We start from the raw sequence: 144,179 nt of genomic DNA, 5'->3' as shown, positions 1-144,179 counted from the left end.
AAATAAAATGGTGGGCATGGGCACGTCAGTTTGGAGACAGGCATTCCCAAAGACGAAAGAGAAAAATTCAAAAACCTGCCCGATTTCAGGCGCAGATGCAGCGGCTGGCACGTCACTGGTGCCCATGACACAGGCAGAAAGCTGCTGAAGATCGGTCTAAAAGGACCAATAATCAGGCAGCGAAATTGTGGCGTGTATGGTCTTTATGTTCAGCATGATTGCGTTCTCTGCTACCGGCGGGTGTCTAATCTCCAAAATGCCTTTCACTGGCAAATTGGTGGAAAAGGCCTATGCATTGCCTTTAGGTTTTCTAAAGTGTGTGAAGTTGCCCGCAGGAGGGAAGCCGAAGTGCATGCGTGTCTTCCAACAGCACCCCTGTTGGTTGTTGTTTGGTGGAAAAGGCATTTTGAGCAATTAGTCCGCGCGCGGGGGTAGTAGAAATCAATCATTGCTGACCTAAGGTGGCCATACACGGGCCAATTCAGCTGCTGATATTGGTCTTTAGACCGATTTGGCAGCTTATCTGGCCCGTGTATGCGACCACCGTCGTGCCACCCGGACATTCTGGACTTGAAACGGGCAGGTTGATTTTTCCGTGCATTGGGGACCGCATCTGCTATTGATGCGGTCCAAAAACCGACGGCGCCTATGCCCACCATTTTATTATCATTTGCCCTAGGGCCAAAAAAATCAGTTAGCCCGGAATTCGTCCCCCGTTGGTGGACATATCAGGAGAAGAATCAAACGAGCGCGGGTTTTAAAGTATATGGCCTCCTTTTACTTGGTCCCTGGCCAATAAAATTCACCAAAACTGTTTGGGTGGTTTAATAAACTTGTCCTGATTGTTATTTTCTTTATATTTCGTTATTATTTCCTAATGCCGACTGTTCCGCGGTGAGACCCCAGGCTGTTACAGGAGCAGTCTGTGGCAACTTGCCATTAGAGCTAAGACACACGGAGCACTTATTAGCAGCTACTTGGTCACGGCTACTAAGTGCCTGCTATAGACGAATACTGAGACAAACAGAAGACTTGAAGCCACGTTTTTCAAAAAAAATAGAAAAGTCCATGTTGTTTCAAGCTTAGTTCTACTAGCCTCCATCCATGGCCTGGATGTGTTGATCACGCGGTACATACGCCGATTATTGACCATAGCGTTTGATTATAGCGGCAGGCAGAAGAGCTAATTGCTTACTAATTGAGCGTGCCCGTCACAATCTGATATGTACATGCCAGGAATCAGCCTGCCGCGCGCCGCCGCACCCTTGCATAACCAAATCGGGCCAATTAGAGGTAATGCTGCCGTGACGGGTGGGCTGTTCATTTGAGATTGCAGAGGGGCAACGCTGTGTATGGATTAAACCTCAGCAGCCCCTTCCAGTGAGGATCGACTGTGCCCAAACAGATGTATTGTAATGCTAATGTGGCCATTTACCTAGCGTCCAGGCTGCTTTTATACTCAGGTTGGGTACAAGCACTATACAAGAACCATGAAAGGGGTGAGGGGGGTCGACTTTGAGTACTGTTCAGTATGTTATAGAAATGGTCAATTCTAAGGCAACTTTCAATTTGGTCTTCATTTATTTATTTTTTAGTTTTTGCAATTATTTGTTACTCTTTGCAGCTTTCCAAATGGGGGTCACTGACCCCGGCAGCCATTAAAAACTACTGCTCTGTGAGGCTGCTGTTTCCATTTATGGTTACATTCTTTAGCTTATTTTTCTATTCAGCCCTCTTTCCAATTCCATATACCGCTCTAGTTCAAACCACTCCCTTGTGCTAAGGTACACGTATACACAGTGTGATTATTCGCCCCCACCCCTCCAATGTGCCGGGGCCCGATTGGGCCCAATATGTCCAGTTGACCTTACAGGTCGGCCCCTGAGTATGTTAGGGATCCCACAAGTAATATTGAAAGAAAGGTAGTACTTTGCACTTCCCTAAAGGAGGAGTGCTATTCTGATACCTACTGGGAGCTTATCTGCTTCCCTTCCCATATGTTCTGCTGATCGGCTGCTGTGGGTGAGGGGGGGATTATCACTCCACTTGCAGCGCAGCAGTAAAGATGTGCCTGGAGTCTGAGCTTTCAGCCAGCGCTAACATAGAACTGCTTTCAGCATAACCTATTGTTTCTCCTACCTCCCAATGTAACTGAGGGAGTCAAGCCGGACTTGGATTGTCTTACTATTGAGTTGCTATTCGTGATACCTACTGGGAGCTGCTATCTTGCCCCCTTCCCATTGTTCTTGGCTGATCTGGCTGACTGGGGTGTGGGTGGGGGATATCACTCCAACTTGCAGCGCCAGCAGTTAAAGTGTGCCTGGAGCTCTGAGCTTTCCAGCCAGCCTAACATAGAAACTGCTTTCAGCAACCTATGTTTCTCCTACTCCATGTAACTGGAGGAAGTCCCAAGCCGGACTTGGAATTTCTTACTATGAGTGCTATTCTGATACCTTACTGGGAGCTGCTATCTTCTCCCTCTCCATTGTTCTGCTGATCGGATGCTGGGGCGTAGAGGGGGGGATGATCACTCCAACCTTGCAGCGCAGCGTAAAGTGTGCACTGAGTCTGAGCTTCAGCCAGCCGCTACACATTAGAACTGCTTGTCAGCTGAACCTATTGTTTCTTCCCTACTCCCATGTACTGAGGAGTCCCAAGCCGGACTTGGATTCTTACTATTGAGTTCTATTTTGTACCTTACTGGAGTCTGCTATCTTGCGTCCCTTCCAGTGTCTGCGTGATCGGCTGCTGGGGGGTAGGGGGGATAGTCACTCAACTTGCAGCCAGCAGTAAACGATGTGCCTGAGTCTGAGGCTTATCAGCCAGCCCTACACATTAGAACTGCTTTCAGCTAACCTATTGTTTCTCCTACTCCCATGTAACTGGAGGATCCCAAGCCAGTACTTTGGATTTCTTACTATTTGAGTTGCTATTCTGGATACCACTGGAGCTGCTATCTTGCTCCTTCCATTGTTCTGCTGACTGGTGTCGGAGGGAGGGGGAGGGGGGGATAATCACTCCAACTTGCAGCGCAGCAGTAAAAAGTGCAAGCTGATTTGATATGAATGAATGGTCGGTTCAAGCCAACGAGGAGGCCTTAAGTGGAAGATGGAGGAAAGAGCGACCTGGAGTGACTACTGACTGGCTAGCTAGCAGAGGGCTTGGGTGAGTAACAGACTATTACTTATAGAACAGTTTTGCAGGTTGTTCGGACAGTCCTGGATTGGTATGACATGGTCGAATGGAGAAGTTACAGTGCTAATAGTGGTCCAGTGTCACTACCCCCCAGTCTGTAATTGCACCTGCGCCCCTGTTTGCCATAGTACGGGTAAGTACCACTGCACGGCTTGAGGAGGAGGGGCCGGTGCAGGATGGTTCACAAACGACAGCTTCTATTTCCACAGCGTTGCAAGAAGGAAGCCACACATTCCCTGGCTAACGCTGGCTGTAAACAACGAGAGGAGAGCTGGAGGCTAATGGAATCTGGGGGAGAGCTGGGAGGCTAATGAATCCTGGGGGAGAGCTGGGAGGCTAATGGAATTCCTCTGGTGAGAGCTGGAGGCTAATGGAATCCTGGGTGAGAGCTGGAGGCTAATGGAATCCTGGGGAGAGCTGGGAGGCTAATGGAATTTCCTGGGTGAGAGCTGGGAGGCAATGGAATCCTGGGTGGAGGTGAAGGCTAATGGAATCCTGGGTTAGAGTGGGAGGCTAATGGAATCCTGTGAGAGCTGGGAGGCTAGGAATCCCTGGGTTAGAAAGCTTGAAAGGCTAATGGAATCCTGGATGAGAAGCTGGGAGGCTAATGGAATCCTGGGTGAGAGCTGGCTGAGGCTTTAATGGAATCGCTGGGTGAGAGCTTGGGAGCTAATGAATCCTGGGTGAGAGCTGGAGGGCTAATGGAATCCTGGGTGAGAGCTGAAGGCTAATGGGAATCCTGGGTGAGAGCTGGGAGGCTAATGATCTGGGTGAGAGCTGAAGGCTAATGGAATCCCTGGTGAGAGCTGGTGAGGCTAATGGATCCTGGGGGAGAGCGGGAGAGCTAATGGAATCCTGGGAGAGCTGGGAGGCTATTGGAATCCTGGGGGAGAGGCTGGCAGGCTTAATGGAAGTCCCTGGGGGAGAGCTGGGAGGCTAATGGAATTCCTGGGGGAGAGCTGGAGGCTAATGGAATCCTGGGGAGAGCTGGGAGGCTAATGGAATCCTGGGTGAGAGCTGGAGCGACTAATGCGAATCCTGGGTAGAGCTGGGAGGCTAATGGAATCCTGGCTGAGAAGCTGAAGGCTAATGGAATCCTGGGTGAGAGCTGGGAGGCGAATGGAATCCTGGGGGCAGAGCTGGGAGGCTAATGGGAATCCTGGGTGAGAGCTGGGCAGGGCTTCGGCTTTAACTTTCCTTCCAAAAAACAGCCCTGTGGTTTCCTGCTGGATGATGCTGGCTTGGGATGCTGGGAGTTGTAGTTGTAGTTGAGCGACACATTATATGGAAGCTTTAGTTTCTGGCGGCAGCTTCGTTTTCTCAATTCCTAGCAGCCAATCAGGCTGTTGCTTTCAGTTATTCAGCTTTATAGACTTGTTTAAATGTCCCTGCTGATTGGTTCAGTAAGGTTACTACCAAGCCAGCTGGGATCTGTCATCTGTCAAGAATAAAGGTAATTAGATATTACGATGCGCTTCAGGTTATTTTCACTTCGCAGATCGAAACAGGAACCGAAAACCTCACGAAAAATGGGGTCAAAAAGCTGCCCCCAAAATAAGCATCCTTATCATCTGGACCACCACGCAGTGGGTTAAATCAGGGATGATGATATTGTTTGGACCCCCGGCTAGTGATGAGCGGAACTGTATCCGTGTCACTTCGCTGAAAATTTTTTCTTACTATGGGAAAAACCCATACAAATGATGGAGGGTTCTTGCCCCAGTCAAGTATCAATGGGCAGGAACCCCCCTGGGGGTCACAACATGGACCGATTCCATTAGTTGAGTTGTGAAGAGAGGCTGCTGTGAGCGAGAGCTGCCTGGCACAGCCTGACTTGGGTTTCAAAGGGGTAGTTCCCCTTTAAGCCAACTTTGTAGTATTTTTATATAATAACTATCCCAGCAATTTCAATTGTCTTCATTATTTATTTTTAGAGTTTTTTTTTCATTATTTGCCTTCTTATTTGCAACTCTTGTTTTTTATCTTCTATTCAGCCCTCTCCTATTCATATACCGGTCTCTTAATCCAAACCAACTCCCTGGTTTGCTAAGGTAACTTGGCCCAGAACAAATAACGATGAAAACTCCAAGCGGAGAGCTCCAGAAAAACTGAAAAAAAGTAACTAAAAAACTGACAAATAATAAAAAATGAAGACCAATTGCAAATTGTCTTCAGGATATTACTCTCTACATCGACTAAAGCTAACTCAAAGTGAGCAATGCCAAAAACTGATAATATTGTAACATATAGGTTATTTATATAAGTCCCCGAGGAGTTCCTTATTAATATATAGTGAATAAAGTGCCCCCTAAAATTGATAACATTATAGGGATGATTATAAGGTCCCCGATGAGTTCCTTAAATTATATTAGTGAAATAAATGCCCCCATGTAACATATAGGGAATTATAAGTCCCCGAGGAGTTCCTTATAATATATAGTGAATAAGTGCCCCCTATGTGTAACAGTATAGGGATATTATAAGCCCGCGAGAAGTTCCTGATAATATATAGTGAATAAAGTACCCCCTATTTGAACATATAGGATGTTATAAGCCCCCCGAGGATGTTCCTTAATAATATATATGAATAAAGTACCCCCTATTGTAACATATAAGATATTATAAGCCCAGAGGAGTCCTTATAATATATAGTGAATAAAAAGTAACCCCTATTTGTAACATATAGGGATATTATATGCCCAGAGGAGTTCCTGTATAATATATATGATAAAGTACCCTCCCTATTGTTAACATATAGGGATATTATAAGTCACAGGAGAGTTCCTTATAATATACAGTGAATAAAGTTACCCCCTATTGTAACATATAGGATTATATAAGCCCCAAGGGAGTTCCTTAAATGTATAGTGAATAGAAGTACCCCCTATTGTAACATATAGGCGATTATTATAAGCCCCAGAGGAGTTCCTTATTAATATAAGTGAATAAAGTACCCCCATTTGTAACATATAGGATTATTATAAGTCCCGGAGGAGTTTCCTTATAATATAGTGAATTGAATGTGCCCCTATTTACATATAGGGATATTAAAGCCCCCGAGAGTTCGCTTATAATATATAGTGAATAAAGTGACCCCCTATTGTAACATATAAGGATATTATAAAGCCCCCGAGGAGTCCTTTAATATAAGTGAATAAGAGTACCCCCTTATTGTAACATATAAGTGTATTAAAAGCCCCCGAGGAGTTCCTTATAAATATATAGTGAATAAAAGTCCCCCTATTGTAACATATAGGGTATTATAAGCCCCGAGGAGTTCCTTATAATATATAGTGAATAAAGTACCCCCATTGTAACATAATAGGGATATTATTAACCCCCCGAAGGATTCTTATAATTATATAGGAAATAAAGTACCCCTATTTGTAACATATGGGATATTATAAGCCCCCGAGAGTTCCGTTATAATATCTAGTGAATAAAGTACCCCCTATTGTAACATATAGGGATATATAATGTTCCCCGAGAGTTCCTTATAATATATAGTGAATAATGCCCCCTATGTAACATATAGGATATTATAAGGCCCCCGAGGAGTTCCTTATAATATATATGAATAAAAGTACCCCTATTGTAACATATTAGGATATTATAAGCCCCTAGGAGTTCCTTATAATATATATGAATAAAGTGCCCCTATTGTAACATATAGGATATTATAAGCACCCAGGATTTCCTTATAATATATAGTGAATTAAAAAGTACCCCCATTGAACATATAGGGATTATTTATAAGCCCCAGAGGAGTTCCTTATAATATATAGTGAATAAAGTACCCCCATTGTAACATATAAGATATTATAGCCCTGAGGAGTTCCTTATAATTATTATAGTGGAATAAAGTCCCCTGATTGTAACATATAAGTGTAGTTATAAGCCCCCGAGGAGTTCCTTAAAATATATAGTGAATAAAGACCCCCTATTGTAACATATGGATATTATAAGTCCCGAGGAGTTCCTTATAAGATAGTAGTGATAAAGTACCCCCTAATTGTAACATATAGGATGTGATTAGTCACAGAGGAGTTCCCTTATAATATATAGTGAATAAAGTAACCCCCTATTAGTAACATATATGGATATTATAACCCCCGAGGAGTTCCTTATAAATATAGTGAATAAAGTCCCCCTATGTAACAAATAGTATATTATAAATCCCCGAGGAAGTTCCTTATTAATATATAGTGAAAAAGTACCCCTATTGTAACTAAGGAATTATAAGCCCCAGGAGGAGTTCCTTATTAAATATAGTGAAATAAAGTACCCGCCGATTGTAACATTAAGATATTATAGCCCGAGGAGTTTCTTAGAAATATATGAATTAATGCCCCCTATTTAACATTAAGTGTATTATAAGCCCCCGAGGTAGTTCTTATAATAGTATAGTGAATAAAAGTACCCCCTATTGTATCATATAGGGATATTATAAGTCCCCGAGGAGTTCCTTATTAATATATAGTGAATAAAGACCCCTATTTGTTAACAATAGGGATATTTATAAGTCCCCGAGGAGTTCCTAATATATAGTGAATAAAGTACCCCTATTGTAACATATAGGGATATTAAAGTCCGAGTCCTTATAATAATAGTAATAAAATACCCCCTATTAACATATAGGGATATTATAAGTCCCCGAGGAGTTCCTTATAATATATGTGAATAAATACCCTTATTGTAACATATAGGGATATTATAAGTCGTGAGAGCCTTATGAATATATAGTGAATAAAGGCCCCCTATTGTAACATATAGGGTATTATAAGTCCTGAGGAGTCCTTATAATATATAGTAATAAAACATAAGATATTGAAGTCACCAAGAATTCTATGACCTTTTATGCTTTTATACAGGTCATGACTCCGAGGTGAACTTCTATTTACAATTCTATTTATTATAAATATACATTTTAGTGAGTCATGTGACAGAATGACATCACCTAAGCTCCGATTATAAACTGATGACATCACTAAGCACGGTTATAATAAGATAGCATTTAAGTTTGGTCCCATAGGAAATGACCCAACTATATTATATTTATTATTATTACCAGTCTTATTATTGATATTGAATCAACACATGTTCCAGAGACCAACGCTCATGTTCTGCTCCAGTGGAGCTTGCCACTCTAAGCCCATTAGCAGAAATAAAAGTCAGAAAGGTCCCTAAATAACAGAGTGGTGCATTCATATCAGACGCCCTGTAGTTTATGGAGCACCACTTATACAGAGGACCCTATAGAGATAAATACCAACTGCTCGGCAGATGGGCTGGAATTGAACCGGACCCAGGGCCGCAAGCAACAATACAAACCATGTGTGCCAGTCACTTCCTGTGAGATAACCTGCTAGGGGCTGCACAGAAAGGTGAGACCCCAAACTCTATGGCATCCACTCATGCAGCCAAAACATCTTTTAAAGGCGGTACACCTTTTATATGTTATATATATGTACTGTCCATAAGCAACTAATTAATTTGTCTTTATTATTTTAATTTTTTATTCTTTGATTAGTTATTTGCCTTCTGGTGTCCAGCTTACACCGTGGGGTCACTGAATCTCTCCAGCCTGAAGGCCAGTTAGGGGGGATTTGGGTGAGTGCTATTTGTGCCCTGGGTACCCCTGGAACTATATCAGGGTGACTGTTACCCCAATGTTTCTATTATCTGTAACCTTGTTATGGGCTAAGGGGCAGCCTGAAGGCCAGTTAGGGGGGATTTGGGGTGAGTGCTTATTTGTGCCCTGGGTACCCCTGGAACTATAGCAGGGTGACTGTTACCCCAATGTTTCTATATATCTGTAACCTTGTTATGGGCTAAGGGGCCCAGCCTGAAGGCCAGTTGAGGGGGGATTTTGGGTGAGTGCTTATTTGTGCCCTGGGTACCCCTGGAACTTTAGTCAGGGTGACTGTTACCCCAATGTTTCTATATATCTGTAACCTTGTTATGGGCTAAGGGGCCCAGCCTGAAGGCCAGTTAGGGGGGATTTGGGGTGAGTGCTTATTTGTGCCCTGGGTACCCCTGGAACTATTAGCAGGGGTGACTGTTACCCCAATGTTTTTATATATCTGTAACCTTGTTATGGGCTAAGGGGGCCCAGCCTGAAGGCCAGTTAGGGGGATTTGGGGTGAGTGCTTATTTGTGCCCTGGGTACCCCTGGAACTATAGCAGGGTGACTGTTACCCCAATGTTTCTATATATCTGTAACCTTGTTATGGGCTAAGGGGGCCAGCCTGAAGGCCAGTTAGGGGGGATTTGGGGTGAGTGCTTATTTGTGCCCTGGGTACCCTGGAACTTTAGGCAGTGACTGTTACCCAATGTTTCTATATATCTGTAACCTTGTTATGGGCTAAGGGGGCCCAGCCTGAAGGCCAGTTAGGGGGGATTTGGGTGAGTGCTTATTTGTGCCCTGGGTACCCCTGGAACTATAGCGGGTGACTGTTACCCCAATGTTTCTATATATCTGTAACCTTGTTATGGGCTAAGGGCCCAGCCTGAAGGCCAGTTAGGGGGGATTTGGGGTGAGTGCTTATTTGTGCCCTGGGTACCCCTGGAACTATAGCAGGGTGACTGTTACCCCAATGTTTCTATATATCTGTAACCTTGTTATGGGCTAAGGGGCCCAGCCTGAAGGCCAGTTAGGGGGGATTTGGGGTGAGTGCTTATTTGTGCCCTGGGTACCCTGGAACTATACAGGGTGACTGTTACCCCAATGTTTCTATATATCTGTAACCTTGTTATGGGCTAAGGGGGTCAGCCTGAGGCCAGTTAGGGGGGATTTGGGGTGAAGTGCTTATTTGTGCCCTGGGTACCCCTGGAACTATAGCGGGGTGACTGTTACCCCAATGTTTCTATATATCTGTAACCTTGTTATGGGCTAAGGGGCCCAGCCTGAAGGCCAGTTAGGGGGGATTGTGCGTGGAGTGCTTATTTGTGCCCTGGTACCATCTGGGAGGGGTACTGACAGCAGGGGAGGGGGGTACTGACAGCAGGGGGAGTACTGACAGCAGGGGGCAGGGAAGGGGGTACTGGACAGCAGGGGGCAGGAAGGGGGTACTGACAGGGGGGGAAGGGTACTGACAGCAGGGGAAGGGGTACTGACAGCAGGGCACAGGGAGGGTTACTGACAGCAGAGGGCATGGGGGGAAGGGGTACTGACAGCAGGGGCATGGGGAAGGGGTTACTTGAGAGGAGGGGGCATGGGGAGGGAAGGGGTACTGACAGGAGGGGGGCAGGGGGAGGGAAGGGGCGTACTGACAGCAGGGGCATGGGGGGAAGGGGTACTGACAGGAGGGGGCATGGGGAGGAAGGGGTACTGACAGAGGGGGCAGGGGAGGGAAGGGGTACTGACAGCAAGAGGGCATGGGGGGAAGGGTACGACAGAGGGGCATGGGGGGAAGGGGTATGACAGCAGGGGGCATGGGGGGAAGGGTACTGACAGGAGGGGGCATGGGGAGGGAAGGGGTACTGACAGGGGGGCAGGGGGAGGAGGGGTATGACAGCAGGGGAGGGAAGGGTACTGACAGCAGGGCAGGGGAGGGAAGGTACTGACAGAGGGGGCAGGGGAGGAAGGGGGTACTGACAGGAGGGGGGCATGGGGAGGGAAGGGGGTACTGACAGCAGGGGGGCATGGGGCAAGAGAAGAAGGTATTAACCAAATTCCTGGTTAGATTGGCCCCCTTCCCACTAAGACATTAGGGCAGGGAACATAGTAGCACAGTTGGGGCAGAAAAAAAATCAGTAAGGGTCCATAGATATCAGTTGTGCCTTGTACAGTACTTTGGGTCTTGTGTATAAATAATCATGGCAGTAAGTGGCACTGAGCGAGTGGCAGTCAGAGTAACTGTACATCCCAGGGAGGGAGCAGCAAGCGAGCAAATATAAAGCATTTTATTTCCAAACATTGTTTAAATATATTTTTTTTAATATCCAATTTTTCCTTTTATTGAGCCAGATAAGGTGCTGCACAAGACCTGGCTGTACCTCCTCCTCGTGATGGCGCTCTGTTGCTACCTGAGCATTCTGCTGGGATCCATTGTCTTTCTGCTGGACTTCCTAGACACCAGGAAAGCTCGGCCAGTCGTAGTGAAGGTAGCCGTCCTGCTGCACACTTCCACGGGTGAGCCCTCACATTCTGAGATGCAATGTAACTTGTAATGAAGGGTGAGGCATGCTGGGAGCTGTAGTCCAGCAACATCACGGTTGTGTTCTTAAAGCAATATTGCCCAATAAAACTTTTCATCAAATCTCCACAGCCGGCAGCTGCATTAAAATGCAAAAGAATCCTCCAATGAGAATCTCTGTTACATAGTTACATAGGGTTTAAAAAAGACCAGAGTCCATCAAGTTCAACCCTTCCAAGTAAACCCACCACGCACAGCCTATACTTACCAATCTATACACTCACTTACATAAACTATATATACAACCACTAATACTAACTGTAGGTATTAGTATCACAATAGCCTTGGATATTCTGATTGTTCAAGAACTCATCCAGGCCCCTCTTATAGGCATTAACAGAGTCTGCCATTACCCCATCACTAGGAAGGGCATTCCCCAACCTCACTGCCCTCACCGTGAGGAACCCCCTACCCAACATCCCCCGGCAGGGCATTCCCCAACCCCCTCACTGCCCTCACCGTGGGAACCCCCTACCCAACATCCCCCGGCAGGGCATTCCCCAACCCCTCACTGCCCTCACCGTGAGGAAACCCCCCTACCCAACATCCCCCGGCAGGGCATTCCCCAACCCCCTCACTGCCCTCACCGTGAGGAAACCCCCTACCCAACATCCCCGGCAGGCATTCCCCAACCCCCTCACTGCCCTCACCGTAAGGAACCCCCCTACCCAACATCCCCCGGCAGGGCATTCCCCAACCCCCTCACTGCCCTCACCGTGAGGAACCCCCTACCCAACATCCCCCGGCAGGGCATTCCCCAACCCCCTCACTGCCCTCACGTGAGGAACCCCCTACCCAACATCCCCCGCAGGGCATTCCCCAACCCCCCACTGCCCTCACCGTGAGAACCCCCTACCCAAACATCCCCCGGCAGGGCATTCCCCAACCCCCTCACTGCCCCACCTGGACCCTACCCAACATCCCCCGGCAGGGCATTCCCCAACCCCCTACTGCCCTCACCGTGGAGGAACCCCTACCCAACATCCCCCGGCAGGGCATTCCCCAACCCCCTCACTGCCCTCACCGTGAGGAACCCCCTACCCAACATCCCCCGGCAGGCATTCCCCAACCCCCTCACTGCCCTCACCATGAGGAACCCCCTACCCAACATCCCCGGCAGGGCATTCCCCAACCCCCTCACTGCCCTCACCGTGAGGAACCCCCTACCCAACATCCACCGGCAGGGCATTCCCCAACCCCCTCACTGCCCTCACCGTGAGGAACCCCCTACCCAACATCCCCCGGCAGGGCATTCCCCAACCCCCTCACTGCCCTCACCGTGAGGAACCCCCTACCCAACATCCCACCGGCAGGCATTCCCCAACCCCCTCACTGCCCTCACCGTGAGGAACCCCCTACCCAACATCCCCCGGCAGGGCATTCCCCAACCCCTCACTGCCCTCACCGTGAGGAACCCCCTACCAACATCCCCCCGGCAGGGCATTCCCCAACCCCCTCACTGCCTCACCGTGAGGAACCCCCTACCCACATCCCCCGCAGGGTATTCCCCAATCCCCTCACTGCCCTCACCGTGAGGAACTCCCTACCCAACATCCCCCGGCAGGGCATTCCCCAACCCCCTCACTGCCCTCCCCATGAGGAACCCCCTACCCAACATCCCCCGGCAGGGCATTCCCCAACCCCCACTGCCCTTACCGTGAGGACCCCCTACCCAACATCCCCCGGCAGGGCATTCCCCAACCCCCTCACTGCCCTCACCGTGAGGAACCATCTACCCAACATCCCCCGGCAGGGCATCCCCAACCCCCTCACTGCCCTCACCGTGAGGAACCCCCTACCCAACATCCCCCGGCAGGGCATTCCCCAACCCCCTCACTGCCCTCACCGTGAGGAACCCCCTACGCTACTTCAAATGGAAGCTCCGTTCCTCTAATCTAAAGGGGGGGCCTCTGGTGCGCTGATTATTTTTATGGAAAAAAGAACCCCCCCCCCATCTGCCTATAATCCCCTCTAATGTACTTGTACAGAGTAATCATGTTCCCTCGCAAGCGCCTCTTTTCCAGAGAAAACAACCCCAACCCTGACAGTCTAAACTGCCCCCCATACTCAAGGTGAGGCCTTACCAGGGACCTATAAAGGGGCAAAATTATGTTCTCATCCCTTGAGTCAATGCCCTTTTTTATACAAGACAGCACTTTATTTGCTTTAGTAGCCACAGAATGACACTGCCTGGAATTAGACAACTTATTATCTACAAAAAACCCCAGATCCTTCTCCATTAAGGATCCCCCAACACACTCCCATTCAGTAGATAGTTTGCGTTTATATTATTTCTACCAAAATGCATAACTTTGCACTTATCAACACTGAACCTCATTTCCCAGTTTGCTGCCCAGTTTTCCAGTTTAGTCAAATCGCTCTGCAAAGCAGCAGCATCCTGCATGGAACTTATAGTTTTGCACAATTTTGTGTCATCAGCAAAAATAGAAACAGTACTGTCTATGCCCACCTCCAGGTCATTAATAAACAAGTTAAAAAGCAAAGGCCCAAGGACTGACCCCTGCGGTACCCACTAACCACACTGGTCCAATTAGAAAATGTTCCATTTACCCCCACTCTGTGTAATCTATCCTTCAGCCAGTTCTCTATCCAATTACAAATATTATGTTCTAGGCCAATATTCCTTAATTTGATCATTAACCTTCTGTGAGGTACTGTATCAAACGCTTTAGCAAAGTCCAAGTGGATCCCATCCACTGCCATTCCAGCATCGAGGTTCCTGCTCACCTCCTCATAAAAGGCGACTAAATTAGTCTGGCAAGATCTGTTACGCATAAAACCATGCTGGCACAAACTAATAGTATTGTGAACTGCAATGTATTCAAGTACCCTATCCCTTATTACCCCTTCCAAAAGCTTTCCTACTACTGATGTCAGACTAACAGGCCTATAGTTTTCAGGCTGAGAACGGGATCCCTTTTTAAATAACGGCACCACATTAGCAATCCGCCAGTCTCTTGGCACCATGCCAGACCCCAATGAATCCTGAAAAATTAAGTGAAGAGGCTTGGCAATCACAGCGCTCAGCTCATTTAATACCCTGGGATGAATCCCATCCGGCCCTGGACCTTTGTTTACCTTTACATGTTCAAGTCTCTTTTGAATTTCCTCCCTGTTCCTGCAATTGGAGTTGGGAGCAATAAGCACAGTTTCCCAGCACTGAACAAGTCTGTCCCTTTATCCCCATGTCTGATTCCTGTGCCATATAATGACGGGAGAAAATGACATAATTATCTCTATATGTAAGGTACCAGCAAGATGGCTGACATAGTGCTGGGAATCGGCATTCTCATTGGTCAGTTATTTTTGCATTTATGACAAGGTATCTCATCAGTAAAATTCTCATTGGTGAATTTTTTGCATCTATTATTACGTTTTCCATCAACTTCTGTAGTAAAACTAGGGGAGGCAGTGGGACAGTGTTGAGGTTGGGTTTATATCCCCTTTAATATTAAGTCTCCGTGTCGTAGCTGATGAGGCCTAGGTGGGTTCCGTATGTCATAGACATGACTGTATCTGCTGCTTTCTCTCTTATTCTGTACCGACCGGGTCCATCTGTATCTTCAGTCTCTGCCTCACTGAGCGTCTTATTATATTCAGCAGACGCTGTATTACATTCTGCTGCAGTTTGTCCTTTCCCCACCAGATGGCAGTATATCATTAGATGTAATAGACATGCTGCTTTCTCTCTCTTTCTGTATCGACCAGGTCCACCAGTATCTTCAGTCTCTGCCTCACTGAGCGTTTCATTATATTCAGCAGAGGCAGTATTACATTTTGCTGCAGTTTGTCCTTTCCCCAGCAGATGGCAGTATATCATTAGATGTAAGCTGGAGGTAGAGAGACAAATAGGATAAATGAATCAGTTCCCTATCAGGTCAGCCTAGCTGCTGATTGGCTCCTGTCCTACAGTGCTGAGTGCCATAATAGTTCACATATTTGACTCATTTTCCCTGTTTTCCCCGATATTAATGTATTAAATTGTCCTTTTGTACTTGCAGTTCTGTCGACGGCTGCCGCCGTGGCTTCGTGTTCCTACCTCTACGTCCTGCTCATCCAGGAGATTAAATCTCACACCGCAGCGGTGCTGAACGGCTCGGTAGGATTTGGAGAGAGTTTCTACTTTGCAGTCATTGCCGGGGCGATGTCTCTGGCTGCCGCCGCTATCAGTTTTGTTTACGCCAGAAATTACAGGGGTGGTGCCGTCACGGCAAGCTCCCGGCCTCTCACAGTCGAGACATCCCCTCTCTTGTCGGAATCGACAGACCCCGACACCCTTGGGGAGTACGGATAACCCGGCCGCTGTGCCTCCGACTGCACTGAGATGCCTCACTAAGGGGAACAAAACGTATAAAGGCAGAAGCCGCACTAACTCTAGTCGTTGTGTAATGCACTGAGGGGCTACGACCCAGTAGGGACCTGTCTGTTCAGTATTATATTGTTGTGCTTGTGTTGTGTCCTGTAGTATTATTGCACTATACAGGGTCGCTCTGTACCCTTGTAATCCAAATACAATACCACTGGCCTTACCTGTGGAACAGAAAGCTGTGCCTCCGGGTACATAAGCTCATATGCAGGGAATGCAGCATTAGGAAATGGAATTAGGCCATAGCCGAGACTTAGCCGCTAAATCTGTCAGCCCCAGGCACTTCTGTGTGACAGTGACCCAGTCTATTCACCATGATATGTATAGAGCCAGCGTTGTATCCATGGCAACTGCACACTGTGCCTCAGCTCAGTGGGCCTTCCTCCCAGCAATAGTACGTACATAAGCCAGAGGGCACTACGGGTGGGTGATATTGGGCTTTTTGGCCCTAGGGCCAAATGTTCAAATAAAATGGTGGGCATGGGCACCGTCAGTTTGGGGACAGCATCCCAAATGGACGGAAAAATCAAACCTGCCCGATTTCAGGCCAGATGCCAGTCGGGCCGGCACGTCACTGGTGCCCATACACAGGCAGATAAGCTGCTGAATCGATCTAAAGGACCAATATCGGCAGCAGAAATTGGGCCGTGTATGGTCTTTAGTCAGCCATGATTGGTCTCTGCTACCGCGGGTGTCTAACAGCTCCAAAATGCCTTTCCACTGGCAACTGGTGGCATGGCCTATGCATTGCTTTAGGTTTCTAAAGTGGTGTGAAGTTGCCCGCAGGAGGGAAGCCGAAGTGATGCGTGGGTCTTCCCAACAGCGACCCCTGTTGTTGTTGTTGGTGGAAAGGCATTTTGGAGCAATTAGTCGCCCGCGGTAGTAGAAATCAATCATGGCTGACTAAAGGTGGCCATACACGGCCCAATTTCAGCTGCTGATATTGGTCTTTTAGACCGATTTGGCAGCTTATCTGCCCGTGTATGGGCACCACCGTCGTGCCGACCCGACATCTGGACTGAAAACGGGCAGGTTTGATTTTTCCGTCAGTTTGGGGACCGCATCTGCTCATTGATGCGGTCCAAAAACCGACGGCGCCTATGCCCACCATTTTATTTGATCATTTGGCCCTAGGGCCAAAAAAATCAGATTAGCCCGATATCGTCCCCCCGTTGGTGGACATATCAGGAGAAGATCCAAACGAGCGGGTTTTAAAGTATATGGCCTCCTTTACTTGCTCCCTGGGCCAATAAAATTCCACCAAACTGTTATGGGTGTTTAATAAACTGATTCCTGATTGTTATTTTCTTATATTTCGTTATTATTTCCTAATGCCGACTGTTCCGCTGTGAGCCCCAGGCTGTTAACAGGAGCAGTTGTGGCAATTGCCATTAGGGCTAAGACACACGGAGCTACTTAGTAGCAGCTACTTGTCACGGCTACTAAGTGCCTGCTATAGACAATACTGAGACAAACAAAGAGAGACTTGAAGCCACGTTTTTCAAAAAACTCAGAAAAGTCCAGTTGTTTCAGGCTTAGTTCTACTAGCTCCATCATGGCCTGGATGTGTGTGATCACGCGGTACATACGGGCCGTATTATTGCACCATAGCGGTTTGATTATAGGCGGCAGCAGGAAGAGCTAATTAGGCTGTACTAATGAGCGTGCCGTCACAATCTGATATGTACATGCCAGGAATCAGCCTGCACGCCGCCGCACCCTTGCAAAACCAATCGGCCAATTAGAAGGTAATGCTGCGTGACGGTGGGGCTGGTTCATTGAGATTCCAGAGTGGGCAACGCTGTGTATGGATTAAACCTCAGCAGCCCCTTCCAGTGAGACCACTGTGCCCAAACAGATGTATTGTAATGCTAATGTGGCCCATTTACCTAGCGTCCAGGCTGCTTTATATCAGGTTTGGGTACAAGCACTATACCAAGAACCATGAAAGGGGGTGGGGGGGGTCGACCTTTGAGTTAACTGTTAGTATGTTATAGAATGGTCAATTCTAAGCAACTTTTCAATTGGTCTTCATTATTTATTTTTTATAGTTTTTGAATTATTTGTTTCTCTTTGCAGCTTTCCAATGGGGGTCACTGACCCCGGCAGCCATAAAACTACTGCTCTGTGAGGCTGCTGTTTTCATGTTATGGTTACATTCTTTAGCTTATTTTTCTATTCAGTCCCTCTCCAATTCATATACCAGACTCTAGTTCAAACCACTCCCTTGTTGCTAAGGCACACTATACACAGTGTGATTATTGCCCCACCCCTCCATAAGTGCCGGGCCCGATTGGGCCCAATAGGTCCAGTTGACCTTAAGGTCGGCCCCTGAGTATGTTAGGGATTCCCAACAAGTAATATGAAAGAAAGGTAGGTACTTGCACTTCCTTAAAGGAAGGAGTGCTATTCTGATACCTACTGGGAGCTGCTATCTTGCTCCCTTCCCATTGTTCTGCTGATCGGCTGCTGGGGGTGAGGGGGGGGGGATATCACTCCAACTTGCAGCGCAGCAGTAAAGTGTGCCTGAGTCTGAGCTTTCAGCCCAGCGCTACACATTAGAACTGCTTTCAGCTAACCTATGTTCTCCTACTCCCATGTAACTGGAGGAGTCCCAAGCCGGACTTGGATTTCTTACTATTGAGTGCTATTCTGATACCTACTGGGAGCTGCTATCTTGCCCCCTTCCCATTGTTCTGCTGATCGGCTGCTGGGGGGTGAGGGTGGGGATATCACTCCAACTTGCAGCGCAGCAGTAAAGTGTGCTGAGTCTGAGCTTTCAGCCAGCGTCACACATTAGAACTGCTTTCAGCTAACCTATTGTTTCTCCTACTCCCATGTAACTGGAGGAGTCCCAAGCCGGACTTGGATTTCTTACTATTGAGTGCTATTCTGATACCTACTGGGAGCTGCTATCTTGCTCCCTTCCCATTGTTCTGCTGATCGGCTGCTGGGGGTGAGGGGGGGGATATCACTCCAACCTGCAGCCGCAGCCAGTAAAGTGTGCCCTGAGTCTGAGCTTTCAGCCAGCGCTACACATTAGAACTGCTTTCAGCTAAACCTATTGTTTCTCCTACTCCATGTTAACTGGAGGAGTCCCAAAGCCGGACCTTGGATTTCTTACTATTGAGTGCTATTCTGCATACGTACTGGGAGCTGCTATCTTGCTCCCTTCCCATTGCTTCTGCTGATCGCTGCTGGGGGTGAGGGGGGGGATATCACTGCGCACTTGCAGCGCAGCCAGGTAAAGTGTGCCTGAGTCTGAGCTTTCAGCCAGCCCTACACATATAGAACTGCTTTCAGCTAACCTATTGTTCTGCCTACTCCCATGTAACTGGAGGAGTCCCCAAGCCAGACTTGGATTTCTTACTATTGAGTTGCTATTCTGATACCTACTGGAGCTGCTATCTTGCTCCCTTCCCATTGTTCTGCTGACTGGCTGCTCGGGGGGAGGGGGAGGGGGGGGGATATCACTCCAACTTGCAGCGCAGCAGTAAAGTGCGAGCTGAATTTGAATGAATGAATGGTCGGTTCAAGCAAAGAAGGAGGCCTTAGTGGAAGATGGGGAAGAGCGACCCTGGATGACTACTGGACTGGCTAGCTAGCAGAGGGCTTGGGTAGTATACAGACTAGTTACTTATAGAACAGTGTTGCAGGTTAGTTGGACAACCTGATTGGTCATGACATGTCGAATGGAGAAGGTAAGTGCTAATAGTGGTACCAGTGTCACTACCCCCCAGTCTGTATTGCACCTGAGCCCCTGTTGCCATAGTAACGGTAAGTACCACTGCACGGCTGAGGAGGAGGGGGCCGGTGAGGATGGTTCACAACTGACAGCTTCTATTTCCAACAGCGTGCAAGAAGCCACACATTCCCTGGCTAACGCTGGGCTGTAAAGCAGACGAGAGGAGAGCTGGGAGGCTAATGGAATCCTGGGGGAGAGCTGGGAGGCTAATGGAATCCTGGGGGAGAGCTGGGAGGCTAATGGAATCCTGGGTGAGAGCTGGGAGGCTAATGGAATCCTGGGTGAGAGCTGGGAGGCTAATGGAATCCTGGGTGAGAGCTGAAGGCTAATGGAATCCTGGGTGAGAGCTGGGAGGCTAATGGAATCCTGGGTGAGAGCTGGGAGGCTAATGGAATCCTGGGTGAGAGCTGGAGGCTAATGGAATCCTGGGTGAGAGCTGGAGGCTAATGGAATCCTGGATGAGAGCTGGGAGGCTAATGGAATCCTGGGTGAGAGCTGGGAGGCTAATGGAATCCTGGGTGAGAGCTGGGAGGCTAATGGAATCCTGGGTGAGAGCTGGGAGGCTAATGGAATCCTGGGTGAGAGCTGAAGGCTAATGGAATCCTGGGTGAGAGCTGGGAGGCTAATGGAATCCTGGGTGAGAGCTGGGAGGCTAATGGAATCCTGGGTGAGAGCTGGAGGCTAATGGAATCCTGGGGGAGAGCTGGGAGGCTAATGGAATCCTGGGGGAGAGCTGGGAGGCTAATGGAATCCTGGGGGAGAGCTGGGAGGCTAATGGAATCCTGGGGGAGAGCTGGGGGAATGGACTGAATGGGAGAATCCTGGGGGAGAGCTGGGAGGCTAATGGAATCCTGGGGGAGAGCTGGGAGGCTAATGGAATCCTGGGTGAGAGCTGGGAGACTAATGGAATCCTGGGGGAGAGCTGGGAGGCTAATGGAATCCTGGGTGAGAGCTGAAGGCTAATGGAATCCTGGGTGAGAGCTGGGAGGCTAATGGAATCCTGGGGGAGAGCTGGGAGGCTAATGGAATCCTGGGTGAGAGCTGGGAGGCTTCGGTTTAACTTTCCTTCCAAAACAGCCTGTGGTTTCCTGCTGGATGATGCTGGCTTGGGATGCTGGGAGTTGTAGTTGTAGTTGAGCGACACATTATATGGGAAGCTTTAGTTTCTGGGGGCAGCTTTACGTTTTCTCAAATTCCTAGCAGCCAATCAGGTGTTTGCTTTCAGTATTCTAGCTTTACTAGACTTGTAAATGCTCCCTGCTGATTGGTCAGTAAGGGTTACTAGCCCAGAGCCAGCTGGGTATCTGTATCTGTCAAGAATAAAGGTAATTAGATATTACGATGCCTTCAGGTTATTTCACTTCTGCAGATCGAAACAGGAACCGAAACCTCACGAAAAATGGGGTCAAAAAGCTGCCCCAAAATAAGCAAATCCTTATTCAATCTGACCACCACGCAGTGGGTTAAATCAGGATGATGATATTGTTTGGACCCCCGGCTAGTGATGAGCGAATCTGTTCCGTGTCACTTCGCTGAAAATTTTTTCTTACTATGGGAAAGACCATATCAATGATGGAGGGTTCTGCCCAGTCAGTATCAATGGGGCAGGACCCCCTGGGGGTCACATACATGGACCGATCCATTTAGTGAGTTGTTGAAGAGAGGCTGCTGTGAGCGAGAGCTGCCTGGCACAGCCTGACTGGGTTTCAAAGGGGTAGTTCCCCTTTAAGCCAACTTGTAGTATGTTATATAATAACCTATCCCCAGCAACTTTTCAATTGGTCTTCATTATTTATTTTTTATAGTTTTTTTTTTCATTATTTGCCTTCTTATTGCAACTCTTTTTTTTTTATCTTTCTATTCAGCCCCTCTCCTATTCATATACCGGTCTCTTATCCAAACCACTCCCTGGTTGCTAAGGTAACTTGGGCCCTAGCAACCAAATAACTGATGAAACTCCAAAGCGGAGAGCTCCAGAACTGAAAAAGAAGTAACTAAAAAACTACAAATAATAAAAAATGAAGACCAATTGCAAATTGTCTCAGGATATTACTCTCTACATCATACTAAAAGCTAACTCAAAGGTGAGCAATGCCAAACTGATAATATTGTAACATATAGGGATATTATAAGTCCCCGAGGAGTTCCTTATAATATATAGTGAATAAAGTGCCCCCTATTGTAACATATAGGGATATTATAAGTCCCCGAGGAGTTCCTTATAATATATAGTGAATAAAGTGCCCCCTATTGTAACATATAGGGATATTATAAGTCCCCGAGGAGTTCCTTATAATATATAGTGAATAAAGTGCCCCCTATTGTAACATATAGGGATATTATAAGCCCCCGAGGAGTTCCTGATAATATATAGTGAATAAAGTACCCCCTATTGTAACATATAGGGATGTTATAAGCCCCCGAGGAGTTCCTTATAATATATAGTGAATAAAGTACCCCCTATTGTAACATATAAGGATATTATAAGCCCCAGAGGAGTTCCTTATAATATATAGTGAATAAAGTACCCCCTATTGTAACATATAGGGATATTATATGCCCCAGAGGAGTTCCTTATAATATATAGTGAATAAAGTACCCCCTATTGTAACATATAGGGATATTATAAGTCACAGAGGAGTTCCTTATAATATACAGTGAATAAAGTACCCCCTATTGTAACATATAGGGATATTATAAGCCCCAGAGGAGTTCCTTATAATATATAGTGAATAAAGTACCCCCTATTGTAACATATAGGGATATTATAAGCCCCAGAGGAGTTCCTTATAATATATAGTGAATAAAGTACCCCCTATTGTAACATATAGGGATATTATAAGTCCCCGAGGAGTTCCTTATAATATATAGTGAATAATGTGCCCCCTATTGTAACATATAGGGATATTATAAGCCCCCGAGGAGTTCCTTATAATATATAGTGAATAAAGTACCCCCTATTGTAACATATAGGGATATTATAAGCCCCCGAGGAGTTCCTTATAATATATAGTGAATAAAGTACCCCCTATTGTAACATATAAGTGTATTATAAGCCCCCGAGGAGTTCCTTATAATATATAGTGAATAAAGTACCCCCTATTGTAACATATAGGGATATTATAAGCCCCCGAGGAGTTCCTTATAATATATAGTGAATAAAGTACCCCCTATTGTAACATATAGGGATATTATAAGCCCCCGAGGAGTTCCTTATAATATATAGTGAATAAAGTACCCCCTATTGTAACATATAGGGATATTATAAGCCCCCGAGGAGTTCCTTATAATATCTAGTGAATAAAGTACCCCCTATTGTAACATATAGGGATATTATAAGTCCCCGAGGAGTTCCTTATAATATATAGTGAATAATGTGCCCCCTATTGTAACATATAGGGATATTATAAGCCCCCGAGGAGTTCCTTATAATATATAGTGAATAAAGTACCCCCTATTGTAACATATAAGGATATTATAAGCCCCCGAGGAGTTCCTTATAATATATAGTGAATAAAGTGCCCCCTATTGTAACATATAGGGATATTATAAGCCCCGAGGAGTTCCTTATAATATATAGTGAATAAAGTACCCCCTATTGTAACATATAGGGATATTATAAGCCCCAGAGGAGTTCCTTATAATATATAGTGAATAAAGTACCCCCTATTGTAACATATAAGGATATTATAAGCCCTGAGGAGTTCCTTATAATATATAGTGAATAAAGTGCCCCCTATTGTAACATATAAGTGTATTATAAGCCCCCGAGGAGTTCCTTATAATATATAGTGAATAAAGTACCCCCTATTGTAACATATAGGGATATTATAAGTCCCCGAGGAGTTCCTTATAATATATAGTGAATAAAGTACCCCCTATTGTAACATATAGGGATATTATTAGTCACAGAGGAGTTCCTTATAATATATAGTGAATAAAGTACCCCCTATTGTAACATATAGGGATATTATAAGCCCCCGAGGAGTTCCTTATAATATATAGTGAATAAAGTGCCCCCTATTGTAACATATAGGGATATTATAAGCCCCGAGGAGTTCCTTATAATATATAGTGAATAAAGTACCCCCTATTGTAACATATAGGGATATTATAAGCCCCAGAGGAGTTCCTTATAATATATAGTGAATAAAGTACCCCCTATTGTAACATATAAGGATATTATAAGCCCTGAGGAGTTCCTTATAATATATAGTGAATAAAGTGCCCCCTATTGTAACATATAAGTGTATTATAAGCCCCCGAGGAGTTCCTTATAATATATAGTGAATAAAGTACCCCCTATTGTAACATATAGGGATATTATAAGTCCCCGAGGAGTTCCTTATAATATATAGTGAATAAAGTACCCCCTATTGTAACATATAGGGATATTATAAGTCCCCGAGGAGTTCCTTATAATATATAGTGAATAAAGTACCCCCTATTGTAACATATAGGGATATTATAAGTCCCCGAGGAGTTCCTTATAATATATAGTGAATAAAGTACCCCCTATTGTAACATATAGGGATATTATAAGTCCCCGAGGAGTTCCTTATAATATATAGTGAATAAAGTACCCCCTATTGTAACATATAGGGATATTATAAGTCCCTGAGGAGTTCCTTATAATATATAGTGAATAAAGTGCCCCCTATTGTAACATATAGGGATATTATAAGTCCCTGAGGAGTTCCTTATAATATATAGTGAATAAAACATAAGGATATTAGAAGTCACCAAGAAGTTCTATGACCTTTTATGCTTTTATACAGGTCATGGAACTCCGAGGTGACTTCTATTTTACAATTCTATTTATTATAATATACAGGTTTGAGTGAGTCATGTGACAGAAATGACATCACTAAGCTCCGATTATAACTGATGACATCACTAAGCACGGTTTATAATAAGGATATCATTTACAGTTTGGTCCCATAGGGAAATGACCCAACTGTATATTATATTATTATTATTACCAGTCTTTATTATTGATATAGAATCAACACATTTGCCAGAGACCAGACCTCATGTTCTGCTCCAGTGGAGCTTGCACTCTAAGCCCATAGCAAATAAAATCAAAGGTCCCTAATACAGAGTGGTGCATTCATATCAGACGCCCTGTATGTTTATGGAGCACCCACTTATACAGAGGGACCCTATAGAGATAACATACCAACTGCTCGCAGATAGGGCTGGAATTGAACCTGGGACCCAGGGCCGCTAAGCAACAATACAAACCATGTGCTGCCAGTCACTTCCTGTGAGATAACCTGCTAGGGGGCTGCACAGAAGGTGGAGACCCCAAACCTCTATGGGCATCCACTCATGCAGCCAAAACATCTTTAAAGGGGCGGTACACCTTTTAGTATGTTATATAGAATGTACTGTCCATAGCAACTAATAATTTGTCTTTATTATTTAATTTTTATTGTTTTATAGTTATTTGCCTTCTGTGTCCAGCTTACACGTGGGGGTCACTGACCCCGGCAGCCAAAAAAACCTTTTCTTCTTTGAGGCTACAGTTTCATTTTTATTGTTACCATTTATCTTTTTTATTTCCTCCCTCTCCTATTTATATTCCAGCAGGGTCGGACTGGGGGTGCAGGGTCGGACTGGGGGGTGCAGGGTCGGACTAAAGGGTGCAGGGTCGGACTAGGGGTTGCAGGGTCGGACTGGGGGTGCAGGGTCGGACTGGGGGTGCAGGGTCGCACTGGGGGTGCAGGGTCGCACTGGGGGGTGCAGGGTCGGACTGGGGGTGCAGGGTCGGACTGGGGGGTGCAGGGTCGGACTGGGGGTGCAGGGTCGCACTGGGGGGTGCAGGGTCGGACTGGGGGTGCAGGGTCGCACTGGGGGGTGCAGGGTCGGACTGGGGGTGCAGGGTCGGACTGGGGGTGCAGGGTCGGACTAGGGGGTGCAGGGTCGCACTGGGGGGTGCAGGGTCGGACTGGGGGTGCAGGGTCGGACTGGGGGTGCAGGGTCGGACTAGGGGGTGCAGGGTCGCACTGGGGGTGCAGGGTCGCACTGGGGGGTGCAGGGTCGGACTGGGGGTGCAGGGTCGGACTGGGGGTGCAGGGTCGGACTAGGGGGTGCAGGGTCGGACTGGGGAGTGCAGGGTCGGACTGGGGGGTGCAGGGTCGGACTAGGGGGTGCAGGGTCAGACTGGGGGTGCAGGGTCGGACTAGGGGGTGCAGGGTCGGACTGGGGAGTGCAGGGTCGGACTGGGGGGTGCAGGGTCGGACTAGGGGGTGCACGGTCGGACCGGGGGGTGCACGGTCGGACCGGGGAGTGCAGGGTCGGACCGAAGGGTGCAGGGTCGGACGGGGGGTGCAGGGTCGGACTGGGGGGTGCAGGGTCGGACTGGGGGGTGCAGGGTCAGACTGGGGGGTGCAGGGTCGGGCTGTGGGGTGCAGGGCCCACCAGGGCTGCCGCCCTGGGGACCTCCGCCAGCTGCATCCCCCACACCCCATAAGCCCCCCCCCACAGGGGCCCAGCTGAGCCTCCCTTACCCCACCACAAGGGCCCCCACCCGACTGTGCGCATAAGTTTAACGTGTCAGGGGAGGACAGGTCGGCTGGGGGAGTGCCAACAACAGTCAGGACTGTATTCCAGTCTTTCATTCACACTACTGCCTGGTTGCTAAGGTAAACAAGACCCTAGCAACCAGATAGCTGCTGACATTACAAGCTGCAAAACTAAAAGCTAAATAACTGAAAAACTCCAAAAACAATAAAAAATAAAAACCGATTGCAAATTGTCTCAGAATATCACTGTCTATATCCTACTAAGTGAACAACCCCTTTAATGAATAACCCTCAGTGTCCAATGGCTGATGTAGTTGGAATACTGAAAGGAGAAATCTGATTGGTAGGTGGAGATTACTGCCCCTATGCACATTTGCACCTACAGCAGGGGTAAAGGGACAAACTGTCCGTGTCAGGGGCAACTTCACTCTCCTTCGGATCAGCATAATGGCAAATATGAGCAAATGTGCCTATTAAATAATATCCCCCCCATACGGACAAATTAGGGCAGGAGCTGTTGCCATGGTAACGATTTCCGCCACATGAGAGTGCAATCAGAAAGCCTTAGGATATATCTCAGCACTAAAAATAGCAAATCTGCCCCCCCCCCCCCCGGTGTGAATGTCACGTGTGTGAGTGTGCGTGTACCCGCGTGTGTCAGTGGGGCTATGTATGTACATACGGGCACGCAGGGAACGCTCCTGCAGGATTCAGGCTGAAATACAGACGGTTCAGTCAATGAGTAAAAATAGCGCTTTGCTCCCTCGCGGCGACACCTTAACGATAATGAATGGAACTCGCCGTATCTATAAATAGCGCAAACCCTAATGAGCAGGTTGGCAGCCACTCACTCAATATTTGATTCGAAAATTGTAAATTAACCCTTAAGGCTCACTGGCACGGAACCGCGGGTTTGTGAACTGGACTTTGCCCCAATTCTAAACTGTTTAGCAATGAATTCATCAGCTGCCCAGCTCTCTGCTTGGGTTATAGAGTCCCTGCCCCTCCCCCTGTAAACTGCCATCAGAGTGTTCTAGCCAAGCCCACTGCTTGAGTCATAGAGTCCCTGCCCCTCCCCCTGTAAACTGCCATCAGAGTGTTCTAGCCCCGCCCTCTGCTTGTATATAGAGTTCCTGACCGTCCCACTGTAAACTGCCATCAGAGTGTTCTAGCCCCGCCCTCTGCTTGTATATAGAGTTCCTGACCGTCCCACTGTAAACTGCCATCAGAGTGTTCTAGCCCCGCCCTCTGCTTGTGTATAGAGTCCCTGACCCTCCCCCTGTAAACTGCCATTAAAGTGCTTTAGCCCAGCCCACTGCTTGAGTCATAGTGTCCCTGACCCTCCTCCTATAAACTGCCATCAGAGTTTTTTAGCCCAGCCCACTACTTAAGATACAGCTTTCTTACCCCTCCCCCTGTTAGCTGCCAGCCCCCCTGCAACATAAGGCAGGAGATCGATCACAGTTGCCATGCAATTCTGATTGCAGTCGCCATGTTTTTCCCATAATGCACTGTTTTCCCCCAGAATGCAAGCTTCACTGCAGGGTAAATGAGCGTTTGCACCTAAATGGGCACAACTGCATGGGTGCTGCGTTGCAAATTGGGCGCCCAGATTGCATTTGTGGACATACATGAGCCCTAATGGGTTAAACCCCAGAGCCGGCAACTGACCTGGGAACCGACGGACCAACTTCTCTGCCTAGCGCCGCCGCCGGCAATACCCAAACCAGGAGCTTTGGACAATTCTCCGGGCGAATCTGAATCCCCCCCCTCCCCCAGGCCCTGGGCCCCGGCCCAACACTCGTTTATTCGCTCCTGGTACACGGGCTCGTGCTCCGCTGAGACGCTCCATGGCCGTGTTCTGTTGTCATGACAACCCCCATTAGGCCCCATGTCAGGTATTCTGCTAAATGTGTATCTGTTCCCTGCCCCCGGCTGGCATCCCTGTGTGCCCTAACCACCGGGGCAATGAGCCCGACTGGCAACGGCCATGGCATTATATCTTCCCATCAGTCCCTGCCCCAGTGAGCTTACAATCTAAGGTCCCTATCACATTCCCATCAGTCCCTGCCCCAGTGAGCTTACAATCTAAGGTCCCTATCACATTCCCATCAGTCCCTGCCCCAGTGAGCTTACAATCTAAGGTCCCTATCCCATTCCCATCAGTCCCTGCCCCAGTGAGCTTACAATCTAAGGTCCCTATCCCATTCCCATCAGTCCCTGCCCCAGTGAGCTTACAATCTAAGGTCCCTATCACATTCCCATCAGTCCCTGCCCCAGTGAGCTTACAATCTAAGGTCCCTATCCCATTCCCATCAGTCCCTGCCCCAGTGAGCTTACAATCTAAGGTCCCTATCACATTCCCATCAGTCCCTGCCCCAGTGAGCTTACAATCTAAGGTCCCTATCACATTCCCATCAGTCCCTGCCCCAGTGAGCTTACAATCTAAGGTCCCTATCCCATTCCCATCAGTCCCTGCCCCAGTGAGCTTACAGTCTAAGGTCCCTATCACATTCCCATCAGTCCCTGCCCCAGTGAGCTTACAATCTAAGGTCCCTATCACATTCCCATCAGTCCCTGCCCCAGTGAGCTTACAATCTAAGGTCCCTATCCCATTCCCATCAGTCCCTGCCCCAGTGAGCTTACAATCTAAGGTCCCTATCACATTCCCATCAGTCCCTGCCCCAGTGAGCTTACAATCTAAGGTCCCTATCACATTCCCATCAGTCCCTGCCCCAGTGAGCTTACAATCTAAGGTCCCTATCCCATTCCCATCAGTCCCTGCCCCAGGGAGCTTACAATCTAAGGTCCCTATCACATTCCCATCAGTCCCTGCCCCAGTGAGCTTACAATCTAAGGTCCCTATCACATTCCCATCAGTCCCTGCCCCAGTGAGCTTACAATCTAAGGTCCCTATCCCATTCCCATCAGTCCCTGCCCCAGTGAGCTTACAATCTAAGGTCCCTATCCCATTCCCATCAGTCCCTGCCCCAGTGAGCTTACAATCTAAGGTCCCTATCCCATTCCCATCAGTCCCTGCCCCAGTGAGCTTACAATCTAATCTCCCTATTACTGCATGGACATGCTGCATGGATTCACTGCAACATTCCACATTTCGCCATTCTGCAAAATTTCGATGCAAAAGATTGTGGTTGAGTCAAAAACAGGCACAATCGCGTCATCATCTTGTCCCACTGCCCAGCAGTCATTAAAGGAAAACTACACCCCCAGAATGAATACGTAACCACATACTGCCAAAAAGTATATTTATATGAAAATGGTTTATTTAGAGGAAGCAGGGTTTTACATATGAGCTGTTTATGGGATATATTTTATAGAGACCCACATTGTTTTTAAAGTGGGGACACAGCACTGTTTTGGGGTCCGTGCGTTTATTGGATAAACCAGAACCCAGTAAGTGGATCTAGCACCGCAGGGTTTGGGTAGAACACAGCAATGGTCATGTGATCCTTTATTTTCCATGTAAAACTGCAAATGGAATCCTGCTGCGAATACCTTGCGAGTCGCCGGACAAAGTGCCTGTTGCCGCGAGCTCCGAGGGGACAGTGAGGCCTAAATGTACCCTGTAATGTTTATTTCCAGAAGGAATTTTAAAATATTTAATATTGTCTGGGCTGATTAGGGCCCAGGCGTGAGATGATGGATCGGCCCTGTCAGCAGGAACGCCACGGGAGCCGGCGGCGCCGCAATGTATTCCAGACAGAAGCACTTTGGGAAAGTTCCGACATGCACAAAAACTTTGCCTTTTCCCCTCTTTGCGATGATTTAAACATGATTCTTTCTCCCTCGGGAGCAGCTAGAGAAACTCACATCCAAAGTGGCTTTTTTTTCTCCTTTAAAAGCCAATTTAGGTTTTTTATGGAGAGGAAAGTTTATATTTATTAGAGAATGTGCTCTGGGATCATTGCTGCCCCTGTCTCGGGGCTGTTCGACTACCGTATATTCTTGCGCGGGGTAAACAGGGAAACTGAGAATTGTTTCACTTTCCAACTTCCTGGTTCTTCTGAGCAATTGGAGGAGGGGCAAGCAGGTTGTTCATTAACAGGTCAATGAACTCCTCCTTATCTGTTTATCTGAGACAGCTGGGGACAGGGAGGGCGTTGTTGTTTGTAGTAAATGAGGCCCATTGTTGAATGAATGATAGATAGCTGAAATTCCTTTCCGAGCATTGCGCGCCGTAGTATGCAGGGAGTTGCAGTTGCGCCGCTGGAGCGCGTGCCAGGGGGCAGATATCGGAGTTAAGGGGAATGTGCTTATACAAGGTGGCAATGCAGGAGTCACAGTGTAGGTTCTCATTAGAGAGCTTTGTGTGTAATTATACTCTGGAGCATATAATTGTGTTTAAATTAATTACAAAAAAGGTAAAATAGAGTTTCTTTGTTTCACTCCACTTTCCTTCTCTTGCGCTGAATGTAACTCAGGAACTCCATGTCTTCTCCCTGTGACTGGATCCATAGGACAGAGGGGACGCTAGGGGATGCCATGGGGTTGTCCATCCTATGACCTTCACATAGCGGAGCTCCCAGTGCAGGGGATGGGACTCTGAACAATGAGGGTTGGTTGGTGGAGCAAAGACACGATAAGGGCAAGATGGAGATAAAAGGGCAAGATGGCAACAGTGAGATAAGATGGCAACAGTGGGGCAAGCTGGCAGCAGTAGGACAAGATGATAACTGCATAGCAAGAAGGAGACAGTTGGACAAGATGAAGACAATTGGACAAGATGGCAACAGCAGAGCAAGATGGAGATAAAAGAGCAAGATGGCAACAGCGTGACAAGGTAGCAACAGTAGGACAAGATGGAGGCAAAAGGGCAAGTTAGCAAGTGTGGAACAAGATGAGAACAGCAGACAAGATGACAACAGGACAAGATAGAGATGGAAGGGCAAGATGGCAACAGTGTGACAAAATGCCAACAGCAGGGCAACTACAAGACAGTAGGGCAAGATGGAGACAACGTATGCAACAGCAGAGGAAGATTGAGACAGTAGGACAAGATGGCAACAGCAGAGGAAGATGGAGACAGTAGGACAAGATGGAGACAGTAGGACAAGATGGTAACAGCAGAGGAAGATGAAGACAGTAGGACAAGATGGAGACAGTAGGGCAAGATGGCAACAGCAGAGGAAGATGAAGACAGTAGGACAAGATGGCAACAGCAGACAAAGATGGAGACAGTAGGACAAGATGGTAACAGTAGAGGAGGATGGAGACAGTAGGACAAGATGGTAACAGCAGAGGAAGATGAAGACAGTAGGGCAAGATGGTAACAGCAGAGGAAGATGGAGACAGTAGGACAAGATGGCAACAGCAGACAAAGATGGAGACAGTAGGACAAGATGGTAACAGTAGAGGAGGATGGAGACAGTAGGACAAGATGGCAACAGCAGACAAAGATGGAGACAGAAGGACAAGATGGTAACAGTAGAGGAAGATGGAGACAGTAGGGCAAGATGGCAACAGCAGACAAAGATGGAGACAGTAGGGCAAGATGGCAACAGCAGACAAAGATGGAGACAGTAGGGCAAGGTGGAGACAGTAGGGCAAGGTGGAGACAGTAGGGCAAGATGGAGACAGTAGGGCAAGATGGAGACAGTAGGGCAAGGTGGAGACAGTAGGGCAAGGTGGAGACAGTAGGGCAAGATGGAGACAGTAGGGCAAGATGGAGACAGTAGGGCAAGATGGAGACAGTAGGGCAAGGTGGAGACAGTAGGGCAAGATGGTGACAGTAACACAATAAAAAGTAAAGCTCTGTTTAGTCGCCATGATTATTGCCTCTGGGGCAAATCAGGTTCTTTTCTTTTTAAAAGCTTTATGGAGCATCCGTTTGTACTTTTCTCATGAAGATTTAAACACAAGGTTAGGACTATACAGAGGATTTAAGAAATCACAGCACTTTAGGCTGAGGCAAACAAAAGAGACCTCCCTCGGTCATTTAGATTTATCTATTTTACTTGCATCTCGGCGGCTGTCACTGACGCACAGCATCAGCCCATTTGGCAGACCTGACTGCTTCGGTCCCTGTCTATTTCCATGGAAATGTTGCTTTATGGCGGCGCCTCTGAGCTCTGCATCCTTCTGTCCTGTCCTCATTTTACCCACTGGAAGAGAACCGTCCTCACGTTAGAGGTCACACAGAGAAGAGCGCATTCAGCACGGAAACATGTATTCCCCCCACTAATGGTGATATTATGGCTTCCTGATGGGCCCGTCACATGGAAATTTCTGCACAACCCTGCCACTGACCCAACTCCCCCACCCATCCCCATGGGAGGCTCATCCTGAGTTACCCCTTAAAGTCCAGCTTGAAGGTCAGTTATGGTTAGACTGCCTGGAACAATGATGTGTACATGGCTGTTTATTGGCAGGGGTTGTCCGACAAGTTAAAAGATGACCTAGTCCCCAGGGAGCTTCCTGAACAGCTTGAGAATGTGGTTGCTCTCAGTATCAAGGTTGACACGCGCTTTAGAGAGCGTCAAGCGGAGAAAGAAGTTTCAGCTCCTCGATTCCAAAGACCCCTGCTCCAGAGCTCCTCAGGTCCCATCCTGTACCCCTGAGGAACATCTCTGTACCCCTGAGGGAACATCGCTCTGAAAGAGAGAAACTTTGGAGATGGTTAGCTGGCCTGTGCTTGTACTGGGGTAACAGGGCTCACTTTGCCAACAACTGGCCCCTGAAGCAGGGACACGCCAAAGCCTAGGTAAGATTGGGGCATCAAACCTTCTCCCCAAAAGAAGATTCCTGCTCTCTGGGCTTCCAGTTGGCTTCCGAGACTGTTAATGTTCAAGCATTCCTTGATTCCGGAGCTGCAGGAAATTTTATGGATTTTTTTGCCAAGCATCTTAGTATTCCCCTTTTCCCTATATCTACACCCTTGTGGGTTTTGACGATTAATAAAGACCCCTGACGTCCAAAATTATCTCTGCGGCAACAGGGGAACTACCTCTGACTGTGCGATCTCTGCATAAAGAGAAATTATCCTTTCTCATCATAAATTGCCTTTCTGCTCCAGTGGTATTGGGTCTGCCTTGGTTTTACATAATTCAGTCATTGGTTGGTCCACCAGCCAAGTCTCCCACTGGAGTCCATATTGCCACAATAATTGCCTGCCCCCCCCCTCCCCATGTATCCACTGAATACAATCGCCTGGTTCTAGCATATAAGGACTCTTCAGATATCTTGTGCAAGAAGTCTGCTAAAACTCTTCCTCCTCATCGTCCCTACGACTGCCCCACCAATCTCCTTCCTGAAACCATGCCCCCTAGAGGCCGTACCTATCCTCTCTCTCTCCAGTTGAGACCCAAGCTATGAAGGGGTATTTACAAGATAACCTTGGTCTTTGTCCTTGCATCGATTACAGGGGCCTCAATAACTCTCATCTCTGAGCTGTTTGACCAACTGAAAACAAAACTAGACCTTCATGGGGCCTACCACCTAAACCAGATATGAGAGGGGGTGAGTGGGAGACGGCCTTTAACACCAGAGACGGGCACTATGAGTAATGGCTTTTGGGCTCTGCAATGCCCCTTTGATAACGATAACTTCCGGGACAGTCCGTGGTCGTCTATTTTTTCTAAGGACATTATTGGCCATAGAGCCCACCTAGTTCTCTCTTGATTAAGGATATAGATCCTGCCAAAGTTTCTGCAAATCAGGACTGACCTCTTGCAGCCAGAACCAAGGCCATACAGAGATTTAATGGCTTTGCCAGTTACTACAGGCAATTCATCAAGGGATTCTCTTCTCATGTAGCTCCAATCCTGGCTCTCATCTAAAAAGGTGGAAAACCTAACATTTTGCCCCCGCAAGCCTTGGAAGCCTTTAATGCCTTCAGAGACTCCTTTGCCTCAGCTCCAGTCCTCAAACATCCAGACCCCCGTCAACCCTTCTTTATTGAGTTCCACTAAATCAAGTTTGGAGAAGAGTTAATTTGCTCAAAAGAACTATGCTGATAGAAAGTGTAAATCTTCTCCTCACTACCCTGTTGGGGACAAAGTTTGGCTTTCCACCAAGAAGATCCATCTCAAGATTCCTTCTCCCAAGTTGGGCCCTAAGTTTATTGGTTCTTTGTCTGTTCTGGAGATCATTAACCCAGTAGCTTCCTCCTGAGATGGTCATTGCTAATGTGTTCCAACCATTCCAACCGTTTCTTCTCCGGACAATCTCTTCCTACTCCTGTCATTGTGGATGAAGTATGAAGAGTATGAAGAATAAGAAACAAGAGTGTGAAGTTGAAAAAAACTCTGGACTCGAGATTCTCCCAATCCCAAAAAGTAGAAGAGCATTACGGGGCACTACGGGGCACAAGTGCACTTCTGGCCGGGGTCTGGCTGTGCTCCACACCTTGTGCTGGATAAAAATTTGGGCGCGGGTGTCTGTGGCCACTCCTTCACTTGTGTCCAACCCACCCATTCCCAACCTAACCTGGCACACTGTCCCTTCTTATATATACCGCTGCCCCCTCACCCCTTTCTGATGTCCCTGGAGGGGGCGGAGCTGGCAGGCACATGTATATAAAAAAGCAGCCAATGCCAAAAGTAGAAGGAATAGCAGGGAGTTGATTTGGGGGAAGGATGTGGCCAAATTCGACCCACCATACCATATCGTATAAATGTACATAAATGTATATAAATATACTCACGGACCAATCCAATTACGTGTATTATTGTTGCCGCTTTACCTCCCTGGGGGGCTGCAACACTTTTGTGATTTACTCAATGTCTCATTTCATTCTCCCCCCCCCTCGCCCTTTTGAAGGCCTTACAGCTTCTCTTTGATGCTTATGGGAGGCTACTGGCACTGTGCCCGCCTGGCCAACGCCGCCGAATGGTTGAAAAGGAATAAATTACGGGCGGGTTCATTAGGAGTTCACATTGCAGCGTCTCGGCCCCGCGAGCGACAGATCCCTCGTACATTAAAGGCCACGTTAACTGTGAGAGAATAAGGGTCCCCTTATATTTATAGGAGGCCGAGGCTTTTCAAAGGCGCCAGGAGTGGGGCAATATTATATATATATATTATACAGTAGCGCCGGGAGTGGGGCAATATTATATATATATATTATATAGTAGCGCCGGGAGTGGGGCAATATTATATATATATATATTATACAGTAGCGCCGGGAGTGGGGCAACATTATATATATATATTATACAGTAGCGCCGGGAGTGGGGCAATATTATATATATATTATATAGTAGCGCCGGGAGTGGGGCAATATTATATATATATATTATACAGTAGCGCCGGGAGTGGGGCAATATTATATATATATTATACAGTAGCGCCGGGAGTGGGGCAATATTATATATATATATTATACAGTAGCGCCGGGAGTGGGGCAATATTATATATATATATTATACAGTAGCGCCGGGAGTGGGGCAATATTATATATATATATTATACAGTAGCGCCGGGAGTGGGGCAACATTATATATATATATTATACAGTAGCGCCGGGAGTGGGGCAATATTATATATATATTATATAGTAGCGCCGGGAGTGGGGCAATATTATATATATATATTATACAGTAGCGCCGGGAGTGGGGCAATATTATATATATATATTATACAGTAGCGCCGGGAGTGGGGCAATATTATATATATATATTATACAGTAGCGCCGGGAGTGGGGCAATATTATATATATATATTATACAGTAGCGCCGGGAGTGGGGCAATATTATATATATATTATATAGTAGCGCCGGGAGTGGGGCAATATTATATATATATATTATACAGTAGCGCCGGGAGTGGGGCAATATTATATATATATATTATATAGTAGCGCCGGGAGTGGGGCAATATTATATATATATATTATACAGTAGAGCCGGGAGTGGGGCAATATTATATATATATTATACAGTAGCGCCGGGAGTGGGGCAATATTATATATATATATTATACAGTAGCGCCGGGAGTGGGGCAATATTATATATATATATTATACAGTAGCGCCGGGAGTGGGGCAATATTATATATATATATTATACAGTAGCGCCGGGAGTGGGGGCAATATTATATATATATTATACAGTAGCGCCGGGAGTGGGGCAATATTATATATATATATTATACAGTAGCGCCGGGAGTGGGGCAATATTATATATATATATTATACAGTAGCGCCGGGAGTGGGGCAATATTATATATATATATTATACAGTAGCGCCGGGAGTGGGGCAATATTATATATATATTATACAGTAGCGCCGGGAGTGGGGCAATATTATATATATATATTATACAGTAGCGCCGGGAGTGAAAAGTTCAGTTAACCGTGCGTGACCAGCGTGTTAGTTATCCAATGGGGTGTTTGCAGGTTACTCATAAAGGAACAGAGACTTGTTGGCTCCTAGTGAATAGGTGCAATTGGGATAATGGCCTATGGCCCCTCCCTGCCGTTACTAATGGGCTGCACCTCGGGTGGCGCAGATGAAGTGGTGGCGGAACGGAGGGGATGCTGCGGTGACAGTGCCCACGTAATAGTATCCCTGCACCCCCAGTCCGACCCTGGCAGGAAGCATTTACTGATCACCTGTTTAAAAGCCATCACCTTATGGGTTGCCATTGGTTACTGCCCCTGTAAAATTAGTGCCTTTTATTACATAAGGGGGTAATAACCATGTAGCAACCGAGTGGCTTTTGTGCAATGGCCAGTGGCCCCAACAGGCGGCCCGACACCGGCCGACTCAGATCCCTCATTGGCAGCTGATTAGATAGTGTATGGGATCTCTCCCCGTGCAACCAGTATCTGGTCAGAACCCGGGGGGGTTACAAAATTTGCACCAGTTCAACTTCAGGCTTCTCCTGATAGGTCGTTATTGGCGCATTGGTGGCCAAACTGGGCAAAGATCGTCTCGTTTAGCAACAAGCGTTCCCCAATGTGCCTGTCATTAGGTACTGAGCAGCGGGGCTTTAATAATATATATATATAAAAATTCCTTTATCGCATGTAATTCAACATTTCACCATTAGCGGTTATACTGATGCACCCTCTAACAGCAGAGCGAGGTGCGGGGAGTTATATCAAGGTACAGAGAGTGGGGGAGGGGCAGAGCCATGAGAGACAGGTTACAGGGTGCAGGGAGTTATATCAAGGTACAGAGAGTGGGGGAGGGGCAGAGCCATGAGAGGCAGGTTACAGGGTGCAGGGAGTTATATCAAGGTACAGAGAGTGGGGGAGGGGCAGAGCCATGAGAGGCAGGTTACAGGGTGCAGGGAGTTATATCAAGGTACAGAGAGTGGGGGAGGGGCAGGTCCATGAGAGGCAGGTTACAGGGTGCAGGGAGTTATATCAAGGTACAGAGAGCGGGGGAGGGGCAGAGCCATGAGAGGCAGGTACAGGGTGCAGGGAGTTATATCAAGGTACAGAGAGTGGGGGAGGGGCAGGTCCATGAGAGGCAGGTTACAGGGTGCAGGGAGTTATATCAAGGTACAGAGAGTGGGGGAGGGGCAGAGCCATGAGAGGCAGGTTACAGGGTGCAGGGAGTTATATCAAGGTACAGAGTGTGGGGGAGGTGCAAAGCCATGAGAGGCAGGTTACAGGGTGCAGGGAGTTATATCAAGGTACAGAGAGTGGGGGAGAGGCAGGTCCATGAGAGGCAGGTTACAGGGTGCAGGGAGTTATATCAAGGTACAGAGTGTGGGGGAGGGAAGGTCCATGAGAGGCAGGTTACAGGGTGCAGGGAGTTATATCAAGGTACAGAGTGTGGGGGAGGGGAAGGTCCATGAGAGGCAGGTTACAGGGTGCAGGGAGTTATATCAAGGTACAGAGTGTGGGGGAGGGGCAGGTCCATGAGAGGCAGGTTACAGGGTGCAGGGAGTTATATCAAGGTACAGAGAGTGGGGGAGGGGCAGGTCCATGAGAGGCAGGTTACAGGGTGCAGGGAGTTATATCAAGGTACAGAGTGTGGGGGAGGGGCAGAGCCATGAGAGGCAGGTTACAGGGTGCAGGGAGTTATATCAAGGTACAGAGAGTGGGGGAGGGGCAGAGCCATGAGAGGCAGGTTACAGGGTGCAGGGAGTTATATCAAGGTACAGAGAGTGGGGGAGGGGAAGGTCCATGAGAGGCAAGTTACAGGGTGCAGGGAGTTATATCAAGGTACAGAGTGTGGGGGAGGGGGCAGGTCCATGAGAGGCAGGTTACAGGGTGCAGGGAGTTATATCAAGGTACAGAGTGTGGGGGAGGGGAAGGTCCATGAGAGGCAGGTTACATAGTGCAGGGAGTTATATCAAGGTACAGAGTGTGGGGGAGGGGCAGAGCCATGAGAGGCAGGTTACAGGGTGCAGGGAGTTATATCAAGGTACCGAGTGTGGGGGAGGGGCAGGTCCATGAGAGGCAGGTTACAGGGTGCGGGGAGTTATATCAAGGTACATAGAGTGGGGGAGGGGCAGAGCCATGAGAGGCAGGTTACAGGGTGCGGGGAGTTATATCAAGGTACAGAGAGTGGGGGAGGGGCAGACCCATGAGAGGCAGGTTACAGGGTGCGGGGAGTTATATAAAGGTACAGAGAGTGGGGGAGGGGCAGGTCCATGAGAGGCAGGTTACAGGGTGCGGGGAGTTATATCAAGGTACAGAGAGTGGGGGAGGGGCAGAGCCATGAGAGGCAGGTTACAGGGTGCAGGGAGTTATATCAAGGTACCGAGTGTGGGGGAGGGGCAGGTCCATGAGAGGCAGGTTACAGGGTGCGGGGAGTTATATCAAGGTACAGAGTGTGGGGGAGGGGCAGGTCCATGAGAGGCAGGTTACAGGGTGCAGGGAGTTATATCAAGGTACAGAGAGTGGGGGAGGGGCAGAGCCATGAGAGGCTGGTTACAGGGTGCAGGGAGTTATATCAAGGTACAGAGAGCGGGGGAGGGGCAGAGCCATGAGAGGCAGGTTACAGGGTGTAGGGAGTTATATCAAGGTACAGAGAGCGGGGGAGGGGCAGAGCCATGAGAGGCAGGTTACAGGGTGCAGGGAGTTATATCAAGGTACAGGGAGTGGGGGAGGGGCAGGTCCATGAGAGGCAGGTTACAGGGTGCAGGGAGTTATATCAAGGTACAGGGAGTGGGGGAGGGGCAGGTCCATGAGAGGCAGGTTACAGGGTGCGGGGAGTTATATCAAGGTACAGGGAGTGGGGGAGGGGCAGGTCCATGAGAGGCAGGTTACAGGGTGCGGGGAGTTATATCAAGGTACAGAGAGTGGGGGAGGGGCAGAGCCATGAGAGGCAGGTTACAGGGTGCGGGGAGTTATATCAAGGTACAGAGAGTGGGGGAGGGGCAGAGCCATGAGAGGCAGGTTACAGGGTGCAGGGAGTTATATCAAGGTACAGAGAGCGGGGGAGGGGCAGAGCCATGAGAGGCAGGTTACAGGGTGCAGGGAGTTATATCAAGGTACAGAGAGCGGGGGAGGGGCAGAGCCATGAGAGGCAGGTTACAGGGTGCAGGGAGTTATATCAAGGTACAGAGAGTGGGGGAGGGGCAGAGCCATGAGAGGCAGGTTACAGGGTGCAGGGAGTTATATCAAGGTACAGAGAGCGGGGGAGGGGCAGAGCCATGAGAGGCAGGTGCTGACCCGGTGGGGGGAGTGGCCAGGGACCGCTGGGCGGGGCAGAGGGCGGAGCGCCAATCACACTGACAGACCGATGCTCTCGGTGGCACAGCTGGCAGATCGGTGCGATTGAGCCCCTCCCCCAGTAGCACAGCCCAGACTGACAGGGAGCGGAGGGAGGAGAGACAGTCTGGGCATCTCACAGCCGGGAGCGCCACCATGTCCCGGGGAGTCACCCCCAGCCGCTAAACCTTCCCCCCAGCCCCCGGCAATGAGCCCATCTGCCCCCGCCCCGGGCTGCTGCAGGGAAGATGCCGGCCCCAAGCCCCAGCACTGGCAGGTAAGTGTCTCCTCCGGGATCGGCACAAACACACAGCCGCACTGCAGCACTGCCCCCCCTCCTACTGGCACTGCCCCCCCCCTACTGGCACTGCCCCCCCCCTACTGGCACTGCCCCCCCTACTGCACTGCCCCCCCCTACTGGCACTGCCCCCCCCCTACTGGCACTGCCCCCAGCTACTGGCACTGCCCCCCAGCTACTGGCACTGCCCCCCTACTGGCACTGCCCCCCCTACTGGCACTGCCCCCCCCTACTGGCACTGCCCCCCCCTACTTGGCCCTGCCCCCCCTACTGAGCCGCCCCCCCCTACTTGGCACTGCCCCCCCCCCCTACTGGCACTGCCCCCCTACTGGCACTGCCCCCCCTACTGGCACTGCCCCCCCCTACTGGCACTGCCCCCCCTACTGCACTGCCCCCCCCTACTGGCACTGCCCCCCCCCGCTACTGGCACTGCCCCCCCTACTGGCACTGCCCCCCAGCTACTGGCACTGCCCCCCTACTGGCACTGCCCCCCCTACTGGCACTGGCCCCCCCTACTGGCACTGCCCCCCCTACTGGCACTGCCCCCCTACTGGCACTGCCCCCGCTACTGCACTGCCCCCCCTACTGGCACTGCCCCCCCCTACTGGCACTGCCCCCCCAGCTACTGGCACTGCCCCCCAGCTACTGGCACTGCCCCCCCCCTACTGGCACTGCCCCCCCCAGCTACTGGCACTGCCCCCCCAGCTACTGGCACTGCCCCCCCAGCTACTGGCACTGCCCCCCCCAGCTACTGGCACTGCCCCCCCCTACTGGCACTGCCCCCCCCAGCTACTGGCACTGTGTCCCCCCCCCAGCTACTGGCACTGCCCCCCCCCCAGCTATTGGCACTGCCCCCCAGCTACTGGCACTGCCCCCCCAGCTACTGGCACTGCCCCCCCAGCTACTGGCACTGCCCCTCCAGCTACTGGCAACTGCCCCCCAGCTACTGGCACTGCCCCCCAGCTACTGGCACTGCCCCCCCAGCTACTGGCACTGCCCCCCCCCAGCTACTGGCACTGCCCCCCCCCTACTGGCACTGCCCCCCCCAGCTACTGGCACTGCCCCCCCAGCTACTGGCACTGGCCCCCCCTACTGGCACTGCCCCCCCAGCTACTGGCACTGCCCCCCCCAGCTACTGGCACTGCCCCCCCCCTACTGGCACTGCCCCCCCCAGCTACTGGCACTGCCCCCCTACTGGCACTGCCCCCCCCTACTGGCACTGCCCCCCCAGCTACTGGCACTGCCCCCCCCAGCTACTGGCACTGCCCCCCCACTGGCACTGCCCCCCCTACTGGCACTGCCCCCCCAGCTACTGGCACTGCCCCCCCCAGCTACTGGCACTGCCCCCCCCGCTACTGGCACTGCCCCCCCCAGCTACTGGCACTGCCCCCCCCAGCTACTGGCACTGCCCCCCAGCTACTGGCACTGTGTCCCCCCCCAGCTACTGGCACTGCCCCCCCAGCTACTGGCACTGTGTCCCCCCCCCAGCTACTGGCACTGCCCCCCCCAGCTATTGGCACTGCCCCCCAGCTACTGGCACTGCCCCCCCCAGCTACTGGCACTGCCCCCTCCAGCTACTGGCACTGCCCCCCAGCTACTGGCACTGCCCCCAGCTACTGGCACTGCCCCCCCCCCAGCTACTGGCACTGCCCCACCTAGCTACTGTCACTGCCCCCCAGCTATTGTCACTGCCTCCCCCAGCTACTGGCACTGTCTCCCCCAGCAATAGGCACTGCCACCCCAGCTACTGGCACTGCCCCCCCCCGCATGGGACCCGGGGGGTACATATTCCTAAACTGGCACCTACGGGCACACCTAGGCTTCACCTTTAACATTTATATGGCTGTATCCCTCCTACATATCTCTCCCTCCTATATACATCCCCCCCAGCCCTGTATCCCTCCTATATACATCCCCCCAGCCCTGTATCCCTCCTATATACATCCCCCCCCAGCCCTGTATCCCTCCTATACACATCCCCCCCAGCCCTGTATCCCTCCTATATACATCCCCCCCAGCCCTGTATCCCTCGTATACACATCCCCCCAGCCCTGTATCCCTCCTATACACATCCCCCCCAGCCCTGTATCCCTCCTATATACATCCCCCCCCAGCCCTGTATCCCTCGTATACACATCCCCCCCAGCCCTGTATCCCTCCTATATACATCTCCCCCCAGCCCTGTATTCCTCCTATATACATCTCCCCCCAGCCTTGTATCCCTCCTATATACATCTCCCCTAGCCCTGTATCCCTCCTATATACATCCCCCCAGCCCTGTATCCCTCCTATATACATCCCCCCAGCCCTGTATCCCTCCTATATACATCCCCCCCAGCCTTGTATCCCTCCTATATACATCCCCCCAGCCCTGTATCCCTCCTATATACATCCCCCCAGCCCTGTATCCCTCCTATACACATCCCCCCCAGCACTGTATCCCTCCCATATACATCCCCCCTAGCCCTGTATCCCTCCTATATACATCCCCCCAGCCCTGTATCCCTCCTATATACATCCCCCCCAGCCCTGTATCCCTCCTATACACATCCCCCCCAGCACTGTATCCCTCCCATATACATCCCCCCTAGCCCTGTATCCCTCCTATATACATCTCCCCCCAGCCCTGTATTCTCTTATGTACATCTCCCCCAGCCCTGTATCCCTCCTATATACATCCCCCCCCAGCCCTGTATCCCTCCTATATACATCCCCCCCAGCCCTGTATCCCTCCCATATACATCCCCCTAGCCCTGTATTCCTCCTATGTACATCTCCCCCCAGCCTTGTATCCCTCCTATATACATCTCCCCCAGCCCTGTATCCCTCCTATATACATCCCCCCCAGCTCTGTATCTCTCCTATATATATCCCCCCAGCTCTGTATCCCTCCTATATACATCCCCCCCAGCCCTGTATCCCTCCTATATACATCTCCCCTCAGCCCGATATCCCTCCTATATACATCCCCCCCAGCCCTTTATCCCTCCTATATACATTCCCTCAGCCCTGTATCCCTCCTATATACACTCCCAGCCCTGTATCCCTCCTATATACATCCCCCCATCCCCGTATTCCTCCTATATACACCCCCCAGCCTTGTATCCCTCCTACATACATCTCCCTTAGCCCTGTATCCCTCCTATATACATCCCCCCAGCCCTGTATCCCTCCTATATACATCCCCCCAGCCCTGTATCCCTCCTATATACACCCCCCAGCCCTGTATTCCTCCTATATACATCCCCCCCAGCCCTGTATTCCTCCTATATACATCCCCCCCAGCCCTGTATTCCTCCTAAATACATCCCCCCAGCCCTCTATCCCTCCTATATACATCCCCCCCAGCCCTGTATTCCTCCTATATACATCCCCCCCAGCCCTGTATTCCTCCTAAATACATCCCCCCAGCCCTCTATCCCTCCTATATACATCCCCCCTCCAGCCCTGTATCCCTCCTATATACATCCCCCCCAGCCCTGTATTCCTCCTATATACATCCCCCCAGCCCTGTATTCCTCCTAAATACATCCCCCCCAGCCAAGTGTATTCCCCATTACCCATCATGCCTTGCAGTCAGGCTGTTGGAAGGGATATTGGCTGCTGTTTCTGCTGAACTTTCCATTGTGCCACTTTGCATATAGATTTACCTGCATTTGCCTGTGTCAGTCAGTGCGCTCAGGTGAGCAGACTTGCCCCATCCCCAGCAATTGTCCCATACCCATCAATTACAATAAGCCCCATCCCCAGCAATTGCCCCCATCCCCCAGCAATAGGCCCCATCCCCAACAATTGGCCCCATACCCAGCAGGGGTACTGCTCATGGAAATGGTACTGCATTTAATGTGTTCTGGGGTCATTATACAGTACATTAAACTGACACTATTTACACATATACATATATTCTGGGGGCATTATATATGGAACGGGTACTGTATTTATCCTGCAGTAAGTTGTTTGAAATTTGCATTGTTTTTATCCTGCCATGTATTTGGGGGTATTATTTATGAAACTAACACTGCATTTAATGTGTTTTGGGTAATTGCACATGGAACTTGCACTGTATTTATACTGCCATGTATTCTGGGGGTACTACTCATGGAATTGGCACTGTATTTATACTGCCATATGTTCTGGGGCATTATATACGGAATTGGCACTGTATTTATCCTGCCATAAGATCAGGGGCATTATACACGGAATTGGCACTGTATTTATTCTGCCATAAGATCTGGGGCATTATATATGGAATTGGCACTGTATTTATCATGCCATATGTTCTGGGGCATTATATATGGAATTGGCACTGTATTTATTCTGCCATAAGATCTGGGGCATTATATATGGAATTGGCACTGTATTTATACTGCCATATGTTCTGGGGCATTATATATGGAATTGGCAGTGTATTTATTCTGCCATAAGATCTGGGGCATTATATACGGAATTGGCACTGTATTTATCCTGCCATATGTTCTGGGGGCATTATATATGGAATTGACGCTGTATTTATCCTGCCATATGTTCTGGGGGCATTATATATGGAATTGGCGCTGTATTTATACTGCCATATGTTCTGGGGGCATTATATATGGAATTGGCGCTGTATTTATACTGCCATATGTTCCGGGGGCATTATATATGGAATTGGCGCTTTATTTATACTGCCATATATGTGGGGGCATTATATATGGAATTGGCGCTGTATTTATACTGCCATATGTTCTGGGGGCATTATATATGGAATTGGCGCTGTATTTATACTGCCATATGTTCTGGGGGCATTATATATGGAATTGGCGCTGTATTTATACTGCCATATGTTCTGGGGGCATTATATATGGAATTGGCGCTGTATTTATACTGCCATATGTTCCGGGGGCATTATATATGGAATTGGCGCTGTATTTATACTGCCATATGTTCCGGGGGCATTATATATGGAATTGGTGCTGTATTTATACTGCCATATGTTCCGGGGGCATTATATATGGAATTGGCGCTATATTTATACTGCCATATGTTCCGGGGGCATTATATATGGAATTGGCGCTGTATTTATACTGCCATATGTTCCGGGGGCATTATATATGGAATTGGCGCTGTATTTATACTGCCATATGTTCTGGGGGCATTATATATGGAATTGGCGCTGTATTTATACTGCCATATGTTCCGGGGGCATTATATATGGAATTGGCGCTGTATTTATACTGCCATATGTTTTGGGGGCATTATATATGGAATTGGCACTGTATTTATACTGCCATATGTTCCGGGGGCATTAAATATGGAATTGGCGCTATATTTATACTGCCATATGTTCCGGGGGCATTATACAGGTATAGGACCCATTATCCAGAATGCTCGGGACCAAGGGTATTCCGGATAAGGGGTCTTTCCGTAATTTGGATCTCCATACCTTAAGTCTACTAAAAAATTAATAAAACATTAATTAAACCCAATAGGATTGTTTTGCATCCAATAAGGATTATTTATATCTTAGTTGGGATCAATTACAAGGTTCTGTTTTATTTCTACATAAAAAAAGGAAATCAGTTTTAAAATTCTGAATTATTTGCTTATAATGGAGTCTATGGGAGACGGGCTTTCCGTAATTCGGAGCTTTCTGGATAACGGGTTTCCGGATAAGGGGTCCGATACCTGTATATGGAATTGGCACTGTATTTATACTGCCATATGTTCTGGGGGCATTATATATGGCATTGGCACTGTATTTATACTGCCATATGTTCTGGGGGCATCATATATGGAATTGGCACTGTATTTATACTGCCATATGTTCTGGGGGCATCATATATGGAATTGGCGCTGTATTTACCCTGCAATATTTTGGGAAGTATGAAATTGACACTGTATTTTTCTTGTCATGTGTCCTGGGTTATTATGTATAATACTGGCACTACATTTATCCTGCAAGATGTTCTGGGGGGGTATTTAACTTGAAATTGCCTCTACATGTATCCCATCTTGTGTTCTGGGGTATTCTACATGGATCTGGCCCTGGGATATTATGAAGGAATCTGTGTAGGAATTGACTTTAATAAACCTGCCCAAACACAAAAGTGCCCCCTCCGCCAGCTCGCCATGCTTCTGTGTGTAACCCCCCTGCTCTTCCCTTGCCTCCCCCTTCCTTGGGCTCCTATTTGCTGCCTGTGTATGCCTACATGTACCCCTCTGGTGATTGGTTCTTGTAGACTCGGTACATGAGTCTTCTGGCTCATTTTGCTCCTCACTTCTACCCTATCATGTTATTTTATACATTGTTGACATTTTGTACTTCATTAATAATAATAATAATTGTAAGCTCTGGGGGGGGAGGTCTGATTTATGGAATGCAAGTTGTGGCCTAGGTCCTCAGAATATTCCATGGATAATCCTATAAATATGGAATCTGCTCTGTTGGAATGGTTACCAAAACCCAGACTTTGGTGGGCCAAATTGGAGGTATCCCTTGGGGGCACCCATGCAATCCATCGGGGGAGGAATTTTCTCAGCATTCTTCAAAAGGCCATTATGTTCCCCCATACGCGGCATCAATCTTGCAACCAACAATGGCCGCTGTATGACCAGTTTACATTTCAAATCAAGTTCTGCGGTTGAGTTGGACCATGCAAAACCAACAAGCACTTACTTTGTCATATTCCGTCCCCCCCACCAAACTTCCTGCCATGTTTATTTCCAAAATGGTTGCAGCTCCCTTAGCAAATGAAGACCTATGAGTTTTTATTCTCAGTGAGGCACCCAGCTATCATGGCCCAGCCTACTGGCCAATAGGAGCATGATTTGGGGTGAGTGATTATTGGCGGCCCTGGATATCATTAGTATTATAGCTGCTCTAGAACTGCAGTTTAGCAATAATTGTAGAGACCCAATGTGAGAATAGATAATGGCACGTCTTTCTAGAAGTTCTTCCCTCATTAGCAGAAGAAAGTGGACCTCGTAGCCTAATGGAATAGTGATTTTTGCTGGTACCACTACCAGTTGCCCTGATTCATAGCTCAGCAATTCTCCGTCTGGATCTCCTACTGGAATGACAGCGTGACCTGAATTCGTCTCGTAGAATTATTCCTCGGTGCGCTGGCAGAAAGCTCTCATACAGATTATGTTAACACAACATGTACCAGGCCCGGAAACACTGGAGCGGCAGGTAAATCAGAGTTCAGTTGGGCGGCGTTTGTGCCAAGATTTAAGGATGAGCCTTAGAAAGTCCTTTGCCGCACAAGTACATCTCATGTTCCTGTACCGTTGGGTAGGGACGTTCTACTGGACTCGTTGGGGTGCCGGCCATCTTTGTTCCAGCCACTGTTGTGCCATCTGTACCCCATAATTTACACACTTATATTATTCTTAACGGTATTTTTCTTCTTCCGTGGTCTTTGCATTCCCTCACTGGGCACCAATAACACTGGGCTTGCAGGTTGCTTTATGTTGGTGAGCCTCTATACAATGGTGTTGTGTGTATCCTGCTTTAACTTTTAGTATGTGATAGTATGGCCTATTCTTAGCAGCTTTCCAGATGGTCTTCATTTTTTATTTTTTGTGGTTTTTTAATTATTTGCTCCATGCAGCTCAGTTTGGAGCAGGAAGGACTGATTGCCACTGAGCACAACTATACGCAAGTAGGGAGAGTGCATTTGGCCACAAGTACCAGCGTGAAGGTGGTTTTATAGGCAACTCATAGGGGAAAAGAGCAAATTGTCCTCGGCATCTACAGACGTATATGAGCCCCACTAGGAGCAGTGTTAGGGGGGGCCCAGCATCAACATCAGTTATGGGGACAATAGGGAGAATAGCCATTTGCTCTGCCACATACACCTGAACGTCCAGTTTGAAGGTTATGGGTCCAAAACTTGGACCTTCAAGGGGTGCCTCTAGCCTAAGGCTGGACCTTCAAGGGGTGCCTCTAGCCTAAGGCTGGACCTTCAAGGGGTGCCTCTAGCTAAAGGCTGGACCTTCAAGGGGTGCCTCTAGCCAAAGGCTGGATCTTCAAGGGGTGCCTCTAGCAAAAGGCTGGACCTTCAAGGGGTGCCTCTAGCGAAAGGCTGGACCTTCAAGGGGTGCCTCTAGCCAAAGGCTGGACCTTCAAGGGGTGCCTCTAGCCAAAGGCTGGACCTTCAAGGGGTTCCTCTAGCCAAAGGCTAGACCTTCAAGGGGTTCCTCTAGCCAAAGGCTGGACCTTCAAGGGGTGCCTCTAGCCAAAGGCTGGACCTTCAAGGGGTGCCTCTAGCCAAAGGCTGGACCTTCAAGGGGTGCCTCTAGCCAAAGGCTGGACCTTCAAGGGGTGCCTCTAGCCAAAGGCTAGACCTTCAAGGGGTGCCTCTAACCAAAGGCTGGACCTTCAAGGGGTGCCTCTAGCCAAAGGCTGGACCTTCAAGGGGTGCCTCTAGCCAAAGGCTGGACCTTCAAGGGGTGCCTCTAGCCAAAGGCTGGACCTTCAAGGGGTGCCTCTAGCCAAAGGCTGGACCTTCAAGGGGTGCCTCTAGCCAAAGGCTGGACCTTCAAGGGGTGCCTCTAGCCAAAGGCTGGCCTCTAGCCAAAGGCTGGACCTTCAAGGGGTGCCTCTAGCCAAAGGCTGGACCTTCAAGGGGAGCCACTAGCCAAAGGCTGGACCTTCAAGGGGTGCCTCAAGCCAAAGGCTGGACCTTCAAGGGGTGCCTCTAGCCAAAGGCTGGACCTTCAAGGGGAGCCACTAGCCAAAGGCTGGACCTTCAAGGGGTGCCTCTAGCTAAAGGCTGGACCTTCAAGGGGTGCCTCTAGCTAAAGGCTGGACCTTCAAGGGGTGCCTCTAGCCAAAGGCTGGACCTTCAAGGGGTGCCTCTAGCCAAAGGCTGGACCTTCAAGGGGAGCCACTAGCCAAAGGCTGGACCTTCAAGGGGTGCCCCTAGCTAAAGGCTGGACCTTCAAGGGGTGCCTCTAGCCAAAGGCTGGACCTTCAAGGGGAGCCACTAGCCAAAGGCTGGACCTTCAAGGGGTGCCCCTAGCTAAAGGCTGGACCTTCAAGGGGTGCCTCTAGCCAAAGGCTGGACCTTCAAGGGGTGCCTCTAGCCAAAGGCTGGACCTTCAAGGGGAGCCACTAGCCAAAGGCTGGACCTTCAAGGGGTGCCCCTAGCTAAAGGCTGGACCTTCAAGGGGTGCCTCTAGCCAAAGGCTGGACCTTCAAGGGGTGCCTCTAGCCAAAGGCTGGACCTTCAAGGGGAGCCACTAGCCAAAGGCTGGACCTTCAAGGGGTGCCCCTAGCTAAAGGCTGGACCTTCAAGGGGTGCCTCTAGCCAAAGGCTGGACCTTCCAGTAGGACCTGCAGAGGAACATGTAACCCACAGGCAGTAATAAGGTGAAGCTTAGAGAGAAAGGAGAGGCAGCAGTGCAGTGGGGGATGCTGGGAAGGAAGAACCATCTCCATTCGTCCCCTACAGAGCAATGGAGGGAATCAGTTTGCTTTGCTGGTAGGTACAGTTTCACCAGCGCCATGGGGTCCAATCCGAGCCGTTATTTTCCCTTCAAGTCACCGTACAAACTGCAGGCGGTCCCATCAAGGTAATTCCGCGGAAAACACAATAACGTGATTATACGCACGCAATAATGTGTCATTTACAGCGGTGCATGAGAAGGATGTGAATAGACCAGTGAGGGCTTGGAAAATAGGTCAATTAGCGCCTGATTAAGGTGTCATTTCATAGTAATTTTCCTCAGTATGTGGGCAGTATGGAAATTCCCAGCGCCCTTTGCTGCTTGGCCTCGCTCTTCCCTTTTCTCCATATCAGGTAGAAGCTGTTGTTACATGTATTCTCTATATAACCATCACGGTTATTACATATATGTAATATATGTATAGCTGCACTGCTGTTGGGCTGAAGGGTTTCCAGCAAAACCATAAGGAATTCTGGGAACTGTAAGGTGGTTTCCTCAACCCTTTCATTTATCAGCAAAACCATGGGAAGTGGAATCCGTTCAGCACCATGGATAGAAACGTTGCAGTACCCTCGGTCCCCTATAGAGGGCCTTTGGAACTCTGCTATGCACGGTGTCTTGGTGGCTGATTCTATGGTTTCCACTGGGCTAATCAATCAAATCAATGCAAAGGAGCTGAGGGTTTTTTTCTTTCAGCAGAATCTGTTTCATAGTTTATTCAGTATTAGACTGAGGAATGTTCCCACAGGCTATTATCCCCCCACTGCTACTATAGGTACCATCTCTCCCTACTATACCTGCTATCCCACAGCCCCAGTCCCTTCCCAGAGGCTATTATCCCCCCACTGCTACTATAGGCACCATCTCTCCCTACTATACCTGCTATCCCACAGCCCCAGTCCCTTCCCAGAGGCTATTATCCCCCCACTGCTACTATAGGCACCATCTCTCCCTACTATACCTGCTATCCCACAGCCCCAGTCCCTTCCCAGAGGCTATTATCCCCCACTGCTACTATAGGCACCATCTCTCCCTACTATACCTGCTATCCCACAGCCCCAGTCCCTTCCCAGAGGCTATTATCCCCCCACTGCTACTATAGGCACCATCTCTCCCTACTATACCTGCTATCCCACAACCCCAGTCCCTTCCCAGAGGCTATTATCCCACTGCTACTATAGGCACCATCTCTCCCTACTATACCTGCTATCCCACAGCCCCAGTCCCTTCCCAGTGGCTATTATCCCACTGCTACTATAGGCACCATCTCTCCCTACTATACCTGCTATCCCACAGCCCCAGTCCCTTCCCAGAGGCTATTATCCCACTGCTACTATAGGCACCATCTCTCCCTACTATACCTGCTATCCCACAGCCCCAGTCCCTTCCCAGAGGCTATTATCCCCCCACTGCTACTATAGGCACCATCTCTCCCTACTATACCTGCTATCCCACAGCCCCAGTCCCTTCCCAGAGGCTATTATCCCACTGCTACTATAGGCACCATCTCTCCCTACTATACCTGCTATCCCACAGCCCCAGCCCCTTCCCAGAGGCTATTATCCCCCCACTGCTACTATAGGCACCATCTCTCCCTACTATACCTGCTATCCCACAGCCCCAGTCCCTTCCCAGAGGCTATTATCCCACTGCTACTATAGGCACCATCTCTCCCTACTATACCTGCTATCCCACAGCCCCAGTCCCTTCCCAGAGGCTATTATCCCCCCACTGCTACTATAGGCACCATCTCTCCCTACTATACCTGCTATCCCACAGCCCCAGTCCCTTCCCAGAGGCTATTATCCCACTGCTACTATAGGCACCATCTCTCCCTACTATACCTGCTATCCCACAGCCCCAGTCCCTTCCCAGAGGCTATTATCCCCCCACTGCTACTATAGGCACCACCTCTTCCTACCATACCTGCTATCCCACAGCCCCAGTCCCTTCCCAGAGGCTATTATCCCCCCACTGCTACTATAGGCACCATCTCTTCCTACTATACCTGCTATCCCACAGCCCCAGTCCCTTCCCAGAGGCTATTATCCCCCCCACTGCTACTATAGGCACCATCTCTCCCTACTATACCTGCTATCCCACAGCCCCAGTCCCTTCCCAGAGGCTATTATCCCCCACTGCTACTATAGGCACCATCTCTCCCTACTATACCTGCTATCCCACAGCCCCAGTCCCTTCCCAGAGGCTATTATTCCACTGCTACTATAGGCACCATCTCTTCCTACTATACCTGCTATCCCACAGCCCCAGTCCCTTCCCAGAGGCTATTATCCCACTGCTACTATAGGCACCATCTCTCCCTACTATACCTGCTATCCCACAGCCCCAGTCCCTTTCCAGAGGCTATTATCCCCCCACTGCTACTATAGGCACCATCTCTCCCTACTATAACTGCTATCCCACAGCCCCAGTCCCTTCCCAGAGGCTATTATCCCCCCACTGCTACTATAGGCACCATCTCTCCCTACTATACCTGCTATCCCACAGCCCCAGTCCCTTCCCAGAGGCTATTATCCCCCCACTGCTACTATAGGCACCATCTCTCCCTACTATACCTGCTATCCCACAGCCCCAGTCCCTTCCCAGAGGCTATTATCCCCCCACTGCTACTATAGGCACCATCTCTCCCTACTATACCTGCTATCCCACAGCCACAGTCCCTTCCCAGAGGCTATTATCCCCCCACTGCTACTATAGGCACCATCTCTCCCTACTATACCTGCTATCCCACAGCCCCAGTCCCTTCCCAGAGGCTATTATCCCCCCACTGCTACTATAGGCACCATCTCTCCCTACTATACCTGCTATCCCACAGCCCCAGTCCCTTCCCAGAGGCTATTATCCCCCCACTGCTACTATAGGCACCATCTCTCCCTACTATACCTGCTATCCCACAGCCCCAGTCCCTTCCCAGAGGCTATTATCCCCCCACTGCTACTATAGGCACCATCTCTCCCTACTATACCTGCTATCCCACAGCCCCAGTCCCTTCCCAGAGGCTATTATCCCCCCACTGCTACTATAGGCACCATCTCTCCCTACTATACCTGCTATCCCACAGCCCCAGTCCCTTCCCAGAGGCTATTATCCCCCCACTGCTACTATAGGCACCATCTCTCCCTACTATACCTGCTATCCCACAGCCCCAGTCCCTTCCCAGAGGCTATTATCCCCCCACTGCTACTATAGGCACCATCTCTCCCTACTATACCTGCTATCCCACAGCCCCAGTCCTTCCCAGAGGCTATTATCCCCCCACTGCTACTATAGGCACCATCTCTCCCTACTATACCTGCTATCCCACAGCCCCAGTCCCTTCCCAGAGGCTATTGTCCCCCACTGCTACTATAGGCACCATCTCTCCCTACTATACCTGCTATCCCACAGCCCCAGTCCCTTCCCAGAGGCTATTATCCCCCCACTGCTACTATAGGCACCATCTCTCCCTACTATACCTGCTATCCCACAGCCCCAGTCCCTTCCCAGAGGCTATTATCCCACTGCTACTATAGGCACCATCTCTCCCTACTATACCTGCTATCCCACAGCCCCAGTCCCTTTCCAGAGGCTATTATCCCCCCACTGCTACTATAGGCACCATCTCTCCCTACTATAACTGCTATCCCACAGCCCCAGTCCCTTCCCAGAGGCTATTATCCCCCCACTGCTACTATAGGCACCATCTCTCCCTACTATACCTGCTATCCCACAGCCCCAGTCCCTTCCCAGAGGCTATTATCCCCCCACTGCTACTATAGGCACCATCTCTCCCTACTATACCTGCTATCCCACAGCCCCAGTCCCTTCCCAGAGGCTATTATCCCCCCACTGCTACTATAGGCACCATCTCTCCCTACTATACCTGCTATCCCACAGCCACAGTCCCTTCCCAGAGGCTATTATCCCCCCACTGCTACTATAGGCACCATCTCTCCCTACTATACCTGCTATCCCACAGCCCCAGTCCCTTCCCAGAGGCTATTATCCCCCCACTGCTACTATAGGCACCATCTCTCCCTACTATACCTGCTATCCCACAGCCACAGTCCCTTCCCAGAGGCTATTATCCCCCCACTGCTACTATAGGCACCATCTCTCCCTACTATACCTGCTATCCCACAGCCCCAGTCCCTTCCCAGAGGCTATTATCCCCCCACTGCTACTATAGGCACCATCTCTCCCTACTATACCTGCTATCCCACAGCCCCAGTCCCTTCCCAGAGGCTATTATCCCCCCACTGCTACTATAGGCACCATCTCTCCCTACTATACCTGCTATCCCACAGCCCCAGTCCCTTCCCAGAGGCTATTATCCCCCCACTGCTACTATAGGCACCATCTCTCCCTACTATACCTGCTATCCCACAGCCCCAGTCCCTTCCCAGAGGCTATTATCCCCCCACTGCTACTATAGGCACCATCTCTCCCTACTATACCTGCTATCCCACAGCCCCAGTCCCTTCCCAGAGGCTATTATCCCCCCACTGCTACTATAGGCACCATCTCTCCCTACTATACCTGCTATCCCACAGCCCCAGTCCCTTCCCAGAGGCTATTATCCCCCCACTGCTACTATAGGCACCATCTCTCCCTACTATACCTGCTATCCCACAGCCCCAGTCCCTTCCCAGAGGCTATTATCCCCCCACTGCTACTATAGGCACCATCTCTCCCTACTATACCTGCTATCCACAGCCCCAGTCCCTTCCCAGAGGCTATTGTCCCCCACTGCTACTATAGGCACCATCTCTCCCTACTATACCTGCTATCCCACAGCCCCAGTCCCTTCCCAGAGGCTATTATCCCCCCACTGCTACTATAGGCACCATCTCTCCCTACTATACCTGCTATCCCACAGCCCCAGTCCCTTCCCAGAGGCTATTATCCCCCCACTGCTACTATAGGCACCATCTCTCCCTACTATACCTGCTATCCCACAGCCCCAGTCCCTTCCCAGAGGCTATTATCCCCCCACTGCTACTATAGGCACCATCTCTCCCTACTATACCTGCTATCCCACAGCCCCAGTCCCTTCCCAGAGGCTATTATCCCCCCACTGCTACTATAGGCACCATCTCTCCCTACTCGGAAGCCCCCCCCCCCCAAAGTCAGCCCTCTTTGGAATGATAATTTTATCAGAATGATTCAGTCTGGTTTCCATCAAGCTGAGCTGGGAGCTAATGTTACTCAGACGGTACCTAGGCACCCAGGCAGTGCAACTGGCACGTTATCTCCTCCCGGGTGCACAAGCATCACACCCACCTAGCAACACACGTGGGCAGGGAGCCCGGCTGAACACTCCGTGCTACACGGCAACGTGACTCAGTCACACACACACACACATACACACACAGCTGCCGTCGCTGCTCACAAACATCCCCAGTCCCCATCTCTCGCTCTGCTCCATCTCTCGCTCCATCTCTCGCTCCATCTCTCGCTCTGCCCCATCTGATAGCCATGCTGATTAGAGCTGCCGGGGGCAACAGGGAGCCATGACTCTGCTCTAATGAGGAGCGAGGGCCCCGTCACAGGAATAAGGAGAGGGGCTGCCAAGGTAAGGCCGGGGGGGGTATCAGCCGGGGGGGCATCTCACAGTACCATGGATTGAGCCCAGGCTTGGCACAGAATGGCACAGTATTGCTGCTTTGTACTGTAATGGGCACGTAGGAATGGCCGAGTGTCAGTGGAATCTGAATACTGTCTTGGTGTGCCTGTGCTTCTGTCCTATATACATTCTATCTATCTATCTATCTATCTATTTATCCATCTATCCTTCTATCTATCTATCTATCTATACATCTATCTATCTATCTATCTATCTATCTATCCTTCTATCTATCTATCTATCTATCTATACATCTATCTATCTATCTATCTATCTATCCTTCTATCTATCTATCTATCTATCTATCTATCTATCTATATCTATCTATCTATCTATTTATCCATCTATCCTTCTATCTATCTATCTATCTATCTATCTATCTATCATCTATCTATCTATCTATCTATCTATCTATCTATCATCTATCTATCTATCTATCTATCTATCTATCTATCTGTCCTTCTATCTATCTTTCTATCTATCTATCATCTATCTATCTATCTATCTATCTATCTATCTATCTATCTATCTTTCTATCTATCCTTGTATCTATCTATCTTTCTATCTAACCTTCTATCTATCTATCTATCTATCTATCTATCTATCCTTCTATATCTGTCTGTCTATCCATCTTTCATTTATCTTTCTATGTCAGTCTATCCATTCATGCCCAGCACGGGGGAGGGGGAGACCAATTAGATGCCGGTGAATCTTACAAACCGTTAACCCTTAGCTTCCCACATGCCCTTTGCAATCCTGTTACCCCTGTGCTGTTACGGTTATGGAGCTGCCAGTGGGGAATATCCAGTTCTGATGAATAGGGAAAAATGGTTTACAGGCTTATATTATATAATATATATAATATATATATTCTTTACGTGAATGATGTGTTGCTGGCGCCGGTGGTCCACAAATGTTCTGTCATTTTAATGGTCTTGGGGGGGGTGGTTAGGGCTCTGGGTGATTGTATAACTAGAACTTCAAATATTTGTTTTTGTGGCCTCCAAACTTTAAAGGGGTGGTTCATCTTTAATTTAACTTTTAGTCGGTTATAAAATGAGCAATTCTAAGCAACTTTTCAATTGGTCTTTATTATTTATTTCTTATAGTTTTTGATCTATTTGCCTTCTTCTTCCAACTCTTTGCTTTCAAATGGGGGTCACTGACCCCGGCAGCCAAATAACTATTGCTCTGTGAGGCTCCAGTTTTATTGTTATTGTTACTTTCTAATACTTATCTTCCCATCTCCTATTCATATACTTGCATTTTATTCAAACCACTGCCTGGTTACTAAGTTACACTGGACCCTAGCAACCAGATAGCTGCTGAAATTCTTAACTAGAGAGCTGCTGCACAAAAAAGTGAAAGAAAAAAAAAAAGACCAACTGCATATTGTCTCAGAATATCATTGCCTACATCTTAAAGTTAATATAACGGTGACCAACCCCTATAAGTATAAGTATAACTAGAAATTGTTGCTTGGCAGCAAATGGAAAACATTCCATGCTCATCCCCCACATGTATCAGAACAGTTCCGCCAAGTATATATTATATACACCAGTTAACATTACTTATTTTTCTATTTTTCCATCTCCCATTCAAATATCAGTCTTTCATTCAAACCACACCCTGGTTGCTAAGGTAATTGGAATCCTAGCAACAATATAGCCGCTGAAACTCCAAGCTGGAGAGCCATGATCAAAAACTAAAATACTTAAAAAAAACTACAAATAATAAAAAATGAAGACCAATTGCAAATTTTCCCAGAATATCACTCTCTACATTGTACTAAAAGAGGGAGATAGAAAAAGCATGTAAGAGAGATTATAGGGGTCATTTTACAAGACCCTGGAAGTGCAAGAGCAGTAAGGGGGCAAGTGGATGCCCAGCACTTTTGGCCCGGGGAGGGCAGGGGATAAGTAAACAACCCCGTTGTGGCCCGCGTCTACTTCCACTCCCTAATTTACGTGTCTAAATGATGTATAAGTTAATGAATACAGCACTGCTGAAGGCAGGCAGCTCTGTATTCACAGGGTCTGTGAAACAGAGCACAGAGACCCGTGGAAATTGCAGAAAGTGCAAAAACATGGCGGATTGGGCCCAATTCTGTCACTTTGCCCTCCATTTTGTAAATAACTTCTTGCAAGTTTATAATGTTAACGTTCTGATGTCGGTTCTGTGGGAATATGAGGACTGGAATTGGGGATTCTGGCAAAGCCACAGCCCATGGGAGAATGAACTGGTATATATACAGGTATCGGACCCCTTATCCGGAAACCCCTTATCCAGAAAGCTCCGAATTACGGAAAGCCCGTCTCCCATAGACTCCATTATAAGCAAATAATTCAGAATTTTAAAACTGATTTTCTTTTTTTGTGTAGAAATAAAACAGAACCTTGTAATTGATCCCAACTAAGATATAATTACCCCTTATTGGGGGCAGAACAGCCCTATTGGGTTTATTTAATGGTTAAATGATTCCCTTTTCTCTGTAATAATAAAACAGAACCTTGTAATTGATCCCAACTAAGATATAATTACCCCTTATTGGGGCAGAACAGCCCTATTGGGTTTATTTAATGGTTAAATGATTCCCTTTTCTCTGTAATAATAAAACAGTACCTGTACTTGATCCCAACTAAGATATAATTACCCCTTATTGGGGCAGAACAGTCCTATTGGGTTTATTTAATGGTTAAATGATTCCCTTTTCTCTGTAATAATAAAACAGTACCTGTACTGGATCCCAACTAAGATATAATTACCCCTTATTGGGGGCAGAACAGCCCTATTGGGTTTATTTCATGGTTAAATGATTCCCTTTTCTCTGTAATAATAAAACAGTACCTGTACTTGATCCCAACTAAGATATAATTACCCCTTATTGGGGGCAGAACAGCCCTATTGGGTTTATTTCATGGTTAAATGATTCCCTTTTCTCTGTAATAATAAAACAGTACCTGTACTTGATCCCAACTAAGATATAATTACCCCTTATTGGGGCAGAACAGCCCTATTGGGTTTATTTAATGGTTAAATGATTCCCTTTTCTCTGTAATAATAAAACAGTACCTGTACTTGATCCCAACTAAGATATAAATAATCCTTATTGGATGCAAAACAATCCTATTGGGTTTAATTAATGTTTTATTAATTTTTTAGTAGACTTAAGGTGTGGAGATCCAAATTATGGAAAGACCCCTTATCCGGAATACCCTTGGTCCCGAGCATTCTGGATAATGGGTCCTATACCTGTAATATATATTTGGTGGAACTGTTCCAATACATGTGGGGGATGAGCACGGAATGTTTTCCATTTGCTGCCAAGTGAATATAATGGGTCAGATATAGATGGGCTGCACATTGGGGTGACTCCTCTGCATGGGGGGGGTGGGGATATTTCTGCCTTCCCTGGCTCCCATCCAGCTCCATTGGCAGCCAAGGAACAGAGACTGCAGGGAGGGGAGATACTGAGCGAAGGGGAACTTTATATCTTTATGAAATCACAATTTTTGCTTTGCCTTCTGTACATAATGTAGGTAATGTCCTGTGTGGAGCCAGCAGGTAATGTGCCCTGGGTGGCGCTACTGAGCAGTTTTATTCTCATTGGCTGTTAGAATGCCATTTGCTATATTCTATATAAAGGTGGGAAACCTTTATATTAACTTTAAGTAAGATGCAGACAGTGATATTATGAGACAATATGCAGTTGGTCTTCATTTTTTATTATTTTGCGTTTTGTTTTTTTAATTATCTTGCTTTTTGTGCAGCAGCTCTCCAGTTAGGAATTTCAGCAGCTATCTGGTTGCTAGGGTCCAGTGTAACTTAACAACCAGGCAGTGGTTTGAATAAAATGCAGGTATATGAATAGGAGATAAAATTGTAGCCTCCATTCCTCTTCTGTTTCAAATGGGGGTCACTGACCCCGGCAGCCATAAAAAAAACAGATGTTTTTTTATGGCTGCCGGGGTCAGTGACTCCCATTTGAAACAGAAGAGGAATGGAAATAATTAAAAAAAACATTAAAAAATAAAGACCAATTTAAAAGTTGCTAAGAATATGTCATTCTATAACTTATTAAATGTTAAGGTATGGTGATCCAAATTACAGAAAGATCTGTTTTCCCAATAAAACCTCAGGCCCAAGCATTCTGGATAATAGATGCTATACCTCTATTGGTACAGGGTCCATTGTGTGGCATTGGACTGTTTTCAAAGTAGAATTCCCAGCACCTCAAAATGTAGTTGGGGGAGCTGAGATCTGTACTCCAACAATAAGTGAAAAGCTTCAGGTTGGCCATATAAGTGTTCCCCATCCTAATACCTCCATACCCCACAGGTGTTCTGTCTACCCCCCCCCAACTTACCTCTTCTGTACTTGGAATTGAAAAAGTAAGGGCAGTATTGCTAGTGTAGAGAGTGGTCTCATACTAAAAGAGACACATTCCTGCTTGCAAAGAAGAACATTTGATGTTCCACCTCCATCTCAGGAAGGTTCATGGTTCTCAGGAAGGGTAATCATCTTGCTTTGTGGCAAACATGCCCCTTGCTTTCCCACAGGCATGGTCCATCCCAGAGACTATTACCCCTACTTCTAATATAGACACCATGACACCCTAATATATGGCAAAATGTAAGTGAGGTTGGTTCTCTCTTTAAAGCCTTCTCCCTCTGCTCTTCTAGGAAGGTCCCCACTAGACGTTGTAACATTGTTGGTGGGATTTGCTTCCATGAGCGAATTGATGATGTTTGATACTGATGTTGGGGATCAGGCCTGGCTCTCCAGTTCATCCCACAGTTGGGCAGAGTTGAGTGGAGGGGAGGGCTCAGTGCAGGCCGGTCGAGTTCTTCTTAGCAAACCCATTCTGTATGGACTTGGCTTTGTGCATGGGGGGCATTATTGGTGGAAACATGAAAGGGAATTCCACAAAGCAGGAGTTAATAATATGATATAGTGGCACCTATATGTAGAAGGCGTGTCTGCATACTTTTGACCATGTAGTGTACCTGCTGTCCCAACTGGTACCTGTTTGTCCTCTCCGGCATCTGCTATTGGCAAAGCAACTTTCCTTTTCTGTGGGTAGAAGTGACAGGTGACTGGCGCAGCATTCCCAATGCCGACTGTGCCGTATTAAATATGTACGAACCTTTTGTTCATGGTAAAATAGAAGGCAATTGTTGCACGCCAACACCCCTCCCCAAATACAGAAAATAGTGTTTCAATTATTTAAGGTACAGTGGGACTGTATTGTTTTCTGAAGGATCAAGGCTGCGTCCTTTAATGGTGATGGAAACCAAAAAATTCAGTGTTGCCTTATGCCGGGGTACTTACCCATGTGGCTAGTGCTGAATCCGCAAGTACTATGCGTGTGATGCCAAGTTGTGGATAAAGCAGATACATTTTGGGATATAATTACAGAGGACCTGGTTCCCTTGTATATCAGCCATGGAAGCTTGAGGAGCAGACACAGTGATATTTAGAACTTGTTTAGAAACTTTGTATAGAAGCCACCAGGGAGCCAACTAAAGCTCAAACAGGGAGCGTTTCTAAGCGCATTTCAGTTGATCTGAACGTCCATCTTAAGGTTACCATACACGGGCCGAATGTAGCTGCCGATATGGGTCCCTTAGACCGACTCGGCAGCTTATCGGCCCGTGTAGGGGCAGGAACGAGGGGCCTGCCCGACCGATATCTGGCCTCAAATCAGGCAGATATCGATCAGGCAGGTTAAAAGATTTAGTCGGTTCGGAGACCACATCGGCTCATTGACGCCGTCCCCCGAACCGATTGCCCCATTGCTGCCATTATAATTCGATCGTTTGGCCCCAGGGCCAAATGATCGAATTAGCCTACATTTTCCCCCATAATCGCCCACCCGTAGCTGGGGATATTGGGAGAAGATCTTCACGTGTATGGGCACCTTTAGTTTGCATTAATCATGGTAGATGGCAGAGAAGCTAAGATACTTTTTTAACTAAATGGGTTATGTTCTCTATCCTTCCGGAGAGCCGGGCATCATAGGACATGGGCAAAAACGAGACAGGAACAGTAATCAGTCCATAATCAGATACAGTAGACAAATTAGTGAGAGCTTTGGCTACTGAAATTGGACGGAATGACAGTGCCCTTATGGGACATCCAGGGGTTCTGTACTGATGGCAACTCTAGAGTTGAGAGAATGGGCTCCTTTGATATGGAGGGCCCACACTTGACCCAGATCCTTTCAAACAATAAGGACTGCTTTGCTTATAGGGATACTTGACTCATTGGATGGGCTAACTGCATTGCTAATTTCTTGGTTTACACTCTATTGTATCTCCTTTGGATGATGCCCAGTATTAATATAAAGCCATTATTCCCCTTGCTGTGACCAGGATAATGGGCACCTGAAGCCAGTTATGTTACTTATAGTTTATTTCCTAAGTGCCTGAACATGGAAGGTGCTCAACAAAATAAATAACATCTTCTATTGGCAATGCCTTATGGTCCCTCAATAGCTCCTAATAGGGGGAGGTGGGCGAAGCAAGAGGCCTAATTTGGGCAAAGCAAGGCATGGTCTGGAAATAACTCCAGGGGTAAAATCCAGATTTGGTTCCATGGAAGTATAGTCAAACATGAAACCTGAAGTATATCAAAACAAAGAAGTCTCTGTAGCGTTGGGTCAGAACCATAAGAACCCATTTGAAGGGCAACATCCATCCTATGGACCTTCCTTTGCCCATTATGCACCCATCTTTCTCCTTAGAATATTATTTTTGAATGTGCATTTGGATCCATGGTTGAATTAATCAATTAAACCATCTTCAAGTAGCGTTGCTGAGGTCCTGGAAATAAATACCAGCCTTTACCAGCCAGTATCTTCAAGATTCGATTTCTTTGCTGAGGAATTATTTGTTAGGGTGTAATGGTGAGCAGGGATTCATTAAATCACCTCCTTATTTATTACAACTAGGGTCTAGCGTAGCAAATGACCTTACACTGGGTGGAGGCCCTAGCAGGCCCAAGCCAAGACAATTATCACCTTGTTTCAACATCATCCCCCATATTATTTATCAATATCTACATACATTTTTGTTGTGAGAGAGTACAAGGATGTCAGGTCATCTGGTAGAACCTTGGAGGCCCAGTTCGACACTTATTGTGCTAGATAGGGCTAGTAATACTGGGGGTTGGACTACAGGAAAAACCGTACCTTCTACACCCTCCTTCTAAATGTTCTATGTTTCATGGGGTAGCACTGGTTTCTGCTATGGAATGGGTCTGGCTTGCTATGAAAGGTGCCATGGAAGGGGCAGAGAAGGGCATTGATGAGGCAGATCAGAGTGTGGTCAATAATAAGATTTGATAGAAGCATTTAGAAACACCATTGACCACAATATTGTATAGACTAAACCACAAGCCATACAATTCATTACCCCTGACTGCCTTTACAAGTTGGCCATTACAGCAGCTCCCAGGAGCCTCAGCCTATCAGACCTGGTCCATTTCATTACGGGTTTTCATGTTTCTCATATTGTCCAACAGATGCCTTAAATACAGAGCATTAGCAACCCATTAGATAACCGTGGATTCATAATCCCAGGATAGGAATGAAAGCTAATCGAGCATTGGTTTTACTGTCCTTGATTAAAAAGCTCCCCTGACCTACCAGGGATTAGGGCCTAAGAACATTCTGTGGGACTTTCTGTGATGCCGGACTGGGCCGGCTCAGTGCAGCCTGCAAAGGTCACTTAGGAAAATCAGCTTTGAATTCTTCGACACCAAATTGTCTTTGTAATTAATAGATCCATGGATTTAATATTCAGTGTAACAGTGACAAAATCTTGAGTTTTGAGGGAGGGGGAATGTATAGAGGGGTTAATGAGAGATGGGAGCCATCTGACTAGGGCCCCCCAGGGAATTCCCAGTACTCCGGCAGACCAGTCCATTCTAATGGAACGGGCAGTCATAATGTGCCATTTAGCATCATGGAATCCAATAAAGCAAGATGTCACGGTTATAAACAGGACTCACCTGAGCATGGAGTAAGATGGCGAATTACTAGACTTATCTTTCTCAGACAGTTAAGAAATTGGAGGCCCATATGGGCCATTAACCATATGAACATAGAACCTAGTTTGGGAAATATCCGTACGATATAAACAGGGCTTCCCTGAGCATAAGATGGTAGGATAGTAATGGTCTGAGTTAGGGAATGGACAGCCAGATGAATGGGTTGGTCCTTTTCTGCTGTAATTATCACATTCAATGAAGTAGACTATTGATTGGTGTTTGTGGTGGAAAACAAGCAGGCTGCATTTGTTTGATCTTTCTTAACAAACCGCCGTTATATTTGATGTTGAAAATCAGGCCTTCACTAACTCTCATTCTTCTGCTTGACGTGACACGAGTGCCCTTGAGGAGCCCAGGGCCGTTAATGGATATCTTTCTATCAGTGCTCAGTCGTAGGCTAGACACGCCTAGTACGCACAATAGAGATTTATTTCTGTACATTTGCTCTTTATTGAGGTTCACCAGCCGCATCAAACGCTATTGTGCAGATTAATGGGCCTCGGGTCAGAGCCATCACCTCTTTGATCCAGACATTGGCTTTCCCATGCCTTCCTGTCCGCTATCATTAGGCAGGGTGCTTAGGAAACTGAGAAATGCCTTCTGCTCTTGGACATGAAAGTATATGTTACCTGTCCAAAGAGTGGGAGGGCGGAATGCCAGAGAATAGGAGCAGTACTGTTATATGAGGGTTCCAATCAGGCATCTCTGCCACAGGGTGCCTTATACCTTATGTTTGGTCAATGGCAATGTTTTCTTGAGCTTCTCATTGGTGCAACCAAACAGGCATATGGTGTACTGTCATACACAACTTGATGGTGCCCACCACACTGTACTTCCCTACTGCAAATAATTTTTGAAAAACTGAAGGGCACCAAAGAAGATGTTCTCCATTTTAGGTCCTTCTTGACCCCTTTGGAAAAGTTGAGCACACTTCTCCTACTGTGAACCTTGATATTGATATTCATTGAAAGAGCGATCAAGCCATAGATGCTTATCATGGAAATGGAGATACAGGGGAGTTGGCCAGTGCAGAAAACTGGATGCAGAAGTGGAAATAGGGGGGTCAGTAGGGCAGAAGGGCATAGGGGCATCATTAGATTACAGGGTGGGATAGGGTACTACTAGGGGGAAACAGAAGAAAGTGGAGTTCTTTAGGTTACATAACAAGATAGGGGAATCAGTAGGGGTAGAATGTGATAGGGGGTTCATAAGGTAGCAGGGTGGGATAGGGTACTACTAGGGGGAAACAGAAGAAAGTGGAGTTCTTTAGGTTACATAACAAGATAGGGGAATCAGTAGGGGTAGAATGTGATAGGGGGTTCATAAGGTAGCAGGGTGGGATAGGGTACTACTAGGGGGAAACAGAAGAAAGTGGAGTTCTTTAGGGAACATAGGGTAGGGGAATCAGTAGGGGCAGAGTGGGATAGGGGGATCATAACGTAGCAGGGTGGGATAGGACACTAGAAGGGTGAAACAGAAGAAAGTGGAGTTTTTGAGGGGCATCATTAGGTAACAGGGTGGGATAGGGTACTACTAGGAGGAAACAGAAGAAAGTGGAGTTTTTGAGGGGCATCATTTGGTAATAGGGTGGGATAGGGTACTACTAGGAGGAAACAGAAGAAAGTGGAGTTCTTTAGGGAACAAAACAAGTTGGAGAATCAGTAGGGCAGAGTGGGATAGGGGGATCACAATGTAACAGCGTGGGATAGGGCACTAGTGGGGTGAAACAGAAGAAAGTGGTGTTTTTGAGGGGCATCATAAGGTAACAGGGTGGGATAGGGTACTACTAGGAGGAAACAGAAGAAAGTGGAGTTTTTGAGGGGCATCATTAGGTTGCAGGGTGGGATAGGGTACTACTAGGGGGAAACAGAAGAAAGTGGAGTTCTTTAGGGAACGTAACAAGATAGGGGGGTCAGTAGGGGCAGAGTGGGATAGGGGCATCATTAGGTAACAGGGTGGGATAGGGCACTAGTAGGGTGATACATTATTGGTGGAACACATTGGATAGGGGAGGTCAGTAGGGGCACAGTGGTATAGAGCAAAGTTGTTTCTGGGTCTGTTGTATTTGACTGTAGTATGATTGGATCCAAAGTGGAGCTGATATGAGAATGGAGCAAGGTTCTAGAGCTTGGAGGTAGGAATATGGAACTTGTTCTTACTTTAGATTAACATGTTGATATATAGATTGTACATTTCTACCAATTTGCATTCTCATTGTCTGTGAGTCTGGGGCCTGAGCCTAGAGCTGTGTGTTTGTTATGGTTCCTTAGGCTGAAGGAGACAAGATCCTGAGCTGGCAAAGCCAAAGCCTGGCCAATGTTAGAGAAAAGAATAGCCTTCATGTGTGACCAATCTTCATGTTGCCCTGTGGGTCGCTGTATAGGTTACTTCCAGCATATTGAAAGTTGATATAAAACTGGTTAACTTCCCCTTAAAAGATGTTTGAATATCTTGGTGTAAATGCATGCAGAAATGAAAATGTCAGGCTCAGCGCTGCGGCGAGAAAACACCCTTAGCGAGGGTTAAAGGTGACCAATTTCTAAATAAAATGATAATGAAGGTAAAATAACAGTATTGTATTGCAAAACAAGCTGAGTTCCGCCGAAATCCAGATTTTTAGCTGAGCTTTTACTAACGTGCTATTTTCCTTACACCAGCTGTTGCCATGGCAATGCCCATTATATTAGTAAGAGTAGAGGCAGCGGCCATGCATGTCTCTTCTACAAGCGAATATCAGGGGCGGACGGAGACATTGAGATGCATTCCTGGTGTTTTTAAAGGGCAAGTAACTTGCTACTGTCAGTAACCCCCTATGCCCAACGTTCCGCTCCCACCCACATTTCATGTGCCTTTGGCACAGCCTTCCTTTACTGCCCAGGGCACATAGGATGTATGCCAGGAATGCTGTATATATCTAATGGTCTAATGCCATTTCTTTGGGTTGGCAATTGGTTAATATCAGTGCCGATTTCCCTGGAAGCCGTATTGCGCCGTGATATAAAATCTTTATGACACTTTGGCCTAAAAATAGCTCCGTTTGATATTTCACCTTCCTGCGTTTTCTGCCTGAGTTTCTCTCGGCGCCGTCTCGAAAGCAATGAGAATGTGCCTGAGTGAACGTCGGTAAATAGTGGAAAAGGCAGCGACAGACGAGCCAAGAGGTCAGACGGAGATGGTTTATTCTTAGGCGTTATGATCCGATGGGTGTCTGTGCGCTGAAGGAGAGCTGTCAAGCATAACATAGGCCGTGTCTTCCAATTTAGACATCAGCCATAGAGACAGTTAAGGAAATGTGTGTCTGTCTGAGTGGCAGGGTACATAAGCAGCTCAGCTAAAGTTATACCCATGCACAGGCCAACAATGGCCACCAACTCCATTACTCCCGACCAACTCAGCATTGGCTATGGGCTTGAGAAAATAGCCAAACAAGCATCACGTTGTGTGCGAGACCATCTTTTACAGCAGTGGCATAGAAGGGTATGACAGAGAGTGGCATACATGAGGCACGTCACTTGTGTTTTAGCTGATGTGAGGGTAACTTGGATGGGGTTTGTGGGGCAACTTTGTTTGAGAGATGTGGCTGCCAACATCGTGCCTTTTGCTCTGGAACCCCAATGCTGCTGGTGCAAAGGGCATCTATTATGGTATCCAAGGGGCATCCAGTAATATATCCAAATGGCATCCAGTATGGCATCCAAAGGGCATCCAGTATGGTATCCAAAGGGCATCAGGTATGGCATCCAAAGGGCATCCAGTATGGTATCCAAAGGGCATCCAGTAGGGTATCCAAAGAGCATCCAGTAGGGTATCCAAAGGGCATCCACTATGTTATCCAAAGGGCATTTAGTATTGTATCCAAAAGGGCATCCAGTAATATATCCAAAGGGCATCCAGTATGTTATCCAAAGGGCATCCAGTATTGTATCCAAAGGGCATCCAGTATGTTATCCAAAGGGCATTTAGTATTGTATCCAAAGGGCATCCAGTATGGTATCCAGTAATATCACCAAAGGGCACTCAGTATGGCATCCAAAGGGCACACAACAAAGCTACTGTCAGCAATGGATCACCCCTATGGCTATTTATTGTGTCATATGCAACATTTCAGGGCACAGTCCTTTCTCAGGTATGGGATAGTGGACAGGCCAGGGTGTGCTGGTCAGTTTCTACAAGTTTCTACACTATCAGCGCCATATTGTATCAATGTACAATGTTGTAAATATGTAATGGTGCAAGAAATGTCTTCTTCTTACCAAAAGGTTCACTTGTGGCCTCACTATCTGGGCACTGGTATCACCACTGATGTGCCTAACAGAACACACCTGCTTAGTGATGACAGCAGTTCACACACCTACATAGAACATTAGAGAATCCCTATAGTCTACTTTTCCAGCAACCTGTAGCTTTCAAGACATTGGCACATTTATAGAGTTAGATAACTAGACCAACCAGTAGCCAATTAGAATGCTATACCAGCCTGCAGATGCTTAGAATGGCCACAGGGCTATACCCACAGGGGCTTAGAACAGCCACAGGGCCATACCAGCCTGAAAGGAACTGTGGTTGTGCACCTCTTAGAATGGTCACTGGGCTATGCCAGTCTGTAGCCATGTGTTTTTGCTGAGTTTGAGGCTTCTCCAGACCTACTCATCTGTGTCCATCAGGCCTTAGTTATGATATTTCAGGATAGAAGGATACTTACTATAAAATTAAGTGCAGTAAATATGTTGCTTTGCAGAAATGCTGATACAAACCCCCCTATATAGCCGTACATAGCATGCACTACAGCTCTCTAAATGAAATTTGATGTCTGGCTTCCCGCCACCCAGCTCTAGCCAAACGCCCTCGCAGCAACTGATCAGATGGGAAAAGATCGGGCAGAATAGCATTGTACCTAAACAGGTCCCCGAACAGAATCTGAAATAACTTTCCAAGTAAATATATACAGTTCTTTCCAATCCCACGGCGTTCTGCTCCATGTGCCGTGCCTGCCAAGTAACGCAGAGGCAGATCCACATAAGGGAGAAGAAATTGGCACTTTAATTGGAAGCGAAGGTGCAGTATCTGGGCCCACGACAATGGCCTTGCTGATTAATATATTGTTTGTCTGAATGAGAGTTTGCCTCTAGAACTGCAGTGCCTGGGAGAAAGGCCTGTACAGTGCAGCTGTGGCTTTGCCCCTCTGTAACGCTCTGCCCAGCAGAATGGGGTCTACAGTTCAGCCCAGCCATGTACAGTGCCACTGGGCCCCTGTGCCTCTATAATGGGGCAGCAGCTGTGCACCCCTAAGTGCTTTTCTGGCAGAATGGAACGGCGGCTGTGCACCCCTAAGTGCTTTTTCTGGCAGAATGGAACGGCGGCTGTGCACCCCTAAGTGCTTTTTCTGGCAGAATGGAACGGCGGCTGTGCACCCCTAAGTGCTTTTTCTGGCAGAATGGAACGGCGGCTGTGCCCCCCTAAGTGCTTTTTCTGGCAGAATGGAACGGCGGCTGTGCACCCCTAGGTGCTTTTTCTGGCAGAATGGAACGGCGGCTGTGCCCCCCTAAGTGCTTTTTCTGGCAGAATGGAACGGCGGCTGTGCCCCTCTAAGTGCTTTTTCTGGCAGAATGGAACGGCGGCTGTGCACCCCTAAGTGCTTTTCTGGCAGAATGGAACGGCGGCTGTGCCCCCCTAAGTGCTTTTTCTGGCAGAATGAACGGCGGCTGTGCCCCTCTAAGTGCTTTTTCTGGCAGAATGGAACGGCGGCTGTGCCCCCCTAAGTGCTTTTCTGGCAGAATGGAACGGCGGCTGTGCACCCCTAGGTGCTTTTTCTGGTAGAATGGAACGGCGGCTGTGCCCCCCTAAGTGCTTTTCTGGCAGAATGGAACGGCGGCTGTGCACCCCTAGGTGCTTTTTCTGGTAGAATGGAACGGCGGCTGTGCCCCCCTAAGTGCTTTTCTGGTAGAATGGAACGGCGGCTGTGCCCCCCTAAGTGCTTTTTCTGGCAGAATGGAACGGCGGCTGTGCCCCCCTAAGTGCTTTTCTGGCAGAATGGAACGGCGGCTGTGCCCCCCTAAGTGCTTTTTCTGGCAGAATGGAACGGCGGCTGTGCACCCCTAAGTGCTTTTTCTGGCAGAATGGAACGGCGGCTTGTGCACCCCTAAGTGCTTTTTCTGGCAGAATGGAACGGCGGCTGTGCACCCCTAGTTGCTTTTTCTGGTAGAATGGAACGGCGGCTGTGCACCCCTAAGTGCTTTTTCTGGCAGAATGGAACGGCGGCTGTGCCCCCTAAGTGCTTTTTCTGGCAGAATGGAACGGCGGCTGTGCACCCCTAGTTGCTTTTTCTGGTAGAATGGAACGGCGGCTGTGCACCCCTAAGTGCTTTTTCTGGCAGAATGGAACGGCGGCTGTGCCCCCTAAGTGCTTTTCTGGCAGAATGGAACGGCGGCTGTGCCCCCCTAAGTGCTTTTCTGGCAGAATGGAACGGCGGCTGTGCACCCCTAAGTGCTTTTCTGGCAGAATGGAACGGCGGCTGTGCACCCCTAGGTGCTTTTTTCTGGTAGAATGGAACGGCGGCCTGTGCACCCCTAAGTGCTTTTTCTGGCAGAATGGAACGGCGGCTGTGCCCCCCTAAGTGCTTTTCTGGCAGAATGGAACGGCGGCTGTGCACCCCTAGGTGCTTTTCTGGCAGAATGGAACGGCGGCTGTGCACCCCTAGGTGCTTTTTCTGGTAGAATGGAACGGCGGCTGTGCACCCCTAGGTGCTTTTTCTGGTAGAATGGAACGGCGGCTGTGCACCCCTAGGTGCTTTTTCTGGTAGAATGGAACGGCGGCTGTGCACCCCTAGGTGCTTTTCTGGTAGAATGGAACGGCGGCTGTGCACCCCTAGGTGCTTTTTCTGGTAGAATGGAACGGCGGCTGTGCATTGTTCTGCCAATGGGATCTGTGTCCCAGTATAAATCCACTTGTTTGTTTTCTTGGATTTTGCACCCTTTTTTTCTGGTCCCCTGAAAAACGCCAAATGGGGGTTTCTATTGTAAACAGAATGTGCAGCTCAGAGCAGGGTTTGGCACTAAATAGGCATCCGGATACTATGGGCTATTCCAGTGTCAGAAATATATGAGGGGGGGGGGATTTGCATAGTGATTGCTCTCAAGTTTTCAATTGACCTTTGCAGCTCTTCAATGGGGGTCACTGACCCCGGCACCCAAAAAACGATTTCTCTGTGAGGCTACAGTTTTATTGTTATTGTTACTTTTTATAACTTATTTTTCTATTCAGCCCCTCTCCTATTCATATACTAGCCTCTCATCCAAACTACTCTGTGGTTGCTAAGGTCATTTGGACCCTAGCAACCAGAGAGCTGCTGAAACTCCAAACTAAAAAAGCTGCTGAACAAAAAGTGAAAACTACAAATAACAAAAAAATGAAGACCAATTGCAAATCATCTCAGAATGTAGGAACGCTAGATTGTAAGCTCCACTGGGATTGGTGTATAATCTCTGTACAGCGCTGCAGAATATGTCAGTGCTATATAAATAAAGGCTAATAATACTAAATAATAAGAATAAATATGCAGCTCAGTCCCACAGAACGCACTGTTGCTTTATTCCGAACTTGTGCTACTCCCTCTGCTTCTCCCTGTGGAACTGCAGCTCCCCCAGAGGGGTGTGGCTGTTCACTCAGGTTGCTAGGCAACGGCGAGGCAGTTCCATTGCTGCTTAGCAAGCGAGTATCAGTCGGCCGTGACAGGCGCGGCAAGAAAAATTCCCTCAAAAAGACGAAAGTGAAGGAAGAATGAGAGATACATTTGTTATATTAGATGGCAGCTACTATTCCTTTCAGCCTTAGGGCTCATTTACTGCCTGAAAAGCGCAGTCCCCACGATTCCCTCTCATGTAAAATCACTTTAATTAATGGTCTGTGTAGTTGCACTAGCGCCACTCAGTCCTTCCTGCCCTCCATTTTGAATCTGGTGCTGCTGCGCTTATTGACCCAGGGGAACCTAGAGCTGCCGCCCCCCCCTCCTGGCAAGATGGTCGCTCCGGGGTTTCCTTTGTGCCCTGGGTCAATAGGCGCAGCCCAAGTGCCCCCAAAGAAATTATTATTATTAACATTTATTTATAAAGCGCCAACATATCCCGCAGCGCTGTACAATAAGTGGGTTCCATACATTGGGCATACAGAGTAACATATAAAGCAACCAATAACCGATACAGGAGGGGAAGAGAGATAGATAGATAGATAGATAGTGGAAAGATTATTATTTTTATTAACATTTATTTATAAAGCGCCAACATACCCCGCAGCGCTGTACAATAAGTGGGTTCCATACATTGGGCATACAGAGTAACATATAAAGCAACCAATAACCGATACAGGAGGGGAAGAGAGATAGATAGATAGATAGATAGTGGAAAGATTATTATTTTTATTAACATTTATTTATAAAGCGCCAACATACCCCGCAGCGCTGTACAATAAGTGGGTTCCATACATTGGGCATACAGAGTAACATATAAAGCAATCAGTAACCGATACAGGAGGGGAAGAGAGATAGATAGATAGATAGATAGATAGATAGATAGATAGATAGATAGATAGATAGATAGATAGATAATGGAAAGATTATTATTAACATTTATTTATAAAGCGCCAACATACCCCGCAGCGCTGTACAATAAGTGGGTTCCATACATTGGACATACAGAGTAACATATAAAGCAATCAGTAACCGATACAGGAGGTGAAGAGAGCCCTGCCCAAAAGAGCTTACAATCTATAAGGAGTAACATATAAAGCAATCAGTAACCGATACAGGAGGGGAAGAGAGCCCTGCCCAAAAGAGCTTACAATCTATAAGGAGTAACATATAAAGCAATCAGTAACCGATACAGGAGGTGAAGAAAGCCCTGCCCAAAAGAGCTTACAATCTATAAGGAGTAACATATAAAGCAATCAGTAACCGATACAGGAGGGGAAGAGAGCCCTGCCCAAAAGAGCTTACAATCTATAAGGAGTAACATATAAAGCAATCAGTAACCGATACAGGAGGTGAAGAAAGCCCTGCCCAAAAGAGCTTACAATCTACAAGGAGAAAGGATTGAGACACCAGGTGTGGGAATGGGCCCAAATGGCACACCGAACACCATAGCTGATACCAGGCAGACTGCCACACCATTATGTCCGTTTACTGACAAGATGCGCCTAAAGTTGCAGACGTTTTACCGATCGGACGCAGTTGCGGTTGGCGCAAGTCAGGAGATTCATGGTAACCACACTGGCACGGAATTCTGGGAGGAAAATGTTGGACTGTGAGAAAAAAATCAGAGATTGCCCTCAACATTGCGCTTATGAGCATAAATGAGCCCTCTTATGTCTAACCTGTAGTACGTTTGCAGTTTGTCCCTGGGGGGCACTGTTTCATGGGAGTCTATGGAGTTTGTGGCATGGCGCGCTGATTGCAGTTTGTATGTAGAGCAGGGGTGCCCAGACTTATCCCCCCGGCGATCGACTTTTGACTCCTTCATGCGTACGTACGTAACGCAGTGTATATACGCATACCCAATAAACGTGCCGCACTTCTGCATCCCCGACGCAGTTCACCAGAAATCCATGGGGGATCGACTGGTGGACCGCGATCGATGTTTTCACCACCCCTGATATAGAGAGTAATATTCTGAGACAATTTGCAATTGGTCTTCATTTCACCTTTTGTTCAGCAACTTTCCAGTTTTGAATTTCAGCAGTTACCTGGTTGCTAGGGTTCAAATCACCTTAGTGACCAGGGAGAAGTTTTAATAAGAGACTGGTATATGAATAGGAGAGGGGCTGAATAGAAAAATAAGTAATAAAAAGTAACAATAAAACTGGAGCCTCACAGAGCAATAGGTTTTTGGCTGCCGGGGTCACTGACCCCCATTTGAAAGCCGGAAAGGCTAGAAAGAAGAAGGAGGCACATATTTCACTGACTATAAAAAATAAATAATGAAGACCAATTGAAAAATTGTGTAGAAGCCAATAACACACTAAAGCTTAAATTAAAGGTGAACCTCCCCTTGAAAGCCAGCCTATAATTAACAGTTAAGTGTAAGGATGAGGAAAAAATGGCAATAATGAGATAAAAAGCAGTTTATGATTATTTGGGTAAATGCAAAGCACAGGCGGCAGCGGAACTTGCTACAATCTGATTCAGGGGGACGACTCCCGCCAGCTGCACAAATGCACCGCATTAGGGAACTCACTATGTGTGTCCGGCCTGATTATTGGGCCCCCCACTAATGGGAACCAACTGGAGGCAGGGAGCGGCATTGCTTTCTGTTGCCCTGTGTTTCTATAAGGAGTGAGTATTATTTATGCACGTTTGTTTTCCCCATATATTGGTAGTAAAATATTGGGCAATGGCTTGTTGTGTTAACTTGTATACATCCCTACTGGCCAGCTGACTGAACTACAATGCACATTCATACAAACAGTAGTATGGACGCTACAATGCACATTCATACAAACAGTAGTATGGACTCTACAATGCACAGTCATACAAACAGTAGTATGGACGCTACAATGCACAGTCATACAAACAGTAGTATGGACGCTACAATGCACAGTCATACAAACAGTAGTATGGACTCTACAATGCACAGTCATACAAGCAGTATGGACGCTACAATGCACAGTCATACAAACAGTAGTATGGACGCTACAATGCCACAGTCATACAAGCAGTATGGACACTACAATGCACAGTCATACAAGCAGTATGGACGCTACAATGCACAGTCATACAAGCAGTAGTATGGACACTACAATGCACAGTCATACAACCAGTAGTATGGACGCTACAATGCACAGTCATACAAACAGTAGTATGGACGCTACAATGCACAGTCATACAAACAGTAGTATGGACTCTACAATGCACAGTCATACAAACAGTAGTATGGACTCTACAATGCACAGTCATACAAACAGTAGTATGGACGCTACAATGCACAGTCATACATGCAGTATGGACGCTACAATGCACAGTCATACAAACAGTAGTATGGACGCTACAATGCACACAAAGCAGTAGTATGGACACTACAATGCACAGTCATACAACCAGTAGTATGGACGCTACAATGCACAGTCATACAAACAGTAGTATGGACGTTACAATGCACAGTCATACAAACAGTAGTATGGACACTACAATGCACAAACAGTAGTATGGACGCTACAATGCACAGTCATACAAACAGAAGTATGGACGCTACAATGCACAGTCATACAAACAGTAGTATGGACGTTACAATGCACAGTCGTACAAACAGTAGTATGGACACTACAATGCACAAACAGTAGTATGGACGCTACAATGCACAGTCATACAAACAGAAGTATGGACGCTACAATGCACAAACAGTAGTATGGACGCTACAATGCACAGTCATACAAACAGTAGTATGGACGCTACAATGCAGTCATACAAACAGTAGTATGGACGCTACAATGCAGTCATACAAACAGTAGTATGGACGCTACAATGCACAAACAGTAGTATGGACGCTACAATGCACAGTCATAAATGAATCCCATTCAGGCCAACTGTCTGTGTAACACTGGAAGCCTTGGCAGGTAAAATAGTGGCCACGTGGCAACCCCAGCAGCAGCAGCTCCCAGCAGACTCAGGGCCCTAGATGGGAAGGCTGGGACCCCTATGTGTAGTACTAAAGCTGTTACAGTATAACTCCCAGTATAACTATTTCTGCCTTACCCCCCCCCCCCCCCAGCCTCACTAATGATGTATTAAGTGACTTTAATACATTTTCTGCCCTAATGACTTCCTACAGCAACTGCCCCGAAACCCTGGGTTACTTATTAGCCAATAATATCTGGCCGGGCCTTCCCAAGCACAGGAATTTGAGGAATGCAAATAAACATCTCTAATAAAGACACAACTCCGGTTGCTGTTTACCCCAAGCCACTCCGGCCACAGGGCTAGTAACTTCCGCACCTGATGCCTCCGAGGGCTTTATTCTGCGGAAATCAGCTTTCCCCCCCTGTGATTCAGAGGGTCGCCCCAAGCTGTACAGACAGGTAGGTGCTAATGGGATCCTGATTGTACTGAGGGAGAGAATCCAGGAAGCAACTGCTAGTGCCGGGGCTAAAGACACATGGCAGCACCGCACAGGATTTGTTTTAAAGGGCAAGTTCGACCAAAGGTAGAATAGTGTACATGATAGTACTCCAGTTCCCTATGCAACTGGCTTTCATTGCGATTCATATTTCTTTCTGTTTATTTGTGCTTTTTGCTCATCTGGTATTTATAATGCTATCTGGTTGCTACAGTCAGTGCCCCGTGCAACCAGATGTCAGCCAATTGCCCCTCCAGTATGTATTCTTTGTCTGTTCAGGCCCTTTCAAGTCTCTTATTCAATATACTGAACCCACATCAACCAAACAGCTGTGTTTCATAAGAATTTTCTCGAGTTTTGCTCCATGGAAACCCATAGCAACCAATCAGATGACTGCTCAAAGAGCAGCAAATGGTAACTGCTGATTGATAACTACAGTATGCCTTACTGGTAGTGATGAGCGAATCTGTCCCATTTTGCTTTGCCAAAAAAATTGCGAATCTTTCAAGAGTTTTGCAAAACAGCGAAAATGTTGCACGTCAAAAAAAAATTGTCGCCCGCGGTTATTCTTTTGTCACCCGCGGCTATTCTTATGTCACCCACGGCTATTCTTTTGTCACCCACGGCTATTCGTTTGTCGCCCGCGGCTATTCTTTTGTCGCCTGCGGCTATTCTTTTGTCGCCCTCTGCTATTCTTTTGTCGCCCCCGGCTATTCTTTTGTCGCCCCCTGCTTTTCTTTTGTCGCCCGTGGCTATTCTTTTGTCACCCGCGACTATTCTTTTGTCGCCCGCGGCTATTCTTTTGTCGCCCTCTGCTATTCTTTTGTCGCCCCCGGCTATTCTTTTGTCGCCCCCTGCTTTTCTTTTGTCGCCCGTGGCTATTCTTTTGTCACCCGCGACTATTCTTTTATCGCCCGCGGCTATTCTTTTGTCACCCGCAACAATATGTGGATGTGCTGCAAATTTTTCTGCGGTGAATTTTTTCATCGGTTTTGCGAAACAATCTGCCAATGGCGAAAATCAGATGCTTGCTTTCAATGTTCAACTAACAGCTGACTGGTAAAATCTAACCAGTCATTGGTTGCTATGGGTTACTGCCCAGGTGCAAATTAGTCCAGTGCTTATAAATGAGCCTGGTCTGTACTCAGTCTGTACGTTCGTGTATCTCTTTGTTTCAGCCCCTTTCTCTGTCTTTTTGTCCGACGCAGGAACTTCTTTCCCCTCTTTTTCCATTTGTTTATTGGGAGATTCTTCCTTTTTCTTCGAGTTTTCTTCTTTTTTGACTACAGTTTATAATGCCCATATGCCCATGAATATATGGACTAGGCCAGTGTAGTTTCCATGGCCATGTTGGAATAATCCCCTCAGACCAAAGGGCCTATTAACGATCAGTAGGGGCAACATAGGGGGCACAGTAGTGCTCTTTAAAACACCATACATTCCGAAGTGTATTTTTTATTTGACCCGAGGGCCCGTGCCTTCAGTGGAGGCTGCGGAAGGGGATGGGTTCCCCTGTCCTGCTGATTGGACAAAATTAATATCATTTCCATCTAAGAAACCCAGATTTTGAGATTTTTCATTGACGTTACAAATAACCTTAATTTTAACTCCATTTCATGTGCGGGGACTGACTCCAGACACTGACTAGGCAAAGTCTCTGGCCTGAGTGATTGATTCCGACAGCCCTGAGAGCAGCGCTTTCTGCAAAGCAACGGGGCGAGGGATGGATAATGCTGAGCAGTAGCAAGACGTAGGGGGATATGTAATAAAAGGCACTAAGTTTGCCTGGGAGCAGTAACCCATAGCAACCAATCACCAGGTATGTACCAGTCACCTGTTTAAAAGCAAATAACTTATCGGTTGCTATGGGTAACTGCACCTGGGCAAACTAAGTGCATTTTATTACATATGGGTGGGTAGCCTTGGCTAAAACTTGCCAAGATCACGTAGAAGCCAATGGCAGATGCCCCTACCCTTTCCTGCAAGATCCTTCTTTTACTTCTAAACTTTCCAAAAAAAAGTTCAATGCGTCGAAAAATCCGGGATCTTTGCGACTTTTCTCGCATTTTCTTTTTTTCAGTTCAGTCTTTTTAATAAATGGCAGAAATTCGTGGAAACGAGTTTATTCGAAATTTTTACAAATAACAAAAAATGAGAAATGTTAGAGTTTTAGTAAAATGTGCTCCAGTGTAAAAACTGGGTAAAATAGACAGACTGCACAAAATGTTTGTAATCTATAAAGGCTGGAGTGGGCAGATGTCTAACATAATAGCCAGAACACTACTTCCTGCTACAACTCTCTAACCTCTTAGTTAGTCAGTGACTTTAGGGGGGGGGCACATGGGACATAACTGTCAGTTAGTTTGCGAGCACGCAGGTCAGATTCAAACGCAAACTGACCCATGTGGCCCCCCCCTCAAGTCACTGATTGGTTACTGACTGCTAACAGCTTAGAGAAGTAGTGTTCTGGCTATTTTTTTTTTTTTTTTTTGTATTTCAACAAATCTTTATGGAATTACTCACAATTTAGTTACAGCATTGTTATCTCGTAATAGTAGAATATGTACTTATAATCAGATACCCTTAGATATGGATAGTGAGCTATATAGGAAGAAGGAGAAGGGGAAACCGGAAAAGAGGGGAAGGAGGAGAAACAATCAACCGTAGTTAGGTCGATGCTCAAGAGGATCCAAGGGGTGTGTTCTGGCTATTATGTTAGACATCCACCCACTCCAGCCTTTATAGATTACATTTATTGAAAGCATTTTTTATTTTGTACACTTTATCTGTTTTACCCAGTTTCATTTTAACACTGAACTGTTCCTTCAATCTCTGCTCCTCTTCCCTATAAGTCCAAGTACCACCCCATTTGTCCAAGTTCTATCCCCCCCCACTGACTCCCATGTGCAGTTTTCATAACCAAAGGCTGGCAGCCCTAGACTGATACCCCGGGTTCCTTTTGAAGGGCATTGGCTGCTTCAGAACACTTCAGCCAAAGGGTGACTAAAGGACAACTGTCACTTACTGTCACATAAGCGGTATGGAAGCAGTATTCATTTCATGACAAACAGCAGTAAATGCCTTTACTTGTAGGCTTGCCATAAAGAGCAGTTGGTAGTTAAATGTTCCTTTCTGAAGTTCAGGATAATGAATGCTCTGTACCTGCTGTCTTGTTGACAGAACACGTAATAGGGTTGTGCTTTCTACTGAATGTTCTGCCAGAAACGTAGACGGGTAATAAACCTTCCCGCTATTAGTGGGAGACATCTGCTATTTAGATGGAGGAAGGCATGGATTTGATCTCTCAGTACATAAATGGCCATTTATGACTTGATCCCCAACCAGTGGCTCCACAGGAACATGTTGCCCCCCAACTCCTTGGATGTTGCTCCCAGTGGCCTCAAAGCTGGGGCTTATTTTTGAATTTCAGGCTTGGAGGCAAGTTTTGGTTGCATAAAAACCAAACAGGAACTGCCAGTCAACATAAAGGCTACCAAATAGCCAATCGTAGCCCTTATTTGCACCCCCAGGATTATTTTTAGTCTTGTGTTGCTCTCCAAATCTTCTTAGAATGTGGTTCACGGGTTAAAAAAAAAAAGGAGGGGACCCCTGTTCTAAGGGTTGCCCCTGCCCGGCATGGATTTGATCTCTCCGTACATAAATGCCAATTTGTTACTTGATCCCCAACCAGTGGCTCCCCAGGAACATGTTGCTCCCCAACCCCTTGAATGTTGCTTCTAGCGGCCTCAAAGCAGGGGCTTATTTTTGAATTTCGGGTTTGGAGGCAAGTTTTGGTTGCATAAAAACCAAACAGAAACTCATGTATCCTTCCAGTCAACATAAAGGCTACCAAATAGCCAATCGTAGCCCTTATTTGGCACCCCCAGGACTATTTTCAGTCTTGTGTTGCTCTCCAAATCTTTTTACATTAGAATGTGGCTCAAGGGTAAAAAAAAAAAAAAGGGTGGGGACCCCTGTTCTAAGGGTTGCCCGGTGTGGCGGTACACGGAATGTTCATCTTGAGCCTTGATAATCAGCCCTTATATGAACTGGGATTTTCCTATGGGTTGGAATGGGTTCCAAAAATGTTCTTCTCTGCTTTGCATGATGGAACAGTTCATGCCAGACTTTTCTGGTAGAAAGATGGCGATGTCTGTAGGATTGTACTGAGATGGAGTTATTCAGGAATGGGCAGCCAGGCTGGGATGGAAACTGGAGTTCCCTTGAGAATGGAACTGATCTTTCTCTCATAGTTAAGAAATAGGCAGCCCTGATGGTTGGTAATCACAGAACCCACTGGGGAGATAAGTATAGGTCTCCCTTGAACAATGAAAATGGAGTTTTAACGGTTATTGGGCAGTTAAGCAATATGGCCTGGTAAAGAGACCAGTAGCTAGTCGGATATGAAAACCTGGGATAGATACAAGGTCCCGTTGAGCAAAATATGGCTATTATAAGCTGTTGGGAAAGCCCAGATAAGATAATGTGCATAGAAACATAGAGCACTTAAGGGGAAGATAGCCTAGTAGAGCCACAAGGTTATAAGCTAAGATCAAGCTTTAATAATATGTCGAGTAGGGTAGTAAGGTAAGAAATGCTGAGATAAACACACAGACACCTGTGCATGACGTTATAACAATAATTGCCAGCTCTTTCTCAGCCAGCAAGAAAACAGGCAGTCTAAAGGGACCATTACCTATGAACCCATTAGGGACTTGGGATAAACACACGGCTTCCCAAAAGCATGAAGTCATGTGGAACATTAATAGTCTTTTCAGCTTGAAATGCACAGCCAAGGTGCACTGGTATCCACAGAGACACAGAACGGGGAAATACAGCAGGAGATATACACGGGGAGCGTGAACTGTAAAATTAATTGTCTGATACTTCAACTAAAGGTCCCCATACACGGGCCGATTCTAGCTGCCGATATGGGTCCCTTAGACTGATTCAGCAGCTAATCGGCCTGTGTATGGGCACTACCGACGGGCCTGCCCGACCAATATCTGGCCTGAGATCAGGCAGGTTAGAAAATCTAGTCGGATCGGGGACCAAAATGGCTCGTTAATGCGGTCCCCAGAACAACTTTGCCTATACCCGTCGTTATAATTCGACCATTTGGCCCCAGGGCCAAACGATCGAATTAGCCTGGATTCTCCTGATATCGCCTACCCGTAGGTGGGGATATCAGGAGAAGATCCGCTTGCTTGGTGACATCGTCAAGCAAGCGGATCGGCCCATGTATGGGGACCTTAATGTTCAACATGGATGGTCCATTTACCCAAGAACCATAGAACCGAGTAGGGGAAAAGTGCCTGGGATAGACACAGGGAAGTAATAATTTTACATTTAGAAATGTTAGCCAACCCTCATTTGAAGGCAAAAATAACGTATCTATTGGTAGAGGACAGCTAAGCAATAAAGGTGATGGTTCTTTCCACCAGGGATTGCTACAATATATTCATTTACACCATTAATTTCCATTGGGGGGGACTGAATTACCTTTCTGCCACATTCCCTGCCAATTGTTGCTGTTTAGTTAAGAAATCCTCTCCGCCCGCGATGTTTGCCGGTGGCGCCCAGCATGATAACGGCTAATCATTACCACTCGTGAGAATCAAGGCTGCAAGGAGCCTGCAGATCATTAACATTAGATCATTAATGATTTACAGACGTCATGCCGTACATCCAGATGAATTAAGACAGAAAGAAATCCTAATTGGTTTTAATGAGCCGCCATCTTCCCACGTGTTCAAATCCAGTGCTTTGAGATGATTTTTGCCTCTAGCCGGGACTTGTTTATTGGTTTTTATTATGGATTTGTGAGCAATAATGCCCTGTTTTCTTCCCCTGACTCTCTCTTATCTCTCTCTATTTTAGTGCCATTGATTTAAGACCCATCTTCCACTCTACGCTGCCATGGCAAAGTTAGAATCAAGATCCGTCCTGAGCGACACAGCCTACCAGAGCCAAGAATCCTTCCACTCATTCGTTAGCAGGTCCTCTGAGTCGCCTCCCCACTGCACTATGGGAAGTGTGGGCAGCGGAGTGGCCAACGACCAAGAGTTCCCAATGAAGAGCGTAGGGACTAGGACTCAGAACAGCCTCAAGCAAAACGACAGCTCCAGGAACGGCTACTCCAACCGCTACTCGGGGGAGGAGAAAATCTACAAGTTGGACAAAAACACCGGCATGTACATCAACGGCGAGCAGCGCAAATGTGAAAAGATGAAGACGGACCCATGCGGCAACGTTAGTGCCAACAATGAAAAGAATATGCCACAGGCAGCTCAGTACAGGGAGTCCAATCCCCCAAAGATAGTACCTGTCTCTGGAAAGTTGGAGCAGGTAAATTGGTGGCCAGCAGCAGTCAGGGGCCAGTTCCAACGGCTGAATGGGAAAGCCAGAAATCCAAATTCCTTTCTGGCTGCCGCCCTAGTGGCCACATTCAAACTGCCAGCTGTAGACAACCAAAATAGTAAGGCCAGTAAAATGCAAAGGCCAGCTGCAAGTGGCCTACAACCTGCCTAAAATTAATTTGAATATGATGGATCAAACTTATATATATATATATATATATATATATATATATATATATATATATATATATATATATATATATATATAAATATAGAAAGAGAGAGGGGTGTTTTCCTTTCCAAACTTTATATAGTTACTCACCATGGTCCACCATTTCTATGAATCATTAGTACAGGTATGGGACCCATTATCCAGAATGCTCGAGACCTGGGGTTTTCCGGATAAGGGGTCTTTTCTTAATTTGGATCTTCATAACTTAAGTCTGCTAAAATTCATTTAAATATTGAATAAACCCCATAGGCTTGTTCTGCCCCCAATAAGGGGTAATTATATCTTAGTTGGGATCAAGTACAGGTACTGTTTTATTATTACAGAGAAAAGGGAATCATTTAACCATTAAATAAACCCAATAGGGCTGTTCTGCCCCCAATAAGGGGTAATTATATCTTAGTTGGGATCAAGTACAGGTACTGTTTTATTATTACAGAGAAAAGGGAATCATTTAACCATGAAATAAACCCAATAGGGCTGTTCTGCCCCCAATAAGGGGTAATTATATCTTAGTTGGGATCAAGTACAGGTACTGTTTTATTATTACAGAGAAAAAGGAAATAATTTAAAAAAATTAAAATTATTTGCTTATAATGGAGTCTATGGGAGATGGCCTTTCTGTAATTCGGTGCTTTCTGGATAACGGGTTTCCGGATAAGGGATCCCATACCTGTATTGCGTGCCATGACATGATTGCCCCAACTGTAGTGTCAGTATAGCAACTTAAACATTATTGTTGCCCTTGGCAGATAGGCAAGTGGTTCTTTCTGGTAAGATCTTTGTGTTTCAGTAGAAACATATACAGTAAGGGCTCCTTTACAAACACCAGCAAGGAGCTCAAATAAACATAAAATTTTGTTGGTTTTGATGCTTGTATCCTTCACAAACATGGTACAGGTATAGGACCCGTTATCCAGAATGTTCGGGACCAAGGGTATTCTGGATAAGGGGTCTTTCCGTAATTTGGATCTTCATACCTTAAGTCTACTAAAAAATCAATAAAACATTAATTAAACCCAATAGGATTGTTTTGCATCCAATAAGGATTAATTATATCTTAGTTGGGATCAAGTACAGGTACTGTTTTATTATTACAGAGAAAAGGGAATCATTTAACCATTAAATAAACCCAATAGGACTGTTCTGCCCCAATAAGGGGTAATTATATCTTAGTTGGGATCAAGTACAGGTACTGTTTTATTATTACAGAGAAAAGGGAATCATTTAACCATGAAATAAACCCAATAGGGCTGTTCTGCCCCAATAAGGGGTAATTATATCTTAGTTGGGATCAAGTACAGGTACTGTTTTATTATTACAGAGAAAAGGGAATCATTTAACCATGAAATAAACCCAATAGGGCTGTTCTGCCCCAATAAGGGGTAATTATATCTTAGTTGGGATCAAGTACAGGTACTGTTTTATTATTACAGAGAAAAGGGAATCATTTAACCATTAAATAAACCCAATAGGGCTGTTCTGCCCCAATAAGGGGTAATTATATCTTAGCTGGGATCAAGTACAGGTACTGTTTTATTATTACAGAGAAAAGGGAATCATTTAACCATGAAATAAACCCAATAGGGCTGTTCTGCCCCCAATAAGGGGTAATTATATCTTAGCTGGGATCAAGTACAGGTACTGTTTTATTATTACAGAGAAAAGGGAATCATTTAACCATTAAATAAACCCAATAGGGCTGTTCTGCCCCCAATAAGGGGTAATTATATCTTAGTTGGGATCAAGTACAGGTACTGTTTTATTATTACAGAGAAAAGGGAATCATTTAACCATTAAATAAACCCAATAGGACTGTTCTGCCCCAATAAGGGGTAATTATATCTTAGTTGGGATCAAGTACAGGTACTGTTTTATTATTACAGAGAAAAGGGAATCATTTAACCATTAAATAAACCCAATAGGACTGTTCTGCCCCAATAAGGGGTAATTATATCTTAGTTGGGATCAAATACAAGGTACAGTTTTATTATTACAGAGAAAAAGGAAATCAGTTTTAAAAATCCTAATTATTTGATTATAATGGAGTCTATGGGAGACAGGCTTTCCGTAATTCGGAGCTTTCTGGATAATGGGTTTCCGGATAAGGGATCCGATACCTGTATAATGAGCAAATCTGGCATTGTGAAGGGCCCCAATACTGTAATAGTGTGTTAAATTCCTTAATGCCAAACATTATACAAAGAGAATCAAAGCAGTGCAGAATACATATAGATAAGAAATTTCTAGATTTACACATTGAGCAATTGATTAGTAATATAGGAAAGCAAGTTTATTACAGAAATATACAATTGTTTTATTCTAATGTACGTGTATTTTCTTCATTTTTGTGTTTTAGAGCAATGAACCTTTGGTAAGACCTTCTGCCTTTAAACCTGTAGTTCCGAAAAACTTCCACTCCATGCAGAATTTGTGTCCGCCCTTGAACAATGGAGTATCCGAGAACAGAAAGAGCTCAAACCATGGGAACAGCAATAGCCCAGCCGCCATGAAAAATAGTCTTGAGAAGTCAAGCCACAACAGGTCGTCCAACCAGGTAGGAGGTCTCTCAGATTCCGGCCGGAATTCTCTGACAAGCTTGCCAACTTATGGGAGCGGCTACAGCCAGCATGTTGGCCCAATGAGTGCGTCAACGAGCCATATCAATCGCATTGGCACTAGCTATATTGAAAAGAACATAGTGGGTTATAATGGAACAACTACCTCAGAGAGTGGACGATCTTCTAGCAAGAGTGCCTCCTCTTTTAGTAGACTGAATCATCTCAATGAGACATTGCCTTTCCACTCACCATCAAGTGATGACATTATACAAGATTTAGAAGATCGACTGTGGGAAAAGGAACAGGAAGTCATACAGATGAAGAGAAGCTTGGACAAAAGCGAGGCGGCCATCTTCCAAGTCTTCGAAGAGAAGCAGAAGATCTGGGAGCGCGAAATGGAGGATTTGAGACAAAATTATGCCAACAAGCTTCAGCAAGTCTCGAAGAAAGCGCAAAGAGCCCAGCAGGCTCTGCAACTGCAGATATTTAAGCTTCAGCAAGAGAAGAAAAAGCTGCAAGAGGATGTGGCCCAACTTCTACAGGAGAGAGAGGAAATGGAGAAAAAATGCATGGCTTTCAAAAAGGAGCAGGCAGAGTTCCTTCCTAAAATAGAGGAAACCAAGTGGGAGGTAAGGAGCAAACTGAAATACTAGCCAAACCTAGGTTAAAAGAATGAAGGCAAGCCTTAGTCATCTTGGTCAGTAAGGGTGAATAAGACCTTCACCTAAAACCACAGCCCTCATGTTTGTGGAACCCCCTTTTACTAAGAGCCAACCCCAAAAGCCACCCAACCATGGGAATCTTGTAGTGAGGTCATCATGGATGTAAAATAGACATGGAGGCTACAACCCTGTTTTAACATTGCATGTAGGTTAACAAAGGCTACACCTGGTTGGGTACAGTTTGGTAATTAATCTGCAGGAAGATCCATAATTACAATCTGATACATGTACACAGGGTTCTGATTACTTTGGGGCAGTTGTTCTGTCAATAGAAAACCTAACTGGTGTCTCTTGAGCTGCCTTACCTAGTACACTGGTCTCATTCAGCAGACCTTCATGTAAACCTGCAACTTACTACCATTTACTAACAGCGAAAACCCACTTTACAATGGGAAACATGGAGGAAGCTGGTGTGTATGGCATTTAGAACTCAAATGCATCTCAAGCTGCAGAAAAATCTTGGGGCAGCAACCAGTTCCATTGTTCATTAATGAGGTCTAGGGGGACTATTTTGCTTTCCTTTTCTTCTTTCTTATAAATTATAGTCAGTGTCACAGGTCCATTTATCATCAACGTAAGCCTTCTAGCATAGGTAGGTCTGGGTTGGTAGTCCAGGCTCAACTGATTCTATGTTTTCTAACCTTTCCAGGTGTGTCAGAAAGCAGGAGAGATTTCTCTTCTGAAGCAGCAGCTGAAAGACTGCCAGGCAGATCTCTCCCAGAAACTAAATGAGATTGTTGGCCTTAGAACACAACTTAAGGAAGCCAAGGCCTTTTTAAGGGAAAAGGAGGAACAGATTGCTTCTATTAAAGACTCTTATAGCTCCAAGAGCGTTAGCCTAGAGATCTGTGAGAATGAAATGCAGAGGAAGCAAAGTGAAGCTCAGCAGATGAAAGAGAAGCTGAGCCAATGTGAACAAGAGATCTCAAGCTTGAAAGAAGCATTGGCAAGCCTTGGACAAAACCCATACACCATAGAGCTCAATGAAAAGTTGAGGGATACTCTTGCCTGTGAAAGTGATGAGGCCAAAATGAAACGCCAAAACGAGGACAGTGTCATTAGTCTGAAGAAGGATATAGAGAGGCTCCAGCTGGAACTAACCGTAGAGAAGCAGCAAAGGGATCAGCAAGTGGTGGACTTTGAGGAGGAGAGACATACCTGGCAAGAGGAGAAAGAAAAAGTCATTAAGTACCAGAAGCAGCTTCAGCTCAACTACGTCGAGATGTACCAGAAAAACCAACAGCTCGAGCAACGGATGGCTGAAATCACCACCAAGGTGACCACACCTCCAGCAGAAGAAAAAAAAGTGTGGACACCTTCCAGGCTTGAGCGAATAGAGTCCACGGAGATATGAGAGATGGTGGATCACATACACACAGCTAGATTCTCACTGTGCATGTGCAGCCTATTCCAACTCATGGTCATCATGGGGAAACAATTCAAATAGACCCTTCGGCAATGAGGAGACCAGCAGCTGCAACCTTGGCCAGGTCCTCTCGCTAAGCAGAAGGCATCCGAGCAAGGGGAACGAATGCTGCCCAATTGAAAATGAAGAACATGTGGTATACCGTGTGTTATGCGATGTATCTGTTTTCCCTGTTGCACGCACTTTTCTCTGCCTGTACGGCGTCGGGGGTATTGCCCCGGGCAGTGCCCTCGTGCTGATGCCCTCGTGCAGAGGTGAGGCACTCTGTGACTGTTAATTGGCCCCTTTCTCTTTTTTTGGGACTTGTGCAAAGAAAAAGTCAAAAGTGACTTGGATGGGGGGATATTTTAGCCATATTGGCTAGTGGAGGGAAGGTTGGATGTGCTGTATAATCTAGCTATCTACCTATACTATGAATTCATAAAGAATTCTAGCCACTGTTTACTGTGAATTATCCAAAAACATATTTTTCTTTAAGAATTATTTTATGCTGGGAATATCACTAAATTGGGCCTTTCTCTGTGTACCGGGGTATGTACAGAGGAGCCAGGTTGACCTTACAGATCCCTTGTTGCTTGGGATAAACAACCCTAAGGTCATGATTGGGAATCGGATCCCAACATTCCCTTTGGGGAGCTGTTTTTTAATGTAACTGGTAACTAGGTTCTAATACGATGAGCAAGCTGGATTTTATTTTCTACCATAGAGTTTACCATAGAGTTTAGCAATGGCTTGTTGCTATGTTCAGATAGAGAACGTAGTGATGGTTCCTGGTGTTCCTGGCTATTAGGATTTGGTAGCAATAGCAGGCCGTAGATGGATGAGATGTTGGCCTTACCAAGTGTAACCCAATAGGGATGCAGAATCATGGGCTACACTGTGTCTCTGAACATCCAATGAGGGTGAAGCAGTAAAGCATAGAAGACTGTTAATGAAAATACTAGACTGTACGAGTTAAGTGCCATTTAAAACTAAGGTCACAGTGAATGGTCCTCAGCGTCTTCTGATGGTTTTGGCTTCAGTTCTACTAATCCCCATTTGGCCTAGATAATGTTTCAGTTAGACAATCCTCACAACTGATGAATGTTAGTGGTAGGTAAAGCCTAAGGGTGCTGAGTTCCCCCCACCAAGTAAACAGTAGGATTTGAGAGCCGCCTCATCCCCAGGGTTGCAAGTTGCAGTCTGGGGTGGGCTACTCCCTTGTAGCCTTCAGACATTAAACGTTAAACCCCAGCCTTTGCAGCAGCCAGTAGAATTCTGATACTGGAGTCTGACAAATTGAATGTCGGTTCCGTTCCCTTCCCGACTCCCTGCGCCCTTCTGCTCATCACTTTATCCACCCTGTGCCTCTCTCCGTAGTCTACGTTCTATTTTTCTTTAAACACTTTTGTGAGCAACACGGCTCATAATTACGTATACATATCTCTTTGGATTGGTTTAGATATATATAAGGTTTATTTATATATTAATATATATTTATTAAAGCTACCACTGTAGGGCAGAGTTATCCAAACCCCAGTACACATAGCTGAGCATGCTGGGAACTAGAGTTCCCAACAAGATGGAGGTCTGAGAGTTCAAGCATTCTAGCCGTAGCAGTGCCAATGGTTCTCGTAAGTCAAGACCAGGACAATCCGTCTTGAGGCCCTAATGGCATCTGAATGCCTGAATGTTTAGTAGCCCCTATGCCTATATGGGGGCCCTGGGAGAGATCAGGGTTTAAAGGGATATTAACATTGTTTATTAGCCTCTTTTTGCACGTTGGCTTAGCAGACTATATGCCTGTACCATTGGGCACTTTGTCAACTGGAAAAGTTTCATATACCAATGCACCTTAGGAATCACAGGGCCCCATACTACTAATCCCTTCTCCCAAGGGTGCCCCAATAATCAACCCTTCGGTCACCCAGCCTTTTAAGCCCCCTACTCCCACCACATACAGAAGTTTTTCTTCTTGGAAATAAATGATGGTAACATCCCATTAAACACATGGCTGCCTGAATACTGAGAAGTCTCGTTAGTGATTAGGACATAGTCACCAAGAACGATCTATTGACACCTTTACGTTCTAAAGATGTTCTAGACCAAACTGCCCCCAAAACTTTGGAGTTTGGACCAAAGACAGGGCTGTACTTCTTCAGGAAATTCCAAACCCCCCTAAAAAGGACCAATTTCATATAATGTAGAGCTAGTTTGTAGGCAGAGAAACCGGTGTAGGACCTTTGCCAGTGCCTGAAAGCCAAGAATATTCCTTTGGAAGTCACCGTTCACAGTGGGTAGAGTGTCTTTATCCGCTAGATTCTACTCCATGATTAATGCTGCAATGAACTGCGAGTGTGTTTGTTTACTAAACCTGATTAACGACAGAGGAAAGTAGAGGATAATGAACCCTAATGTTGCTGTTAAAGGAACCCTGATACCTACCGTGGGGGAAAGCCCATTGCTACATATACAAAGGAGGCTTCATAGAACCTCAGCTGTAGGTAATGGGATCAGGTGTTCTTCAGCAGGCCATGGGGGAGGGGGATTAAATGTATAGGGTTTTACATGAAATATATAACAAATACAGAACCACAACTCCCAGCATCCCTTCAGTGGCTAAAGAAGCATGCTGGGTAAGTTGCAGGTTGCCCAGCCCTAGATTTACAGAAAAAAATCTATTTTTAAGTAGGCGTATATATATTTTCCCTATATGGAAAAAAATGACTTCATCTAACTGTGTGCAAAGTTTGTATATTTGTATTTTTACATGCGATGTAGGATCTGCCATAGTGTTTCCCTTAGACAACACAGTGGGAGGGAGCAAACTGTTATCTATTTATGTGAATTTATACATGGAAGCTGCCATATTGCTCACCTTAAACTTGGCCCAGTTCTGTAATTACATTTCAGTGCGGGGATCTGCGCCCCTAATTTTTTTCCCATTTCACCCATTTGCTGAAAGTTTGGGGGTCACTAAAGGGGCTCCAAAAATGTTTTTACAAGGGGGGCCAAGGAAGGAGAACTTGGGTCACTTGGGCCACCTGGGGCAAACAATATGGACATGGTAGCTCCCATTCATATTAAAGAGACCGCAGAAAGATCTTCTGTGGGCTCAATGCCCTATGCACCCCCATTTAAAGGACCTTTAACACCAGCACATGAAAAGGATTTCTATGCATCTCAATGGAATGAACTGTTACCCATCACTAACGCCTACTTCAGAGGCTGCTGGGTAGCCATATGGGTCATGTGACCAACTAATTATAACTGATGACATCACTTATAGCATCATTTATAAGGATATAATTTACCTGATAGCCACAGCTCATATATATATATATATTGAGAATAATGTACCCCCTGTTGTAAAATATAAGGATATTATAAGTCCCAAAGGAGTTCCTTATATATAGTGAATAAAGTACCCCCTATTGTAACATATAGGGATATTATAAGCCCCCGAGGAGTTCCTTATAATATATAGTGAATAAAGTGCCCCCTATTGTAACATATAGGGATATTATAAGCCCCCGAGGAGTTCCTTATAATATATAGTGAATAAAGTACCCCCTATTGTAACATATAGGGATATTATAAGCCCCCGAGGAGTTCCTTATAATATATAGTGAATAAAGTGCCCCCTATTGTAACATATAGGGATATTATAAGCCCCCGAGGAGTTCCTTATAATATATAGTGAATAAAGTACCCCCTATTGTAACATATAGGGATATTATAAGCCCCCGAGGAGTTCCTTATAATATATAGTGAATAAAGTGTCCCCTATTGTAACATATAGGGATATTATAAGCCCCGAGGAGTTCCTTATAATATATAGTGAATAAAGTGTCCCCTATTGTAACATATAGGGATATTATAAGCCCCCGAGGAGTTCCTTATAATATATAGTGAATAATGTGCCCCCTATTGTAACATATAGGGATATTATAAGCCCCCGAGGAGTTCCTTATAATATATAGTGAATAAAGTACCCCCTATTGTAACATATAGGGATATTATAAGCCCCCGAGGAGTTCCTTATAATATATAGTGAATAAAGTACCCCCTATTGTAACATATAGGGATATTATAAGCCCCCGAGGAGTTCCTTATAATATATAGTGAATAAAGTGCCCCCTATTGTAACATATAGGGATATTATAAGCCCCCGAGGAGTTCCTTATAATATATAGTGAATAAAGTGCCCCCTATTGTAACATATAGGGATATTATAAGTCCCCGAGGAGTTCCTTATAATATATAGTGAATAAAGTGCCCCCTATTGTAACATATAGGGATATTATAAGTCCCAAAGGTGATCCATAACCATTAGAAGGTACAAGGGTGAAGGCCGAGTCATGGAACTCGGTGACTTCTAATATCCTCATATTTTACAACAGAGGGTACTTTATTTATTATAATACACAAGTTTCAGTGACAGAAATGACATCATTGAGCAACAATATATATATATATTAAATATATAAAAAACCTTTATAAGAATATTATTTACAGTACATTCATGGCTCTTGTGTAATATATATATATATATATATGTAATGTTCAGTTAGACAAATACCAACTTTAAAGGTTACAAACAATTGAGGGTGTTACTGGCCCTTTAAGGAGAAAGACAGAAGATCAAGGTTGCTTAAATCTTGCCCCCCCACTGTGGTTTGTATGTTTGCTGCCCCCGGGGGAGAGGAAGGATGATGTGTTTTGTTTAAAAAGAAATTATATTATATAAATGATATCAATGTGTCAGGTTAAAAGGTGGCAGCACTGGGTGTACAGAAAAGCTGCACCACAATATAAAAGATAAAAATGTATTGCGCTGCCTCTACTTCCCCTTTAATCTTTATTTTTAATGCCGGATTGTAGTTTATTTCAACGTGTTCAGCAATGAGAGGTGTCGCTAATCACCAGCTCCGTCTACTTGCAGGTTAGGCATGTGAGGAGTAGGGGGCAGAGGCACGGCTGGGTACACGGGGGGCCCTGTAGTGAATGGGGGCCCTGTAGGGAATGGGGCCCTGTAGCGAATGGGGCCCTGTAGTGAATGGGGCCCTGTAGCGAATGGGGCCCTGTAGTGAATGGGGCCCTGTAGGGAATGGGGGCCCTGTAGTGAATGGGGCCCTGTAGCGAATGGGGCCCTGTAGTGAATGGGGCCTCGTAAATGAATGGGGGCCCTGTAGTGAATGGAGCCCTGTAGGGAATGGGGGCCCTGTAGGGAATGGGGCCCTGTAGCGAATGGGGCCTCGTAAATGAATGGGGGCCCTGTAGTGAATGGGAGCCCTGTAGGGAATGGAGCCCTGTAGGGAATGGGGCCCTGTAGTGAATGGAGCCCTGTAGGGAATGGGAGCCCTGTAGGGAATGGGGCCCTGTAGTGAATGGAGCCCTGTAGGGAATGGGGGCCCTGTAGGGAATGGGGCCCTGTAGTGAATGGGGGCCCTGTAGGGAATGGGAGCCCTGTAGGGAATGGGGCCCTGTAGCGAATGGGGCCTCGTAAATGAATGGGGGCCCTGTAGTGAATGGATAGGGAATGGGGGCCCTGTAGGGAATGGGGCCCTGTAGTGAATGGGGCCCTGTAGTGAATGGGAGCCCTGTAGGGAATGGGCCCTGTAGGGAATGGGGCCCTGTAGGGAATGGAGCCCTGTAGGAATGGGGGGCCCTGTAGGAATGGGGGCCCTGTAGGGAATGGGGCCCTGTAGTGAATGGGCCCCTGTAGGGAATGGGAGCCCTGGTAGGGAATGGGCCCTGTTAGCGGAATGGGGCCTCGTAGAATGAATGGGGGCCCTGTAGTGAATGGAGCCCTGTAGGATGGGCCTGGGAATGGAGCCCTGTAGGGAATGGGGGCCCTGTAGGAATGGGGGTGAATGGAGCCCCTGTAGGGATATGGGGGCCCTGTAGGGAAATGGGGCCCTGTAGCGAATGGGGGCCTGTAGTGAATGGGCCTAGGATGGGCCTGAGCGGAATGGGGCCCTCGTAATGAATGGGGGCCCTGTAGGGAATGGGAGCCCTGTTAGGATGGCCGCTTAAGGGATGGGGCCCTGTAGTGAATGGAAGCCCTGTAGGGAATGGGGGCCCTGTAGGGAATGGGGCCCTGTAGGGAATGGGGGCCCTGTAGGGAATGGGGGCCCTGTAGGGAATGGGGGCCCTGTAGGGAATGGGTGCCTGTAGGGAATGGGGGCCCTGTAGCGAATGGGGGCCCTGTAGCGAATAGGGGCCCTGTAGGGAATGAGGGCCCTGTAGGGAATGGGGGCCCTGTAGGGAATGGGGGCCCTGTAGGGAATGGGGGCCCTGTAGCGAATGGGGGCCCTGTAGCGAATAGGGGCCTGTAGGGAATGAGGGCCCTGTAGGGAATGGGGGCCCTGTAGGGAATGGGGGCCCTGTAGGGAATGGGTGCCTGTAGGGAATGGGGGCCCTGTAGCGAATGGGGGCCCTGTAGCGAATAGGGGCCCTGTAGGGAATGAGGGCCCTGTAGGGAATGGGGGCCCTGTAGGGAATGGGGGCCCTGTAGGGAATGGGGGCCCTGTAGGGAATGGGAGCCCTGTAGCGAATGGGGGCCCTGTAGGGAATGGGGGCCCTGTAGCGAATGGGGGCCCTGTAGGGAATGGGGGCCCTGTAGGGAATGGGAGCCCTGTAGCGAATGGGAGCCCTGTAGGGAATGGGGGCCCTGTAGGGAATGGGTGCCTGTAGGGAATGGGGGCCCTGTAGCGAATGGGGGCCCTGTAGCGAATAGGGGCCCTGTAGGGAATGAGGGCCCTGTAGGGAATGGGGGCCCTGTAGGGAATGGGGGCCCTGTAGGGAATGGGGGCCCTGTAGGGAATGGGGGCCCTGTAGCGAATGGGGGCCCTGTAGGGAATGGGGGCCCTGTAGCGAATGGGGGCCCTGTAGGGAATGGGGGCCCTGTAGGGAATGGGGGGCCCTGTAGCGAATGGGGGGACCTGTAGGGAATGGGGGGCCCTGTAGGGAATGGGGGGCCCTATAGCGAATGGGGGGCCCTGTAGGGAATGGGGGGCCACTTGCTTAGGTGCTGTTAAGTACAGAACTCCCTTTGCTGCAGCTTTAGGTGCTCACTGTGCATTACATGTAACTGAATGCAAGCTCCCGTGTCCCTCCCACATGGGGCAATTCACTCACTGGGGCAAATCCACGTACCTTCTCATTCTGACAAGTGCAATTATGCCGGAGTTCAGTTCACTTTGAAACTTTGCTGGGCTACAAGTTTATTATTATTGGCGCATTCCTATTGGCTAGAGAAATGTCAGTATCACTTTAATAGAATAAAGTCTAGTGGCTGTTCCATTTGCCCCGCTCTGGAGCAAGGGGGGGGTATTTAGTAGTTCAGTAATTGGTTCTGCTCCCTTGCACAGAGCAAAACCCCTTAATAAATAACTTTCGCAACTTTTCAATTGGTCTTCATTTTTTATCTTTTATAGTTTTTGAATTATTTACCTTCTTCTTCTGCCTCTTTGCAGTTTTCAAATGGGGGTCACTGACCCCGGCAGCCAAACCCTATTGCTCTGTGAGGCTCCGGTTTTATTGTTATTGTTACTTTATATTCCTTAACTTTCTATTCAGCCCCTCTCCTATTCATATACCAGCCACTCTTTCAAACCACTCCCTGGTTACTAAGGTTAATTGGACCCTAGCAACCAGATAACTGCTGAAATTCCAAACTGGAGAGCTGCAGGAAAAAAAAGGTAAATAATTACAAAAACTACAAATAATAAAAAATGAAGACCAATTGCAAATTGTCTCAGAATATCACTCTCTACGTCATACTAAAAAGGAACAACCCCTGTAAACTTCATGGATCTGCAATTAGCAGGTTTGCCAATCTTACCTGTAGTTTAAACCCCTGTGCTGCAGCCATGCGCTTTGCCTTTACCATCCCTAACCCTGGGTAACTGCTACTGTATAACACCTGAAAGATATTTTTGCTCTTCCGCCATAAATATACAGTATGCTTCTGTTTGGCATTGCCTTGTCACAGCACTTGAGGTTACTGCCATCTAGTGGCAAATATAATACAACAGATCAGGGCAAGATAAAAGGGCTCATTGAATTATCACATCGCAAAATGCAAAGTGTCATTTTTAGCTGCAGTCACATTTTGTTCACACTATTCCTACAATTACAGAGTTGCTGGGCTCGCCACAGAATCTGCGCCTAAAGGTGGCCATACACGTAAGGATCCGGTCAAGCGAGCGGATCTTCTCCCGATATCCCCACCTAGGGGTGGACAAAATCCTAGAATCGGTGTAATGTCTTTTAAAGGCGTTGTTCCCCTTTAAAATAACTTTGAATATGATGTAGACACCGATATCCCTAGAAAATCTGCAATTGGTTTTCATTGTTTTTATTTTGTGTGTTTTTTTAGTTATTTAGCTTTGTGTTTAGCAGCTCTTCAGTTTGGAATTTCTATCGGGTTGCTAGGGTCTTGTTTACCTTAGCAACCAGGCAGTTGTTTAAATAACAGACTGGAATATGGGGAGGGAATGAATAGAAAGAGGAGGAACGACGAATAACAATAATAATAACATTGTGAGATCACAGAGCAATAGGTTTCGGCTGCCGGGGTCAGTGACCCCCGTTTGAAATCTGCAAAGAGTCAGAAATAATTCAAAAACTATAAAAAAATAAATCATGAAGACCAATTGCAAAGTTGCTAGGAATAGGGAATTCTGTAACATGCTGAAAGCAGATCCAGACCTGCACCCCATAGATCAATGGGCATCGGTTTCCTTCAGGAAAGGAGTGCAAGCTCCGCGCAGAGGCACGTTATGTGAATGGGGACCATAGAGAGATGATATATATATAAATATACACACACACAGGCAAAGAGCTGTATATATATAATTTTCTATGAAATTTATGAGAAAAAGGTGAAAAAAAAATCTTTTATTGTTGCCGCTGGGGGGGGGGGGGGTTATTGTGCTGTTTCTGATGAAGATCTCTATGGAGTCTCCTATCCTCTTGCTAAACGTTCCCACAAGGAATAACGGAATTATTCACCGGCGGTCGGAAACGCTGAACGGACCAATAGGAGTAAGAGCGGCGCGGAATGGTTTCAATGTCATTTTATTTCCCGTTTGATCTGCTGCTACGTTATATAAACAAGTGTACTTTGATATGAATAGAATCATCTCGGTGTATATATATATATACTGTACGTACACACGCGCTATGTGTTAGCAATACTACTGTGTATGTGGGAGCGGGGGCGGCCGCCGACACGGGAATAAACATGGGGCTCATTCTGAGGATCCGCCTCCTGTCGTTTGTTATGGCCAATGAAGCCGCTGCACCCTAACGAGGATCCATGTTTACTCTCAGCGGGACCGGAGCGTCTTTGGGAAAAGCGTTGCCATAAAGTGCAGCTGTTACTGTCACACAAAGAGCCCCCCCTGTTTCCCTGTTATTATTATTATTTCTATTAACATTTATTTATAAAGCGCCAACATATCCCGCAGCGCTGTACAATAAGTGGGTTCCATACATTGGGCATACAGAGTAACATATAAAGCAATCAATAACCGATACAGGAGGGGGGATATAGATAGATAATAGATAGATAGATAGATAATAGATAGATAATGGAAAGATTATTATTATTAACATTTATTTATAAAGTGCCAACATACCCCGCAGCGCTGTACAATAAGTGGGTTCCATACATTGGGCATACAGAGTAACATATAAAGCAACCAATAACCGATACAGGAGGTGAAGAGAGATAGATAGATAGATAGATAGATAATAAATAGATAGATATAGATAGATAATAAATAGATAGATAGATAATAAATAGATAGATAGATAATAAATAGATAGATAGATAATAGATAGAGATAGATAGATAGATAGATAGATAGATAGATAATAGATAGATAGATAATAAATAGATAGATAGATAATAAATAGATAGATAGATAGATAGATAATAGATAGAGATAGATAGATAGATAGATAGATATAGATAGATAGATAATGGAAAGATTATTATTATTAACATTTATTTATAAAGCGCCAACATATCCCGCAGCGCTGTACAATAAGTGGGTTCCATACATTGGACATACAGAGTAACATATAAAGCAATCAGTAACCGATACAGGAGGTGAAGGGAGCCCTGCCCAAAAGAGCTTACACTCTACAAGGAGTAACATATAAAGCAACCAATAACCGATACAGGAGGGGAAGGGAGCCCTGCCCAAAAGAGCTTACACTCTACAAGGAGTAACATATAAAGCAATCAGTAACCGATACAGGAGGGGAAGGGAGCCCTGCCCAAAAGAGCTTACACTCTACAAGGAGTAACATATAAAGCAACCAATAACCGATACAGGAGGGGAAGAGAGCCCTGCCCAAAAGAGCTTACACACTACAAGGAGTAACATATAAAGCAACCAATAACCGATACAGGAGGGGAAGAGAGCCCTGCCCAAAAGAGCTTACACTCTACAAGGAGAAAGGGTTGGTGTAGTCACCCACAGTAACAGCCCAGTCACCGGCTCCCTGTGATTTGCACCCCAACTGTTTAGGGCAATTACAGTCAAATTCACTGGGGGTGCCAATTTGTTGGACAACCCCCCCCCATGATAAAAATGCACCAGCCCAGGGTTGTCTTTATCTGAGCTCTGCACTGCTTAAAGGGGAACTTCACCCAAACACAACTTAAGCTTTTTGAAAAGTAAACATCATTCCATACAACAAAAATCTGCAGCCTTTTCATGATGTTTAATGGAATAATCTGGTTTGGAACAGTTCCCTAAGCCCCGCCCCCTGTTCCCCTGCTGATTGGCTGACTACTTTGTGACTCAAATAAACTGTAACAGTAGTCACCTGTCCTCAGCCTGCCTTCAGCCTGCCTCCTCCCAATCCCACAATTCCCTGCTGCACATGTGACGTCAGTAAGGAAAGGAACATCCCAGTGCAATGCATTGTGGGTTATGTAGTTCCTGCATGCTGTCTGTAAACTGGGGAGAAGTTGTTACAATCTGTAACATCAGTGTTTTAGTCCCTCCTCCCCTGCCAGGATTTCAAATGATGCAGAAAGAGTATAACTGTTTTGCAGCTGGATTTCAGCATTAAAAATGGCATTTATTCCTACTTTTGGAAGGAACAGGTTACAGGGATATTAGGGGTTTCTGTGTTGTGTGGGGCTTTTTAACAAATTTTGGTTTTAGTTCCCCTTTAAACAGAAAGAACCTTTGGTCCAGTAATTTTTTTTTCTGCGAAGTGGAGTGCCTTGGTTGAGGGTGGGGGGGCCTTGGTTGAGGGTGTCTAGGTTGAGGTGGGGGGCCTTGGTTGAGGGTGGGGTGTCTAGGTTGAGGGTGGGGGTGCCTTGGTTGAGGGTGGGGGTGTCTAGGTTGAGGGTGGGGGGGCCTTGGTTGAGGGTGGGGGTGCCTTGGTTGAGGGTGGGGGTGCCTTGGTTGAGCGTGGGGGTGCCTTGGTTGAGGGTGGGGGGGCCTTGGTTGAGGTGGGGGGCCTTGGTTGAGGGTGGGGGGCCTTGGTTGAGCGTGGGGGTGCCTTGGTTGAGGGTGGGGGGGCCTTGGTTGAGGGTGGGGGTGCCTTGGTTGAGGGTGGGGGTGCCTTGGTTGAGGGTGGGGGTGCCTAGGTTGAGGGTGGGGGTGCCTTGGTTGAGGGTGGGGGTGCCTTGGTTGAGGGTGGGGGGGCCTAACAAACTGGCACCCCCAATGAATTCAATGTTCCTTCTCCATAGGAAAGAACTGAAACACTCAAACCATCCCAAGAAACAGAGAAAGCTTCCAACATGATTGGGGGTGTGGTCAAGGTGGAATAGGGCGTGGCAAAGAGGCCAGTCCTACTAAAGTTCGCCCTATGGACAGGCACATTGCTAGGGATCTGTTAGCACTCCGGTTAATGGAAGCACAACCCCTCTCTGAACTGAACTGCTTTGACTTGGCACTGCCATTATTTCTCCTACAGACTCTCTATCACTAAAGCAGTTGGTACAGTCCAGCAGTACATTGTGCCTGAGCAGCAGCGCCACCTAGCAGCCTGAGATACACATTGCAGCTTCACTGGCAGCAAAATGAAAGTCTCTTCTTTCCTGGAGAATAACAAGGCCGCCTCCGTGTTTCTGATGACCCCTCCCATTCCCCGCCCACTTTATCCGTCACTGTAAAAAGTCTAAAATAACAAAAAAAAACACAAATACAAGAGTATTGTAGAAATGATATGTAAAAAGTCTATTAACCCACACGCATTTTTCTCTAATATAAACCCGCTCTGAATATTTGCAACCTCTTCGCCCATTGGATTCTAAAGCGCCCACCCACTTGACGTTAGGTTTCAGTTTTACCTCTTCCTGCGGAAAGCGCATGCGCGGACGTATCCTGAGGTGGCGTCATTCACGACGTCATATCTCGGCGCTGTCAGGTGACGGCTTGCTGGTGCGACTGTACGGGCGGAGAGCAGGGAGACGGTGCGCAGCTCATGCCCTTGTCCTGCGGTTCCTTCATGTCGGCTTGTGGGCTCCCACCTCCATAGGCTCCCTACCTGGGTAAGTCTCCCACCTCCATAGGCTCCCTACCTGGGTAAGTCTCCCACCTCCATAGGCTCCCTACCTGGGTAAGTCTCCCACCTCCATAGGCTCCCTACCTGGGTAAGTCTCCCACCTCCATAGGCTCCCTACCTGGGTAAGTCTCCCACCTCCATAGGCTCCCTACCTGGGTAAGTCTCCCACCTCCATAGGCTCCCTACCTGGGTAAGTCTCCCACCTCCATAGGCTCCCTACCTGGGTAAGTCTCCCACCTCCATAGGCTCCCTACCTGGGTAAGTCTCCCACCTCCATAGGCTCCCTACCTGGGTAAGTCTCCCACCTCCATAGGCTCCCTACCTGGGTAAGTCTCCCACCTCCATAGGCTCCCTACCTGGGTAGTCTCCCACCTCCATAGGCTCCCTACCTGGGGTAAGTCTCCCACCTCCATAGGCTCCCTACTGGGTAAGTCTCCCACCTCCATAGGCCTCCCTACCTGGGTAAGTCTCCCACCTCCATAGGCTCCCTACCTGGGTAAGTCTCCCACCTCCATAGGCTCCCTACTGGGTAAGTCTCCCACCTCCATAGGCTCCCTACCTGGGTAAGTCTCCCACCTCCATAGGCTCCCACCTGGTAAGTCTCCACCCATAGGCTCCCCTACCTGGGTAAGTCTCCCACCTCCATAGGCTCCCTACCTGGGTAAAGTCTCCCACATCCATAGGGCTCCCTACCTGGGTAAGTCCCCCCACCTCCATAGGCTCCCTACCTGGGTAAGTCTCCCACCTCCATAGGCTCCCTACCTGGGTAAGTCTCCCACCTCCATAGGCTCCCTACCTGGGTAAGTCCCCCACCTCCATAGGCTCCCCTACCTGGGTAAGTCTCCCACCTCCATAGGCTCCCTACCTGGGTAAGTCTCCCACCTCCATAGGCTCCCCCTCCATAGGCTCCCTACCTGGGTAAGTCTCCCACCTCCATAGGCTCCCTACCTGGGTAAGTCTCCCACATCCATAGGCTCCCTACCTGGGTAAGTCTCCACATCCATAGGCCTCCCTACCTGGGTAAGTCTCCCACATCCATAGGCTCCCTACCTGGGTAAGTCTCCCACATCCATAGGCTCCCTACCTGGGTAAGTCTCCCACATCCATAGGCTCCCTACCTGGGTAAGTCTCCCACATCCATAGGCTCCCTACCTGGGTAAGTCTCCCACATCCATAGGCTCCCTACCCGGGTAAGTCTCCCACATCCATAGGCTCCCTACCTGGGTAAGTCTCCCACCTCCATAGGCTCCCTACCTGGGTAAGTCTCCCACCTCCATAGGCTCCCTACCTGGGTAAGTCTCCCACATCCATAGGCTCCCTACCTGGGTAAGTCTCCCACCTCCATAGGCTCCCTAACCTGGGTAAGGCTCCCACCTCCATAGGCTCCCTACCTGGGTAAGTCTCCCACCTCCATAGGCTCCCTACCTGGGTAAGGCTCCCACCTCCATAGGCTCCCTACCTGGGTAAGTCTCCCACCTCCATAGGCTCCCTACCTGGGTAAGTCTCCCACCTCCATAGGCTCCCTACCTGGGTAAGGCTCCCACCTCCATAGGCTCCCTACCTGGGTAAGTCCCCCACCTCCATAGGCTCCCTACCTGGGTAAGGCTCCCACCTCCATAGGCTCCCTACCTGGGTAAGGCTCCCACCTCCATAGGCTCCCTACCTGGGTAAGTCCCCCACCTCCATGGGCTCCCTACCTGGGTAAGGCTCCCACCTCCATAGGCTCCCTACCTGGGTAAGTCCCCCACCTCCATAGGCTCCCTACCTGGGTAAGGCTCCCACATCCATAGGCTCCCTACCTGGGTAAGTCCCCCACCTCCATAGGCTCCCTACCTGGGTAAGGCTCCCACCTCCATAGGCTCCCTACCTGGGTAAGTCTCCCACATACAGCTGCCTGCTGAGGATTGTGGGAGTTGAAGACTGGCTATTGCGTTGCTAACAGCCTAACTGAGGGGAACACTGGGCTGCCGGCCATTTCTGATGGACCGTTGGATAAAATAGGGCACCGAGATGGGGAACCCGACAGTGTTGCAAATTGGCAAACATACCCTAGTGTGGCCGGCTGGTAGCTTCTATTCCCTGGGGTGGCTGCTAGGGGGGGCTTCTATTCCCTGGGGTGGCTGCTAGGGGGGGCTTCTATTCCCTGGGGTGGCTGCTAGGGGGGGCTTCTATTCCCTGGGGTGGCTGCTAGGGGGGGCTTCTATTCCCTGGGGTGGCTGCTAGGGGAGGGGGGCTTCCTATTCCCTGGGGTGGCTGCTAGGGGGGGGGGCTTCTATTCCCTGGGGTGGCTGCTAGGGGGGGGGCTTCTATTCCCTGGGGTGGCTGCTAGGGGGGGGCTTCTATTCCCTAGGGGGGGGGCTTCTATTCCCTGGGGTGGCTGCTAGGGGGGGGTGGCTGCTAGGGGGGGGCTTATATTCCCTGGGGTGGCTGCTAGGGGGGGCTTATATTCCCTGGGGTGGCTGCTAGGGGGGGGCTTCTATTCCCTGGGGTGGCTGCTAGGGGGGGCTTCTATTCCCTGGGGTGGCTGCTAGGGGGGGCTTCTATTCCCTGGGGTGGCTGCTAGGGGGGGGGCTTATATTCCCTGGGGTGGCTGCTAGGGGGGCTTCTATCCCTGGGGTGGCTGCTAGGTGGGGGGGGGCTTCTATTCCCTGGGGTGGCTGCTAGGGGGGGCTTCTATTCGCTGGGGTGGCTCCTAGGGGGGGCTTCTATTCCCTGGGGTGGCTGCTAGGGGGGGGCCTTATATTCCCTGGGGTGGCTGCTAGGGGGGGCCTTATATTCCCTGGGGGGGCTGCTAGGGGGGGGGGGCTTCTATTCCCTGGGGTGGCTGCTAGGGGGGGGCTTCTATTCCCTGGGGTGGCTGCTAGGGGGGGCTTCTATTCCTTGGGGTGGCTGCTAGGGGGGGCTTCTATTTCCTGGGGTGGCTGCTAGGGGGGGGGGGCTTATATTCCCTGGGGTGGCTGCTATGTTATATTCCCTGGGGTGGCTACCAGGGCGGCCTTATATTCCCTGGGGTGGCTGCTATGTTATATTCCCTGGGGTGGCTGCCAGGGGGTCTTGTGTCCCCTAATTTTCTGGGAGAGAGAATTAGCCATGCCTAGAAACTAATATCCCCTAGGCCTAGGGGGTCCCTAGAAACATAGTATCAGGGCCACTTATATTCCCTAATACTTTGGAAGGAGAAAGCTATTGTCAAAAACTAATAATTTATAACTAATTTTTACTTCCAGGGGGGAGAATTAAAGCCTGTACTTAAAGGTGACCTGTCACCTTAAAAAATAATTTCAAATTCTTTTTCTATCCCGTTAGTTGAGCAAAATAAACTTCATTTACACTATATAAATTTTATGAATCTTGTATGTTCCCAATCACAGCAAGCAGGCAGCTGCCATTTATGTTATTAATTCAAGCTTTGCATCATTCCAAAATTATGTTTATGCTCCACAATCTGGCAGCTGATACCTATGTACATAATACATAAATGCAATGACATCTAGGAAGTGCTGAATGCAAAGTGAAAGTAATTGCCTGCCCTTCCTCTATGCCTAAGGCGGGGCAGGCAGTCTATGATTGACAGCTCAGATTTTTAAGCACATTTATAACAGGTATGGATGTTTTACTAAAAAATAGAATTTGGGTTTCTAGGGACCCCTAGTTTTCTTGCCCATGAATTTATGTCCTGGGGTAAAAAAACGAAACACTTCCTAGAAATGTGTCCACAGGAGAGAAGACTATGGGCTCCCTAGAAATGTATATGTCTCAGGGTGAAAATAAGGGGTCCTTAGAAACTAATATTCCCTTGGGTAGAAAGTTAGGTGTCCTAGGAACCTTTATTTCTTGGGGGAGAAAAATAGGGATCGTTAAAAATGTATATCTCCCAGGGTGAAAATTAGACGTTTTTGTATACAGGAGAAAAAAAAACAGGGGTCCTTAGAAACTTAGAATCTAATATCCCGGGGGAGAGAGCTAGGGGTCCCTAGAATCTAATATCCCGGGGGAGAGAGCTAGGGGTCCCTAGAATCTAATATCCCGGGGGAGAGAGCTAGGGGTCCCTAGAATCTAATATCCCGGGGGAGAGAGCTAGGGGTCCCTAGAATCTAATATCCCGGGGGAGAGACCTAGGGGTCCCTAGAATCTAATATCCCGGGGGAGAGAGCTAGGGGTCCCTAGAATCTAATATCCCGGGGGGGAGAGCTAGGGGTCCCTAGAATCTAATATGCCGGGGGAGAGAGCTAGGGGTCCCTAGAATCTAATATCCCGGGGGAGAAAGCTAGGGGTCCCTAGAATCTAATATCCCGGGGGAGAAAGCTAGGGGTCCCTAGAATCTAATATCCCGGGGGAGAGAGCTAGGGTCCCTAGAATCTAATATCCCGGGGGAGAGAGCTAGGGGTCCCTAGAATCTAATATCCCGGGGGAGAGAGCTAGGGTCCCTAGAATCTAAAATCCGGGGGAGAAAGCTAGGGGTCCCTAGAATCTAATATCCCGGGGGAGAAAGCTAGGGGTCCCTAGAATCTAATATCCCGGGGGAGAAAGCTAGGGGTCCCTAGAATCTAATATCCCGGGGGAGAAAGCTAGGGGTCCCTAGAATCTAATATCCCGGGGGAGAAAGCTAGGGGTCCCTAGAATCTAATATCCCGGGGGAGAGAGCTAGGGGTCCCTAGAATCTAATATCCCGGGGGAGAAAGCTAGGGGTCCCTAGAATCTAATATCCTGGGGGAGAAAGCTAGGGGTCCTAATTATCCCGGGGAGCTAGGGGTCCCTAGAATCTAATATCCTGGGGGAGAAAGCTAAGGGGTCCTAGAATCTAATATCCCGGGGGAGAGAGCTAGGGGGTTCCCTAGAATCTAATATCCTGGGGGAGAAAGCTAGGGGTCCCTAGAATCTAATATCCCGGGGAGAGAGCTAGGGGTCCCTAGAATCTAATATCCGGGGAGAGAGCTAGGGGTCCCTAGAATCTAATATCCCGGGGGAGAAGCTAGGGTCCCTAGAATCTAATATCCTGGGGGAGAGAGCTAGGGGTCCCTAGAATCTAATATCCTGGGGAGAGAGGCTAGGGTCCCTAGAATCTAATATCCCGGGGGAGAGAGCTAGGGGTCCCTAGAATCTAATATCCCTGGGGGAGAGAGCTAGGGGTCCTAGAATCTAATATCCTGGGGGAGAGAGCTAGGGGTCCCTAGAATCTAATATCCGGGGGAGAGAGCTAGGGGTCCTAGAATCTAATATCCTGGGGGAGAGAGCTAGGGTCCCTAGAATCTAATATCCCGGGGGAGAGAGCTAGGGGTCCCTAGAATCTAATATCCTGGGGGAGAGAGCTAGGGGTCCCTAGAATCTAATATCCTGGGGGAGAGAGCTAGGGGTCCTAGAATCTAATATCCCGGGGGACAGAGCTAGGGGTCCCTAGAATCTAATATCCTGGGGGACAGAGCTAGGGGTCCCTAGAATCTAATTATCCGGGGAGAGAGCTAGGGGTCCCTAGAATCTAATATCCCGGGGAGAAAGCTAGGGGTCCCCTAGAATCTAATATCCCGGGGGAGAGAGCTAGGGGTCCCTAGAATCTAATATCCCGGGGGAGAGAGCTAGGGGTCCCTAGAATCTAATATCCCGGGGGAGAGAGCTAGGGGTCCCTAGAATCTAATATCCCGGGGAGAGAGCTAGGGGTCCCTAGAATCTAATATCCTGGGGGAGAGAGCTAGGGGTCCCTAGAATCTAATATCCAGGGGGAGAGAGCTAGGGGTCCCTAGAATCTAATATCCTGGGGGAGAGAGCTAGGGGTCCCTAGAATCTAATATCCCGGGGGAGAGAGCTAGGGGTCCCTAGAATCTAATATCCCGGGGGAGAGAGCTAGGGGTCCCTAGAATCTAATATCCCGGGGGAGAGAGCTAGGGGTCCCTAGAATCTAATATCCCGGGGGAGAGAGCTAGGGGTCCCTAGAATCTAATATCCCGGGGGAGAAAGATAGGGGTCCCTAGAATCTAATATCCGGGGGGAGAAAGCTAGGGGTCCCTAGAATCTAATATCCCGGGGGAGAAAGCTAGGGGTCCCTAGAATCTAATATCCCGGGGGAGAGAGCTAGGGGTCCCTAGAATCTAATATCCTGGGGGAGAGAGCTAGGGGTCCCTAGAATCTAATATCCTGGGGGAGAGAGCTAGGGGTCCCTAGAATCTAATATCCCGGGGGACAGAGCTAGGGGTCCCTAGAATCTAATATCCCGGGGGACAGAGCTAGGGGTCCCTAGAATCTAATATCCCGGGGGAGAAAGCTAGGGGTCCCTAGAATCTAAATATCCTGGGGGAGAGAGCTAGGGGTCCCTAGAATGCTAATATCCTGGGGGAGAGAGCTAGGGGTCCCTAGAATCTAATATCCCGGGGGAGAGAGCTAGGGGTCCCTAGAATCTAATATCCCGGGGGAAGAGAGCTAGGGGTCCCTAGAATCTAATATCCGGGGGAGAGAGCTAGGGGTCCCTAGAATCTAATATCTTGGGGAGAGAGCTAGGGGTCCCTAGAATCTAATATCCCGGGGGAGAGAGCTAAACTTTAATTTGTCCAGTCTTCTCTGTAGGAGGGTGATAGCCCAAGTAATACTGATAATATATACATATATCCTTACTGTGGTTCACAGAGGCAAACTACAAAATCAAGTCATTTCCTCTACTTCTTAGTAGTATCCTGTCCGTTTTGGGGGAACAGTCTAGGCCAGGGGTCCCCAATCCTTTTTACTTTTGAGCCACATTCAAATGTAGAAAGTGTTGGGGAGCAACACCAGCATGAAATAAAGTTCTGGGGGTGCCAAATAAGGGCTGTGGTTGGCTATTTGGTAGCCTCCAACTGAACTGGTAGCCTATAGACGGCTCTGTGTGGCAGTACACTCTAATGGGGTAGTGAGCAACATGTTGCCCCCGTGCCTCTGGTCTAGGCTAATACCCCTGACATGTATCTGTGGGACAGGGTGGGACCTCCGTGCCCTATAGTATACACAGAGTTGTGTTGCTTTGTATGCAGTCTGACTTCCCTTCATGGCTCGGGGGCATACTCACTACTGATTGACAATAAGCATTTAATACCATTACTTGTTCATTCTCTCTCTGATCTTTATGGCTTTCCTGGTTCTCACTTTGTACCTACGGCAGGCTTTCCTTCACTGATTTCCTCACTCGGACATATAAGCTTATTTATGAGTTTGTCAAGTAAAATGCAATATACTGGTGTAATTTTGTTTCTTTTATAAAATCCAAATTCTGTATTCCTGTATGAAAATCTTTATTGCAAAGACTTATTAGTGACTAGAGATTCTGTGTCTCTTTGCCCCTGTGCATAACCCAGTGCATGTCCGGCGCAATTGCACGCCCATTTCTCCGACATCTGCACTAGAACATTCCAGGCAGTGCTGGTCCAGTTGAACCCAGTTATAAGGGTTTGTTTTATTTTATGTCAAATATCAGTCTGCCTTTTTGGTTGTTTTGTCTTACGCTGTTCCATGGGGAGTCCATTAACTGACTGGGTCTTTCCCTGGTACACAAGACTTTACTATAAGGAACAGGAATGTTTTATTTCCTATTATGGCCTTTTGCAAATAGTGTATATATGTTATGGCCAGGGAGTGTATGGTTACTGAGGCTGAGCTGGCCAGCCTACTGCTACTACTCCTCCTCTCTGCTGTATATATTAGGGGTCCTCAAACATTGTCAACAGGAGGTCATTTCACAGTCCCTCAGACTGTTTATATATATATATATATATATATATATATATGTATATTAGTTTTGACAATAATATCAATTTGTGGCTGCTCCATAGTGGATTATTTATTATCCTTTACATAGGGGCACATTTACACTGCGCTTTGCAGAGTTTATACATCATTCCCATCTGTCCCTGCCCAAAAGGAGCTTACAAAATCTATGGTCCCTATGACAGTCAGATACTCTAGGAGCCCATATACCTGTCTGTATGTTTTGGGAAGAAACCGGAGTACCCAGAGGAAACCCACACAAACGGGGAGAACATACAGACTATTTGCAGACGGTGCCCAGGTTGGAGTCAAATTCAGGACCCCAGCGCTGCAAGGCAGAATCCCTTAGACGTACCCACTGAGCCACTGGGATTAAATGGAATTATGTGTGAGCGCAAATGAGCAGACCAGGGCAATAAAATCTTATAGGTCAGGTTGGAAGACTGTGGGTGCCCACTAACCCATTTGCTTTGTGCGTGTTTTGCTGAATGACAGGAATGAAACCAATCATTGTATTTGCAGTGGGCCGAGCCCAGTTAATCTTAAGATATGAGTTGGTACCCAAACTCGGCACCACTTGCTGTTTATGGTCGGTCTCTGTTATTGTAGTATGTTCTGCTATGATATGTGTGTAAATAATTGTTTGTGGTCAGGAAGTAGAATCCCAACCTTAACTTTTGATCCCTTCAGAAAAAGGTTAAGGAACTGACCTGTATATAGCCCTATTATGGTGGGGCGTTTGAATTATACCGTCAAGGATAAATAACTAGATTCAGTATGGTTGCGTTGGCTGTGGTTTGGTGGCTATGCCTACTTTCTACAGCTCAATCAATTAGAAAGCAAGAGCCCTTCCGTGATGCACTTCTACTGTAGCAAAGCTCCAAATATGATTAACTTTTCAGATGTTCTGTTTGCCTGCTATGTTTGTGCTGATAGATATATAAGCCATAAGATTAAGAAAAGGAAACGCCAGTTGAGTAGAAGGAAGATACTCATCTTCATTCTTCATCTGCCCTTTTTTCAGTAACTGGATGCTTTTGTGATGCTGGATCCCGTGACCCATGGCCACTGTGATATGCCGAAGATTGCGAGGAGGGGTGTACCGAACCAGCACATTTTCAGCTGCGGTCAAGCTGGCGCACAAGAAGCTCCCCAATGATCACGGAAACGCTTACACTTTGCACATCTTGGAGAATGAACACGTTGAACCCGACAGAAATGGTTTAAACCCAACTCTGTACAACCCAGGGGCTTATGCAGGGCTCAAAAAATATAACCGCAGTGCGACAGAGAGCTATGAGGTTAATACATTGCACAGTGACTACACTAGGAGTAATGCCAAGCAGATTCAAAATACGTACAGTATTATGTCTTCCCGAAGCTTATCTAGTGCAAAAAATAATATATTAGACTTTGCATTTAGCAGCCCAGTTACCTCACAGGCTCGACTGCCAGATAATACAAAGCCACAGTTGAAAAATGAGGCTGAGCCTAAGCTTGATGGCTATGAGGCTGAAATCTATAGCACCAAGGAAGATCCAAGAAGGTTTCAGCAGGACAGGGACAGGCCGGAGTACAAATCCCTGTGCTACAGCAACTCCACCCAAAATGTATGCACATCTGTAGAGGAAGGGCAGCACCTTCTGAAACAAGTTACCTTTCTGAAGAGCAGTCTGACTCCCGGAGTCATCGCTGACTATTTTGATAAGCTCGGCCATTTACCTGACGATCAAATGGAATCCGTACGGGCAGATACTAAGTTTGCCATGCTCTGCCGCTACAGCATTGAAAACCTCCAGCAGTACAGTCACGCAGAGCTGATCGGTATTCTGAAGGCATTTGTACGTCTCGAGATTCCCGCGACCCACTCCATGTTCAGTGTCTACGAGGTGGAGTTCTGTCGTAGGGTTTGGAACATGAGCACAAACGACTTGCTGTTAGTAGCAGATATGTGGAGGTACTTGGGTCGTAGCGTACCTCGTTATTTAGAGATCCTATACAGTTATATGGAACTGCGTTGGAAGGATCTTAATTTGCCCCAGCTGATTCAGTTGATCTATATCATTGGGGAAGGGAGGAAGGCACCTCGGGAGCTGATGCAGAAACTTGAATCGATGGTGCTGAGACACCTAGATTCGCTCAACCTGGAAGAAATCGGTGCTGTTTGCTTAGGCTTCTTTAAGTCTCATAATGGATTGTCCGAGCATCTCATGAGAAAAATCGGGGACAAAGTTTCTGACGGAATGGACGACATTAGCAATTATGCTTTAGTTAATGTGCTTAAAATGTTCCGCTTCACCCACGTAGATCATTTAGTCTTCCTGAAACGACTGGGACAGATTGCACCGGGCAGAATCCCCAGTATGGGTTCCCAAGGGATCATGCACATTGCTCTGTCTTGCGCTGCCTTGCATTATCTAGATGAAAATGTCATGAATGCCGTAGCGGCCACAATTCCAGACAGGGTTGCTTACTGCAGAAGCAAAGACCTTGCCAAGCTTTTATGGTCCTTCGGTGCTTTAAATTACCAGCCTCCGAATGCCGATCAGTTTTATGCCACCCTCACTTCTCAGATTCGGAACAAACTGGGGGAGTTTGAGAAGTTTCCCGAACATTTCCTCACCTGTTTGTTGGGACTGGTATTCGCTAAATACTATCCGTTGGATCTGATCGAGTTTGCCTTAAGCGAGAAGTTTGTTAAATTAGCTACCAAGGAAAGCTTGTTTGAGCTTAAAAAGGATCTTTTCACTTTAGACGGAAGCGTGGAAATCGAATGTCCCGAGTACACGGGTAATCACCTATCGATGGAGCTTCGACAAGAGGTGACAGAAATGCTCCAGAGTTTCTCAAGGCAGGATATTTGCATCAAACCTGAGGTTCTTGAAGCTGCTACCCTAATAGAATCCATGTTGGGGGGACCACAGTACGTGAAAAATCACATGATTTTGCCTCACACTAGATCAAATGACTTGGAGGTCCATTTGGACGTCGGCGAGAAGCCCATTCCTATAAATGTGGACACGGTGGGATCTCCTTCTGTTAGCTCTGAACTGAAACCTATGGGCATCCAAATAACGGAGGACCTTCTGGATCAACTGTTGGACAGCAATCGGAAAACTGTTCTGCACAAAGATGTAGAAAAGCCAAAGCTTGAGACTGGCCAACGCAGGGTGGCTTCATCTGTTCCAAAGGATTACACAAAACTACTCAATCCTGATTTCTCCAGTGGTGTCCCCATTACCGACAACCTAATATCTATGCTGGCAATGTCAAGGGCTTTACCTGAAAAACCTTTGTGCAAACCGAAAGCACGTGCAGACGCTTTCAAGCTGGCTATCCAAGTATCCAACCGGAATCACTACTGCTATGCCTCTAGGCATCTCCTGGGACTCCATAACTTGAAGAGAAGGCAGCTCCAAAAGTTGGGATATGTAGTGGTGGAGCTTCCATACTGGGAATGGTTTCCTCTGCTGAAACGTACACGTTCCGAGAAACTCGCTTACTTGCACCAAAAGATATTTAGCTCCGTGGACTACCTCCGGGGGTAACGTGCTTCTTGGTGGACCGGCATCGTTTCTCTCAAGTTTGGGCAATGCGAGCGGCAGTAGGAGAGGTCGATGGTGGCAGTTGAATAAATTGCAATTAGTCTATCGGCACTTCAGCTTCCTTTTGTAATTACCAGCATTTAATCCAGTTGTATATACAGTACCAGTTTGGGGGTCTGGGTACAAAAGCAGGTCACGTTTAATAATCATATTAATCATAATTTATGTTTCTTAATGCCTATATTTTTTTAAAGTGGTGTTGCACAACCAGACTGCCCTATTCTGAAATCTTTATTCTGTATAATAAACAGTTTAATAAAATAAAAGTCAGTGGTTTGAATGCCACGGGAGTGACTCTATCTTGAAGATTCCTTTATGGTGCTGAGAAGAGGTTTCTGTAAATGTTTTATTCATTTTAGTGCATTAAAACCATATAGTAGGATTCCAGTGTTTGCCTTTATATTGGAGAATAAGCATTTATGTTTAAGTCTTCCCCCGTCCCAGAGAGATTAGATGGCTAAGCAACACATTTTGATTAAGTGGCAAGTTGGGCTTAGAACTGTCATCTCTCTGATTTCTGGTCGGGGTTCTTTAATGCTACTCGGACAGGGTGCTTAATTCCATAAGGTGAATGTGGCGCCTACAGCTTTACATGGGCACCTAATTGTTGACCTGAGAGCCAATTACAACTTATTCCTAAGTAGACTTTACCTAATGTTAATATTCGTCCTAATATATTACAGGTAAAAGGAATATAAAGCACCTTGTACGTGGTCTTCTTTAATTAATTTTAGTTCGGAAGCTGTAGTTCCCCTTTAATACATCATTATATATTTCTCTGTAATTGGTCTCGGATGGCAGATCAGCTTTGTATTTCCTGCAAGGAAGTCTATTGGACACCAGGTGGCGCTCAAGTACTATGCAATAACAGCAGCCTGTATCTATGTAGAATGTTACTGACTGCCTTTGCAGGAAAGGAATTCTTCCAATGGAGACAGTCCAATCTCCTTTCTTCCATTCTCAGTTGATATGATCTACCGGATTAAATAGAAAAAGTTACACACGTTTGTTAACCTTCTATTTTTTTGGTACATGTTAATAAATATTCCCTCAAACATAACTATTCTATGGTGATTAAAGGGGTAGTTCACCTTTAACTTTTAATATAATGTAGACGTTGATATTCTGTGACAATTTGGTTTTTCAGTTATTTAGCTTTTTGTTCTGCAGCTCTCCATTTAGTGTTGTAGCAGCTATCTGGTTGCTAGGGTCTTATTTACCCTAGCGACCAGGCAGCGGTTTAAACGAGAGATGGGTATAAGAATAATAGGGGCCTGCATAGAAAGATAAGTAATAACAATAAACTTGTTGCCTTATAGAGCAATCGTTTTTGATATACGATATAATTTATCCTTATCGGGGTCAAAACAATCCTGTTGGGTTTAATTAATGGTTTATTGATTTTAGTAGACTCAAGGTATGGAGATTCAAATTACGGAGAGACCCCTTATCTGGAATACCCTTGGTCCCAAGTATTCTGGATAACGGGTCCTATACCTGTACTGTTTTACCAATAAAGAGAAAAAGGAAATGATTTTTAAAATTTTGAATTATTTGCTTATAATGGGAGTCTATGGGAGATGGCCTTCCTGTAATTTGGAGCTTTCTGGATAACGGGTTTCCGTATAACAGATCCCATACCTGTACTGATACCCCCTTTCCCCAGTGTACAGGGAAGTGGACGGTTTCCAATTGTTTATTACACACGTACACTTTTTTTTTTCCAATGCACTAAGGGGCAATTCATTCGCTCACTCCATCTTTAAACTGCCCAGTCCCTTGTGACCTGCAAGGACCTGCTTTGGCCTTTATTTAGTAAACTGAGCAAAGGTTGCCCCACTTTAGTAAAGGCTGAAGTGAGCAATGGTATAGCTGCTGTGAGTTATTGCATCGGGGGCAATTATCGTACCCGTTATAACTATTGGGCCCTTGACATACAATGCACCTTAAGGTGCTAGATATTAATGTTTGGAACCAAATGTCATTCCGGAGCACTGTACACTTCCCCAATAGACCTGTTTGGCTACGTATTCCCCTCCCAGAGATATATAGCATTTAGAGCAGGGATCCCCAACCTTTTCCACCTGTGAGCCACACTCAGATGTAGTTGTAGTTGTAGTTGGGGAGCCACACAAGCATAAGGGGAAGCCAAATAAGGGCTGTGATTGGCTATTAGGTAGCCCCATGGGGACTGCAGGAGGTTCTGCTTGGGGTAAAACTGTCTCTGGGCTTTCGAAACTTGCCTCCAAGCCAGAAATGTAAAAATGGCACCTACTTTGGGGCCACTGGGAGCAACATTAAGGGGGTGGTGAGGAACATGTTGCCCCCAAGCTACTGGTTGGGGATCACTGATTTAGATTGTGGGCTACAGCAAATTAGTGATGCTTATTGGGAGCTTGACCTTTTTATTATGGTCGATCAATGCCTGGTGTGTCCTGCACTCTGCCTTAACCATTCATTGTGTAGCCTTTGCCTTTTTCTTGTTTCCTCCAGGTATTAATGTTAAAGAAGATCTTGACTGACCAACAAGGATGGTTATAAACCTTTGTCTTCCTCAGTTTCACCCTAGAGTAGCGTGTAATAAGGTAAATATCCTAATATAGAACAATAGCATTCTCTGTCTGGTTAAGCTGGCCACACACGTAGCAGTTTCAATCTTTCGTGGGACCATTGGTCGCAGGAAAGATTGTTCCCACCCTCTACTAACATTCAGGGCTGAATCATCGGATATTGAGGTAGAAACAATAGAAATTCCATATCCTTCTGGCGATTCAGGCCTGAACGTAGATTTTGCTCGGGCGCCTTCAATGGCCTTCACCTTTAATGGCACCCGATCAAAATCTTTTAACCTGGTCGATCGACCGATATCCACAGCTTTTTGCGATATCGGTCACCTCATCGAGCCGCCATACACGCACCGAACATCGTACGAAACACGGTTTCATATGATAATAAAGCCGGCCATAAACCCACCAATAATGAGTTATGAGCACTGAGGCCCTTACTGTGGCCCGACTGTGGGATTTTGCCCAGTTTCAGCCTTACTGGGTCTGAGTGCATGCATGGACCCTGTAGGAGTTTCAACTGACCCATTGGGATCTCTGACCGAATACAATATCTGCTCTGGGCACACTTTCTGTTGGTTTAGATTAGGGGTGGCCACACTTTTTCATTCCGTGGTCGACGCATTCACGCAGCACTTCCACATCACCGGCTTCATCGCAGTCCACCAGTGATCCACGGGGGATCGACTGGTGGACCACGATCGATGTATTGGCCACCCCTGGTTTAGATCCATAAGTGTGAGTGAGGGCTTTTTGGGGATCCATGCTGATGGCCAAGTTAGCTTGTATCTGACCATTTACCCCCTTGGGCCATTCAATGAGATAACAAACTTGTAAATTAATTTAGCATTCATATTAATGGAAACATTTCAGAATGTTCTGATCTTGTACATTTGGGGCCTTAACCTTTTCTCCACACTTGTATAAGGTTTGCCTTTTTTTTCTGCTTCTAGATTAGCGCAGATGGCTACGAAGTGGAAAACCTCATCTCGGATGATCTCAGTAAAAGGAATCGTGGCTTTCGCTGTGAATATTTTATTAGGCCCCCTGTGCATGTCACCATCACGTTTCCCTGTAGCACTGAGATATGTAGGATTAATATAGATACTTCTCATGGGGGGCAGCATCACTTCTCTGGGATAGACCTCTATACCTCTTCCTCGTCCACCAAATCCTCTTGGAACGCTCATGATCCAAACCAAGCTGGCCTAGTGGGACCTGACAAAGAGCTTTTTACTTTGGTGGGCAAAGTCTTGCTCAAAAATCAAAGCAAAGTGACATTTAACAACAGGGCCTTCAAGCCGCGACACCCATTTCACCAGTTTGATCATGTGATGTCTTACCACGGTTCATCCTGCCAGGAGCTATGGAATAAAGGCCCCTCCAGTCTTGCCGGTGTTACCAGTCTTAAGATTTGTATAACTCATATTGCCGGTGGGGCACCATGCTGCATTAAGAGGGTGGAGGTTTGGGGTCATCCAGCAAAGACTTGTCCTAAGGAAATTGTGGAAAGCCTGTACCAAATCGCTTGCCTGAGTCTCCCTCACGATTCAGCACAACAGCAGCAGCAGCCGTCGTTGCCAATGGATAGTAGCCACATGTTGTCTAGCACTTTAGAGAACATACAGCGCAGCCCAAGCGAACTTGCCACCATTCTCCATAATGTTCCTGAGGAGTTTCTGGATCCCATTACACTTGACATTATGACTTTCCCAATGCTTCTTCCATCCGGCAAAGTAATTGACCAAAGCACATTAGATAAATGTAACCAAAGCGAAGCAACATGGGGCCGACTGCCCAGTGACCCGTTTACTGGTGTCCCCTTCAACCAACACTCTCAAGCCGTCCCCCACCCATCTCTTAAAGTAAGGATAGACTATTTCCTCTTACAGCACAGAATGCCTGGCTCCAATATACTGGGCAGGACTCAGATTGGACCCTTTGTGACTCCATCTGCTGTAGCGTTGTCTTCCATGAAAAGGAAAGTAGAATGGATGGAGGACAGTGACAACGACGGCGACAACGTCGACACCTATTTTTCCGCTGTAAGTGGTTTCAACAGTTCTGCCTCAGACTTCAGTGCCAAGAAGTTGAAAACGGAAAACGATTGCAGTCAGTCAAACATGGATTGTTCCACCAGTAACTCAGGTACTTGCTCATATGCAATTTTCTAACTGTCAGGCGTCGGCTCTTAGGGGCTTAGTGCTACTTTAGTCTCCATAATAAATGCTACATGCAAGTGTTATGCAACCTGTTTATGGAAGAAGGTCTAGGGTGGTCAAAACTTTAGGTTCTTGTACCTAAATTCCTTTTTTCCCTGTTATTAACCTGCCTTCTCTCTGGTGTCATGGGCACTGCAAATGCTCATTGAGCTCTGGTTTGGTAAAGACCATCAGTTGAAAGACCGTAGAAACCTATGGGGCTCTCCAGGAACAGTTTTGGAGGCTTCTGCTTCACTGATAGAATGCATCACTACTTCCAGGCTGGCATAGTGGGTTTGTTATGTTGGGGCAAGTTCTTTTTGGGCCTCATGTTGGTAGCCTACAGTATGAGTCTGAGCTGGTTCCAGTTGAAATGTCTATGCACTTCAGAGCTGTGGAGGTTACTAAGTCCTTGAACCTGGTAGTGAAACCAACAAAGGAGTTATTCATTTGTAGTAACAATGTCGACAACGTAATAACCCTATAGGGTACAAATCTTATAGTATCTAATATCCCTAATGTATCTGCAGATGCAGCATCCCATGAGCAAAGGCTGACCCAAAGCCTGGACTACGCACTCACTACTACACTTGGATCCATGCCCTCGTACACTGCAAGGTTTGTGAAAGGCCACCAACTGGGAGCTTCAGGGGAGAGCGGTGGAGGAACCTCGGCCTGGAGCACCATACCCGGTAGCTATATGTCAGGGCTTCTTTACTAATGTCCCAGCCTGTGTGATCCCATGACCCAGAATTAATAAGTTGCTCCTGTGCTGATAATTAGGCATCGATTTGTGGATGTAGTTCAGCGGTTCCCAACCTGTGGGTCACGACCCCTTTGGGGGTCGAACGACCCTTTCACAGGGGTCGCCTAAGACCAATGGAAAACACATATTTCCGATGGACTTAGGAATAATTTTATGGTTGGGGGTCACCACAACATGAGCAACTGTATTAAAGGGTCACGGCATTAGGAAGGTTGAGAGAGGTAGTTGCTTTGGCTACATACACACACCATTAGGCTGCAGACCCCCCGTATCTGCTCCATTTAAAAGTAATATTGGCGGTTAAATAGATTTCACCCCAGATACTAAATGACTATAAATCTACCTCTTTGTAACTGCGACCCAGTTTGCAAAATGTTAAAGCAATACTGACACGGGAAAACATGATTTTTTTTCAAACCCCATCAGTTAATAGAGCTTCTCCAGCAGAATATCCTGCATTGTAATCTGTTTTTCCCATGGGGCTAGCCATATTCTTCATTTCCCAGGGTGCCACAGCCATGTGACCTGTGCTCTGATAAACTTCACTCACACTTTACTGCTGCGCTGCAAGTTGGAGTGATATCCCCCCCCCCCTCACCCCCAGCAGCCGATCAGCAGAACAATGGGAAGGGAGCAAGATAGCAGCTCCCAGTAGGTATCAGAATAGCACTCAATAGTAAGAAATCCAAGTCCGACTTGGGACTCCTCCAGTTACAATAGAGTAGGAGAAACAATAGGTTAGCTGAACTGGAAGTCCTTTTAGCTTTTGGATGTGGTATTCCAGCCTATTCAGCTTCCCTTGTATATTTTCATGTCATGTTTATTAGGGATGATTCCTCTTCCTGCTATAACTTGTATTTCTTGTGCTCTTCTCTCTCTCTTAAGAGTTTAATCGATGTGCCGAGGGTCAAGGTTGCTCTTCTTGTGGGAGGATATTTTCCGCTTACTGCAAGACAGAGCCCGTGTATCAGCTTTCATGTGGGCACCTCATGTGCCGGCCTTGCTTAGCGGAGAAACAAAAGTCCCTGTCCATTCTGTGCAACAATTGCAACAGGTCGGTGGCCACGCGAGATGTTCAGAGAGTCCACCTTTGATTTGCACAATGAATAAAGGCTTTGCCCAGGAAACGGCTGAAACACTGCATTCAGATGACTGTGCCTGCTCCGAGGCCTTGATACGTACCGTTAACTTTATATCCTTTGCTGCTATTCTCTTGTGTATTTATTTAGGAGCGGGGGGCAGTAGTGACCCCACTATTCTGCTTAATACCATAGCTGTGCTAGCTGGAGGAATTCACTCAGACCTATTCATGTTATGTTTACAGTGGATAACCCTAGGGCCGGTTCGAAGGTGGGATTGATTACCCACAGGTTTCACTCTCTCAATCTAAGTAATAGATGGCCTCTTCTTACCCCCAGGCCCTGGTGAATCCTATTCATGTGCAAGTAACAACAAGGCCTTTACATTTGTGTTGGAATAAAGTGCACTTGTGAAGCCGCTTGCACCTTCTCTTTCCTCTCACATTAGCCGGTTAGGCCTATGTTGCACCTCTATGTGGTTCTGGCCACTGGTTAGTTCTGTGGATAGTAAACCGCTTGGTGTAGGATTAGTTTTCCTGCATACCTTATCAAATAAGTGTTCAGATAATATAACTGCCATACTTGCTATGGCCCCTGTCTTTCCTGTATCTCGCATACTAGTTCATTTAGTGTTCTTTGCTGGCCCTTGGCTTCGGTTCTGGGTCTTTAATCAGACTCCTTGAGATAAAGTGTTCTGTACAGGTCATATGGTGTTTAAATGGAAGGCAGCCATGGGAGTTTTAACAACAGAAACCTTGCTGTAAAGGTGAACATAGGGAAGGCTAGGGCTTTAATTTATCATTGAGTACATCAGAATGATTTTACTGTTAGATGTACAGTAGACCTGGGCCAAATGTCAAGAATTCGGAGAAAGAACATTAATTCAAATTGAACACAAGCAGTTGGTAACACTTAGGGCTTGGCCAGTGTTTAGCCAGTCAGAGCATTAAGACAACTTGCAACTAATTGCAGCATTAGGACTTTTACAGTTTGTAACATAACTATAGTAATTAAGCCTTTGCCTTTAAAATGTTACTGGCCTATTAACTTTTCCCATTCTGGCAACTGTACGTTTGCTTTGTGAGCAGATACACTATATGGGCAAAGTATCTAGGCACTCCTCAAATGCATTCGAACACTCACTGCTGGGTCCTGGACTGTCTCGTAAAGCAATGTTAGCACAAGAACTATTTGTCGGAAGTGTTGGGTTGTTGTGGGTGATCAAAAGCAAAACTCACAACCCTAAATGCAATACCAAGTGTCAGTAAGGCTTACTGCCATTGGGCTCTTGACCAGTGGAAACACAACCTATGGAGATATCAGTGGTATTTGTCTATGTGTCAGTCTTATAAAGTTACTATAAGATAAGGAGGAGTTTGGTTGGAGGTTGAGGGGTTTACATAAATTCTGTTTTTCCTACTTTTTGGCAGCAGTTTGGGGAAATTTTTTCTGTTTTAGCACAATAATTCCCGCAATGCACAAGGTCCCTACAGAATGGGTTGCTGAGATGGGATTGAAAGACATTGCCTGGGCTGCACAGAGCCCCAACTGAACCCCTGTGGGATGTATTGGAACCCTGACTGTGAGCCAGGCAAGCTAGCCAACATCACTGCCCAACTCCACTTGTGCTCTTGGGGCTAAATAGAAGCAAATCCCACAATATTGTTGCACCATCTACTTGAGAGCCTTGTTTAAACAGTAGAGGTTGTTACAACTGCAAAGGAGTTGTCTGGATACTTCTGGCTGTTGGGTTCCTTGGGCATTAGAAATAAAGCACTTTTCTACAAAAGGCAAAAGACAACTTCACACAAGCGGGATTTTGTTTTTCTGTTTGTCTAAAAAAAATATGGCATTAAGCTGCTGCTGCTATTACTAATAAGCACCTTGTGGACTGCCATGTTACTACTGATAGGTCTGTGGGCAGGGTACTGACTGGCAGCCATCATTGTTATTGGCAAAGCAGTGCCTCCTGGCTGCCAGGGCTTGGCTGTCCATAGGGCCCCTCCTCAACACTGGCAACCCTACTTCAACAACTAGCAAAGTTCTATGGGTAGTGGGTGGGGTAAAAAAAAAAAAAAATCTGATTGGGTTGAGGTGACAGTAGTTGTATTATCCTTGGATAAGGACTAAAAAAAATTGCCTGTAGTCATCATGCCAATGAGAAGCATCTCAGAGGGTTTTAAATGTTCAAATATCTACTGGTACAGGCCAATAGTAAGACCATACTCTTATTAGATTTATGTTATAGATAATCTGAGCTTAGTCCCTGTGATTACACTAGAAATGAATTGCTCCATGCATTGGGGTGCTATATACTTGGCTCCATAGTTCTCCCCCAAATCTGTATATTATGGGTACCTCCTCATGGGAGATATTACCAAGCATATGCAGAGTAAGTAGTCAGAGCAGCAAAGAGCCACTGAGCATGTGCGGTGCCACTGACACCAGGGAGATGGCTAAACATGATCAGAGCAATGCAGAGCCCCAGGGGGCATGTTTGGAAGAATGGATCACAGTGGTTCTGTATCTTTCTATTGTTACAGTAAGTACTACGCATAAGGTACTTTATTTCTTACCCAATGCTCCACATATACTTGAATGCCAAGAAAATTGCTATTTTGCCCCCACGTTCTTATTGCCAATATTGGTATATTCTTTCATATGCTCACTGTGTAATACACTCGTTAGGGTGAAGACACACGGAGCTACTAGTAGCAGCTACTTGTTACGGCTACTAAAACAGACAATGCTGATCATTTACTGATAATTGTATCTACGTGTGTTTAGCAGAGGCAATTCTCAGTATTCTGTATGGCAGGGGGTTTTATGGCATTTAGTAGCTGTGACAAGTAGCTGCTACTTGTAGCTCAGTGTGTCTTCAGCCTTTGAATGTTCTTGCTGGACTTTAGAAATAGACCATTATAATAGCATTGCAAGTCAGTGAGGGAATACTTTTATTTATGATCAAATGTAAAAGTGGCCACTTACAGTCTAATAAAAGCTGCCAACAGTCTCAGTTTATAATCCCATGTATGGGGCCCTCAGACAGGCCTACCCACCCTTATCTGGCCAACGATCGACCAGATATTGAATGAGCAGGCTTAACAATCTCATCAGGTGGTTCAGTGTATCAATGCAGTCCTGATGGACTCTCCTGGCAGTGCGATCCCATCACTTGGCCCCAGGGCTGAACAATCGGAATTATCTGCTATTGCCCACCTTAAAGCAACACTGTCATGGGAAAACAGGTTTTTTTCAAACCCCATCAGTTAATAGAGCTTCTCCAGCAGAATCCTGCATTGTAATCTGTTTTTCCCATGGGGCTAGCCATATTCTTCATTTCCCAGGGTGCCACAGCCATGTGACCTGTGCTCTGATAAACTTCACTCACACTTTACTGCTGCGCTGCAAGTTGGAGTGATATCCCCCCCCCCCTCACCCCCAGCAGCCGATCAGCAGAACAATGGGAAGGGAGCAAGATAGCAGCTCCCAGTAGGTATCAGAATAGCACTCAATAGTAAGAAATCCAAGTCTGGCTTGGGACTCCTCCAGTTACATGGGAGTAGGAGAAACAATAGGTTAGCTGAAAGCAGTTCTAATGTGTAGCGCTGGCTGAAAGCTCAGACTCAGGCACACTTTACTGCTGCGCTGCAAGTTGGAGTGATATCCCCCCCCCACTCACCCCCAGCAGCCGATCAGCAGAACAATGGGAAGGGAGCAAGATAGCAGCTCCCAGTAGGTATCAGAATAGCACTCAATAGTAAGAAATCCAAGTCCGGCTTGGGACTCCTCCAGTTACATGGGAGTAGGAGAAACAATAGGGACATGATGGGGAAAGACCTGCTTGATTGGTGACCTTGCCAAACAGGATCTTTCAGTGAATAGCCACCTTAAGTTAATTCTTGAGAATACAGTGTTCCTTTAAACGCAAGAAACATTCTAGCTGTATGATAATTTGCAAGAAATTCTATGACATTTCGTAGCCTGGAATTGTGTTATGTAAGTGAGCTCAATCAAACACTTGGCAGGAGCAGTGGGATGCATTATGGGAAGAAGTGTGAGCTAATTTCAAAAACAGCAACCAACGCACATTGTGATCAAAATATCACCATTATTCCAGGTCTGAGTTATGTATGTAGAGGACACTAAGGGGGCGATTTATTATTTGTCCAAGGTCAAGCTTTGAGCATATCGATGTGAGAAACCATGCCCTTCATCTCGATTACGTTTTCTTGCATTGATTGGATATTTCTTAAGATCGGTCATCGGCCTTCCCAGGTTTAGGTGGTGAGATTTTAGTTTTTTGGAGAAAAAAACCTGGTCGAGGAAACAAAGAAATCCAATGAAGATACAGATTGTGATCTTGTTTTCGTACATTGATAGGCTGAACTCTGAGTAATAATAAATCCTGCCGTCGGGGAGGCAGATATTTAAGAATTTGGTTGAATCTTTCTTGAATCCAGGAATTTTTCTGCAAGAAACTCTTAATTGTGGTAAAAAGTTCTCGATTTGTTTGGACGTGACTTCACCCCCTGTGTTCACTACAATGGTTCCCTCTTTATTACCCACAAACCTTAGCTGCTTGTGGGAGTCTGAGCATTGGGTGCACTTCTCTTTGGGTGCTTATGTTCAATAAGGAAAGCGGCCACAAAACTGTTGTTGATCGGTTGGTAGAAAGAAGTTCTAATTGCAAAAATGTAGGGGTTTGTTTATCAGAGAGTGAAATTAGGGTTCAGTCCGCCATAGTGAAATTCCGCCACTCTCCATTCATTTCGATTGATAAATACTCTTTAAAAAATGGGAATGAGTGCAGAATTTCACTCTTTGATAAACATACCCCCCTTAGGTTCTTTTTTTTTAATATCAAAACCAATCGTCTAGTTTTTCTGAATTCAAAAACAGTCTAATTGCGCAAGGACATTATCTGCTAAAAAGGGGATGAAGCCTATGGTGATCCCATTGGAGCTTAGCGAAATCCCATTGGAGCCTATAGAAATCCCATTGGAGCTTAGCGAAATCCCATTGGAGCCTATAGAAATCCCATTGGAGCTTAGCGAAATCCCATTGGAGCCTATGGAAATCCCATTGTCAAGCTCCGTCCTTATGTCCGGCCAATGAAGCCAATGTTTATCTCCGGGTCTTATTAAACATCTACCAAATGTCTTTCCTCTGCCGTTTCCTTCTGAGCGAATGTGCCGGGGCTTTGAGCCGAGCGCGAGAGGATAATACAGTTACATTATAGACTTATTCCCCTTGATTTTTTGGGGATGGAATGGAGTTGAAAGCTGTAAATGTTCGCACGGAATATTTGTACTTTTGGGGCCATGACACATTAGGCTTATGAATTGCTGCTACAATTAGCTGTAATACATACATTACACAAGGGTCCAGGGTCAGATTGCTTTTAGAAATCAAATTTTAATTTTGTGTTCCACCCTGTGGATTAGAAACGGCTTAAACTGAGGATTCCCCGCCATCCCGTGCCTCAGCTGCTCACTTGGTACGTAGGGATTACTGTGCATGTCTTATTTACAGCCTTCTGAATACAGGCAGCCCTTCCCGATTGGCCCAGAGCAAAATATAGATTCTGTGGTTTAAAAATCAAAACTCAATGGCTTTGTCCAACAGTGGTCTTGAGAGATAGTAATATGTGTGTAAAGGAGGCCATACACTGTAAGATCCATTCATTTGGTAGCCAAACAAGTGGATCTTTTCTCCGATATATACAATAAAATACAATGACAGTAACAGGACCTGTTGGAGTGAGGACCATATCTATGAGCCGATGAGATCTCCAATCGGTCAAAAAAATCAAACCTGCCCAATTGAGATCTACTCAATTTTAGGCCAGATTTCGGTTGGGGCAGCCCATTGAGGTTGAAAGGACCCAAATCAGCATCTTAAATCTGCCCGTGTATGGCCGCCTTTACTGTAATTAAGGCCAGATCTATACATGATTGGTCACATTGCTGCAGGTGTTTTGGCATGTAGAGTATCTGAATAAACGGTGCCACCGATTATTGGCAATTTCTGTTGTTCTGGGTCCTTTTTTTCTTTTCTTTTTAAGAAATCTGATCTAGATACATAAAGGCAGTTATTCAGCTGCTGATGAAAGTGGCCATAGTGGGGGGGGGGGGGGGGAAGGCAGGGTGTGAGTTTTAACACATGGGAAGTGAAGGGCTGAAGCGCTTTCTTAAGGTGATATTGACAGTTACGTTAGTGGTGTAGCTGCCCGGATTTGTCACTTTGAGTCATCATAAAAACACCAAGAGGCATATTTATATCTGTCTCTGTGCATCAGGGGTATTTTCACTAAAGGTGCCCATACACGGGCCGATTGTAGCTGCCAATATCAGTCCCTTAGACCAATTCGGCAGCTAATTGCTCTGTGTAGGGGCAGCAACGACGGGCCTGCCCGACTGATATCTGGCCTGTAATTGGCCAGATATCGATTGGGCAGGTTAAAAGATTTAGTCGGATCGGGGACCACACCGGCTCGTTGATGCGGTCCCCAAACTGACTGCACCCATTGCCCCAGGGCCAAACGATTGAATTAACCTAAATTTGCCCGATATCGCCCAACCGTAGGTGGGGATATTGGGAGAGGATCCGCTCACTTCACGTGTATGGCCACCTTTACAGTGGTAAGTAAGCCTATGCGAGCATAATGTGGCAAAATTCAGCCGGCATACATTCTCCCCCATACAGTTGTAGAGAAAATTTTCTAGAGAATTTAGAGAGAAGACACACAGAGCTACTAGTAGCAGCTACTTGTCATGGCTTCTAAAATAGACAATGCTGATCATTTACTGATAATTATTGCTACGTGTGTTTTAGAAGTGGCAATTCTCAGCATTGTCTATGGTAGCCGTGATAAAGTAGCAGCTACTAGTAGCTTTGTGTCTTCACCCTTACACCATATTGTATGTGGGTTAGTATGGAGGAGATGATGCAGATAATAGGATGCTAAAGCGGCTGCTCTGTCTACTACCACTGTGCCTATATTTTTTGTGTGCAAACCCTTATTCTATTTAAAATTACTGTTTTTGGTGCCTTACGTGTATGGCCTTATTGTTCTTTTGTATGCTAAGTGAGTGCCCTCCATTAATATATATTTACTTTATAATGGTATTGTGCCAACCAGAACCTCTCTCTTTCGCTAAATTGCCAAATATCTAAAGTTTTGCCACAGCAAAATTTCACCGGACAAAAAAGGTGCAAATGTTGGCCAATGCAAAGTACTTGGTTTGGTATTTGGCCGAACCTTTCGCAAAGGCTTTGGGGTTCGGCCGGATCCTAAAATTGATGGATGGATTTGTAGCTTCAGTCAGTCTCAGCCTGTCCTTTATAGCTTCAGTCATTCGATTGCAAAGACAATGTCGTAATATAATTAATAACAGTTTAATGGTAGGTGTGAATAATCTGTACAAATGCCCCTCAGTACCCATGTCAGGGTCACACGTAATTAAATATGAATTCATTTGTATCTCTATAGAGAACATGATCAGAACCCTCGTGTTGGGGGCTGGGTCTCTTTAATGGTTTCCATGGCAAGAGCAATGGGTAACTGTATGTCGGCTGTCAATTCATTGGAGGAGTCGGTTCCTTGAAATGTAGATATTTGAGCCGGAAGAGGAGATTCATGAAGTCTGGATACAATTTTGTCACCTCCCAATGTATTATTTGCTATCGTAGTTCAAACTAAGAGGGTGGGGAATTGCCGCCAATGCTTGTAGAGCAAGAGATCGTCAAGCAACTACGGTAAACTAGAAAACAAATCATATATGTATAGGGCAAATATAGGAAATAACACTGGCTATATCTTGTACAACATAGAATAAAGTTGACACTTTGCAATAGGGGTTTGTCTTTGCTGTAGTTGTTTAATGATATGGCTTTCTGTTCTGCCAATCACCAACTTGAAATACTATTGGTTTTGCTGTGGTCTGGCACCTCAACTACTGTGAGGTTTTTATAAATATTTATTGTGATTATGGAACACAGCCTGCAGAGCTGTCAATAAGAGTTCATATACTGTGGGATCCACCAGCCTTCATACTATGGGATCCATCAGAGCAGCAGGTGTAGGTTAGAAGAGTGGACACTGCAGTTTAAGCAGGGCAAGGTGGAGCCAGCAGGGTGAGATGGCATCAATAGAGCAAGATGGAGCCAGCAGGGTGAGATGGCATCAATAGAGCAAGATGGAGCCAGCAGGGTGAGATGGCACCAGTAAGACAAGATCGAACCAGCAGGGTGAGATGGCATCAGTAAGGCCAGGTGGAGCCAGCAGGGTGAGATGGTATCAGTAAGGCCAGGTGGAGCCAGCAGGGTGAGATGGCATCAATAGAGCAAGATGGAGCCAGCAGGGTGAGAAGGCATCAATAGAGCAAGATGGAGCCAGCAGGGTGAGAAGGCATCAATAGAGCAAGATGGAGACAACAAGATGAGATGGCATCAGTAAGGCAAAGTGGAGCCAGCAGGGTGAGATGGCATCAGTAGAGCAAGATGGAGCCAGCAGGGTGAGATGGCATCAGTAGAGCAAGATGGAGCCAGCAGGGTGAGATGGCATCAGTAGAGCAAGATGGAGCCAGCAGGGTGAAATGGCATCAGCAGAGCAAGATGGAGCCAGCAGGGTGAGATGGCATCAGTAGAGCAAGATGGAGCCAGCAGAGTGAAATGGCATCAGTAGAGCAAGATGGAGCCAGCAGGGCGAGATGGCATCAGTAGAGCAAGATGGAGCCAGCAGGGTGAGATGGCATCAGTAGAGCAAGATGGAGCCAGCAGGGTGAGATGGGATCAGCAGAGCAAGATGGAGCCAGCAGGGTGAGATGGCATCAGTAGAGCAAGATGGAGCCAGCAGGGTGAGATGGCATCAGTAGAGCAAGATGGAGCCAGCAGGGTGAAATGGCATCAGCAGAGCAAGATGGAGCCAGCAGGGTGAGATGGTATCAGTAAGGCCAGGTGGAGCCAGCAGGGTGAGATGGCATCAATAGAGCAAGATGGAGACAACAAGATGAGATGGCATCAGTAAGGCAAAGTGGAGCCAGCAGGGTGAGATGGCATCAGTAGAGCAAGATGGAGCCAGCAGGGTGAGATGGCATCAGTAGAGCAAGATGGAGCCAGCAGGGTGAGATGGCATCAGTAGAGCAAGATGGAGCCAGCAGGGTGAGATGGCATCAGTAGAGCAAGATGGAGCCAGCAGGGTGAGATGGCATCAGTGAGACAAGGTGGAGGCAAGGGGGTAAGGTGGCTTTAGTAGAGCATGATGGATTCAGCAGAGGCAAGATGACAATAGTAGAACAAGATGGAGCCAGCAGGATGAGATGGCATCAGTAGAGCAAGATGGAGCCAGAAGGGTGAGATGGCATCAGTAGAGCAAGATGGAGCAAGCAGGGTGAGATGGCATCAGTAGAGCAAGATGGAGCAAGCAGGGTGAGATGGCATCAGTAGAGCAAGATGGAGCCAGCAGGATGAGATGGCATCAGTAAGGCAAGGTGGAGGCAAGGGGGTAAGGTGGCTTTAGTAGAGTATGATGGACAATAGTAGAACAAGATGGAGCCAGCAGGTTGAGGTGACAAGAGTAGAGCAAGAGCAAGCCAACAGGGGGATGGCGAAGGTAGAGCAAGTTGAAGCCCATGGGGCCCATACACAGGCCTGCAGGACAGTTGCCAGCTTTTATTGCCCTGTGAGGGGCCAGCTGTAGACTTGCACATTTGCAGTAGAGATATATTTTTGGATGTGTGAGTGTAAATCTACTCTAGGCGCTCCTGGGCAAGGTAAGTAAGATGGCGGCACGGCGCTGCCCAACCTTTCTCCCATACTTTGTATATTTTTCCTAAAGGGATCTCCCCTTCAGGAAGAAACGGGACGGTCTGTTTTAAAATGGGACAAATGATAACCCTAGGGGGTGGGTAGATTAAAACCCTGAGGAAGGATATTCTGAGGACCCCCGGAACTTTTACCCCTTAGAAAATGTACCGGCAAAGCTTTCTTCATTCGAGGATCCTGCCAATACGATTTCTATGAAGAGTGATTATATGATAATAACTAATTGTCGCTGTCAGATCTTCTACATAACGGCGCTCGGCATTTACTCGTTTGTGAAGTTGTAATTGCTCGCTCTCCCCCTCCAGCTCAAGGAGTAGCTGTCTAATGAAAACGACTCCAGGCGACCCCTGCTTTGCCCTCTGCCATCTCGAAAAAGCTGCCATCTTTTGAAGAAGCAGTCGTGCCATTGTCTCCGTGATAAAAGCCGCGTTGTGCGGTTCCTTCATAGTGAGAGGAGAGGGCGGCCATTGGCGACGGACAAGGAGGCCTTGAAGCCTATTGTGGCTCCTCTCCCAGTCATTAGGGTAATCATGGGCGCCCTTTGTTTCCGCTCCCTTTCTATAAGGAGGTGCTTTCAGGAGGCCTTTGAAGTGGGTAATGCTGTCGGTAACGGTCTTAATTTCATTAAAAAGTCCTAATCGGTCTGCCGTTATTAGTATGATTTGTATTATTTCTTTTCATTCAGGCGCAGATAACGCTGTATATTTCCATTCAGAGCTGCGTTTTGTTTTTGTTTGACCATTTTATTTCTTATTTTGTGCGGTTTTTTGCATTTGGCAATGTTGAACATCGCTTGTAGCTGGGTCCATGTTCCCTACACACTCTATATCCTTATAGCCATGGGTGGGGGGAGAGATCTACCAAGCTAAAGGTCACAGTTTAACTGCAAAAAAGTGAAATTGTCTTTTATGCAGGAACCTGTAAAAGATATTGGACTTTAGGTCCAATAAGGGTGACTTCTATAATCTCTAATTGTAGAGACCTGCATAGTAAAGATCTGCTTGTATCTGCTTGTTTGACAAGGTCTCATAGATCTCTGCACTATTTGACCAACCACGTTGGGCAGATCTGCTAATTTTTTGGTGAGGTCTTGTAGATTTCTGCACCATTTGGCCAACCACATTGGGCTGATCTGATCATTTTTTTGGTGAGGTTTCATAGATCTCCACACAATTTGACCCACCATGTTGAGCTGATCTGCTGATTTTCTGGTGATGTCTCATAGGTTTCTGCACCTTGGCCCACCACATTGGGCTGATCTGCTAATCTTCTGGTGAGGTTTCATAGATCTCTGCAATATTTGGCCAACCATGTTTGGCTGATCTGATAATTTTTTGCAAGGTCTCGTAGATCTCTGCATCATTTGACCAACCACATTGGGCTGATCTACTAATTTTCTGGTGAGGTCTCATAGATCTCTGCACTATTTGACCCACCACGTTGAGCTGATCTGCTGATTTTCTGGTGAGGTCTCATAGGTTTCTGCACCTTGGCCCACCACATTGGGCTGATCTGCTAATTTTCTGGTGAGGTTTCATAGATCTCTGCACTATTTGGCCAACCATGTTTGGCTGATCTGATAATTTTTTGCAAGGTCTCGTAGATCTCTGCATCATTTGACCGACCACATTGGGCTGATCTACTAATTTTCTGGTGAGGTCTCATAGATCTCTGCACTATTTGACCAACCACGTTGGCTGATCTGATCATTTTTTGGTGATGTCTCGTAGATCTCCACACTATTTAGCCAACCACATTGGGATCATCTGCTAATTTTTTAGTGAGGTCTGGTAGATCTCTGCACCATTTGGCCAACCATGTTTGGCTGATCTGATAATTTTTTGGAGAGGTCTTGTAGATCTCTGAACTATTTGCCCAACCACATTGGGCTGATCTGATCATTTTTTTGGTGAGGTCTTGTAGATCTCTGCACTGTTTGGCCCACCACATTGGGCTGATCTGCTGATTTTCTTGTGAGGTCTCAAAGATCTCTGCACCATTTGACCAACCACGTTGGGCTGATCTGATCATTTTTTTGGTGGCTGATCTGCTAAATTTCTGTTGCAGTCTCATAGATCTCTGCACTATTTAACCAACCATGTTGGCTGATCAGCTAATTTTTTGGCGCTGTCTCGTAGATCTCCGCACTATTTAGCCAACCACATTGGGATCATCTACTAATTTTTTGGCGAGGTCTGGTAGATCTCTGCACTATTTGGCCAACCACATTCAGCCTCAGTTTATGGGGGGGAAGAGTTGCATTACAAGTAAATAACAATATTTTGCTGAACATCCCCTCCGCCCCCACAAAACCATATGAAAGTTACTTGTTTTATTTTCCATTTACAAAAAGAGACGGAAAAATGTCATTGTGCAATTAACATGTTTTAATAATATTATGAGTCTGCGATCTCGTTACTCATTCAATTCATTAATTGCCTGTGATTGGGCGATGCTCCTGCATCGTAATAAGCCAATTGCGTAAGAATGCAGAGAGCGCTTCGGTCTCCATCGCGCATCTCCCCCCTTCATTGTCAGCGCGTCCCTATCACCTTTGCTCCGGGAGAGGTGGCTGCTGTTTACTCACCAAATAATGCCTGATGTCAGTATCCACTTCATTAGAAGTCGTCAGCGAGGACCGAGCCATCGCGGCACTTTAATGAGGCTGAGAAACAATACGAGAAAAAAAAAAACACCACCAAATCTTAATAATGTCAGGCACAAATGATAGGATGCATTTTAATCAGGGTAATTAAATCTTTGCAGATGGTTTGATTGGAATTCTGCCACTGAGTTCGTCAGTAAAAAGTCTTATTTTGTTGTCAGCAATGACGGCTGGAAGGGACAGTCTGACATACACGGTTTAACCCAACTCCAGCGGCTTGGCTTGTCTCCGTGGCGCAAAGTGCTCAAACCACCACCGGTGGAACCTACACAAATGATGGATGTGTGGAAGGGCATGTCCGTGAGTTTCCTAAGAGAATGGAGCTCCTAGAGCTCACTGCCACAACTGCTAGACGTAAAACATTCATAATGGTACAGCTCTTGGGTGTATCTAATATCAAGAACTGGTGGGAATTGTCCTGGAAGGTTCCATGGTACCCCAACTGGCCAGTCTGACCTGGCACAAACGTTAACACCTAGCCATATACTGTCGGCACCAAAGCAATTAGCTGCCTGCCTACCCACCCCACATGGAACAACTTCTCCCACCACACCCCTTGTCATGAAGCCACCACTTGCTCCCCAACCCCTTGGTTGTTGCTCCCAGTGGCCTCAAAGTAGGTGATTAGTTTTAAATCTCTGGCTGTGAGGCAAGTTTTGGTTGCATAAAACCCATAGTAAAGCCAAACAGAGCCTTCTATAGGCTGCGAGTCCACATAGGGGCTACCAAGTAGCCAATTATAGCTCTTATTTGCACCCCCAGGAACTATATCCATGCTTTTGTTGCTCCCCAATCCCTTGTATGTTGATACCAGGGGCCTCAAAGTAGGTGCCATTTTGAATTTCTGGCTTGGGGGCAAGTTTTGGTTGCATAAAACCCAGTGTAAAGCCAAACAGAGCCTTCTATAGGCTTACCAGTCAACATAGGGGCTACCAAATAGCCAATCATAGCCCTTATTTGCAACCCCAGGAACTTTTTCCATGCTTTTGTTGCTCCCCAACACTTTTTCCATTTGAATGTGGCTCGTGGGTATAAAAGCTTGGGGATCCCTGCCTAAAACATGTAGCATAGCTTCCAACTAGTGGCAGACGCAACATTCTGCAACAAACCCAAAGATACTGGATATTTGGAAAGAAAAGAACAAAGTTTTGTAGGCTAAACACCTTGCACAGATTATTGCACCTACCACTTTGCCTGTCATTAGTGAATGAGACCCTTGAAGTTGTTTGCAAGATGAGATATTTCATTATATCTGCCCCATCAATGTCTTTGGTAAAAGAAAATGGCTGTAACTTACCCTGCTGGGGGTAGAAAGCTTAAATACTTAATGGCGGTGATTTATACAAGATTTAAACAAGATTTCCTACCAAATAAAGCCCCCTGTAAGCTGATAGGGTGCATAGAGGCCCCTAATAGCCAATCACAGCCCTTATTTGGCTCCTCCATGAACTTTTATGGTGCTTGTGTTGCTACCCAAGTCTTTTTACATCTGACTGTGGCTCATGAGTAGGAAAGGTTGGGGATCCCTGGTCTAGCCTTGGCTCTAGCCCTGTCGTACTGTTGGGGACACAAAGACGGAAAGGCTATTACAACCCGAGGTCACATACCCAATTAACGGACATCAATGTTTGGAACCATTTCAGAGAGTGGCTATTCCTGTGTGAATGTATGGAACCTTCCTTTGTGTGGAGCATCTATGTAATACAAACATTCATCTTTCAATTATACGGCACAATTTGTGCAACGCCTCTTGACATTTTTGTGTTTGTGTATCGCCTTCTTTTAGCAGTTGGACCTCTTTGCCTTGAGGCTTCACCTACCAACAATACATTCTCTCCCTTCCACAATGGGACACTAATAAACTGATTAATCTCAAGTAGGAGCAGTATCAGCCAATTGTAGCTCTCACCTCAAAGGACCCATAAGACCTTGTCCTTCCTTCACTTAGTAGCTAAGAATGTTGCGTAGGCTCAGAAGACCCTTGGTTACAAGCGATTGCCCCAAACTGAGGGTTCCCTCATATCATATTGAATCTTTATACAACCCAGTGATTCCTGGTTGAGGCATCTCTTCTAACTGAGGTAACTGTCAGGGCCAAGAAAAAACGCTAGAGTCCAGGGGAACAAATAGTCTAAAACACGGTATCGAAGGGTTAAAGAGTCTCGGAGCTTTATTCCAGGCACAGGTTGGTCCAGGCAGCAAAACAGCAGGGTCAGAACAAGCCAGAGGGTCATTGGATTATACGCTGGATGGATGGATGGACAGATGGATAGGATGGGATAGATAGGATGGAATGGGGGGATAGGTAAAATAATGGGATAGGATGGGATAGATAGATAGATAGATAGATAGATAGATAGATAGATAGATAGATAGATAGATAGATAGATAGGATGGGATAGATAGGATGGATTGGATTGATATGATGGATGGATGGACAGACATATGGATAGGATGAAATAATTGGATGAATAGGATGGATTGGATGGGTGGATAGGATGGGATGAGATGGGATGCAGGAGTGGATAGGATGGGATGGATTGAATGGGTGGATAGGATGGGATGTAGGAGTGGATAGGATGGGATGAGATGGGATGGGATGTAGGAGTGGATAGGATGGGATGAGATGGGATGGGATGTAGGAGTGGATAGGATGGGATGGATGGGTGGATAGGATGGGATGGATTGGATGGGTGGATAGGATGGGATGGATTGGATGGGTGGATAGGATGCGATGGGATGTAGGAGTGGATAGGATGGGATGGGATGCAGGAGTGGATAGGATGGGATGGATTGGATGGGTGGATAGGATGGGATGTAGGAGTGGATAGGATGGGATGGATGGGTGGATAGGATGGGATGGATTGGATGGGTGGATAGGATGGGATGGGATGTAGGAGTGGATAGGATGGGTGGATAGGATGGGATGTAGGAATGGATAGGATGGGATGAGATGGGATGGGATGTAGGAATGGATAGGATGGGATGAGATGGGATGGGATGGGATGTAGGAATGGATAGGATGGGATGAGATGGGATGTAGGAATGGATAGGATGGGATGAGATGGGATGGGATGTAGGAGTGGATAGGATGGGATGGGATGTAGGAGTGGATAGGATGGGATGAGATGGGATGGGATGTAGGAGTGGATAGGATGGGATGAGATGGGATGGGATGTAGGAGTGGATAGGATGGGATGAGATGGGATGGGATGTAGGAGTGGATAGGATGGGATGAGATGGGATGGGATGTAGGAATGGATAGGATGGGATGAGATGGGATGGGATGGGATGTAGGAATGGATAGGATGGGATGAGATGGGATGGGATGTAGGAGTGGATAGGATGGGATGGGATGTAGGAGTGGATAGGATGGGATGAGATGGGATGGGATGTAGGAGTGGATAGGATGGGATGAGATGGGATGGGATGTAGGAGTGGATAGGATGGGATGAGATGGGATGGGATGTAGGAATGGATAGGATGGGATGGAATTTGACTGAATCCAAACCCTTTTCAGCAGGAATCTGATTCAGTGACTCTAGGAGCCGGGCTGAACCAGGCAGATTAACAAAATTACAACATTATTTCACTACAGATTTTTTCCCTTTTTCCTCTTTGGGTTCATAATTCGGTAGAATCCATTGTGACAGGATTCAGGATTTTGTCTGATTTCCAAAAAAGTGGATTTGGTGCATCTGTAAATAGAAGGACTAAACTATGTCTGTACCCTATCTAATGATCTAATGCCCTCGGGCACTCGCCTGAACCCACAGATTGCCAGTCCGGGCCTGGAAATGGTAGGAAAGAAGAAAAGAACTAAAAAATGATATTACTGAATCATTCTAATGGGCACATTAATATCTGTAGTTCTAAAGCTGATTCTCAAATCACTGCTGAGATTTACTGAGTTGCTTATGGGCGACATGAACGGGGCTAAATATAATTTATTTATCTGTATCTCTTCATTATCAGAGATTATTACTGGTCAGTTTGCTTTGCCAGAAAGAAGGAACGTATCGCTGTTCTGTGGGTTGGAACTGGGAATTACTGTATTTGCTCCGGCAACAACAATAAATATAAAGATATAAATATATAAATAACAGAGAGCGGAGTGGGCACAAGGCTGGCAGAACTTCCGGATCCTCCTGCGTCAGCACAAAGATGGAAAAGCTGGAGAAAAAGTGGAAATGAAACTCTAGTCTGTGTGTTTTTGGCTCCATAACTAATAACTCCCCCTATGGAACCAGTGACGGCTGTAGGGGGAGAAGCTGATTTTGGTGGGAAAAGGGGAGAAGAGAAAAAAAAGGGGAGTCAGGATGCGTGAAGCTGAATACGTGTCTGTGTGGGAATAGAGGGGGATACTGGGATTTATAGAAACACATGGGGACTGGATCAGGGTCGGACTGGGGATGCAGGGCCCACCGGGGCTTCTGGTTCAAGGCCTTCACCCCCCCAGCGAGGCCCCCAACACCCTCCGACCCCCTCCCCTGAGGGCTCCTAAAAGAAACTTACCTGCGGCGCATCAGGGGAGGGAGACGGCGGATTGCGGGAGTGCCCTGGGGGGGGGTTGGATCTGGGCGGCCCAGTCCTGGCCTGGATAAGGAAAAGCTCAAAACCAACACATAGGAAAGGGAAGAAGGAAAAATAAAAGCGTTGTAGTTAGAAAGGGGGGACAATGTGGAGAAAGAAGAAATCACAGAGGAACAGTAATAGCTGGGAGGGTCGGGCTGGGCGGCCGGGACACCGGGACAGAACCTGAGGTACCGGAAAGGCAGGTATCTGTAACAATACAGGTCACTGCATGAAAGGGGGGGGTCACCTTCAGCGTAACTTTTAGTACGTTATAGAATGGCCCATTCTTAGCAACTTTTCAATTGGTCTTCATTTTTAATTTGTCATCGTTTTTTAATGATTTGCCTTTCTGAACCTTTTCAGCTTTCAAATGGGGGTCACTGACCCCGGCAGCCAAATAACTATTGCTCTATGAGGCTCCAGTTGTTCTTGCTATTGTTATTGGTTGCTTTATATGTTACTCTGTATGTCCAATGTATGGAACCCACTTATTGTACAGCGCTGCGGGGTATGTTGGCACTTTATAAATAAATGTTAATAATAATAATCTTTCCATTATCTATCTATCTATCTATCTATCTATCCATTATCTATCTATCTATCTATCTATCTATCCATTATCTATCTATCTATCTATCTATCTCTCTTCCCCTCCTGTATCGGTTATTGGTTGCTTTATATGTTACTCTGTATGCCCAATGTATGGAACCCACTTATTGTACAGCGCTGCGGGATATGTTGGCGCTTTATAAATAAATGTTAATAATAATAATCTTTCCATTATCTATCTATCTATCTATCTATCTGTCTGTCTATCTATCTATCTATCTATCTATCCATTATCTATCTATCTATCTCTCTTCCCCTCCTGTATCGGTTACTGATTGCTTTATATGTTACTCTGTATGCCCAATGTATGGAACCCACTTATTGTACAGCGCTGCGGGATATGTTGGCGCTTTATAAATAAATGTTAATAATAATAATCTTTCCATTATCTATCTATCTATCTATCTATCCATTATCTATCTATCTATCTATCTCTCTTCCCCCCCTGTATCGGTTACTGGTTGCTTTATATGTTACTCTGTATGTCCCATGTATGGAACCCACTTATTGTACAGCGCTGCGGGATATGTTGGCGCTTTATAAATAAATGTTAATAATAATAATCTTTCCATTATCTATCTATCTATCTATCTATCCATTATCTATCTATCTATCTATCTATCTATCTATCTATCTATCTATCTCTCTTCCCCCCCTGTATCGGTTACTGGTTGCTTTATATGTTACTCTGTATGCCCAATGTATGGAACCCACTTATTGTACAGCGCTGCGGGATATGTTGGCGCTTTACAGATAAATGTTAATAATAATAATTGTTACTTTTATTTCTTTTCTTTCATCTTTAGACCCTTCTCTATTCATATTCCCGTCTCTCTTTCAAAACCACTACCTGGTTACTAGGTTCAGTTGGGCCCTAGCAACCAAATAGCTACTAAAATTCCAAACTGGAGAGCTACTGAATAAAAAGCTAAATAACTGCAGACAAAAAATGAAGACCAACTGCAAATTGTCTACTAAAAAGTTGATATAAAGGTATAAACCCCTTACTGGTAGGAATATATGGAAAGAGGCCGGATATAACATTCAGTGGGGTCTGTACTGTCCCCTCCATCAGAATAAACCCAGGACCTCTCATTATCACCCACACATGACTGTGCGGTTGTTGCAGAACTACGTCTCCCACGCTCTGCGCCGCTCCCAGCCGCCTTCCCGCTCCTCTCGCTGATTCCATTAAGTGATTCTGCTCCTCGTGTCTGTGAATCCACGGCAACTCAAAAAATCACACTATTAACCTTCTTTGACTTTAAAAAGTGTAATTACATTTTAATGTTATATGGGGCCGTTAGCATTCCAGGCACAGAGCGCATTTACATGCAGATTATGCTGGTTCCGTGCCATTTTTAATGCTGACATAAAATAATAAATAGACGAGGCATGAGCGCCCGGCGCCGGGAGACAATTTGCCCCTGACATTTTGCATCGGAAAAGTTTTGCATTTGGAATTTTTTTTTATTTAAAAGGAGTTTGTGACGACTTAACGAGTCTATTTAGGAGCTGGTCTGCGAATGAAAGGGTTAATGGTAAAAATATGAATGAATGCTATTTTGGCTTCAGCCTGAGGAAATGAGAAAGTTCAGCTCCGGAATAACTTTAGGGAACGGCAGAGACACAAATAGCTCCGTATAACCCGTAGGGTAGGGAGACGCACTAACTGCCTCCTCTCAGGTGCCCCCCCTAACTGGCCTTCAGGCTGGGCCCCCTTAGCCCATAACAAGGTTACAGATATATAGAAACATTGGGGTAACAGTCACCCTGCTATAGTTCCAGGGGTACCCAGGGCACAAATAAGCACTCACCCCAAATCCCCCCCTAACTGGCCTTCAGGCTGGGCCCCCTTAGCCCATAACAAGGTTACAGATATATAGAAACATTGGGGTAACAGTCACCCTGCTATAGTTCCAGGGGTACCCAGGGCACAAATAAGCACTCACCCCAAATCCCCCCTAACTGGCCTTCAGGCTGGGCCCCCTTAGCCCATAACAAGGTTACAGATATATAGAAACATTGGGGTAACAGTCACCCCGCTATAGTTCCAGGGGTACCCAGGGCACAAATAAGCACTCACCCCAAATCCCCCCCTAACTGGCCTTCAGGCTGGGCCCCCTTAGCCCATAACAAGGTTACAGATATATAGAAACATTGGGGTAACAGTCACCCCGCTATAGTTCCAGGGGTACCCAGGGCACAAATAAGCACTAACCCCAAATCCCCCCCTAACTGGCCTTCAGGCTGGGCCCCCTTAGCCCATAACAAGGTTACAGATATATAGAAACATTGGGGTAACAGTCACCCCGCTATAGTTCCAGGGGTACCCAGGGCACAAATAAGCACTCACCCCAAATCCCCCCTAACTGGCCTTCAGGCTGGGCCCCCTTAGCCCTTAATTAAAGAGAACTCTATGGTAGGAGACTCGGGAAGACCCTGCAGAAGAAATCCTGACTGGAGCTCACACAAACACAGGTGAACAAGCCAAAATCCTTCTTGGAGAATGTCAGTGGACAGATAAGATGTAATGAAAGATTTCAGGTAAAGCTCAGCATTGTTTTGCGTTCAGGTAAAAGAATCAATGAAGCCTTCAAAGAAAAGAAGACCAACTCTAGCTTTGAACATAAAGGAGGTTCCCAATGCTTGAGGTGGCTTTGCTGCCCCTGGAACTGGGTGCCTTGACCCTGTGCATGGAGTCACGGAGTCAGGAGGTTCCCAATGCTTGAGGTGGCTTTGCTGCCCCTGGAACTGGATGCCTTGATCCTGTGCATGGAGTCACGGAGTCAGGAGGTTCCCAATGCTTGAGGTGGCTTTGCTGCCCCTGGAACTGGGTGCCTTGACCCTGTGCATGGAGTCACGGAGTCAGGAGGTTCCCAATGCTTGAGGTGGCTTTGCTGCCCCTGGAACTGGATGCCTTGATCCTGTGCATGGAGTCACGGAGTCAGGAGGTTCCCAATGCTTGAGGTGGCTTTGCTGCCCCTGGAACTGGGTGCCTTGATCCTGTGCATGGAGTCACGAGTCAGGAGGTTCCCAATGCTTGAGGTGGCTTTGCTGCCCCTGGAACTGGGTGCCTTGATCCTGTGCATGGAGTCACGAGTCAGGAGGTTCCCAATGCTTGAGGTGGCTTTGCTGCCCCTGGAACTGGGTGCCTTGACCCTGTGCATGGAGTCACGGAGTCAGGAGGTTCCCAATGCTTGAGGTGGCTTTGCTGCCCCCGGAACTGAATGCCTTGATCCTGTGCATGGAGTCACGGAGTCAGGAGGTTCCCAATGCTTGAGGTGGCTTTGCTGCCCCCTGGAACTGAATGACTTGATCCTGTGCATGGAGTCACGAGTCAAGAGGTTCCCAATGCTTGAGGTGGCTTTGCTGCCCCTGGAACTGAATGCCTTGATCCTGTGCATGGAGTCACGGAGTCAGGAGGTTCCCAATGCTTGAGGTGGCTTTGCTGCCCCCTGGAACTGAATGACTTGATCCTGTGCATGGAGTCACGGAGTCAGGAGGTTCCCAATGCTTGAGGTGGCTTTGCTGCCCCCGGAACTGAATGCCTTGATCCTGTGCATGGAGTCACGAGTCAGGAGGTTCCCAATGCTTGAGGTGGCTTTGCTGCCCCTGGAACTGGATGCCTTGATCCTGTGCATGGAGTCACGGAGTCAGGAGGTTCCCAATGCTTGAGGTGGCTTTGCTGCCCCTGGAACTGGGTGCCTTGATCCTGTGCATGGAGTCACGAGTCAGGAGGTTCCCAATGCTTGAGGTGGCTTTGCTGCCCCTGGAACTGGGTGCCTTGACCCTGTGCATGGAGTCACGGAGTCAGGAGGTTCCCAATGCTTGAGGTGGCTTTGCTGCCCCTGGAACTGGATGCCTTGATCCTGTGCATGGAGTCACGGAGTCAGGAGGTTCCCAATGCTTGAGGTGGCTTTGCTGCCCCTGGAACTGGGTGCCTTGATCCTGTGCATGGAGTCACGAGTCAGGAGGTTCCCAATGCTTGAGGTGGCTTTGCTGCCCCTGGAACTGGGTGCCTTGATCCTGTGCATGGAGTCACGGAGTCAGGAGGTTCCCAATGCTTGAGGTGGCTTTGCTGCCCCTGGAACTGGGTGCCTTGATCCTGTGCATGGAGTCACGAGTCAGGAGGTTCCCAATGCTTGAGGTGGCTTTGCTGCCCCTGGAACTGGGTGCCTTGACCCTGTGCATGGAGTCACGGAGTCAGGAGGTTCCCAATGCTTGAGGTGGCTTTGCTGCCCCCGGAACTGAATGCCTTGATCCTGTGCATGGAGTCACGGAGTCAGGAGGTTCCCAATGCTTGAGGTGGCTTTGCTGCCCCCTGGAACTGAATGACTTGATCCTGTGCATGGAGTCACGAGTCAAGAGGTTCCCAATGCTTGAGGTGGCTTTGCTGCCCCCGGAACTGAATGCCTTCATCCTGTGCATGGAGTCACGAGTCAGGAGGTTCCCAATGCTTGAGGTGGCTTTGCTGCCCCTGGAACTGGGTGCCTTGACCCTGTGCATGGAGTCACGGAGTCAGGAGGTTCCCAATGCTTGAGGTGGCTTTGCTGCCCCTGGAACTGGATGCCTTGATCCTGTGCATGGAGTCATGGAGTCAGGAGGTTCCCAATGCTTGAGGTGGCTTTGCTGCCCCTGGAACTGGATGCCTTGATCCTGTGCATGGAGTCACGGAGTCAGGAGGTTCCCAATGCTTGAGGTGGCTTTGCTGCCCCTGGAACTGGGTGCCTTGACCCTGTGCATGGAGTCACGGAGTCAGGAGGTTCCCAATGCTTGAGGTGGCTTTGCTGCCCCCGGAACTGAATGCCTTGATCCTGTGCATGGAGTCATGGAGTCAGGAGGTTCCCAATGCTTGAGGTGGCTTTGCTGCCCCTGGAACTGGATGCCTTGATCCTGTGCATGGAGTCACGGAGTCAGGAGGTTCCCAATGCTTGAGGTGGCTTTGCTGCCCCTGGAACTGGGTGCCTTGACCCTGTGCATGGAGTCACGGAGTCAGGAGGTTCCCAATGCTTGAGGTGGCTTTGCTGCCCCCGGAACTGAATGCCTTGATCCTGTGCATGGAGTCACGGAGTCAGGAGGTTCCCAATGCTTGAGGTGGCTTTGCTGCCCCCTGGAACTGAATGACTTGATCCTGTGCATGGAGTCACGGAGTCAGGAGGTTCCCAATGCTTGAGGTGGCTTTGCTGCCCCCGGAACTGAATGCCTTGATCCTGTGCATGGAGTCACGAGTCAGGAGGTTCCCAATGCTTGAGGTGGCTTTGCTGCCCCTGGAACTGGATGCCTTGATCCTGTGCATGGAGTCACGGAGTCAGGAGGTTCCCAATGCTTGAGGTGGCTTTGCTGCCCCTGGAACTGGGTGCCTTGATCCTGTGCATGGAGTCACGAGTCAGGAGGTTCCCAATGCTTGAGGTGGCTTTGCTGCCCCTGGAACTGGGTGCCTTGACCCTGTGCATGGAGTCACGGAGTCAGGAGGTTCCCAATGCTTGAGGTGGCTTTGCTGCCCCTGGAACTGGATGCCTTGATCCTGTGCATGGAGTCACGGAGTCAGGAGGTTCCCAATGCTTGAGGTGGCTTTGCTGCCCCTGGAACTGGGTGCCTTGATCCTGTGCATGGAGTCACGAGTCAGGAGGTTCCCAATGCTTGAGGTGGCTTTGCTGCCCCTGGAACTGGGTGCCTTGATCCTGTGCATGGAGTCACGGAGTCAGGAGGTTCCCAATGCTTGAGGTGGCTTTGCTGCCCCTGGAACTGGGTGCCTTGATCCTGTGCATGGAGTCACGAGTCAGGAGGTTCCCAATGCTTGAGGTGCTTTGCTGCCCTGGAACTGGGTGCCTTGACCCTGTGCATGGAGTCACGGAGTCAGGAGGTTCCCAATGCTTGAGGTGGCTTTGCTGCCCCCGGAACTGAATGCCTTGATCCTGTGCATGGAGTCACGGAGTCAGGAGGTTCCCAATGCTTGAGGTGGCTTTGCTGCCCCCTGGAACTGAATGACTTGATCCTGTGCATGGAGTCACGAGTCAAGAGGTTCCCAATGCTTGAGGTGGCTTTGCTGCCCCCGGAACTGAATGCCTTCATCCTGTGCATGGAGTCACGAGTCAGGAGGTTCCCAATGCTTGAGGTGGCTTTGCTGCCCCTGGAACTGGGTGCCTTGACCCTGTGCATGGAGTCACGGAGTCAGGAGGTTCCCAATGCTTGAGGTGGCTTTGCTGCCCCTGGAACTGGATGCCTTGATCCTGTGCATGGAGTCATGGAGTCAGGAGGTTCCCAATGCTTGAGGTGGCTTTGCTGCCCCTGGAACTGGATGCCTTGATCCTGTGCATGGAGTCACGGAGTCAGGAGGTTCCCAATGCTTGAGGTGGCTTTGCTGCCCCTGGAACTGGGTGCCTTGACCCTGTGCATGGAGTCACGGAGTCAGGAGGTTCCCAATGCTTGAGGTGGCTTTGCTGCCCCCGGAACTGAATGCCTTGATCCTGTGCATGGAGTCACAGAGTCAGGAGGTTCCCAATGCTTGAGGTGGCTTTGCTGCCCCCTGGAACTGAATGACTTGATCCTGTGCATGGAGTCACGAGTCAAGAGGTTCCCAATGCTTGATGTGGCTTTGCTGCCCCCTGGAACTGAATGACTTGATCCTGTGCATGGAGTCACGAGTCAAGAGGTTCCCAATGCTTGAGGTGGCTTTGCTGCCCCCGGAACTGGGTGCCTTGATCCTGTGCATGGAGTCACGAGTCAGGAGGTTCCCAATGCTTGAGGTGGCTTTGCTGCCCCTGGAACTGGGTGCCTTGATCCTGTGCATGGAGTCACGGAGTCAGGAGGTTCCCAAGGCACCGTGGAGTGCAATAGTGAACCCAGTCTCAGGAAACTGGGCTTCCATCACTGATTATGGGCCTTCCAGCAGGACTCAAAGCCCCCTTCAAAAAGCCCCCAGGAGTGGTTAAAGACTGGACTGCTCTGAAGTGGCCAGAACTAAATCCCATTGAACATGGGAGATCCTTCACATTTGGGAAAGTTGGATCAGCAGCGTGGCACCAACTTTGGGGAGGAAAGTGGAAAACTCATTGTGGCTACGGGGGCACCGGATTTCAGTTATTTTTTCCAAAGTGACCAAGTATTATATCTAGAGTCCCAATGTCAAGGACACATTCGTTCTGCCATCTTGCTTGTGACACAAGGAACTGTGGGAAACTGGTAGTTTGTTATGTATATAAAAAGTCAATGGTGCCTATACTTTTGGCCATGACCGTATATATATCCTTAGTATTGCTTCTGTTTCTCTCCGCCCCTGATGGTAAGGGGGTGGATCTCAGGTCAGACTCCGCCCCTACCCCACCCAATGCCAGCCGTCTATGTAACGAGGGAGTGATTGTGTAAGCTCGTTACAGGCACAGTAAGGGGCAGTACAGTAGCGGTTGGTTTGGTGCCACTTGCTGGGATGGTGCCGCCCTGAAGAAGTTCTTCTTTGCTCATTAATTGACGAATTAATGGAAATAATGTATTGTGGAAGCTGCCTCTGTTTATACATTCAAAGACTTAATTCCTGAGACAATGCTTTGGCGATTAATTGGTATATTTATTTATACTGCTTCTAATTTACTTCAATCAGTTGAGTTATATCAACAAGCAAAAGGTATTGGCTGGTTCCCCCCGTCCGATGGAGTAATATCCAATGGGGATGTGTCCTGGTATCACCCTCTTAATACAAATACACACACAGGGCTTTTAGTAGGATGTAGAGAGGCATATTCTGAGCAAGTTTGCAATTGGTCTTCATTTTCTATTTATTGTAGTTCGTTAGTTAATTAGTTAATTAACTTTTTGTGCAGCAGCTCTCTAGTTTATAGTTTCCGCAGCGATCCGGTTGCTAGGGTCCAAATTACCCTAGCAACCAGTGGTTTGAATGAGAGACTGGTATATGAATAGGAGACAAGCTATAAACAGTACAAACAAGTAAAACAAGTAAAAATACAAACATGGCTGGAGCCTATATGGCAACCCCCCCCCCAGTATTCTTAGGGACCCCTCGCATCCGGGCCTATAAACTTCTTTGCCTCTAGAAGGCACTTAAGGAACATTCGGATTAAACCAGCAGGTTCAGGAATAGCTTATTTTTTAAAAATGATTTCATTTTTCTCTGTAATAATAAAACAGTACCTGTACTTGATCCCAACTAAGATATAATTACCCCTTATTGGGGCAGAACAGCTCTATTGGGTTTATTTAATGGTTAAATGATTCCCTTTTCTCTGTAATAATAAAACAGTACCTGTACTTGATCCCAACTAAGATATAATTACCCCTTATTGGGGCAGAACAGCTCTATTGGGTTTATTTAATGGTTAAATGATTCCCTTTTCTCTGTAATAATAAAACAGTACCTGTACTTGATCCCAACTAAGATATAATTACCCCTTATTGGGGCAGAACAGCCCTATTGGGTTTATTTCATGGTTAAATGATTCCCTTTTCTCTGTAATAATAAAACAGTACCTGTACTTTATCCCAACTAAGATATAATTACCCCTTATTGGGGCAGAACAGCCCTATTGGGTTTATTTCATGGTTAAATGATCCCCTTTTCTCTGTAATAATAAAACAGTACCTGTACTTGATCCCAACTAAGATATAATTACCCCTTATTGGGGCAGAACAGCTCTATTGGGTTTATTTAATGGTTAAATGATTCCCTTTTCTCTGTAATAATAAAACAGTACCTGTACTTGATCCCAACTAAAATATAATTACCCCTTATTGGGGCAGAACAGCCCTATTGGGTTTATTTCATGGTTAAATGATTCCCTTTTCTCTGTAATAATAAAACAGTACCTGTACTTGATCCCAACTAAGATATAATTACCCCTTATTGGGGCAGAACAGCCCTATTGGGTTTATTTCATGGTTAAATGATTCCCTTTTCTCTGTAATAATAAAACAGTACCTGTACTTGATCCCTACTAAGATATAATTACCCCTTATTGGGGGCAGAACAGCCCTATTGGGTTTATTTCATGGTTAGATGATTCACTTTTCTCTGTAATAATAAAACAGTACCTGTACTTGATCCCAACTAAGATATAATTACCCCTTATTGGGGGCAGAACAGCCCTATTGGGTTTATTTCATGGTTAAATGATTCCCTTTTCTCTGTAATAATAAAACAGTACCTGTACTTGATCCCAACTAAGATATAATTACCCCTTATTGGGGCAGAACAGCCCTATTGGGTTTATTTCATGGTTAAATGATTCCCTTTTCTCTGTAATAATAAAACAGTACCTGTACTTGATCCCAACTAAGATATAATTACCCCTTATTGGGGGCAGAACAGCCCTATTGGGTTTATTTCATGGTTAAATGATTCCCTTTTCTCTGTAATAATAAAACAGTACCTGTACTTGATCCCTACTAAGATATAATTACCCCTTATTGGGGGCAGAACAGCCCTATTGGGTTTATTTCATGGTTAGATGATTCACTTTTCTCTGTAATAATAAAACAGTACCTGTACTTGATCCCAACTAAGATATAATTACCCCTTATTGGGGGCAGAACAGC

General features: G+C 46.9%; 4 protein-coding genes and 1 long non-coding RNA gene across 14 annotated transcripts in view; 4 read left to right on the top strand and 1 right to left on the bottom strand.

Annotated features, from left to right (window-relative positions):
* LOC779549 (transmembrane protein 127) overlaps nucleotides 1-17,083 on the top strand; it is a 24,765-nt gene extending 7,682 nt beyond the window's left edge. The window contains exons 2-3 of the mRNA XM_031895251.1: nucleotides 11,165-11,329; nucleotides 15,416-17,083. Of these exons, the coding sequence (XP_031751111.1) occupies nucleotides 11,165-11,329; nucleotides 15,416-15,708 (458 nt within the window). The 3' untranslated portion in view covers nucleotides 15,709-17,083. The remainder of the gene's footprint in view (nucleotides 1-11,164; nucleotides 11,330-15,415) is intronic.
* A 22,637-nt stretch (nucleotides 17,084-39,720) lies between these two features.
* Nucleotides 39,721-86,968, top strand: lzts3 (leucine zipper, putative tumor suppressor family member 3). 4 transcript variants are annotated; one of them, XM_002936356.5, is made up of 4 exons: nucleotides 39,721-39,959; nucleotides 81,069-81,536; nucleotides 84,136-84,966; nucleotides 85,709-86,968. In XM_002936356.5, the coding sequence occupies exons 2-4, from the start codon at nucleotides 81,108-81,110 to the stop codon at nucleotides 86,411-86,413; spliced, it is 1,965 nt and encodes a 654-aa protein (XP_002936402.1). In that variant the 5' UTR covers nucleotides 39,721-39,959; nucleotides 81,069-81,107; the 3' UTR covers nucleotides 86,414-86,968. The 4 variants fall into 4 exon arrangements, with proteins under 4 accessions (XP_002936402.1, XP_004911381.1, XP_031751110.1 ...); XM_004911324.4 differs by having other exon boundaries at nucleotides 39,723-39,959; nucleotides 81,069-81,440; XM_031895250.1 differs by lacking the exon at nucleotides 39,721-39,959 and adding an exon at nucleotides 54,787-54,987.
* An 11,942-nt stretch (nucleotides 86,969-98,910) lies between these two features.
* Nucleotides 98,911-110,725, top strand: fastkd5 (FAST kinase domains 5). 4 transcript variants are annotated; one of them, XM_002936357.4, is made up of 2 exons: nucleotides 98,911-98,999; nucleotides 107,763-110,725. In XM_002936357.4, exon 2 carries the CDS (start codon nucleotides 107,800-107,802, stop codon nucleotides 110,284-110,286), a length of 2,487 nt encoding a protein of 828 aa, XP_002936403.2. In that variant the 5' UTR covers nucleotides 98,911-98,999; nucleotides 107,763-107,799; the 3' UTR covers nucleotides 110,287-110,725. The 4 variants fall into 4 exon arrangements, with proteins under 4 accessions (XP_002936403.2, XP_031751108.1, XP_031751109.1 ...); XM_031895248.1 differs by lacking the exon at nucleotides 98,911-98,999 and adding an exon at nucleotides 99,374-99,406; XM_031895249.1 differs by lacking the exon at nucleotides 98,911-98,999 and adding an exon at nucleotides 100,174-100,203.
* On the top strand, nucleotides 98,917-118,049 carry ubox5 (U-box domain containing 5). Of its 4 annotated transcripts, none has more exon segments than NM_001005006.1 (5): nucleotides 98,917-98,999; nucleotides 112,837-112,928; nucleotides 113,861-115,055; nucleotides 115,639-115,800; nucleotides 116,760-117,372. In NM_001005006.1, coding segments are annotated over 4 exon segments (1,620 nt in total). In that variant the 5' UTR covers nucleotides 98,917-98,999; nucleotides 112,837-112,874; the 3' UTR covers nucleotides 116,969-117,372.
* LOC116408420 lies at nucleotides 99,724-100,787 on the bottom strand. Its single transcript, XR_004220911.1, has 3 exons — nucleotides 100,762-100,787; nucleotides 99,845-99,895; nucleotides 99,724-99,809 (listed from the first exon to the last, which is right to left on the bottom strand). It is a non-coding gene; the product is annotated as an uncharacterized LOC116408420 (long non-coding RNA).
* Nucleotides 118,050-144,179: the final 26,130 nt, after the last annotated feature.

This window comes from Xenopus tropicalis, chromosome 1 (assembly GCF_000004195.4).
Source record: "Xenopus tropicalis strain Nigerian chromosome 1, UCB_Xtro_10.0, whole genome shotgun sequence".
Classification (NCBI taxonomy): domain Eukaryota; kingdom Metazoa; phylum Chordata; class Amphibia; order Anura; family Pipidae; genus Xenopus; species Xenopus tropicalis.
Note: the sequence above shows the minus strand (reverse complement) of the source record. Positions and strands in the feature narration are given on the sequence as shown.

Coding starts and splice junctions, on each gene's coding strand:
- lzts3 (XM_002936356.5), top strand. CDS start 81,108: ATGGCAAAGTTAGAATCAAGATCCGTCCTGAGCGACACAGCCTACCAG. Junction 81,537..84,135: donor TCTCTGGAAAGTTGGAGCAG/GTAAATTGGTGG, acceptor TTTGTGTTTTAG/AGCAATGAACCTTTGGTAAG. Junction 84,967..85,708: donor TAGAGGAAACCAAGTGGGAG/GTAAGGAGCAAA, acceptor TAACCTTTCCAG/GTGTGTCAGAAAGCAGGAGA.
- fastkd5 (XM_002936357.4), top strand. CDS start 107,800: ATGGCCACTGTGATATGCCGAAGATTGCGAGGAGGGGTGTACCGAACC.
- ubox5 (XM_031898037.1), top strand. CDS start 112,875: ATGGTTATAAACCTTTGTCTTCCTCAGTTTCACCCTAGAGTAGCGTGT. Junction 112,929..113,860: donor CTAGAGTAGCGTGTAATAAG/GTAAATATCCTA, acceptor TTCTGCTTCTAG/ATTAGCGCAGATGGCTACGA. Junction 115,801..116,759: donor GGCCTGGAGCACCATACCCG/GTAGCTATATGT, acceptor CTCTCTCTTAAG/AGTTTAATCGATGTGCCGAG.